Consider the following 144179-nt stretch of genomic DNA (forward strand, 5'->3'; position numbering starts at 1 on the left):
GCCCTTAATAGTGTCCCTTTGAAAAACTGCCAACTCTCCTCAGTTGTTTTTCCCCTCAGTCTAGATTCCCATGGGACCTTACCTATCAGCTCTCTGAGCTTCCCAAAATCTTCCTTCCTGAAATCCATTGTCTCTATTTTGCTGTTCTCCCTTCTACCCTTCCTTAGAATTGCAAACTCTATGATTTCATGATCACTTTCACCCAGGCTGCCTTCTACTTTCACATTCTCAACGAGTTCCTCCCTATTTGTTAAAATCAAGTCTAGAACAGCTTCCCCCCTAGTAGCTTTTTCAACCTTCTGAAATAAAAAGTTGTCTCCAATGCAGTCCAAGAATTTGTTGGATAGTCTGTGCCCTGCTGTGTTATTTTCCCAACATATATCCGGATAGTTGAAGTCCCCCATCACCACCAAATCTTGGTGGTCAGATAAGATAAGTCATTTCAAAGTGACACACCTCAAATACAGGGCAAGTATTTTTCTCTCAAAGTTGCTGAGGGAGCTGTGATCTTCTTCGATGACGAAAAATACAAAGGAGAGAAGAGGATCCTGCTGAAAGGAGATGAGATGCAGAATTACACTGCTGTGAAGTTAACCTCCATTGGCAAATCAATGAAGCCCGTCACGGAAGTGTGGCCGTAATGAAAACGGGTGAGAACGTTCCCCTTCCCTGCACACAGAGGAATGGCTCCAGGTCCCCACCTAGTCCCTAGAAGAGGATTCACTCCCTGCCCTGGTGATGATTGTCGCTGATTGCAGACATTCCCCTGCCTGACCCTGCGACCCCTCCCTGAGCACACAATGAGTGCCGACCCCTTGCTGAGACGATGGGAGGAAGAAAGAACCTGTCCCAGCCACTGTCCCCGGCCCGCTGGACTCAGCACCCCAGAGCTGACCCATGGAGCGGGAGCCCCTCACCACTGCGGCACTGAGGTCCCTGCCTTTGCGGCCCCAGGGAAAGGCACCGCCGGTGACATGCTGTCAGAGCCTGTGGGCGAGAGCCCATCTCCCCACGGCTGTCACCAAGGGGGCTGCAGACACCCCAGAGGGGCCAGGACAGTGACTCCATGTCCATCAGAGCCTCCCCAGCCAGGTGCCTGACACCGACCCTGCCCAACCTCTCCTGCCGCTTTGCAAAAATAAACATAATTGTCAAGTCGATTCTGCATCTAATTCTTAATGAAAAAGGCAGGGGAAAGGAAGGGGGGGTAACCTGTGTCTCAGTGAGGAGTGATTGGGATGGAGGCGGCTGGGGGGGTCTGTGTCTCAGTGAGGGGTGATCGGTGGGGCTGGTGAATTGTTCGTCTTTGTGCCATTGAGGGGTGATAGCGATGGGGGGGTTCTGGGGAGTCTATGTGTCAGTGAGGGGTGATTGGGGTGGGGGTTCCTGGGGGGGTCTGTGTGTCAGTGAGGGGTGATTGGGGTGGGGGTTGTCTGGGAGGTCTATGTCTCATTATCGGTGTGATTGGGGTGGGGGATCTGTTTCTCAGTGAGGCGTGATTGGAGTTGGGCTTGGCTGGGGGGGGTCTTTGTCTGAGTAAGGGGTGATTGTCGTCTGGGTGATTGTGGGGTTCTTTGTCTAAGTGAGTGGTGACTAGGGGGTCTGTGTCTCAGTGAGGGGTGATCAGATGGGGGTTGCTGGGGGGGGTCTGTGTCTCAGTGAGGGTAATTTGGGTTATTGGGGGTGGCTTGGGGAGGTCTGTTTCTCAGTGAGAGATGATTGGGGAGGGGGGTGTCTAGGGGATCTTTGTCTCAGTGAGGCATCATTGGGCTGGGGGTTCCTGCAGGGGGTCTGTATCTCAGTGGAGGGGTGATAGGAGTGGGGCTTGGCTGGGAGGGTCTTTGTCTCAGTAAGGGGTGATTGCGGTCTGGGTGATTCTGGGGATCTTTGTCTAAGTGAGTGGTGGCTGGGGGGGTCTGTGTCTCAGTGAGGAGTGATTGGGGTGAGCGGTGGCTGGGGGGTCTGTGTCTCAGTGAGGGGTGACTGGTCTGGTTGATGTTACAGAGTGTGGGGGAGTCAGGGCCCTGCACCCTCCCACTTCCTGCGATTCACCGTGACTCTCAGCCAGCCAGTAACACAGAAGGTTTATTAGATGACAGGAACACAGTTTAAAACAGAGCTTGTAGGTACAAAAAACAGGACCCTGCAGTCAGGTCCATCTTGCGGAGTGGGGAGCCCAGACTTGGGTTCTGGGACTCCCTCCCTTTCCCCAGCCAGCTCTGAACTGAAACCCCCTCCAGCCCCTCCTCTGGCCTTTGTCTCTTTCCCGGGCAAGGAGGCCACCTGATCTCTTTGTTCTCCAACATCTTCAGTTGGCACATTGAAGGGGAGGGGCTCAGGCCATCAGTTGCCAACAGACAGGATATCAGCCATTCTCTGTGCAGACACCATCACACCTGGCCTCTAGGGCTCTGCAACAATCACACACCCTTATCCCACCACCTAGATCCTTAAGAAATGCAAAGGGGAAACTGAGGCACACACACAGTATTCAGAGAAAACATTAAGAACATTCCCACTTCGTCACATCTCTCCCCCCTTCGAGACCGAACGGAACGGGGTCACTTTGGCTGGTGACCTGGGGAAGTTCGAACCCACCAACATTCCCATGGATGCCCCAGCATCTCTCCCATTCCTTGGTGGGAGTTACACCAGGCCCTTCCAGTTTCACGCCCTTCTTTGGGTCGGGGTGCTCGATGGCAGTCGCAGGCCGCATGTGGGAAGGTTTATGCAGCCCCTGCTCTTGTGCCACCCCAAAACCCCTGGGGTTCAAACTGGGATCGAGTCTTCTCCCAGCGCTCCAGTCTGGAGGGCTGCGATTCGGGCTCTCTTGGTTAAGAGCCCCCATCTTGACCTTGGCCACCCTCTGACCAGGTGTCTGTGTCACCAGCAGCTCGGCATCAGCCCCTTGCATTTGATGCAGCCACGTCAGAGGAGAGTGGTCAGTGTACACAGTAAAGCGCCACCCAAATAGGTACGGCCCCAGCCTTTTAAGGGCCTGCCCCATGGCCAGGCATTTCTTCTCTATGGCCACATAGTTCTGCTCCTGGGGCAGCAGCATCTTGCTCAGGTACCCGATGGGGTGTCTCTCCCCCTTAGCATGGGCCTGCATCAGCACCACATCCAGCCCTGTGTCTGAGACGTCGGTGAACACTGTAAAGGGCTTGGCAAAGTCTGGGTTTACCAGATTTATCGGGCCCTGGATTAGAGCCTCCGTCAGCGCACAGAGAGCCCTCTGGCACTGCTCGGTCCAGACCACCTCGTCTGGCTTCTCCTTCTCACATAGCTCAGTGATGGGGGCAGCTAAAGTGGGGTACAAACCCTTGGTAGTACCTCGCCATCCTGATAAAGTCCTGGACCTGCTTCTTGGTCTGGGGAATGGGCCAATCTCTGATCATCTCCACCTTGGCCGGCTCTGGGCTCGGGCAGCCGCGCCCCACCTTGTGGCCCAGGTACGACACCTCTGCCATCTCCACCTTACACTTTCCAGCTTTCACTGTCAGTCCTGCCTCTTTGAGTCAGCCCAGCACTGTCTTCACCTGGGACACGTGTTCCTCCCAGGTCTGGCTAAAGACACAGATATCGTCAATGTATGCCAGGGCCAAATTCTCCATCCCCCTCAGTAACCGATCCACTCGGGGCTGGGAGGTGGCCGACGCCCCCTTGAGGTCGAAAGGCAGGACCAGGAACTCTAGAGCCCCAAAGGGGTGGTGAAGGCAGATTTCAACCTGGCATTTGGATCCAAAGGCACCTGCCAGTCGCCCTTGGTGAGATCCATAGTAGAGAGGTAATGAGCCCCCCACAGCTTGTCTAGAATCTCACCAGGCCTAGGCAGGGGGTAGGCATTGGATGATGGCATTAAGCTTCTGATAGACCCCACAGAACCATTTTTCTTGGGGACCAGCCCCACGGGCGAGGCCCATGGGCTGTTGAATGGCTGGATCACCTCTAAAGCCAGCATGTCCTTGACCTCTCTCTCCAGGCTCTGGGCTGTTTTCCCAGTGACTCTGAAGGGGGGACACCTGATGGGAGGATTGGCTCCCACCTCAGGGAAGAGATCCACCAGGGGGTCTTCCCCCTTCTCCTCCCAATCCAGGTCCAGAGATCCACTCACTCTCCTCCCATACAGCAGCTTGAAAGGGAAGAACCCTGTGGATTCCTGGGGCACTTCCCCGTACCGCAGGTGAGGCAGGTACTTCTCCCAGTCCTGCGGATGCTGGTTCATAAAAATCCTCGGCATCATCCTCAGGGTCCCATAAAATCTCTCCACAGAGCTGTTGGACTGAGGGTGATATCCAGAGGCCCAGGTGGGCCAGACCCCACATTTTTTCACAAGTCCCAGAGCAGGGCTGACATGAAATTGGACCCCTTGTCTGTAAGGACCTCGCTGGGGACCCCCACTCTGCTGAAGATGATCAGCTGCGCGTCTGCCATGGTGTCTGCCTCGGTGGAGAACAGAACCAACGCCTCTCGGTAGCGGGTGGCGAAATCCATCACCACCAGGATGTATTTCTTCCCCGACCAGATCGACTTGCTGAGGGGCCACACTATGTCAAGTTTCCTCTATGATGGGCAGAGGTCTCAAGGGAGCTTCACCCTTATCCCGGGCCTTCCCCACCCTCTGGCAGGGGTCGCAGGACCTGCAGTACTGCTGGACCTGTCACAAACTCTGGGCCAGTAAAAGATCTACAGCAGCCGCTGCCTGGGGCACTGAATCCCCTGGTGTCCTGAGAGAGGGACATCGTGGGCCAGGTACAATAGCCTGCGACGATACTTCTGGGGCACCACCAGCTGCCTCCTGATTCCCCAGAGTTCTGCTTCACCTTGGGGAGTCCATTCCCGGTAGAGGGATCTCTTCTCCCGCAGGAATCTTTCTCTGCAGCCTTCCCCAAGAGGTGGGTCTGTGTCCAATTGAGAGGTGATTGGGGTGGGGAGTGTCTGGGAACAAAATTTTGCCAGAAAAGCTGGGATCCACCATAAAATCTAAAGACAATGCAGATATGATTCACATCACACTTATGCAGTGTGAATTTGTGCCTCCAAGAGGCAGGGCAACATAGACATTTATTAGTTGGTTACTGACTTTTATTTAACAGCTACGACTCTTTTAGCTCAGGCAGTATACTTTACAGCCACCAACGGTCTTCAGAAAATTGTAATTAGCTGCCAGATGAATTCAACTTGAATTCCATTTAAATGTGTTTTCATTTCAGATTGATGCAATGTATTTTGTTAAAATCTAATCCCCACGGGTAATGACCCATCCAAGGATGTCCCATTACAAGGTACCCGAGCATAGAAAAGCATGAGTCTCTACTGCACGGGATAAAGAACCCAGCAGGTCTGTTAGCTCAAAGCAGACACATAAGCCACTATGTGGTCCAGCCACCAGAGGGGGTCAGAGAGCCAGGCTGTGTGAACGGTGATTAGAACAGTGGTTCTCAACCACGGTATGGGTACCCCGGGGGTACACAGAGATCTTCTAGGGGGTACATCAACTCATCTAGATATTTGCCTGGTTTTACAACAGGCTATGCAAAAAGCACTAGCTAAGTCAGTACAAACTAAAATTTCATACAGACAATGACTAGTTTATACTGCTCTTTATACTGTACACTGAAATGCAAGTACAATATTTATATTCCAAATGACTGATTTTATAATTATATGGTAAAAATGAGAAAGTCAGCAATTTTTCAGTACTAGTGTGGCTGGGACACTTTTGTGTCTCATTTTGTATGCAAGCCGTTTTTGAGTGAGGTGAAACTTGGGGTAGGCAAGACAAATCAGACTTCTGGAAGGGGCACAGTTGTCTGGAAAAGTTCAGAGCCACTGGATTAGAGGCAGTCTAGAGAACACTTTGAAGCAGAAGTCTTCCTTGTGTTTGTGCCTATACACAGAGACAGCAATAATTACAGCGCCCATTAGGAGGCAATATTCATCTGCAGGGCTCAGGGTTACCGATTCAGTTTTCTGCTCTAAGCAGGCCCGCCGACAGGGGAGGAATGGGGCAATTGCCCAGGGTCCCGGGCTATTTAAAAGTGCCTGGGGGCCCCCAACCACTGCCACAGTAGCAACTGCACTGGCCAGGAGCACCGGGCCTGTTAAATTGCCCAGGTGGGCCAAAGGGCTTCTAGGCGCATGTGGGGTGGCACCGGCGGCAGTGAAGGCAGCTGGGTGGGCATGTGGAAGCCCTGGCCATGCCGGAATAGTGCTCATTGACTGTTTTGCCCTGGGGCCCGGAATTGCTATCAGCAGGCCTGGCTGTAACGATGCAGCATTGGATGCTATGGGACAAATTCAGCTTTAAATTCCTATGAAGGCATCGGCTGAGAGCACACGACAGACAGCGTTGGGTGTTAGGGGTATAATTCAAACTGTTTTGTGGCAAGGTAATAAAGAGGGCAGCCTACAGCACTGATTGTCAGTGATGCTCCATGTAACTGTGATTTCCACCATGTGACAGAGTTCCTCCTCTATCTTGGTGGGTCCTGCACTTATTGGCAGATTTTCTTGCCTCAGAGATTCACCATATGGGTTGGGGAACAGCCCAGAGACCTTCCCCTCTGGAAGAACCCACAGTCCAGGTCAATTGGGAGATTTGGGGGGAACCCGGGCCCACCCTCTACTCCGGGTTCCAGCCCAGGGCCCTGTGGACTGCAGCTGTCTATAGTGCCTCCTGTAACAGCTGCATGACAGCTACAACTCTCTGGGCTACATCCCCATTGCCTCCTCTAAACACCTTCCTCCTGGTGTCTGATAACGCTTGTGCTCCTCAGTCCTCCAGCAGCATACCCACACCCTCTCAGCTCCTTGCGCCTTTCGCTCCCAGCTCCTCACACTCTCACCACAAACTGAAGTGAGCTCCTTTTTAAAACCCAGGTGCCCTGATTAGCCTGCCTTAATTGATTCTAGCAGATTCTTCTTAATTGGCTCCATGTGTCCTAATTAGCCTGCCTGCCTTAACTGGTTCTAGCATGTTCCTGATTACTCTAGTGCAGCCCCTGCTCTGGTCACTCAGGGAACAGAAAACTAATCATCCAGTGACCAGTATATTTGCCCTTGTGAAAGTGAAATAAATTATATTAAAGAAATAGAATGAATTAAAGAATGCTGTATGTATCTTTAAGTAGAAATGAGAAATGCTGTAAGTCAGGGGGGCAGGAAAGCAGACATTAACTGCTTAACTTGCCACTTAAGGGCAATTGGTGAAGCATTTGCCTTAGATCGATAAGAGTTAATAAGGAAGCAGGATATGCATATTGTGCCCTAAAGGAGAGGTTAATTGTTTCATGCAGTGGTGGGAAGAGGCAAATCGTAGGTGGACAAAATCAAAACTCGCCTCTCTCAAATATTCAAATAATAAATTAAAAGCTTTATTAAAAGCCTCCTCTCCCACCACCAGACTGAGCGCTCCCCTTCACCCTGTTCTCTGACAAAAAAAACAACAACCCCGGATCGATCCCAACTCCCTTCATACTCCCCTCTCATTGTAAAAAGGATAAAATGCCCCTTGTTCTGTTCCCCTTCATTCTTCGCCTCAAATTACAAAAATGGTTCATTGGAAAAAGCAGGATTGGGCCCAGACAAGCAGGCAAGCAACAGATAAAGAAACTAAAAAAACAAAACAAAACAGGTTGGAAGCCCTAAGGGCATAGTGTCAGGAGTAAGTGCAAGTATGAACCCCTGGAACAATACTTAAAACGGTGAAATCTGAGTTGATAAAGGTGTCATTTTGGGAAATAAACAAGTGATTTAAGGAAAGAGAGTGAAAAGTTAACTCTACAGAGGCTGGAGAGAATTAAACAGTTAAACTTTGTGAAAATGTTAAAAAGGATCTTGTTAAAATAATTCTTGGCTTCTTTGCAGCCATTCTAAAGGAAAAATGGGCCCTTTTCCAGAGGAATGTCTGTAAATAATCCAGGTAAAGAGACTATCTAATTAAAATCATTTGACTATGGACAATTGAGTCAAATTTGCTAAAAGAACATGGGGGGGGGGGTTCTATTGGAACTTAACTGCCCCAAATGTATAAAGGTAATGTAATCTATGTACAGCTATGTAAAAACAAAGCAGTGTAAGAGGGATGTTAAGGGAGAGAAAATGTGTATGTATCTGTCTGTCTGTGGGAATATGTGAGGTTTGTAAAACTCCTGTTTTGTAAGTTTAAGATAAATTGGTTTTGTTTTGTTTATAATGACACTAAAAATCCATTTGACTCTTTAATTCAAAGTTGCAAAACTAACAGACCTTTTTGCCAGACACAGGTAATCAGTGTTGGTTGACTTGAGATTTGGTATTTAACCCTTAAGGGGTAACTTGATTCTTTACAAAATTTAAATGTTTTCAAATAAAGACCAAGTCATGACTGCAGCAGGACAGTCAAAATCAGAAAAATAGGGAGAGATTCTGGATTCAGTTTGTTTGTTTGTTTTTGTAACAAAATAGCAAATGAAAGCTGTAGGAAAAGAATAAAGACAGTGGCCCTCTGAAGCAACAGCAGGGGTGAGGTGCACAAAACAAAAAGAAGCAATGTTAGAAACACTGAGCCTTAAAATGGCTCTGTGTAATCAGACTGTCACTTTGATAAGGGTACATAAAACTCTGTAAGAACAAAAGAAACAGTTACACCTTATGTAAAAATTAATATGGCTAATGTTTTAAAAGTTAAAGTATAGAAGGAATGTGCAGACATGTGCAGTGTATATTATAGAGGGGGTAAAAGAAATGCAAACGAAACATGCTACTTAATTAAAATCCTATTAGGGCTCCATAGGAGCCACAATAGACTGTGTTTTCTTTTTTCAGATCTGTGTGTGTTTTGGAAGCAAGAGTTAAAAGTAATCAAAACTCTGGTAAAAGTTAATTGTGTTCCTTTAAAGACAGAGTCTCTGAGCTCTGCTAATGGTTTTGAATCCAAAAGCCAAGCCTGTGTGGATGCAAATTATCTAACTGATAAAGGAAGTGAGAGAACTGCCAGCACAAAGAAGTTGCAGATAAAGAACATACCTGGTCAGCAAACAAATTGTCTAAATAAAAGGCACGGTACAACAAGATACCTTTAATTAAAATAAATTTAATGTTAATAAGTACCCCTGTAACAATGTATAGTGTGTATGATTTTTGAAAAAAAAAATCCTTTATGGTAATGATGCTTTTCAGCTGTTACCTGTGAACAAACTTAAAGCTTAATACAGCAGGAAAGACATTGTAAACTTGGTCTGCTGTAAAGCGAAAACTGAGGTACACCACCTCATGGATTTAATGACTGAACAGTGGGATAATTTCCCCATAACTCTTAAAAGATAGAAGCCATTGAAACCTGGCCTGCCTATAGAACAAAAACACAGGAAAATATGGAGGTAATTCCTCTTGTTTTGCCTGCAATCAGCAAGGGTATTTGTAAAAGAAAGGAATATTTTAAGCAATAATAAATGCCACCCCAAAAGGGGTAGAAAAATGTTATTTTTGTCTTTCAGAAAAAGCTAATATCAGCTACAGGACAACCTAATAAGAAACAAATAAAAGTGGGTATGCTTATCCATGCCTGTTGCTCCAAAGCCCTGTAGTAAAGACATCTTACTAGGATCCTGTATGTGGGATAAAATGAATAATGAGACCAAAGTACTGTATAATGGGCTATGTGTATGTGTTAATTCTTGGGGGGAAAAGTGTTTTAAAAGAATGGAAGTGTTAGCAACCTTCCAATAGACAAATGTGAATGTAATGTAAGTACTGTGTTTACAAAAGATAAAAAGGTAACATAGTTCCGAAAACAAACAAAAAGGCAATGTGGGAAACCAAACCATTCATATTATACATGCAAATGGCAACATGTTAAGAATTGCCACTGCAGAAAGACATAACAGCTTGCCATTGGTATAACATATTTTCTGAATGGTCTCCCACAACTACTGGCGTACTAATGTTACTAACCCTAATTGGTTTTGGTTTTAAATTGAATATGTTTAATTGTAACGTTTGAAATGTGCTGTTGGATAAAACAAATGTATGCAAAGCTAGAGCCACAGGCCCAAATCACCTCCCAGTATTTTCTATTACGTGGACTAAATAAGAAGTGACACTGGCGATTAATAATCTTAGTGTCAAAAGGGGGATATGTAGGAGCAGGATTTTATAATGTCCCATAAGAATTAATGTATGATTTGATTTCATCCCTGTCAGCCACCCTTTTTGAATAGCAGAAAGGAATGACAGACCAGAACAATCCTTATGACTGATTATGGTCATCCTTTTGTTTTAGAATAAGTTATAATGTCTACTATGGTTTCCTATATGTATTACAAAGTAGGCCTCTAGTTAAATATACATTTCTTTGTTTTAAGGTTTAGTAAGTAAGAAACAGGATTCTCTATTGTGTCTATGTTAAGTAGATTAGAGGAACATTGAAGGCCTGGGTCTCAATGTAAATTGTCTCGGTTATTGATTGTAAAACTTAGCAAGGTTTAATTTGCAATGCCTTTTTGCTCCATATAAAATACTACTGTTTGTATTCTCAATCTGTGTGAATAAGGAATGTATGCATCAGGAAAAGATAAGGTGTGAAGGCCATTGTTATAGCCAGAGTCAAGAAAGAAGAAGTAAAGAGACTTAAAGGACATCAAAGAATCATCAGGTACTGCTTACTATCCAGATGGCTGTTAAACTGTCTGGCATCAGAGCGTGCATACATGCTTCGCAGTGTAAGAAGGCACCCCGCAGCAAACCAATCACCTCAGGACCACGCAGAGTCAATTTTGACTCCAGAAGAAGACGTAGAGGAACAGCCTGCAATACCTTACCATCTACGCTCTCGTAAGGGTTGCCAGAAGCAGACGAGGACCTAAAGCAAGGCCCAAAAAGAAGCAGTAGTGAGCCTAGCGCCTGCTGCCTGGTGGATGTAAAACCGTGACTGAGGTTCCCTCAGTTGAGGTTGTCAGAACCAGCAGGGCCTTGCCTCCAACGTGAGCCTCTGGTGGCGCCTGTTCCTCGGCTGCTGGTGTCTTAAGGTCTGGGGAGTCCACAATGACAATTCTTTTATCCAGCAGCAAGTGTAGATAGCTCAGACCCTTAATATTTCTAATTGCTGGGTCTGCAGCCACATCCCAGCCCACTCTCAAGCTGGTGTTCCTGTCCTGGCAATCCCACTCAATTCCCCAGACCTCACTGGAGGACCTCGTCCGTTTAACAAAACATGGAACAATAATGACACTTGGGAAGCAGTGGGAATAAATGTATCTAAATGGATAAGTGTGATGGAGGGAAAAGGTCATTGGTGTTGGGTGTGTAATGGACAGGGTTGGATCTGGGAAAAAGCCGTTGCCTTCAGCATATTGTGGCCAATGGTGTATGGGATTATTCGAACAAAACTAAAGAGTGGCGGGCCGGGTATGGGGTTATGAATTTTTCTCGACCTGGGATCAAACAGAAAAATCAATCTCATGTTCCCCCTACAGTAATCTTAGTGAAAACAATACAATCTTTCAATGCCATGCAAATAACACCACTCCTCGTAAGGAGAATTACCCTGTGCCCTTCGGTGGATATTACTCCTCCTTTGTAGGCACCTATGTGACAAATGGGTGCAACTGATCCTTTCCAGCCTTAATAGGCCATCATTGGGTTTGTGGGACCAAAGCTTATACTGTGTTACCAGCTAACTGGTCAGGTATCTGTTATCCCGCCCGACTCTTCCCACAATTCCAAGTGCTAGGGTCCTGCCCACGAGAACGCCTTTGTAATTTGAGGCGAAGAAGAAGGGACTTATCAGATGCCCAATGGTATGTAAATAACATAAGCCCCTTGACCTGGGAAGAGGCCATTGGCGGTTCCCTTATCCCACTTGGGGGAGTAATACACCATGCAAAAAAGTTCCTAAGGTTACAAGCAGTAGTTGAAATAATGGCAAATGAAACCGGAGAGAGTTTAAAGACCCTGGCCAAAGAAACAGGGGCGATCTGACAGATGGCCCTCCAAAACCGTCAGGCATTGGACATAGTGCTGGCGGCCAAAGGAGGGACCTGTGCTCTCACTGGAAAAGAACGTTGTGTGTTCATACCTGACGACACCAATGAGGTAATAGATCGCGCTAGTCACTTAGAACAAATCGCATATCTTCCCCATGAAGAGCTGAGTTCTTTATGGAAGTGGCTAAGTAACCTATTCAATTTCTCTGGCATAGGAAACTGGTTGTTTCAGGGAGCCCTGACTATCCTGTGCGGAATCCTAATGATTTTTGTATGTTTTCAGTTAATCTCCTCTTGTATCCAGAATTGTGTAAGGTATGCCACCCAGGTGACTGCCCCAAAACAGAGTGCTAGTATGATGATGTTAAATATCACTGATGAACGAAGAGATAAAGAACTATTAATATGTGGAAGCCAGTAATTGTTGGTCTTTGTGTAAGCTTGACCAAAAGGAGGGATTGTGAAAGTGAAATGAATTATATTAAAGAAATAGAATGAATTAAAGAATGCTGTATGTACCTTTAAGTAGAAATGCTGCAAGCCAGGGGGGCAGGAAAGCAGACATTAACTGCTTAACTTGCCACTTAAGGGCAATTGGTGAAGCATTTGCCTTAGATCGATAAGAGTTAATAAGGAAGCAGGATATGTATATTGTGCCCTATGCAAATTTTACAATTTTGCTCTCTCTGTCCCTTTGTTTAGTTCACACCCTTTTATCTGTATAAATAAGACTGTTTGAATCTTGCATGGGGGCTCACATTATCTGAATGTATTAGCAGAGTGCTGTGCTAATAAAACAGAGTGGTCTGACAAACTATGAGTCCTGAGTCTAACTTTGACACCCTCTACCAGAGTCCTGTACCCCACTGCTCTGGGTCTGTCACAACCCACATCAAGGTCTATTTACACGGCCAGGGTGTTTAAAGTGGCCTTTGTATAACTAAGAAATGGGTCAGAAATTTCCAAAGAGACGTGTGATTCTGGGTGCCTCCATTTTAGGCAGCTCATATACCGCCTCCTTCTGTCATGGGGCAGCTGGCCCCTCTGCCCGTCTAGGAGCCTAACGGCCTTTGGCTCAGTAACAGGCAGGCTCTTAAGTGCCTAAGTCACTTTGGGAAATGGGGCCTGGACTCCCAACACCCAGACCTAGCTACCTTTGAGGATCTGGGCCCTAAGTTACTCTACACGGCCCGTGGAAGCGAAGCTCCCAGCCAGGATCAGCAGACTTGGGGGTGCAGGGCTGGCACTCTGAAACTAGCCGTGTAAACAAAGCTCTGAAATCGCAGTGCCGGCTGGAGTTTGTGCTCTGAAGGCTGGCGAGAGGGGTGGGGTTCAGAGCCCGAGCTCCCTCCAGATCCGCACACAGCTATTCCTAGAACAGTAGTGCGAGGCTGCAAGCACACATCTGTCAGCCCAGGCTGGGAGCAGAGTTGCCAAATTTGGTGGGACGTATTCCTGGAGGTTTCATCACATCACATAATCGTTAATTAAAGATGACTCTTTAATTCCTGGAGACTCCAGGACAATCCTGGAGGGTTGACAACCCTAGCTGGGAGGCTCACTGGCGCAGGCTGCAGAGAGATACTAAGAACATCCAGCGTTCGGATAACGAGGACGTCTGAGAAATAACGAAGAGTTTGGGAAGGGATCGAAACCCTCCTGCTCAAGGGTAAGATCAACCTCTAACTAAATGTAAGCGGGGAAAAGGTCCCGCTACTGTGGGGAACTTTCCTGGCTTATACACTACCCCGGTGAAATGGGCGAGCGGAAGGATCTGAGTCCTTGCTCCCACTTCCTTTACCGAGAGGCCTCCCTGCCCTAGAGGACTCCCCTTCCCTCTCCTGTCTGACAGAGTCCTTGTAACCCCAACCAGGCTGGGCCCAGGATTCCTGGGGGGCTCGACCCCCAACCTTGTCGTGGTCACTTAGGACACTGGCTGGGGTGTCCCCACTCTGGGGTGCTCTATCTGCACTGGACCCTTCCCCGAACCACTGATCATTTCATACAGTTCAAAGCAAATACAATTTATTAAACAGCAAACAATCAAATTTAAAAAATAAGGAAAAAATGGGAAAGGTGAAAGGAAGACCTGTCAGCCCGCTCCATGGCACGGGGACACCACAGCCAGCGACTCTGAGATGTCAGGGACGTTCAGTCTGTTCCTCACACGTCCCAGGGCCCTGCCCAGGCCCTGGCTGTGCTGCAGGGATGCTGCGGGTCGGACACTTGCTCTGGCGGTGGCCACACATCCTCAGGCTGGTGGCAGGATCCTTCTTCCCAGCGTCGCCCCCGCCCTGTCGGGGTTACGATCCCCCTCCCAGTGCGGCCTGCAGGCCCTCTTGGCTGGGGGCATCTCCCTGCACTGGGCCCAGTGCCCAGGGTCCCCCTCACTCTCCCCAGCTGCTCCCCGCACCCGGCTCCGGACGGCTCCAGCCCCAGCCCCACTCTGCCTCAGCTCCGGCTCCACACGGCCTGCTCCTGCTGCTCTGCCTCCAGCTCCCTGGGCTGCTTCTCTGGCCTCTCCGGCTCCGGTTGCTACAGCTCTGCCCCCAGCACAGGTCTGCTCTGTGGGCTGCTGCTGTGACTCTGCTCCCAGCTCTGACCTGCTCCCTGGGCTGCTTGTCTGGGCCCTCTGTCCGGCCCGGCTCTGCTCCCCAGCTCAGCTCGGGCCCCTGCTCTCTCCTTAGCTCTGTCCCCCGCTGTCTGACCCAGGCAATTCCAGCTCACACGGAGGACAGGACCCCCCTGGCCTCCTGACTCCCTGATCAACCTGCCCGCCCTGTCCATCAGGATAACCTAGAGCATTGGCCTCTCCCCATTGTTCCTGGGGACTGTCAGTCTCAGGGTCCTGATTTCCCATCGACCCCCCCTTCCTTTTGGTACTGGGATCTAGCAACCAAAACAAACCACTGAGTGTTAGTAAGGGGACAGCAGTCCCCTTACATAAAGGGAGTTAGGAGAAAACCTCCCCCCATGATGTTCCAACATTGTCCACTGGGGGAGCTCTGTGCCCTTTCTCCTAGAACTGCTGCTGATGGCCACTGCAGGAGACAAAAAGAACAGGAGTACTTGTGACAACTTAGGCCTGGTCTACACTAGGCGTTTATGTCGAAGTTAGCGCCGTTACATCGAATTAACCCTGCACCCATCTACACCGCGAAGCTATTTAGTTCGACATAGAGGTCTCTTTAATTCGACTTCTGTACTCCTCCCCGACGAGGGGAGTAGCGCTAAATTCGACATGGCCATGTCGAATTAGGCTAGGTGTGGATGGAAATCGACGCTAATAGCTCCGGGAGCTATCCCACAGTGCACCACTCTGTTGACGCTCTGGACAGCAGTCCGAGCTCGGATGCTCTGACCAGCCACACAGGAAAAGCCCCGGGAAAATTTGAATTTGAATTCCTTTTCCTGTCTGGCCAGTTTGAATCTCATTTCCTGTCTGGACATCGTGGCAAGCTCAGCAGCACTGGCAACGATGCAGAGCTCTCCAGCAGTGATGGCCGTGCAATCTCAGAATAGAAAGAGGGCCCCAGCATGGACTGATCGGGAAGTCTTGGATCTGATCGCTGTGTGGGGCGATGAGTCCGTGCTTTCCGAGCTGCGCTCCAAGAAACGGAATGCAAAGATCTACGAGAAGATCTCTAAAGACATGTCAGAGAGAGGATACAGCCGGGATGCAACGCAATGCCGCGTGAAAATCAAGGAGCTGAGACAAGGCTACCAGAAGACCAAAGAGGCAAACGGGCGCTCCGGATCCCATCCCCAGACATCCCGTTTCTACGAGGCACTGCATTCCATCCTCGGTGCGGCCGCCACCACTACCCCACCACTGACCATGGACTCTGAGGATGGGATATTGTCCACGGCCGGTTCCTCGGACATGTTAGCGGACGGGGAAGATGAGGAAGGAGAAGAGGAGGACGAGGCAGTCGACAGCGCTCACAACGCTGATTTCCCCGACAGCCAGGATCTCTTCATCACCCTTACAGAGATCCCCTACCAACCGTCCCCAGCCGTTACCCCGGACACAGAATCTGGGGAAGGATCAGCCAGTAAGTGTTGTAAACATCTAAACATTTATTTTTAACAGAACAGGAATATTAACAATAACAAAAATGGGTTTCTCATGATTAGTTTGCCCTAGGCGCTTAACGGTTCAGTCCTGGGCAGTGCAACTATTAAAAAAAAATCTAACAATGTCCGGTTTTGCATGATTGTCCTGCCCAAGCCGCTCTACTGTTTAGTCACTGCTAGTGCAGCTAGAGTAAAATGCGATCTATATGTCCAGGGATAGAGCAGAAATCCTCCTGTGACATCTCGATGAAGCTCTCCTGGAGGTAATTGGAAAGACGTTGCATCAGGTTCCTGGGGAGAGCGGCCTTATTGGGTCCTCCGTAGTATGACACGTTGCCGTGCCACGAGACAATCAAGTACTCGGGAATCCTTGCTCTGCACAGCAGGGCGGCATACGGCCCTGGTCTTTGGAGGCTTTCCCGGAGCATTCTCTTTTTCTCGCTGTCAGAGATCCTCATGAGGGTGATGTCGCTCATGGTGACCTGCTTTGAATTAGGTAGGGAAATGTTAGTGTTGGGACTGCTTGCCCGTTCCTTCACAGAACTGTAACCGCTGGTTTGCAGCCACGCGGTGGAGGCGGGAGAGGGGCAGCCTACAGGGATCGTTCCCAGGGACAGCCGTGAGGGGGTGGGACAGGGGCAGAGTTCCTGCTTGCCGGATTGCTGGCAGCAGGGACTGACATTGCTTTCAATGTGAAAGGAGGCCATTTCTAATATTAAAGTTTTAAGCTGCCACAAGTCTACGGCTTACCATGTCTGCCTGTAACAGAAATTCCGTTGTCCTGCCCCGCTTCTCAAATGTGCTGTGCAAGACCCCAGGCACTGAATGCAAAGGCCGAGAATTCGACCTTGTGCTGAGTGCGCATGTGATAGGTGCTGTGCATGGTCTTGTTCACAGAGAAAGACTATGTTCTTTGCTCACAACTACATTTATCTTTCTGAGGAATTCACTCCCTTTTTCCCATTCCCACAGCCACATCTGCGACTGTCTCACAACCTAGCCTGGCATCACACTCCCAGAGGCTAGCGCAGATTAGGCGTAGGAAGAAGAGGACACGGGAGGACATGTTCTCGGAGCTTATGGCCTGCTCCCGAGCCCAGGCAGCATAGCAGACCCAGTGGCGGGAGAACTTGTCCCAAATGCACCAAGCAAACATGGATCGGGAGGAGAGGTGGCGGCAGGAAGACCAGCAGGCGACTCAAACGCTGCTTGGACTACTGAGGGAGCAAACGGACACGCTCCGGCGCCTTGTGGATGTTCTGCAGGAACGGAGGCAGGAGGACAGAGCCCCGCTGCAGTCTATCTCTAACCGCCCTCCCCCGCCACCAAGTCCCATACCCACCTCACCCAAAGTGCAAAGAAGGAGGGGCGGCAGAGTCCGTGCTAACTCTCACTCCACCCCTGCAGAGAGCTCTAGTAGTAGAAGGCTCTCATTCCCCAAAATTTGACAAGTTCTTTCCTTCCCGCCTGACACAAGCCCCCGTCCAAGTTTCACCTCCCAGTTCCATGTGTAGTTGATAATAAAAAATACGTTTCTGTTAACTACTGTTTCCATCATGTTCTTTTGGAGGAGGAGGGGAAAGGGGGTTGGTAATTGGACAGGACAGTCACCTTTGGCAGGGTACATAGGCGGGGGCAGGTACAGCAGCAGGGCACATACACAGTGCAGTGACTAGTTACCCTGGTCAGTCTGTGAGGTGGTTTTCATGTTATGTGGTGGGGGGTGGGTTGCTCTGTGACTTTGTGGCAGGGGAGGGCAGTTACTGATCTTAAGCGGTGGTCCTTATGCAGGATCACAGAGCCACGCAGCAGGAGATCTGTAACCGTCCTCCCCCTGCCACAAAGTCACATAGCCCCCCCATACACACAGTCCCGATCAGGAGGGGTGACAGGCTCCGTTGAAACAACCAGCCCACCACAGCGGAGCCTGTCAATCCTTGAGTTTGGAAGCTTCATTTGCGTCACTACACTACACCCGCTCCCCACCACAGTCTGTGTCCCAGTTTTAAAAAATTCCCGCGAAAACAGTAATAAAGACAACGGTGTTCATTAACAAAGTAGAAGTGATTTTATTTCTAAATGTGTGTTGGAAGGGGGTGAAGGGGGTATGTAACTGGAGAGGATAGTCAACATTAACTGGGTAAAGAAACGGGGGCAGGTTCAGCTTCTCTGTACACAAACTTAAAAGTCACAGGTTACCCTGCTCACTCAGGAACCTAGCTTTCAAAGCCTCCCGGATGCACAGCGCGTCCCGCTGGTCTCTTCTAATCGCCCGTCTGTCTGGCTGTGCGTAATCAGAAGCCAGGCTATTTGCCTCAACCTCCCACCCCGCCATAAAGGTCTCCCCCTTGCTCTCACAGAGATTGTGGAGCACACAGCAAGATGCTATAACAATGGGGATATTGGAGTCAGTAAGCTTCTCCATCTCCCCTTGAGACGGACAAAAGCACACTCCACCACCATTCTGCACTTACTCAGCCAGTAGTTGAAGAGTTCTTTTTCACTGTCCAGGGCGCCAGTATAGGGCTTCATGAGCCATGGCATTAGCGGGTAGGCTGGGTCCCCGAGGATGATTATAGGCATCTCCACATCCCCAACAGTTATTTTGTGGTCCGGGAAGTAAATACCTTGCTGCAGCCGTCTAAACAGACCAGAGTTCCTGAAAACATGAGCGTCATGAACCTTGCCCGGCCATCCGATGTAGATGTTGGTAAAACGTCCCCTGTGGTCCACCAGTGCTTGCAGCACCATGGAAAAGTAGCCCTTTCTGTTAATGTACTGGCTGGCCTGGTGGTCCGGTGCCAGGATAGGGATGTGAGTTCCATCTATGGCCCCACCGCAGTTTGGGAATCCCATCGCTGCGAAGCCATCTATGATCGCCTCCACGTTTCCCAGGGTCACTACCTTTGGCAGCAGTACATCAACGATTGCCTTGGCTACTTGCATCACAACAACCCCACAGAAGATTTGCCCACGCCAAAGTGGTTCGCGACTGACCGGTAGCTGTCTGGCGTTGCAAGCTTCCAGAGGGCTATGGCCACTCGCTTCTGGACAGTCAGGGCTGCTCGCATCCGGGTGTCATTGCGCTTCAGGGCAGAGGACAGCAACTCACAAAGTTCAAGGAAAGTTCCCTTCCGCATGCGAAAGTTTCGCAGCCACTGGGATTCATCCCAGACCTGTAAAAAGCAACAGAGGGTCCTGTGGCACCTTTGAGACTAACAGAAGTACTGGGAGCATAAGCTTTCGTGGGTAAGAACCTCACTTCTTCAGATGCAAGGCAAGGATGTGAGGTTCTTACCCACGAAAGCTTATGCTCCCAGTACTTCTGTTAGTCTCAAAGGTGCCACAGGACCCTCTGTTGCTTTTTACAGATTCAGACTAACACGGCTACCCCTCTGATACTTGATCCCAGACCTGCAGCACTATGCGGTCCCACCACTCAGTGCTTGTTTCCCATGCCCAGAATCGCCGTTCCACGGCATCAACATGACCCATTGCCACCGTGATGTCCTCGGCGCTGGGTCCCGTGCTTTCTGAGAGGTCTGTGCTACTCTCAGACTTCAGGCCCTCACCACGGTGCCGTAGCCTCCTCGCCTGACTTATCTGTATCTGCCTCAGGGAAAGGTGGATGATAAGCTGCGAGGCGTTGAGAGCGGCCACAACTGCAGCGATGGTCGCAGCGTGCTCCATGCTCGCAGTGCTGTGGCGTCCGCGCTGTCACTGACTAGAAAAGTGCGCGAACTGATTTCCCGCCGGCGCTTTCAGGGAGGGAGGGCGGGAGTGATGGACGGATGATGACAGTTACCCAAAAGCACCCTGGACACATTTTTTTTACCCAGAAGGCATTTGCGGCTCCACCCAGAATTCCAAAGGACAGCGGTGACTGCGGGAACTGTGGGATAGCTGCCCACAGTGCACCCACAGTGCACCGCTTCCAATGTCGACGCTTTCCCCGTTACTGTGGACTCACAAAGTCGAATTACTGTCCTTAGTGTGGACACACACGTTCGACTTTGCAATATCGATTGCAAAAATTCGATTTAAGTAAAATCGAACTACTATCGTAGTGTAGACATACCCTTAGAGACTAACAAATTTATTAGAGCATAATCTTTCATGGACTACAGCCCACTTCTTCGGATGCATATAGAGTGGAATAAATATTGAGGAGATGTATATACACACATACAGAGAGCATGAACAGGTGGGAGTTGTCTTACCAACTCTGAGAGGCCAATTAAGTAAGAGAAAAAAAACTTTTGAAGTGATAATCAAGATAGCCCAGTACAGACAGTTTGATAAGAAGTGTGAGAATACTTACAAGGGGAGATAGATTCAATGTGTGTAATGGCTCACCCATTCACAGTCTTTATTCAATCCTGAGTTGATTGTATCTACTTTGCATATCAATTCCAGCTCAGCAGTCTCTCGTTGGAGTCTGTTTTTGAAGTTTTCCTGTTGTAAGATAGCCACCCGCAGGTCTGACATTGAATGGCCAGACAGGTTAAAGTGTTCTCCCACTGGTTTTTGAGTATTATGATTCCTGATGTCAGATTTGTGTCCATTAATTCTTTTGCCTAGAGACTATCCGGTTTGGACAATGTACATGGCAGAGGGACATTGCTGGTACATGATGGCATATATCACATTGGTAGATGTGCAGGTGAACGAGCCCCTGATGGTATGGCTGATGTGATTAGGTCCTATGATGATGTCACTTGAATAGATATGTGGACAGAGATGGCATCGGGCTTTGTTACAAGGATAGGTTCCTGGGTCAATGGTTTTGTTCAGTGATGCGTGGTTGCTGGTGAGTATTTGCTTTAGGTTGGGGGATTGTCCGTAAGCGAGGACAGGTCTGTCTCCCAAGATCTGTGTGAGTAAAGGATCATCTTTCAGGATAGGTTCTTTTTGCGGATACAGACTAACACGGCTGCTACTCTGAAACCTGTCATTATGCAGGAGACAGGATACCAGACTATAGCCGCATTGCTGTGTGAGAGGCAGGAGGGATACCAGGGCAGATTGTCCTGTAGGTCTGATCTGGTGTGGCAATTCTTATGTTCCTAAGTTCTTTAGGACAAGACGCAATGGGCTTAAATTGCAGCAAAGGAGATTTAGGTTGGACATTAAGAAAAACTTCCTGTCAGGATAGTTAAACACTGGAATAAATTGTCTAGGGAGGTTGTGGAATCTCCATCATTGGAGATTTTTAAGAGCAGTTTAGACAAACACTGTCAGGAATGGTCTAGTTAATACTTAGTCCTGCCACGAGTGCAGGGGACTGGACTGGATGACCTCTGGAGGTTCCTTCCCTATGATTCTATAAGTGACGGAAGTTCTCATACCTTCGTGGACTGCTGAAAATGAATATTATTAGCACCTATCTTGTCTTTCCCCTGTTGCAGAAATACCCAAATGGGGCAAGATTGGTGAGTATCAGCAGTTATCTTTCCACTATCAAGCACTGCCTCACTGCCCATTAACTGCCCACTCCTTTGCTGGCAAAGCCAGCTACGAAACTGTCCCTCCTGCCTCCCAGAATTTCAGCAGTTGGGTTTGGTGCCAGGAATTAGGCAGCCCTGGGATGTATGAGTTTTGCTGAGGATTATCGGTAGGAGTGGATGAGAATGTGGATGGGGCCAGAAGCACAGCTGGTGTCAATCAGTGTAATTCCGTTGATTCAATGGACTCTCAAGTAGGGGTCTTTATGTTTTACCATAATACAAATAATAAATGCCTCCCCTTCTGTTTTATTTTTTGCAGAACTCTGGGAACTTCAGTGGCAATATAGCAGGTAACAACAACAAAAGTGTTTAAGTATCAGAGATTGCCTCTGGATGTCATGTAGATGCACACACATCAGGTCAACCTGGTTTCATGTCTGGTTAAAAGTTTGCTAAGCAAGGCACATTTGCTGAGCTGTTACCATGTTGTGAAGGCAGTTTGGAAATATCACCTGCTCCAGGGGGCTTATGAACATCTCCCAGGGTTTATGGCAGGGTGAGTTCCTCTCCCACACTCCTCCAGGGCAGCTGTGAAGACTGCTATGAGAGGCTTTCAGGTATCACCCATAAGGCAGTGCTGCTGCAAGCTATGTCACCAAGTGAACAAGCAGTAGGCTCCAGGGGTTATGGGAGTTTTCCTGCAACTACACAAAAAAGCCTTCTGAAATCACCCAGAATGCATTGCCCTCAGCAACTGTTCCAGAAATTCAGGAAATATTTTGCAGTCAAGGATGCCTTGGCTGACTCTTTGCTATCAGAGTAAACCTGCATTGCGCCTTAGAGTGGGAATATCACACGGCATTTTTCTTGCAGAATAACAATGGAGAGTCACTTGTCCATGTGAGTATCTTGCTCCGAGGGTCTCTCGCCAGAGTTTAGCAGCTACAGTAGCAGGGAGGTGATATTAAGTCTGTCTATGGTACAGATGAGGCACCAGTGGAATCCTGACCACTTTCGGCGACAGGATACCAGACTTGAAGGGCCTATTGCTCTGTTCCAGCTCAGGGAGGAGGGGATGGATATCAGGGCAGATTAACTCATTGGTTTTATCTGGAGTGACGATTCTTATGCTCTTGGGAGGTATTAGATTTTCTCAGGATTATCTGTAGGTTTCCAGCAGTTGCTGAAAATGATGATGAGTCCAGATCCCCACCTGGTGTAAATGGTCCCTAGCTTCATTGGAGTCAAAGGACCAGATCCCCAGCTGGTGTAAATCAGCCATAATTCTCTTGGAGTCAATGGGATTTCAAGTAGGGGCCTGTAGGCATTACCTTAATGCATATAATAAATACCCACCCTCTATCATCTTCTTGGAGGACTCTGGCAGCTTGAAGGTCACCAGCACGCCTGGGTACTCACTTGGGTTGCTAGACCACACTACCGTATCTGTGCTATTATAGATTAAAGCTAGCAAAGGTATGCCTCCTTGTGCTCCAATCACGCCTCCCAACTGCAGTGTAGACACACCCAGATGGACAAAGAGGGGAAATAAGCTGCCCAAGGTCATAGGGCATTCGGCCAAGAAAAAGCAGATGTGGGGTCTCACAGGTCAGCTTCTCATTGGGGAAGAAATCAGTGGTCCAGAGTCTGGGTATCTTCATAGTGCCACTTGTATATTACACACTATACACCAGCACTGGAACAGAGATGGCCACAAACAGCACACAGACAAACCCCTCTATCAGTAATCTCAGTCATCTCAAACCCAAGTGCCCAGTTCCCAGGGAGCAGCTCTGTCCTAAGTACAGATTCTAGATAGGCAGATTGACACAGACCGCAAACTCCCCTGTAACAGCGCTCTCAGACGGTTTGGACTCAATGGAGCTACACCTATTTACACTACCTGGGGGTCTGGCCCCATTGACTCCAATGCAGCTATGGCCCATTCACACCAGCTGGGGGGTATGGCCCCATTGACTCCAATGCAGCTATGGCCCATTCACACCAGCTGGGGGGTATGGCCCCATTGACTCCAATGCAGCTATGGCCCATTCACACCAGCTGTAGACGTGGCCCTGACAGAGCAGCTGAGCATTTCACCCTGAATTACCTCGCATACCTACCTAGTGTGTCTGTCATTACCCACATGTCACAACCACAGAACAACAAAGAGCTTGTGAGGCTCCTCTTTGACTTTGATTCACAGCACATTTAACTTGTAACTGGAGGCAAATCCCTCTGTGATGGGACATCTCTCTGCCATCACCCCTGATGCAAGACCACTCCTAGAAACCAGCCCTGAGAACACCTCCTCTTGTTCATCTCTGGCAGCCATCCGCCTCGTGCTGATAAGAGCAGATAAGGGCAAGTCAGCAGCCCAGTTGAGGAACAGTACCATCTGTTCAGATCCCTGAATGACAGAACATGCTCCTCACGCCAATTCGGGCACATAAAGGACAAGGGACACGTCGCCTTCCAGAGCTTGTGTGGGGCGGGGGGGTGGGTACTAGCTCTTCAGAGATGGTGTTGTGTCAGAGAGAGTCCATGTCAAACATCCCTTGGCGTGTGGAACCCAAACCGCATCTCAAGCTTAACTAGAGTAGTGCTACCATCCCACGGTTATGTAGTAGAGCCTCAGATATACTAAGGCCCCTTTACCTCTCTGCCAGTGTAAAGGGGACATTTAAAGTGACTGTAAAATGCAATCACTTTCAGTGGTTCGTGTCACTGAGAATCAACTTCTCTGGGCCCTGATATTAGGAAGCTGTAGATAAGGCAGGATCACCACACTGGAGATTTGGGTTTCATTCCCATCTCTCCCATAGACTCCCTGTGCAACCTTGGCAAGTCACTGCCTCAATCTGAGCCTCAGTTTCCCCCATTCTGCAAACTGGGGATAATAATCCATCCCTTGGCCACGTACATTGTAAACCCTTTGGCAGCAGGAGATGTCTCTCATGCAGTGTTTGTGCAGTGCCCAGCATAATTATGGCTGGGTTGAGAGAACTGCAGAGTCCTGACTCCCATCCTCTTTAATAGCCTTTCAGACTATTCCAACGTTCATCCGTCTGGCATGGAAGATACAGGCCAACGCTTTCCCAACTTGGCCACTGATTTTGTCTGACTGTTTGTAGCTGTCCAAGTTTAGGTCAGGATTTCACAGGTATTGATCTCTCACTGACTTCAGTGATGTAGCATTTGTTATAATTTATGTTAACCTAGCACCTAGAGACCCTAACTGAGATCAATGCACCATTGTGCCGGGCGCTGCACAGATACATAGCAAGAGACAGGCCCTGCTCCAGCTGAGATCAGGGCCCCATTATGCCTGTGACACTCTATAGCTCGGGAGATCGCCCTGTGACCCCCATATTCCTCATTTATATATAATTGTGATATTGCATATAAATCGTGCCATGTGAGGGATCAGGTTATGATGTGCTGCAACCAACTGTTCTATTTAAATATGTATATCATCAATGCATATGAAATTATAAGAATTGTGTTGTATGGTTTTCACTAAAATATGCTGTGGGTTTGGAAAGCACCCGGATACTAGCTTTCCAGAGACAATGACAAGGGAGGTAACCAAGGTCTGGGTGGGTGCTTACAGACATCACCGGCCATTGTCCAGCAGAGGAGTTACAATTCCATGACTCACTCGCAGGAGACACACCGGCGTGTTGCTTCACCTTGTGACTCAGCAGTTCCCACCAGACAGACCTGGACTTGTGTTCTCCAAGCACGTGGATTAAGGATATAAAACAGAACCCAGGGGCCTCATGCTGGGCCTTTTCTCTCCCCTCCCCCCGCCACCTACACTGCAAGCAACAAGGACGCTCAGAAGACTGAAGACTCCAACAGAGGAGACTGGCCCAGGTTTAAAGAGACAAACCTGTATATTAAGGACTAAGATTCAGGGGGGTGAGAACATTGCTTGACCTAAATACTGTCTAGTGTGATAAGGGTTAAGGTTTAGACTGCGTGCTTATATTTTATTTCCTTTGGTAACTCTCTCTGACTTTTTGCCTGTCACTTATAATCACTTAAAATCTATCTCCTGTAGGCAATAAATTTACATTACTCTTTATCTTTACCCTTCTGTTAGTCTCTAAGGTGCCACAGGACTCTTTGTCGCTTTTTACAGATCCAGACTAACACGGCTACCCCTCTGATATTTTACCTGTGAGTTTGTCTGAAGTGCTTGGTAAATTGGCTCAGGTTAAAAAGGCTGGTGTGTGTCCACTTTCCATTGATGAAATGGAAAACCAATTAATAAACTTGCATTGAAAGGGTCTTGAGCCGTGCAAGATGGTATATTCCTGAGGTACAGTGCTGGGAGCTGGAAGAATTTGGCTGGTGCCTTTCTCTGTGTGATTTATGAGCGGCTCTGGAAGCATTCATGCAATCTAGCTGAGTGTGGGGCTCCAAATGCGTTTGTGCTGAGTGATCACAGCACGTGGAGGGGTTTGCTGCTGGTCACTAGCAAGGCATTGTGAGAGACAGCCCAGGCTGGAGAGGTAAGGGGGCACAGCAGTCCAAGGCTGCACCCCGGGGATCCCGTCACAGTGACGGCCACTGCACAGACACCAGCAAGAGACAGTCCCTGCCCCAGCTGATATCCAGGCCCATTGTGCTGAGCACTGCGCAAACGTAACGCCAACAGACCCCAGTCGTTGTTGGATGGGATCAAACCCGGGACCTCTAGAGCTAAATGCATGAGCCTCTACACCACATGGCTCTTAGCTAAGGTTGTAGAGCAGACTCATTAATCTCTAACTGGTCTTGATGCCACTAGAGGGGACAGAGCACCACACCTAGGAGGTGTCTGGGTTACACAGACACAAAGCGAGAGACTGTCCCTGCCACAAAAAGCTTGCCATCTGATACGGCAAAACAGACAGAGGGCAGAAGGTGAAAGACAGAAGCTGGCTTGCCCCAGATCATCCAGTGGATCAGAACCTGAGCTAGAAATTAAACCCAGGTCTCCTGACTCCATGAACTTGGTTGGTCCTCTAGATTACTGGTATTCCAATAATAACAACCGGCTCAGGGCTAGATCATAGGCTGGAAGGATCAGCATAGCTCTGCTGACTTCACAAGAGGTATGGCCATCTACCCAAGCTGGGATCTGTCCCATTGAGTCCAGTGGAGCAATGGGCAATTTACATGAACTGGGGATCTGGCCCCATTGACTCCACCAGTGTGACAGCCCATGTAGATGAGCTGGGGATTGGGCCCCAATGACTCCAATGGAGCTGTGGCTGATTCACACCAGCTGGGGATCACGCTGCCTGACCTCACACACCTGTCTGGAAAGACAAATACTTTTCCTGTCGGGTCCCTCTCGGCCCACTTGTCACAATCAGGAAACAACCTTAGAGCAACAAAGAGCTTGTGAGGCTCCGCTTTGACTTTCCCTCATGGGACATTTAACTTGTCACCGGAGGCAAATCCCTCTGTGAGGCAACATCTCCCTGCCATCTCCTCTGATGCGAGAATTCTTCCGAGAAACCAGCCATCAAGAACGTCTCCTCTTGTTCATCTCTGGCAGCCAGACATCTCCTGCTGATAAGAGTAGATAAGGGCTTTGGATTGTTCTTCCTGATCTTCAAAACAAGTCAGCAGCCCAGTTGAGGAACAATATGCATCTATTCAGATCCCTGAATGACAGAACATGCTCCTCACGCCAACTCAGGCACACAGATGACAAGGGACACGTCGCCTTCCAGAGCTTGTGTTGGGTGGGGAGTGGGCTCTGTCTCTTCAGAGACAGTGTTGTGTCAGAGAGCGTCCATGTCAGCCATCCCTACCGAATCCAATTCACATCTCAATATTAACTAGATTGGTGCTCCCAACCCACTCGAATGTAGCCTATAACATGCCTAGCATAATTATGGTAGGGTTGAGAGAACTCAGGAGTCCTGACTCCCATCCCCTTTAATAGGTTTGATGAGTCTTCCAGAGTCCAGTCCTCTTGCTTGGAAGATAAAGGGCCAATACGTTCCCAAGTTGGCCACAGATTTTGGCTGACTTTGTTTAGGGTGACCAGACAGCAAATGTGAAAAATCGGTACAGGGGGTGGGTGGAATAGGAGCCTATATAAGAAAAAGACCCCAAAATTAGAACTGTCCCTATAAAATAGGGACATCTGATCACCCTAAATCTGTTTCAGTGCTTCTCAACCTGCAGGCAGCCCAATTAGCACACAGTAGGGTCCAGGGTCCCGGCTGCCCTGCCGTGCGGTGGGATCCGGGGTCCGCTCCTGACCGCAGTATGTGGAGGAGTCTCTGGGTGGGGGGCACTGGGCATGGGGGGTCTGTGGGGAGGTTGGGGGAGTGCTGTGGTAATAATTATATATGGAGATATACCTATCTCATAGAACTCGAAGGGACCTTGAAAGGTCATGAAGTCCAGCCCCCTGCCTTCACTAGCAGGACCAAGTACTGATTTTGCCCTAGATCCCTAAGTGGCCCCCTCAAGGATTGAACTCACAACCCTGGGTTTAAGCAGGCCAATTCTCAAACCACTGAGTTATCCCTTCCCCCTAAAGGTTCTCAACCTGTGGCCCCGGTAACGCATTGAATATGTGCCCCACACTGATAAATAGGTTGAGAACCACTGCTCTGTTTGAAGCCATCCCCACTTGGGCCAGGTTTTCAGAGTTGCTGATCTCTCACAGACTTCCCTGCTGTTGGTTTTTGTTATAATTTCTATTAACCTGGCACTGACAGGACGTGACCAAGGTCAGGGTCCATTGTGCCAGGTGCTGCACAGACACACAGTAAGACACAGTCTCTGCCCCAGCTGAGATCAGGGCCCCGTTGTGCTAGTGCTGCATACACAGCGAGAGAGAGTCCCTGCCACAGAAAGCTACCATCTAATAAGAGAAAACAGACAGAGTGCAGGCATTCAAAGAGAGAATTGACTTGCCCCAGATCATCCAGCAAGTCAGTGCTGAGCTGAGAATTTAACCCAGGTCTCCTGACTCCCAGACTAGTGCGGACTCTGCCACCCTGAACTTGGTTGGGTCCTCTAAGCATTACTGTCACTCAGATAATAACAATAACAGGCTCAGGGCTAGATCCTGCACTGGCAACAATCAGCGTAGCCCTGCTGACTTCAGTGGAGGTATGGCCCCTCTACACAAGCTGGGCTCTGCCCCATTGAAGCCTGTGGGGAACGGCCAGTTTACATGAGCTGAGGAACTGGTCCCAGTGTCTCCAATGGAGCTTCGGTGGTTTACCCTGGAGGAAGATCTGTCCCATTGGCTTCCATGGAGCAATTTACACCAACTGGGATTCTGGCCCCAGTGACTCCAACATAGCAACAGCTGACTTGCAAGTGCTGGAAATCCGTCCCCCTTGACTCCAGTGGAGAAGCAGCCAATTCACACTAACTGGAGACTTGGTCCCTGGTGCCTTGCTTGGTGTTACAATCTGGTACAGGGCATACGATAAATGAAGCTTATTATGAACCATGTTCCCTGCCTGTTACCCAGCCTTGAAGTGGGGGTAAAAGGTGCAGATAAAGCACAATTTGGCCTGTACTCTGACACTAAGATGAGTCATCTCAAGACACGTCATAGAGGGGAATAATACAATTCATTCTTCAGCCTGAAGTTGGCTCCCAGCCTTTGAAAGCAGGGAGTTGATTCCATATGGTGGAGTTTAGTGATAAATGAAATCTCTGACCTTTCCTGATTGATAAAGGCGATTGGTCTTCTCGATAATGCGGGTATTGAGTTTGGGCAATCAAGCTTGTAATGTCAGATACGACACACTGTATAAATACAGCTGCTAAACCCGGCAGCCAGCAGTACCTGGAAGAACCAAACAGAATCCAAGATGAAGCTCCAGATCGTGGCTGCCGCTCTCCTCCTCTCCATCCTTTGCCCAAAGGAAAGCAGCGCGCTACCGCGCCAACGGGTAAGCATTCAAACATTGCTAGTTTTCATTGCCATTGGCAGTGGCGTAGCTGGAACTAGACCCGAGCTCTCCTGCCTCCTTATCCAGTGACATGTCCCCGAAAGATCCTCTGTCCTATACTGCAGAACTGCTCCCTGAGCTTTTGGAAATCTCCTCCTAACCTAAGTGAGAGTCCAGGAACGCCTCTCAGCTCTTCTCCGGAAGAGAGAGAAGATTAAATAAAAGAGCTTCAAAATTCTTCTTATTCTTCTAGTTTTAAAAATAGCCCATGACGTTTTTTTTTTTTTCAACTGAAAATGAAACCAATAGAATTTTTGGTTTTCAAAAAACACCGTGGTTCAATATTTGAGGGTTTCACTAAAAATATATTGTTGTGGAAAACCAAAATCACCAACATTTTCCCCTCATAATGTTCAGATTCTAAATTTTCATCTAAATGATTTTTTTTCTGCAAACGCTTCAACTATGGTTGAAAAAAACAGTTTTCAGCTGAAAAATTAGGAAGAGAAAAATTCAACCAGTGCTAGTTAACCAAAAATTATTTTTTGCTCAAAATGAAAATTTTAATGGAAAAATGTGTTTCTTACTCTATTTTCTGTTTTTTTTTTTTCACCCAAAAGAAATAAAACCAAACAATGGGGAAAGTTTTGCTTTTTGATTCCCAGACTCCATTTCCTTCGCCTCCCCCTTTAAGTGGAAAAGCAAAGGAGGGGATAGTTTCAGTTTATCATTCAGTTGCAATCAATTTTGTAAAAATGTTGAAACCCACAAATTTTAAAATTTCCCAAAACACGCATAATTTTTCAAACAGTTCTGGAAAAAAAGAAATGGGGTGGTAATCATAAATGAAAAAAATGAAAAACTTTTCCCTTTCTGATTTTCTCCAAACAATGAAAAAAATGTGAAAACAAATCAACAAATTTTTCACAAAAATTCATTTGGAAAAATTTCAACCCCCTCAATCCTTATCCAGATGAGTCAGACTCAGGAAGGAAGCTCCCAAATTCTGGAGGTCAATCCCAGCACTCAGAACGAACAGTAGTGGGGAGGTTTCCCACTGCAGACCTGTCTTGGGCCATGTCTACACTACAGACATCTACTAGCATAGCTATGTTGCTGCGGGGTGTGAAGATGTTTGGTCCCCGGCTGACATGGCTGTTAGGGTTACCATACGTCCGGATTTTCCCGGACATGTCCGGCTTTTAGGGGCTCAAATCCCCGTCCGGGGGGAAATCCCCAAAAGCCGGGCATGTCCGGGAAAATCGGGAGGGCTCGGTGGTGCTCGGCCGGGGCCGGTGCGGGGCCGGGGCCATGGTGCCGGGTCGGGAACCAGGGGCGCAGTGCCGGGCCAGGGTCACAGTGCCGGGCCGGGATCCGGGCTGCCGGGGGCCGGCAGTGCTGGGCGGGCCGGGGGTGGTCGGCCGGGGCCGGCACCCCAAGGCCCGAGCCGACCCAGGCTGGAGCCGCCAGTGGGGCCAGCCTGGGCCAGGCCTCCTCCCCCCACACCTCCCCTTACCTGCTTCAGGCTTCCCGCGAATCAAATATTCGCGGGAAGCAGGGGATGGAGCGGAGACTTTGGTTGAGGGGGCGGGGTTGGGGCGGGGTGTGGGCGGGGCTGGGGGCGGGCCCGTGGGCCCGTGGAGTGTCCTCCATTTGGAGGCACAAAATATGGTAACCCTAATGGCTGTGCAAGCAAAAGCCACTAGTGTAGACACAGTTATAGCAGCAAAACTGTGCTGTTGCTTGCGTAGCTTATTTTGCTCAGGGGGGATTAGAATAAGCTGCAGCGATAACAGTGCACCAGGATAGCTGTACTGACAAGGTGCTCCTAGCGTAGCCATGGTGTGGTTCAGCTATGGACAATGTGAGGGAATCCGTTACATGTTGATGGTATTGGAGAAAGCGCAGGATGAAGTAACACACAGCAATTTTCTTGCAGGCTTCTGGGAGTGTATCTGGAAGAGTCCCAGGGGTGAGTATTCAAAGTTGCTTTGCTGTCAGGCTGTTTCACTTCTTATATTATCGCAGAACCTCTTCTCAAGCCCCAGCTATGAGCGCAGTGGTCAGCCAGAAAAGCCCAGACAGATGTGGAAGTATTAAGGCAAAAGACAGAGCAATGGGCTTCTAAATCCCTTGGGGGGAGTCACAGTTAGTCCAGGTGTTCTTTGCAGAGTTCTGGGACAGTGTAAGCAGAGTCAGGATGAGCTCTACCCTGACATCTGGTGGTGAATTATGGCGAGGGTGGAAAAGAACTCCAGGGGCTGATCTTGTTTGCATAGGCACACCCACTCGCCTGGCATGAAACCACAGCAACTCAAAGTGGTTACTTTGGCTGGTGTGGGATCCCCAGTTTCTCTGTTATTGGGGCAGGAAGAATAAAGTTTTGTTACCCTGATTCTGTGAATCAAGGCCAGTGGAACTGTTGTATGACAGAAGGACTGAGTGAGTCATTCACCATTACCTAAGTAGCATTTGCTTGTCAAGGGGCATGGGTTACAAAACCCAGTGAATTGAGAGAGGATGGGGACAGGTATTTGTACCTGATGGTGTGGCCCCCCCCCCTCCCCGAGGGGGTTGAAACACCAATTGCACTACCTTCTCTCTCCACTGTTGAGTGTCAGAGCTAACTTTGATTCCCTTAGGAGTCTAGTTACAGACTGCTGAGCTGAGTTCACTTTGGGTCAATAGTGCACCAGCACTGGGGCTCCCCTACTACTAGCTGAAATCACAAAAGAGCTAAAGCTATTTAAGAGCTGAGATCACTGAGGCTGTGTTAACTAGTGGGGGAGCCTGAAGCTATATTGCTAAGCTAACTTAGCTTAGCGGGGGTGAGCGGAGCGGAGCGGCTCACAGGTTGGTGAGCGGAGCGGCTGGAGGAGCAGCTAGCAGAGCAGAGCCTTGTGGGAGCGGCCCAAGGGACAGCTGGAGCGGAGCGGAGCAGCTCACAGGTTGGGGAGCGGAGCGGCTCACAGGTCGGTGAGCGGAGCGGCGCGGCTCACAGGTCGGTGAGCGGAGCGGAGCGGAGCGGAGCGGAGCAGCTGCCTGAGCAGTTTGTGGGACTGCGGGTGGAGTGGAGCAGTTCGTGGTGAAGGCTGCAGTGGAACCCCACGGAGAAGCAGCCGGGTGGCCTCGGATCACGTAAGGTGCCCCTTAACACCCTGCTCACCCCCCCTTTGAACTCTGGGGCTGCACTGATCATGGACAGAGACTTTGGGGGGTTGTCGGACTTTTGGGACTTTTGTGATTCTTGGGTTGTTGGACCCAAGAGACTTTGGGATTGGTGGACTTTTGGGACTTTGGTGATTCTTGGGTCGCTGGTTTCAAGAACCAACGGGAGAGGACACGGCCCAATTTGCTGGGGTGGGTCTTCGCTCATGGTTTGGTCTAAAAACTCTAGTTGTGGTGTTTTTCCCATTTAATGCTGATGTTGTTTACCTCATGTTATTAAACATTTTCTGTTACACTCAGACTCCGTGCTTGCGAGAGGGGAAGTATTGCCTCTTAGAGGTGCCCAGGGGGTGGTATGTAATTGTCCCAGGTCACTGGGTGGGGGCTCGAGCCGGTTTTGCATTGCGTTATTGAAATGGAACCCCTAGATACAGAACCCGGCCCTTGTTGCTGCCAACTTAGATGGGCAGAAGGGTTACATTTTTGGGGGCTCATCCGGGATCCCCTGGGTCAGTACCCCTCGCAAGCACCTGTTGAGTGTTCCCCTGTCTTGGGAAACAATTGTGGTTATATTTTGAGGAAATTACTGTTTGTATAATGGCTAATATGTCGGGTTTGTTGGGCCCCGGCCCTGCAGCCTCTAGCTCAGGGGCCACAGCCTCAGCCAATGATTGGACAAAAGCACTGGGGCAAATATTGGAAAAGGTTGTGTTGTCCCATGCTAGGTCAAACTCTTGTCGTGAGTTAAGGTTATTTGCTGGGGCAGAGGAGTTCGAACCCTGGTTGGAGCATACCACTGAAATGCTGCAGGAGTGGGCCGTACCTGATGCAGAAAAGCGAAGATGTCTGATAGAGAGCCTTAGTGGCCCAGCATTAGATGTGATTCGCACCCTGAAGCTCATTGACCATGGGGTCAGTGTGAAGGACTGCCTAGAGGCCCTTGATCATACCTTTGGGAGTGTAGAGGGCCCTGAAGACAGTTACTGTAAGTTCCTTAATTCCCGACAGCAAATTGGCGAGAAGATTTCAGCCTATATACAGAGGCTGGAAAGACTGCTTCAGAGAGCTGTCATGAGGGGTGCAGTGACTGCTGAACAGATGGATCGGACCAGACTGGCTCAAATTGTAAGAGGAGCTCAATATCAGAACTCAATTCTACTCCATCTCCGGCTAAGAGAACGACGGGAACATCCCCCAAGTTATTCCCAGCTGATAAAGGAGGTCAGAGAAGAGGAAGAAAGGCAGGCTGCCAGCGAGTTTTGGGAAGCCCAAACATTGGAGCCAGCCGGCACAACACCACTGCAAATGGCCAGTGTACTGATGGTGAGCACCACAGAGGAACTTGCCCAACAAGTGCAGGTCCTGACAGAACGGATAGCTGAACTGCAAAGCACCATTGACCAAGCTAAGACTTCCGGGAATAAGGAGCCTCTGACCGTGGCGATGGAGAAGTCAGCATTTAGAGCCACCATCCCATCTGGGCGAAGAGGGAAAGGACAATTCTTCTGCTACCGATGTGGTCAGGATGGACACAGTGCTGCCAAGTGCCATAATGAAGAAAACCCCTCCTTAGTGTATGGAAAGCTAAGGATCAGTTGGGAGAGATCCGGTAGCTGCCAGAGAGTCCAGGGACGGGGACCACCCAGGCCTGCAGGATTTGAAGATTCCCCCAGAAAAGACTGTCCAGCTGGGATCCCCGCAGGACTGATAGGGCCTCGAGCAGAGGTCATGGTGAAGATTGAAGGGGTGGAGTGTAAAGCCGTGCTTGACACTGGATCTCAAGTGACTATTATATTTCAGTCATTCTACCAACAAATGCTTAGGCACCTGCCTATACAGCCACTGACTGGCGTTGGTCTGTGTGGCCTCAGCATGGATGAATACCCCTACCAAGGGTATGTCATAGTGCACCTGGAATTCCCAGAGGAGGTTGCTGGGGTAAGAGAAGAGGTGGACACAGCTGCATTAATATGCCCTGACCCTAAAGGGACCTCTGATGTGTCTGTGCTGATAGGGACCAACTCCAGTCTCTTCAAGGTGCTCGCGGATTACTGCAGACGACGGGCTGGGGACCAGTACCTGAATACCCTGATGATCCATACGCTTTGTGCTGAAGCCTTTAGGAAGATTGAGGGTGCTAAAAAGGAGACATCTGAGCTACCGATTGGGGCGCTGAAGTACATGGGCACAACCCCGTTAGTAGTGCCTGCAAGGACGGAGCAAGAAGTGCTTGTCATGAGTACTCGGCTGAAAGGCAGTAAAGGGGCATTAGCAATGGTAGAGCAGCCGGTTGAAGGAGAGCTCCCGGAAGGAGTGCTGGTCCCCAGTGGAGTCATAACCCTACCTGCTGAAGCCCAGGAAAAGGTGACTATACTGATTGCTAATGAAACAAGTCGAGATGTTGTTGTGAAGCAAGGACAAAAGATAGCGGATCTCTTTGAGCCTGAATCAATTTGCTGTCGGGAATTAAGGAACTTACAGTAACCCCAGTGTGAGACTCAAGTTCCGCCAATAGACCCTGCAAAGTTTGACTTTGGAGATTCACCGTTGTCCGAGGAGTGGAAAGATCGCCTGAGGAGGAAACTTTGTGAAAGATCCAAGGTGTTCTCATTGCATGAGTGGGATGTGCAAAAGGAGTAGAGCACAACATCAGACTACATGACTCTCGACCTTTCAGGGAGAGATCTAGGAGGATTGCCCTCTCCGAGATGGAAGATGTGCGACAACATCTTCAGGAGCTGGCTGCGAATGGCATCATTACAGAGTCCCGCAGCCCATATGCCTCACCCATTGTGGTGGTCCGTAAAAAGAATGGGAAAATCCGGATGTGTATTGACTACCGCACCCTAAACCGCCGTACTGTGGTTGACCAGAACACAATGCCTCGAGTCCAAGATGCCTTAGACTGTTTGCTGGGAAGCCAGTGGTTCTCTGTGTTGGATCTTCGGAGTGGATACTACCAGATCCCTCTGGGTGAAGCAGATAAGGAGAAGACAGCCTTCATCTGCCCATTAGGGTTTTATCAGTTTGAACGCATGCCCCAAGGGATCTCTGGAGCACCTGCCACATTTCAACGTCTTATGGAGAAAGTTGTGGGAGACATGAATTTACTGCAAGTGTTAGTTTATTTGGATGACCTGATAGTGTTTGGAAGAACCTTGGAGGAGCATGAAGAAAGACTTCTTAAAGTGCTTGATAGGTTAGAGGATTATGGTTTGAAGCTCTCAATTGACAAATGCCAGTTCTGCAGGACCTCAGTGAAGTATGTGGGTCACATCGTGTCCCAAGAGGGTGTGAGTACTGATCCCGATAAAATAGAAGCCCTCACTACATGGCCATGTCCAAGTAACTACAGAGAACTCAAGACCTTTCTTGGGTTTAGTGGCTACTATCGCAGATTTGTGAAAAACTATGCTACGATTGTAAAACCTCTGAATGATCTTACCAGGGGATACCAGTCCAGCAGGAACAAATCTAAGACCAAGAATAAGGGAAGGTCCCCAAAGCCTCCTGTGCAGAGACACTATGGCCCCTTCGAACCATTTGGGCCACGGTGGGATGAGAGATGTGAAAGGGCTTTTCGAGAAATCATTACTTGCCTAACTCATGCTCCAGTCCTAGTCTTTGCTGACCCAAGCAAGCCATTTATCCTGCATACTGATGCCAGTTTGGAGGGTCTGGGAGCAGTACTGTACCAGGAAGTGGAAGGAAGACGTAAACCTGTAGCCTTTGCCAGCCGAGGACTGTCTGATAGTGAAACTCGCTATCCCACCCACAAGCTGGAGTTCTTGGCCTTGAAATGGGCCATCACTGAGAAATTTCGAGACTACTTATATGGTGCTCAGTTCCAGGTGTGGACAGACAACAACCCACTGACCTATGTGTTAACAAGTGCTAAGCTGGATGCTACAGGGCAAAGATGGGTGGCCGCTTTGGCTAGCTATGACTTCAGCATTCAATACCGATCAGGGAGAAGCAATGTAGATGCAGATGCATTGTCCAGGCGTCCACAGGCACCAGGAGTTGCTGTGATACCCACAGATGGAGTGAGGGCTATTTGCAGTGTGAGTCGCTGGGAGCCAGAGTCCCATGAGAGTCTTCATGGATGTGCTGCAGAAGCTTTGGGCCTGCCCCCTGAATGCGTGCCTTCTGCTTCAGTGAACTATATTGCGTTGGACCAATCTCCTTTGCCCATGCTCAATGCGGCTGACTGGCAGGAAGCCCAGCTGCAAGATATTGGCATTCGTGATACACTACTTGCCAAAAGGGAGAGGCGAAGCCCAGCTGTAGTTGTCCCATCTAACCCGGAGGGTAAACTACTATTGAGAGAATGGACCAAACTAAAACTGATTCAGGGAGTGCTACATCGAGTGACCACAGACCCTTTACAAAAGCAACGAGCACAGCTAGTGCTGCCAAAAGAGTACAGAGCCCTGGCCATGAGGGCCCTGCATGATGACTTTGGACATTTAGGGATGGAGAGGACCCTGGAACTTCTTCGTAGTAGATTCTATTGGCCCCGGATGGCTGAAGATGTTTGTAGGAAATGTGAGACTTGCGCTCGATGTGTTCAAAGGAAAACTCTGCCCACGAGGGCTGCATATCTCAAGAACATCACCAGCACCAAACCTTTGGAACTGGTATGCATCGATTTCTTGTCTTTAGAAGTAGACAAGAGGAATATTGGGAACATTCTAGTAGTGACTGACCATTATACACGATATGCGCAGGCATATCCCACGCGTGATCAGAGGGCCACCACGGTTGCTCGAGTACTGTGGGAGAAATATTTCTCAGTTTATGGATTTCCAGCCCGGATACACTCGGATCAGGGGCGGGACTTTGAGAGTCATCTTCTGAAGGAGGTGCTGAGGATAGCGGGAATTAAGAAGTCTAGAACAACGCCTTATCACCCGCAAGGTGATCCTCAGCCAGAGAGGTTCAACCGAACCCTATTAGATATGTTGGGGACTTTGCGACCAGAGCAGAAAGCAACCTGGAGCCAACATGTTGCATATCTGGTGCACGCCTACAATGCCACAAAGAATGATGCTACAGGAGTCACCCCATATCTCTTAATGTTTGGACGAGAACCAAGATTACCCATAGACCTGTGCTTTGGTGTATCAGAGGATGGAGATAGCTATGAAACTCATCAGCAATATGTATCCCGACTGAGAGAAAAGCTGCGGGATGCTTATCACTTAGCTACATCTGCGGCTCGGAAGAATGCCGACCGCAACAAACATCGATATGATGCTAGGGTACGTCTGCAAGAACTCCAGCCGGGGGACAGAGTTCTGCTGCGAAATTTGGGTATTGCTGGCAAACACAAGATAGCCGACAGATGGAAGGCAATACCTTACTTGATGATGGAAAAGCTAGGATACCTGCCGGTCTACAAGATCAAACCTGAAGAGGGTCCAGGGCAGACAAAGACAGTGCATAGAAACCTTTTGCTCCCTGTGGGGGAATTGGTAGGCACCCCGTATGAGATGGGCCACAACAGGGCAACTGGGCAGAACGAAGGTGCTGGACCAAAGCCGCCCTCCAACGTGGACAGCCAGCCCCCTGCAGCTAACCTACCCCCATGCAGCACATCTGAGAGTGAGTCTGAGGAGGAAGAGACAACCATGGTGTACCCTGGGATGGAGACAAGATTTCAGTCTCGATCGGCTGAATCAACAGAGAGCTCCTCTTCTTCCACCCTAAACCCCATGGCAGAAGTATTTAGGCCCATTCCTGACACCCCTGAGCCACTGGTGGGACCCCCATGTGATGACACACCCAGGTTATTGGACAGTGGAGACATACAGGTGGAGGATGTCCTGGGCACCTTGGACCCTCCACTGTTAGAACTAGAAATGCAGGGGCCTATGCCAGTAGCCGAGGGACCCTCAAAGAAAACCTCTCCATCCATCGGTCAAGAGGCTGTCCCGCCCACCACAGCAACAGAGATTCTCAATAGACGAGACAGGGTAATAAGACCAGTAAAACGGTTGACTTATGATGCACCTGGGGTAACTAGTGAGGAACCAATATGTTTAGCACACAGGCTTGCGGAAGCTAAAGTGGGCTATCTGAGGCCCTTTGGAGGGAACCAGTGAGTTGTTATAATAGGGAGTGTGATTTGTCGGTACGACAAATTTTCGGCTGGGGGAGGATGTAAGCAGAGTCAGGATGAGCTCTACCCTGACATCTGGTGGTGAATTATGGCGAGGGTGGAAAAGAACTCCAGGGGCTGATCTTGTTTGCATAGGCACACCCACTCGCCTGGCATGAAACCACAGCAACTCAAAGTGGTTACTTTGGCTGGTGTGGGATCCCCAGTTTCTCTGTTATTGGGGCAGGAAGAATAAAGTTTTGTTACCCTGATTCTGTGAATCAAGGCCAGTGGAACTGTTGTATGACAGAAGGACTGAGTGAGTCATTCACCATTACCTAAGTAGCATTTGCTTGTCAAGGGGCATGGGTTACAAAACCCAGTGAATTGAGAGAGGATGGGGACAGGTATTTGTACCTGATGGTGTGGCCCCCTCCCCGAGGGGGTTGAAACACCAATTGCACTACCTCCTCTCTCCACTGTTGAATGTCAGAGCTAACTTTGATTCCCTTAGGAGTCTAGTTACAGACTGCTGAGCTGAGTTCACTTTGGGTCAATAGTGCACCAGCACTGGGGCTCCCCTACTACTAGCTGAAATCACTAAGAGCTGAAATCACAAAAGAGCTAAAGCTATTTAAGAGCTGAGATCACTGAGGCTGTGTTAACTAGTCGGGGAGCCTGAAGCTATATTGCTAAGCTAACTTAGCTTAGCGGGGGTGAGCGGAGTGGAGCGGCTCACAGGTTGGTGAGCGGAGCGGCTGGAGGAGCAGCTAGCAGAGCAGAGCCTTGTGGGAGCGGCCCAAGGGATGGCTGGAGCGGAGCGGAGCAGCTCACAGGTCGGTGAGCGGAGCGGAGCGGCTCACAGGTCGGTGAGCGGAGCGGCGCGGCTCACAGGTCGGTGAGCGGAGCGGAGCGGAGCGGAGCAGCTGCCAGAGCAGTTCGTGGGACTGCGGGTGGAGTGGAGCAGTTCGTGGTGAAGGCTGTGGTGGAACCCCACGGAGAAGCAGCCGGGTGGCCTCGGATCACGTAAGGTGCCCCTTAACACCCTGCTCACCCCCCGCTTTGAACTCTGGGGCTGTACTGATCATGGACAGAGACTTTGGGGGGTTGTCGGACTTTTGGGACTTTTGTGATTCTTGGGTTGTTGGACCCAAGAGACTTTGGGATTGGTGGACTTTTGGGACTTTGGTGATTCTTGGGTCGCTGGTTTCAAGAACCAACGGGAGAGGACACGGCCCAATTTGCTGGGGTGGGTCTTCGCTCATGGTTTGGTCTAAAAACTCTAGTTGTGGTGTTTTTCCCATTTAATGCTGATGTTGTTTACCTCATGTTATTAAACATTTTCTGTTACACTCAGACTCCGTGCTTGCGAGAGGGGAAGTATTGCCTCTTAGAGGTGCCCAGGGGGTGGTATGTAATTGTCCCAGGTCACTGGGTGGGGGCTCGAGCCGGTTTTGCATTGCGTTATTGAAATGGAACCCCTAGATACAGAACCCGGCCCTTGTTGCTGCCAACTTAGATGGGCAGAAGGGTTACAATAGAATCATAGAATATCAGGGTTGGAAGGGACCTCAAGAGGTCATCTAGTCCAATCCCCTGCTCAAAGCAGGACCAATTCCCAACTAAATCATCCCAGCCAGGGCTTTGTCAATCCGGGCCTTAAAAACCTCCAAGGAAGGAGACTCCACCACCTCCCTAGGTAACGCATTGCAGTGCTTCACCACATTCCTAGTGAAATAGTGTTTCCTAATATCCAACCTGGACCTCCCACACTGCAACTTGAGACCATTGCTCCTTGTTCTGTCATCTGCCACCACTGAGAACAGCCGAGCTCCATCCTCTTTGGAACCCCCCTTCAGGTAGTTGAAGGCTGCTATCAAATCCCCCCCTCATTCTTCTATTCTGGAGACTAAACCATCCCAGTTCCCTCAGCCTCTCCTCATAAGTCATGTGCTCCAGATCCCTAATCATTTTTGTTGCCCTCCGCTGGACTCTTTCCAATTTTTCCATATCGTTCTTGTAGTGTGGGGCCCAAAACTGGACACAGTATTCCAGATGTATTCCAATGTCGAATAAAGGGGAACAATCACGTTCCTCGATCTGCTGGCAATGCCCCTACTTATGCAGCCCAAAATGCTCTTAGCCTTCTTGGCAACAAGAGCACACTGTTGACTCATATCCAGCTTCTCGTGCACTGTGACCCCTAGGTCCTTTTCTGCAGAACTGTTACGTAGCCATTCGGTTCCTAGTCTGTAGCAGTGCATGGGATTCTTGCGTCCTAAGTGCAGGACTCTGCACTTGTCCTTGTTGAACCTCATCAGGTTTTTTTTGGCCAAATCCTCTGATTTGTCTAGGTCCCTCTGTATTCGATCCCTACCCTCTAGTGTATCTACCACGCCTCCTAGTTTAGTGTCATCTGCATAGTTGCTGAGAGTGCAGTGAACACTATCCTCCAGATCATTAATAAAGATATTAAACAAAACCGGCCCCAGGACCGACCCTTGGGGCACTCCGCTTGATACCGGCTGCCAACTAGACATGGAGCCATTGATCAGTATCCATTGCGCCCGACGATCTAGCCAGCTTTCTATCCACCTTACAGTCCATTCATCCAGCCCATACTTCTTTAACTTGGCGGCAAGAATACTGTGGGAGACCGTATCAAAAGCTTTGCTAAAGTCAAGGAATAAGAAAGTGCAGGATCAAGTAACTCACAGCAATTTCCTTGCAGGCTTCTGGGAGCTTATCTGGAAGCTTATCTGGAAGAGTCCCAGGGGTGAGTATTCAAAGTTGCTTTGCTGTCAGGCTGTCTCACTTCCTATATTATTGTAGAACCTCTTCTCAAGCCCCAACTGTGAGCGCAGTGGTCAGCCGGAAAAGCCCAGACAGATGTGAAAGGATTAAGGCAAAAGACAGAGCAATGGGCTTCTAAATCCCAGAGGCGGGTGTCAGAGTTAATCCAGGTGTTCTTTGCAGTGTCAGTTCTCCCATTATCCCAATAGCTGGTTTGTTGGTTCTCTGTGGGCTCGGTTCTTTACCGCCATGATAAGAACCACTTCTCAGTCAGTCAGACACAATGGCAGCTGTGATTCACTGGGAATCCTCTCATTCTGCACATCTGGAGTGGGGATAATAGCATCACCACAGACAATCATAGACATGGTCTCAACTACACTAGGGGGCAGCTCCCCAGCAGATGTAAATCGGCCTCACTCCACTGAAGTCAATAGAGAAATGCCAGTTTACTCCAGAATAGAATTTAGCCCATTTGAAAAAAGAGGTTTCCTCACATAGAAACCAGTGAAGCATATGGGGATCTAGGAAATATTTCAATAGCAGGGAGGGCGGAAATCGACCAGGGAGCCGGGAAATTTCCCATGCCAGGAGTTGCCTGGCTGAGCCACTGCCATGAAAGTAGAGTGATTTCAACAATATCGGAGAAAGAGCAGCACTAAATAACTCCTGCCTTTGCCTGCCTAGCGGTTTGGGGGCATGTTGAGCCCTGCTCGTAGTGCTCGACAAAGACAGTTGACTCTGAGAGTCTGTAAAGTGATTCTGGTGCATTTAACAGTGACCTATCAGACTAAATGAAGGAAGGCAAAGAAAGAAAGGCACAGAGAGGGGAAGTGACTCACCTAAAGTCACCAGGAAAGTCAGCAGCAGAGCCCAGAACAGATCCCCGAGCTCTTGTCTCCCAGCCTAGCTCCCTTTTTACCAGACCACACTGGCTCCCATTTCCCAACCAGCAGACGTTTGAGTCCAGTTCCTTTCAGGACATCATTTTCATTTCACTGCTCCCAGAGAAAGAGCAGCAACAAGGAATTAATGTTTTAGTAACTTGCTTTTTTCCTGTAGGTTAATGCACGATTTATACGGAGCGTGTCTGTGAGTATTCAGAATTTACTCCCCTTTGTAGCTTTTAGATTAGCCTTTAAATCAGATTAAACATAGGAAGCCCATTGGCCTCCAGAGGGGGGCTCAGAGGTTAGGTTAGCTGAGAGAGCCCGGGGAGTCCAAAGACAAGAAGCGCAATCTATTTAATTTACCAGAGAAACACTTAAGAGGTGACTTGATCCTGGTATACACGTAACTGAAGGGGGGAAAAATTCTGATGGGAGATTGCTTTTTAATCAAAGAAAGGAAGAAAAGATCTAATAATCTAAAACCGAAGCTAGACAAACTGAATCAAGAAAGAAGGTGCTAATTTTAACAGTATTCATTAATTTTGGAACCATTAACCTAGGATGTGGGGGAGTCTTTGGCTATGTCTATGCCAGAGACCTTACAGGGGCACGGCTGTACCGATGCAGCTCTGCCAGTGTAAGATCTCTCGTGTAGCCGCTCTATGCCGACGGGATAGAGCTCTCCCATCGATGTAATGAAACCACCCCCAACGAGCCGTCGGAGATTCTCTCCCACCAACATAGTGCTCTGCACACTGCTGTTTATGCTGGGAAAACTTATGTCACTAAGGGGGGTATATTTTTCATACCCCGGAGAGAAATAAACTTTACCGAGAAAAGTGGTAATGTAGATATGGCCAGTGATGAGCTCCAAAAATCCTAAGAACTGGTTCCCTACCAGGTCCTAGGCGGCGGGGGGGAGGGAGGGGTCTTCACTCGCTCTGGGTTTTCGGTGACATTTCAGTGGCAGGTACCTCACCCGGAGCGAGTGAAGACCCCCCCACCCCCACCCCCCACTGCTGAGGTGCCACTGAAGACCCGGTAGGAAACAGCGTGGTGAGTACAATGCCCACGTGCCTGTCTCCCCCCCGCCACCCACTCATCCGACACCAGCCCACCCAGGAAGTCTGTCTAGAAAAAAATTCACATTGAGCCCTGCTGCTGGTGCTCTCCAAAGACACTTGACTCTGAGTGTCTGTAACGTGCTTCTGGTGAATTTAGCTGTGACCGATCAGACTAAATGAAGGAAGGCAAGGAGAAGAAAGGAAGGCACAGAGAGGGGAAGGAACTAATCTAAAGTCACCGGGAAAGTCAGCAGCAGAGCCCAGAGCAGATACCTGAGCTCTTGTCTCTCAGCCCAAGCTCCCTTTTTACCAGACCACACTGGCTCCCATTTCCCAACCAGCAAATGTTTGAGTCCAGTTCCCTTCAGGACATCATTTTCATTTCACGGCTTCCAGAGAAAGAGCAGCAAGAAGTAATTAATGTTTTAGTAATAGATTTCTTTTTCTTCTAGGCTGATTTAAGCCATGAAGGTGATTTCTCTGTGAGTATTCAGAATTTACTCTCCTTTGGGGCTTTTAGATTAGCCTTTAAATCAGATTAAACATAGGAAGCCCACTGGCCTCAAGTGGTGGGCTCAGAGGTTTGGCTAGCTCAGAGAGCCCAGGGAGTCCAAGCTCTCACACCAACACAGCGCTGTGCTCACTACTGTTTGTGCTGGCAAAACGTAAGCCACTCACAGGGTTTTTTTTTCCACACCTGTGAGCGACATAAATTTTGCTGACGTAAATGATAATGTAGATACGGCCTTAATGACCGAAAGTCTTTAAATCTCGATGGGATAGCTTTATGAAAGTTATGCTCTAAATAGAACAGAGGTTATGGGCTAGATGCAGGAATCATTGGGTGAGATTCTCTGCCCTGTGTCATTCAGGAGGTCAGTCTAGAAAAAAAAAATTCACATTGAGCCCTGCTGCTGGTGCTATGTAAAGACACTCTGTGTCTGTAACGTGATTGTGGTGCATTTAGCTGTGACCGATCAGACTAAGTGAAGGAAGGCAAAGAGAAGAAAGGAAGGCACAGAGAGGGGAAGGAACTCACCTAAAGTCACAGAGAAAGTCAGCAGCAGAGCCCAGAAGAGATCCCCGAGCTCTTGTCTCCCAGCCCAGCTCCCTTTTTACCAGACCACACTGGCTCCCATTTCCCAACCAGCAGCCGTTTGAGTCCAGTTCCTTTCAGGACATCATTTTCATTTCACTGCTCCCGGAGAAAGAGCAGCAACAAGGAATTAATGTTTTAGTAATAGTTTTTTTTTTCCTTCTAGGCTGACTTAAGCAATGAAGGTGATTTGTCTGTGAGTATTCAGAATTTATTCTCCTTTTGGGGCTTTTACATTAGTTTGTGACCTTTCAATCAGATTAAACATAGGAAGGCCATTGACCTCCATAGGTGGGCTCAGAGGTTAGGCTAGCTGAGAGAGCCCGGGGAGTCCAAAGACAAGAAGCGCAATCTATGCCAGAGAGCTTACAGCGGCACAGCTGTGCCAAGAAAAATGGTAATAGAGATAGGGCCTTAATCACTGAAAGTCTTTAAATCTAGATGGGATCTGTTCAGAAAAGGTATGCTCTAAATAGAAGAGAAGTTAGGGCTAGATGCAGGAATCATTGGGTGAGATTCTGTGTCGTGTGTTAGTCGGTAGGTCAGTCTAGAAAAAAATTCATTGGTAAAAATTTCAACCAGCTCAAATTCTTATCCCGAGCAGTAAGGAAACTGCCAAACTCTGGAGGTTAATCCCAGCACAGGGAAAGAAGGGCAGTGGGAACGTTGCCCATCACAGAGCTGTCTGGAGACATCTCTAAACTACAGAATTCTGCTGGCATAGCGGTGTCTTTTCTGGGGGCTGAAGATATTTGACCTCTGACTGACATGGCTGTGCTGTAAAATGGCCCTAGTGGAGACGCATTCATAGCAGCATAACCGAGCATTTGCCATAGAGATCATTTTGCTCAGAGACAGCTAGAATAAGCTACACGCCAACACTGCAGTAGTACGCTGGGATCGCCATACTGACACGGCGCTGCTCGTGTAGCCGGGGTGTGGTTGAGCTATGGACAATGGGAGGGAATTTTGATGCCATTAGAGAAGGAGCAGCAGCAATTAACTCCCAGCAATTTCCTTGCAGGCCTCTGGAAGACTAGCTGGAAGCCTTCTTGGGGTGAGTAATCACATTTGCTTTGTTGTCAGGCTGTTTTATATTATCCCAGCACCTCTTAGCAAGCCCAAGCCCGAAGGGAGTGTCAGTTGGAATAGCCTGAACAGACGTGTAAGGATTGGGACAAAAAACAGAGCAATGGGTTTCTAAATCCCAAAGGGGCTAATCCAGGAGTTAATCCAGAAGTTTTTTGCAGTTTCATTTCCCCTCTAATACTAGTTGCCGGTGTGTTCCCTCTCCGTGGGCCTGTTCTTTAGAACCATCTGAAGAATCACTTGCCACTTTGCAGGGGCATGCGCGGGAATTTAAATTTGACCCCTTTTTGGGGGCACAGAAGCTCACTCTTCTCCCTCCCCCACCCGGCCCCGGGAGGATCTCGCTGCCCCCCCTCCCTCCACCCAGCCCTAGCCCTGGTCCCGGCAGGAACTTGATATTCCCTGCCTCCGCGGCATTCGGCTGACACGGCTGTGCTGGCAAAAGCCCCTTGTCTAGACACAGTCATAGCAGCAAAACGATACTTTTCCCTGTAGAGATTAGTTAGCTCAGAATGCGCTAGTATAACCTACACCCACAAAAGTGCACTGGTACGCTGGGATAGCTGTACTGACAAGGTGCTGCTGGTGTGGACATGGTGTGGTTAATCTATGGACAATGGGAGGGAAATAGCTCTAGTTTGATGATACTGGAGAAAGCGTAGGATCAGCTAACTCCCAGCTTTTTCCTTACAGGTTGCATAGGACGTAGCTGAGAGCCTTCCTGTGGTGAGTATTCCAAATCTGATTTGCTGTCAGGCTGTTTTCTGGTCTCACAGTGGCTCTTAGCAAGCCTGAACCCTGAGCCAGTGGTCAGTTGGAATAGCCTGGACAGATGTGCCAGGAAGGACTGGGGCAAAAGCCAAAGCAATGGGAGTCTAAATTCCAAAGTGTGTGTCAGAATCAATCCACAAAAAGAGCAGGAGTACTAGTGGCACCTTAGAGACTAACAAATTTATTAGAGCATAAGCTTTCGTGGGCTACAACCCACTTCTTTGGATGCATATAGAGTGCTTTTTGAGGATACAGACTAACACGGCTGCTACCCTGAAAAGAATCAATCCAGATATTCTTTTCAGTGTCAATTCTTCTATTATACAAGTAGCCATTTTGTGGGGATTCGGTGGGACCTGTTCTTAATACCCATGTTAAGAACCACTGCCTAGTAGGATCATACACACTGGGAGCTGTGATTGGCTGCAAATGCTGTTATTCTGCACATCTGGAGTGGGGATAATAGCATCCCCATGGACAATCGTAGACATGGTCTCAACTACACCAGAGAGCTGCTCCCCAGCAGATGTAAATTGGCCTCCCGCCACTGAAATCAATAGAGAAATGCCAGTTTACATTAGAATAGAATTTAGCTCATTTGAAAAAGGGGTTTCTTCACATGCAAGCCAGTGAAACACGTGGGGATCTAGGAAATATTTCAATAGAAGGGAGGGTGGAAATCGACCAGGAAGCTGGGAAATTTCCCACCCCAGGAGCTACCTGGCTCAGTCACTGCCACGAAACCAGCATTATTTCAGTGATATCGGAGAAGGAGGAGCACTAAATAACTCCTGCCTTTTCTGGCTAGCGGTTTGAGGGCATGTTGAGCCCTGCCTGCTCTGTCCATAGATACTCCAGAGGCAGTTGACTCTGAGAGTCTTTAAAGTGATTCTGGTGCATTTAACAGTGACCAATCAGACTAACTGAAGGAAGGCAAAGAGAAGAAGAAAGAAAGGCACAAAAAAGGGAAGCGACTCAGCTAAAGTCACCAGGAAAGTCAGCAGAGAGCCCAGAATAGGTCCCAGAGCTTTTGTCTCCCAGCCCAGTGGTTTGAGCATTGGCTTGCTAAAGTCAGGGTTTGTAAGTTTGATCCTTGAGAGAGCCACCCAGAGATCTGGGGCAAAATCAGTACTTGGTCCTGCTAGTGAAGGCAGGGGGCTGGACTTGATGATCCTTCAAGGTCCCTTCCTGTTCGATGAGATAGGTACATCTCATATACATACTTTTAACCAGACCACACTCTCTCCCATTTCCCAACCAGCATCTCATAGACTCATAGACTTTAAGGTCAGAAGGGACCAGTATGATCATCTAGTCTGACCTCCCGCATGATGCAGGCCACAAAAGCTGACCCACCCCCTTTCCCTTGACTCAGCTGTTCAAGTCCCCAAATCCTGTGATTTAAGGACTTCAAGTTGCAGAGAATCCTCCAGCTAGCGACCCCCGCCCCATGCTGCGGAGGAAGGCGAAAAACCTCCAGGGCCTCTGCCAATCTACCCTGGAGGAAAATTCCTTCCCGACCCCAAATATGACGATCAGTAGAACCCCCAGCATGCAGGCAAGATTCTCCAGCCAGACCCTCATTGACCATTGATACTATTTACCAGCGATGGCACGCTGTTGATTAATTGACTAAAATCACGTCCAGTAACCCAGCCGTGAAATGACACTGCCCCCTACAGTGCTGGGTACAGAAGTGCCCATTGTGCTTTTCAATCTCCTGCTAACCTAATTGAGAGTTCAGGAAAGACCCTCATCTCTCCTCGGGATGTGTCGTAAGAGTCAATAAAACAGCTTCCAGCTCTTCTTTTCCTTCTAGTTTCAAAAATAGCCCAGGCCTTGTTTTGGTTTTTCAACAGAAAACAAAATCTTAATTATTTTTCATTTGCAAAAACACTGTTGTTAAATGTTTGAGGTGCTGACTTTCTAATGTGCCGGGGGGGTGCTCAACCCACAGCTCTGCCCCAGGGCCTGCCCCCACTCCACACCTTCCCCTATGGTCCCTCCCCCGCTCTGCCTCTTCCTGCCCCCTCCCCGCCTCTTCCAGCCCCTGCTCTGCCCCACCTCTTGCTGCCCCATTCTGTCCCTTTCCCCCGAGCGTGCCCCACCCTCGCTCTTACCCCCTCGCCCCCAGCACCCCCTGCACACCGCTGCACACTGCTGGGGCAGAGGGAGGAGCTGATCGGCAGGGCTCTGACTCCTCTCTGACTCCCTTTCCCAGTCTATCAATAACACAGTTTGCAAAGGGCACTGATGTAAAATGCACCGAGCTGGCTGGGGATAGAAAGGGATGGAATTCCTTCAGGGTATGGGGGATGGTACTTGTCTAATTCCCAGTGGGTTACTGGGACCATAATTGCTGTTTGCCATCTCTCCCTGGCCCTGCAGACCCTGGAATGATAAATTAATAAGAGACACGCTGATGAAACCAGATTTGCTGAACCGGCGACGCTGCCTGCCATTACGCTTCCTGTGCTGCTGCCTCTCACCTCTCCTGACCAATCAAATGCCATATGAGAATCATCAGTCGGACTGATTGCGACTCTAACTGATTACTGTGCTGTTCATTGATTGTGGTGTCTTTCGATGGAACAGAGGGCAAAGAGCTCTGCCCCTCTGTTGCCTGGGGAATGCCAAGAGCTTTGCAAAAATAAAATAAATGCAACTGCACAAAAAGCTTTGGGATTGTTTCTTTTTTAAATGTTTCTCTGTAAATTAATTTGACTTCCAGACTGGCGCGGGATTTGCTCCATTCTCAAGGCATGTCTACACTACAGCCCTAAGTCGACCTATGTTAGTAATTACTGTGGTGGCTGATGTCCACACTATACTGCTTCTGTCGGTGATGCGTGTTCTCACCAGGAGCGCTTCCCCAGACTAAAGAGGGGCAGTGTAGGAGGCTGAGAGCCAAAGCTCTCAGTTCCCTGCAGCTCCTCTCCAGGAGCTCAGCTGCCTCCCCCGCCCTGCCAACCCCAGTGGGAGCGGGGGCCAGCTGCCCAGGGTTCTTGACTCCCTGAACGGGGAGCAGGGAGCCTCCGGGCAGCAGCCTGGCTGGGAGTGGGGAACCGGGGTAGCCGGGCTCAAGACAGCAAACAGCCAATGCAAATAACACAGGTGTTTGCAGAGACACTGTGTCACCGTAACTAGACCAACGTAAGTGCTACGCCTCTCGTGGAGTTATGATGTCGGTGTAGGAGGGCACTTTCATCAGCGGGACAAGGCTTCAGTGTGGACACTGATATAATTAGTTTGAGGTAAATGGCCTTATGTTTAGACCAGGCCCAAGTGCTGTCATTTCTGTTCGGGAATTCTGAACTTTGTGTAGGTGAGGTGGTGGGAATAGGTTGTGCCCTCCAATATCCCTCCCTCTTCCTCAGTTGGGAAACCCCGAGAAAAAATAAATAATTGAGCACTCACAAATCCAATGGAACAGGAAGGAAAAGGGTCTGCAACCAGAGCTCCCGTGTGACAGTTCCCAGGCTGTGACTGGGAGAACAAGTGGCAATTTTCCTTTCAGGGTAGATGTTCCAGCACATAATCCCCAGAGGTCTGGAGATGTCTCCCTGCACTCCATAACACGAACCCTTTCCCGAACAGTTACACTCTTTTGGCCTGAATATCACACAGGCATTCGCTCCCATTAAAACAACCCATAAACTGCACCTCATTCTTGCTTCTTCAAAGGACACGAGTTATGGCACAAACTTATGAGAAGGCTTAATTTGTTCTAAATTATTTTGGGCTTCAGCCCCTTCCACCGGCTTCTCAGCCTCATCCAGTCCTCCTCACTACGCCGGGACGAACATTATCTATCCTTCACAAGACAAACACAATCTTTTCCGAAATAAAAAGACATCAGGGTGGCATTTTTCAAAGGAGACTAAAGGAGTTAAAGGAGCTGGACAACTAACTTCCTTAGGCCTGTCTGAAAATCCCAGTCTAGGGCAGTAGAACAGTATGTTTTGCAAAACAGATGAATGCAGGGTTGCTGTTTGGATCATTCAGGAAGGGCAATGTCGAACACTATTGGGGGAAAAAGTGGTAGCTCCTTCCAGAGCCCCTCTCCTCGATCTCCTGGATTGTGACAGCACAAGCAGCAACACCCACACAACCTGTTAGGAAGCAACTGTCACAGCTTGGATTGAGAGCCCCCTCTTGGCCACTCACCAGACTGCTGTAGGGAGACCCAGCAACTGCCTTCCATATTTTAAGCCTCCAGAGTCTGAACAGAGCCCAGGCACTGCCCGTCTTGAGCTCCCCATGCCTGCTCTCGAGGTGCTGATCCTCTATCTAGCACCCCCTGTTCAGAGTTGCAATGCAGTCCAACCCCCCCCACCCCGGAATCAGTGCTGCCCTTTCAACTTATGCCGCATATTAAACACACCCTCTCCCAGAATCCCACTGAAGACAAAGGCCTTACAATTTAACTCTCTCAAGAAGCACGAGATAAGATGTAGCACATCACAAGGATGACTAAAGGATTAAAACGCAGGCCTTATAGTGCAAGACTCAGGGAACTCAATATACTTTGGTTACCAAGGAGAAGGTTAAGGGGTGACTTAATGACAGATGATAAGTACCTACAAGGGGAACAAATATTGAACAATGAGCTCTTCAATCTAGCAGAGAAAGGTATAACATGATCCAACGGCTAGAAGTTGAAACTAGAGAAATTCAGATCAGAAAGAAGGCATACATTTTTAACAGTGGAAGTAATTATCCATTGGAACAATTTTTCAAGCCTCATGGTGGATTCTCCATCTCAGGCAGCTCCTGCCACAGGCAGATGGGTCCCCATCCCACTCTGAGCGTCAGGTCTGCTCCCCGTCCCTCAGAGCACACACAGGGTGGGGGCAAGCCCTGACCCCGCAGGGTCACACGGGGCAGAGGGGTTAGTGGCTAGTACTGTTCTCTAGGCTGTCTCAGAGAGAAAAGAGGGGAGCCACTTAACAGCCACTTTATCTGCCCAAGAGAGAAACCAGCTTCATGCCAACAGCCCATGGGGGACAAAGGTATTGCTGGCAGGGAGTGGGTCCAACACCAGCTCTGCTCATTGCCAGAAGCTCTGTGATCGGCGAGGTCAGTGCGGTCTCCCTGCCCTACCCAGGTGTGAGGTCAGACAGACAGGGGTGAAGGGCAGCCGAGGCTGGAGCTTGCTGGAGCCAGCGTGCTGCAGCCTTGTTCCCCTCAGCCCAAGAGAGGCCAGCACAGACAGGGCTGCAGGGACCAGGTCATTGGAAACCAGGACGAGTTTCTGGAGACTGGGTCTAGCCATTGCTCAGTGGTGGGTGCCAGGGCCAGGTTCTCACGGTCAGGGCCGTCCTTAGGATTTATGGTGCCCTAGGCGGGATTATTAAACTGGTGCCCCTGTGCTTGACTTGCTCTTAACAACACAAACATAAGCTTACAGTATTGGAAAACTTGCCACATGCACGTTATTAAACCCAATTTAACTTAATTAAGCACACTGTAATGCTGATGGACTAGCACTAAAGAAGTAGCGCTATAGAAAAAATTCTGATTTGACAGAATGATGCAAATAATATAAATTTTAATTTGTCAACCTTTTATTGGAAATTTATATGAAGAGGTATTGAAACAAGGATTTGTTTTTAATTAAAAGCAGTCTTTCCTGCTTTTTTTGGCTGCAAAAGCAGTAATAATGTCATTGTATGATAAAGACAAAGTGATGTCTTGTTCAATTGCAGGAATAGCAAGACCAGTCAAGCATTCCTGACTCATTGTAGAGCGGAGATAGCTTTTAATGAGCTTTAGTTTTGAGAAACTCCGTTCTCCTGATGCTACTGTTACAGGAATTGTCAGTAGAATACGAGTGGCAATGTACACATTAGGATATATGTCAACAAGTTTGCTGGTATGAATAAACTGTACAATGTCCATCACCGATTTTGCATGTGGCAACATTGGTTGCCGTGTTCTCAAATCTTCGTTCAGTTCAAGTGCATTTAAATCAAAACTATCACCGTGCTTCACGAGGCTCTCTAGGTTCTTGCGCTGTGACCTTGAGCTAGTGTGAAGACACCTCACAAGGCCCTCCTGACTGAGACTCGGTAGAGTTGGAAACCCAGGTCATTTTTACAAAGCCACTTTTTAGTTTTAAATGTATCGTGGGCATCAGTTACAACTCTATATCAACCTTCTACTGTAAATAGATTAATGGCATTATCCAGTTTAATAAGCTGGGTTTCCAAGCAGTGGGAAAATAGACTCTAGTCTTACTCCTAGGTAAAGCACAAAGTGACCAGAATGAAGTCAGCACAGAATCATCTCCTCTAGATTAAGGTAGCACAGAAATGTTACCGAAGTCCTATTGTGCCTTATTTTTCTTTGGAAAGACGCGAGCCGTAGCAGCACATTTTGGGCACTGCCAGAAAGACAGGATAAATCACTGCCTCTAAAGTTCCATCAAAAACTGACATTTTCACAGCTCTCGCATGATCTGCTGCACAGACTCTTCACAAGGAAGTGTTCCTGGCCTTTTTAACTCATATTAACCATGTATTGACTTTATGAAAGTTGGACAAAACATTGTGAACATGTAAGACATTGGCTGCCCAACCTCTGGGCTGGCAAAAGCTATCCTGACTCACTGGGAAAAAAAGCAAGAGAATCTTAGTACAACAGATGGTCTCTCTATACCAGGGGTCGGCAACCTTTCAGAAGTGGTGTGCCAAGTTCACTGTCATTTAAGGTTTCCCATGCCAGTAATACATTTTAACGTTTGTAGAAGGTCTCTCTCTATATATATATTATATAAATAAACTATTGTTGTATTTAAAGTAAATAAGGTTTTAAAAATATTTAAGAAGCTTCATTTAAAATCAAATTAAAATGCAGATCTTATCAATTTAGTGTGATCCTTGCCTGGGATCCTTGTCTGGGGTTCCAGCCACCAGCCCCGCTCATCCCACTGCCGGTCTGGGATTCCATTCACTCAGCCGGCAGGGGGCTGAGCGGCTCAGTCCGTTGCCAGTCTGGGGTGCCGGCAGCACTCAGCCTGCTGCTGTTCTGGGGTTCCGGCTGCCGGCCCCTTGCCAGTCGGGGTCCCAGCCACTGGCCCCACTCAGCCCCCCACCGGCCCCGTTCAGTCCGCTGCCGGCTGAGTGAATGGAACCCCAGGCCGGCAGCGGGTTGAGTGGCTCAGACGGGGTCTCAGCCGCTGGCCTGCTCAGCCCGTTGCCAGCCTGGGGTTTCTTGGGGGTCCCCAGGCCAGCAGCAGGCGCTGAGTGGGGCCGGCGGCTGGGACCCCGGCTGGCAATGGGGCAGCAGCCGGAACCCCAGAGCAGAGGTGGGTGGCGCGGCGTGCCATCAAAAATCAGCTTGTGTGCCACCTTTGGCACGTGTGCCGTAGGTTGCCGACCCCTGCTCTGTACACTAGTAAGGGGATGAGCATATTACAGTTGTTGGAGGCTCTATTTAGCAGTAACGGGGCTATAGGAAAGTCAGTCAACATTTTTTGTTTCTCTGATGAAAACTGGCCCACTCCCTGCCCCAAACCAAACTTGTCACAAATATTTGTCAACAACTTTCTGTTTTTGGCTCAGATATTGACTTAAAAAAATATATTGAAATTGAATTCAGGGATTGTTAGCAAGCATTATTGGCAAACAAAGTTGTTAAATGACAATCTAAATGGCAACACAGTACCGCTTTCATGCTTGGCTCACCCGCAGCCTGCTGGGCCCACAGCTGCAGTAGAGGAGGAGATCGGTGGAAAACTGCAGGACCCCAAAATCCACCTCTTGGGGTGCAGAGTGGCAACAGCAGCAGAAAACCCTCAGGTCCGATCACACGCCAATGGGCACCATCGCCTAGGGTTACCATATTTTGTGCCTCCAAAAGGAGGACACTCCACGGGGCCCCGGCCCCGCCCACGCCCCCCACGCCCCAACTCCGCCCCTTCCCCAAAGTCTCCGCCCCCTCCCCTGCTTCCCGTGAACATTTGATTCGCGGGAAGCCTGAAGCAGGTAAGGGAGGTGTGGGGGAAGGAGGCGCGGCCCAGGCTGGCCCCCCCGGCGTTTCCAGCCTGGGTCGGCTCGGGCCCTGAGGTGCCGGCCTCGGGCCCGGCCCCCAGCCGACCACCCCCGGCCCGCCCAGCACTGCCGGTCCCCGGCCCCCGGGCCCCCGGCCGACCACCCCCGGCCCGCCCAGCACTGCCGGTCCCCGGCCCCCGGCCAATCACCCCGGGCCCAGCCCCCGGCTGAGCACCCCCGGCCCGCCCAGCACTGCCGGTCCCCGGCCCGCCCAGCACCACCGGCCCCCGGCGGCCCGGCGCACCCCCTGGCCGCCCAGCACCGCCGGCCCCCGGCGGCCCGGCGCACCCCCCGGAGGCCCAGCACCGCTGGCCCCCGGCCCCGGGCCAGCCCCCGGCCTAGCGGCGCTGGATTTTCCCGGACATGTTCGGCTTTTTGGGATTTCCCCCCGGACGGGGATTTGAGTCCCAAAAAGCCGGACATGTCCGGGAAAATCCGGACGTATGGTAACCCTACCACCGCCAGCCCCACGGACTATGGTGAAGTTAGCACACCATCTGATCTCAGGGACGGGGCACCCATGGAGCCACCGCAGCTCATCCTGCCCTGCGCAGCTCCCCCCGGATGAGATGGATTGCTGCCAGCCCAGGGGAGAGACGCGCTCCCCAGCTAGGGTGATTTTATAGGGCCAGTCACGAAATGTGGGGCTTTGTCTTCTATAGGCACCAATTACCCACACCTAGGGTGACCAGACAGCAAGTGTGAAAAATCAGGACAGGGGGTGGGGGGGGTAATAGGAGCTTATATAAGAAAAAGACCCCAAAATTGGGACTGTCCCTATAAAAGTGGGACATCTGCTCACCCTACCCCAACCCCCCATCCTGATTTTTCACACATGCTATCTGGCTATCCCCAGCCCAGCCAGGCATGACCCCTCCAATCCTGGCTGGCTGCCGAGGAAGTGAGTTACTTTCACTTTCATTCCTCAGCAGGCAGCCAGCTAGCCTCCCCCCGGTCCCCCCCAACCTCTCACCCAACCCAGCCCTGCCGGAGGGGAGGAGAGAGAGAGAGAGAAGGGTGCTCCTTGGGGGGGGAGAAAAGGGGAGTGCTCCGTGGGGTGGGGGGGGGGAGAAGAATGGATGTTATGGGGGACTGGAGTGACCAGACAGCAACTGTGAAAAAACAGGACGGGGGTGGGGGGTAATAGGAGCCTATATAAGAAAAAATCCCCCAAAACAGGACAGTCCCTATAAAAATGGGACATCTGGTCACCCTATGGGGGACAACCAGGGGCGGCTCCAGGCCCCAGCGCAGCAAGCGCCTGCCTGGGGTGCTGTCTGCCGGTCGCCCTGAGGGCGGCAGTCAGGCTGCCTTTGGCAGCATGCCTGCGGGAGGTCCCCCGGTCCCGAGAGGCACCCCTGCTCTTACACACCCCAAATACTCTGTCCAGCACCTTCCAAATACCATCTCCCAATACACACGCACCCCTCCAGCACCCCAAAATTCCCCCTTGAGCTCACCCCCTCCCCCCCCGCAGCAGTGTCCTCTATTACGGAACTTGAATTACAGGTGGGGTCACCCCAGATACAGTTGAATTTGAAAGGCAGGTGTTTCTGTTCTCCCTCATGGAGTGTCCGCAATGGGGCCAGGCTCTGGAAGTCTCAATGAGCTACAATCCCAGCTGGGTCCTCAGAGGTAGTTCCAGGAGGGCGGGGTGATTCCCTGCACAGCCCGGGCAGAGGCAGCGTTGCCCTTTTCTCTCCCCTCATTCCGAAGGCTTGGCCCAGACCCTTGACACAAGGTTGGTTGAGCTGGGTACACGCTGGGAAAAGCCCTGAGGCCCCCCACTCAGACTGGTGCAGAGAGGGGAGCAGAGCCCGGAGGCCTCCAGCCTGGCTCTGTCTCTCCTTCCCCTCTCCACCTAGTACCTTGTGTACCCCGCTGCGGCTGGGCTGAATCTCGCCCCAGGGGACCCAGCCGAGGGACACCCCGTCTCTCTCTCGCTCTCCCGGGGGTCTCTCTCGGAGTCAGGGTCACCGTCCACTGACGGAAGAGGTGCCTGGCGGTTGCAGGGAGTCTCGCTTGCTCAAGTGGAGATGACTCCATCCAAGGCAGAGTGGCGCCTGCCGACATTCCCCGCTCCGGCGGGGTCTGTCCACCAGCTACCTCGTCCCTGGAGCGCAGGGTCTCGCCTCTGCCCCACACGGAGGGAGCCCTCATTGCTCAGTGTATAACAGGGGGGTCGCTTAGCCTCCTGTACAACACGAGCAAGAGCCTTGTGTCCGGCAAGTATAAATGGGAGTGGTTCCCCCCAGGGTTTGTCTGTGGGTCCGGAAGCCAGGGAGGGCGCCGCCCCTCACTCCCAGGCTGGGGTGGCCGCATGGCCGGAGTGAGACTGCTGTCTAGCCCTGTCCACATGGGGGCAGAGAGGGGGACACGGGGGCATACATCAGAGTTCCTCACCTATGATATAGGAGCACAAGCCCCATGGACTCTCACCATCGGTTTTACAATTGTACTTCTTTTTTCTTTCTTTTTGTGTGTGTGTTTTTTCTTAATAGTTATATTTTTACCTTTTTAATATATTTTACTTGTATTTCCTTTTTGATGTTATTGTTGTTTGTATATATATATTAAGTTTCTTTTGATTTTATTTCCCCTTTTAGGGTTTTTATGTATTTTACAATTCTTTTATTTTTCAGTTTTTATTATTTTACTTTTTTTAAGTCTGCTAATATTTTTGTATTTTATTCATTATTACTATTTTAAATTTAGTTTGCACTTTTTATAAATGTATTATTTTTTCTAGTTTTTATTCTATTTTATGTGAATCGTATACTGTTGTCCAATCATTTGGGCTCCTATCTTCTCTCACTCCAGTGAGGATCTTCAGCCTCTCACCCCATCATGGTAGTCATGCGCCGCCCCAGCCAAGTCTCTTTGTCCCCTGACTCCAGCCAGACCCTCCACCACCACCATTCCAGCCCATGGTGCTGAAGTGCGCACCCCCTGGCTTGAAGTGGTTTCCATCCTATGTTTACAGATTGGTTCACTGACTCTCAGCACCCCACTATAAAAATTGTTCCAGCACCTCTGATCCAGCCTGGTCCCTTGTCCCAGGAGTCAGCTGACTGGTGTGGGGGCCAAAGGGCTGAGCTGGGTTTTACAGTTCAGTCAACCTAACCAAATAAAGCATGTTTGTAAGCCTCTGTGAAAAAGTGGTAGCCTAAGGGAAGTTAGGCACCAACTTCTTTTAGAGCATAAAGTGCTATAGAAAGTTAACAGTACTCCTATGTTTTACCCCACCCATAAAACTTTGGCTGTTTTATCAAAATGTAAATTAATGTGATCATTTAACATAACTTGCTTAAAACCTAGGAATGAGGTTAGTCCATATAAGGGACAAACTGTCAAGGCCCCAGGGCTCACATAAGTCAGGGATGGGCATTGTTTTAAGAACATGAATAGAATAGAATCTGACTCCTGGTTAGGAAGAAAACAATTCAGTGATAGAGTGGGGATACACAACTGGATACACAACTGCAGTTATTGCTGTAGCTCCATAAGAAGGCTGAACTGACTTATTTCCTGCCCTCCATCTCTTCTCTTCCCCCCCTCTGGTAGATGCATAGGGAATCTCCTAGCATGGGCCACCTAATTTGTCTCTCCTTTCCTGGACTAATCCATGACCTCAAAGGAATAATTGTGATCTTATTACCTCTTACTAGCCACCAAGAAGGCACACTGGATGCACAAGCCTAAGCACAAATATTCCCTTTGAGTAAAGCAAGTGGGTTTAAATATCTTTTAAAAAACAGCTCTGACAAATGCTGCATTTAATAAATCCCTTTGCAGATCAATTCTGTCAGCCAAGGAAAAGTGGTTTTACTGAACAGCCATTATGGATAAAAGCAAGGGGAACAAAGGAAATTGCACTGCAGAATTGTGAAGGAGTGGGGAAGCATGACAGATGTAGCTACAGAATAAGTGGGAAACAGGGCTGGCTCCAGGCACCAGCTAAAGAAGCAGGTCCTTGAGGCTGCCAATACCAAAGGGCGGAACTCCAGCCGCTATCAGGGCGGCACGTCTGGGTCTGCAGCGCAGTAATTCAGTGGCGGGTCCCTCAGTCCCTCTCGGAGCGAAGGACCTGCCACCCAATTGCCACCGAAGAGTGGAATGGCGCAATCGTGCTGCCGCGGCTTTTTTTTTTTTTTTTTTTTTTTTGCCGCTTGGGGCGGCAGAAAACCTGGAGCCGGCCCTGGGGACAACAAAAGATACTGGTGCCAGAGCTGCCGAGCCTGCCTCACCTCACGCCGGGGGAAAGAGTCGCACTCACAGGTGAGTTCCTTCCCCCACCCCTCCCTTTCCCTTCCCAGAGACCCCAGCAGCCAGTCCCATCCCTCAGACTGTGCTGCATTTGGCTCTCTCTAGGACCCAGCAGCCCTGCTTTTACATGCTCCACTGCTTCCCATCTGTCCGGGCTCCGGGCAGAGCGGTGCCCCCAGGTAGCGTGGTGCCCTAGGCGGCTGCCTGTTCTGTCTATGGCTAAGGACGGCCCTGCTCACGGTGCCTCTTGCTCTTGCCCTAACGCTCTTCCTCAGCACTGCCGATGCTGGGCACCAGCCCAGCCCCCTGCCAGCACTGCAGGGTCCAAACGTATCCCTGGCACTGCCAGTGCCTGACTCTCCCGGTGTCTAACCCCAGCTGTGATCAGGAGCAGGCCCGGCTGCCAGAGCTGTGTGGGGAACGGTAATTCCACTGCCGGGAGGAGTCACTAGCTCTAAACCTGGCTTGGTTCCCATTGGGGAAAGAACCTGAAATGCTGCAATTTGCCATGAGGGGGAAGGTTGTGGAGTCCGTGATTCTGGGGCTGACCTAGAGCCCAGACCCTGCGTGCCCTGGGGTCTGTGAGTCAGGGGCTCTGTGACGAAGCAGTGGGTTTTCTTGTTGTTTTCAATGGTTTGCCTGCAGAGGGTGCGGGACTCAGTTTCCCTGTGTGTTACTGGTTTAAGAAGGTGATGGGAGAGGGAGTTTGTTGTTACACAGAGCCAGCGAACAGCTTGGAGAATGGATACCCCAGCAACTAGTGACCTGGTGACTGGGAGGCCCAGCTCCGGTGTCAGAGCCGGTTCTGGCCAGTATGAGGATAATGGGCTGAGGAGAGAGGACCCTGGTGACCTGACCAGCCAGTTCCAGCCAGAGAGGAACAGAGGACAAATGAGAGGAGAGGAGGCCCATGCAGCCGATCTACCTGGACAAAAGACAAAGGACAGAGGCAGGACTAGGGGACGGTGATATCAGATGCCCAGCTTGAAGGAGAGGTTTTCTGGGCTAGAAAGAGAGCAGGCAGAGCCCATCTGAATGCAGAAGACACTTAGATGTACCGTGCTGAGGGAGGCCAGGCCTGAGGCCCTGAGAATTTCCTGTACTATGTTCAGATGCTCAATAAACCTCCTGTTTTATGCTGGCTGAGAGTTGCTCCGGGCTAGAGATCAGGGTGGCATTATTCCCTCTGGGAGTGGAGGCCCCGTGTGTCCAGACCAAGGGGACTCCTGAAGGGGCCCACAGCGAGAGACAGGCGTGCTAAGGCTCAGAGGTGCGGTTCGAGGAGCCGGAGGGGTTTAATCCCCGAGAGAGAGGGGACCCCCGAGAAGGACTGTCGTACTGAAGGGGTTTCCCCCCAGGGACCGTAAAGAGCAGAGAAAGCACGAGTCCTGTGAGTCTGTGACAGGCTGCCCTAGAGACCAGACCCTGTCTGCCCTGGGCTCCGTGTCTCTGGGGCTGCCCACCTGGCACGCTGCCCTGGAGGCCAGAGCCTGTAGGCCCAGGGTGCTGTAGAGCTGCAAGCCTAGGAACATCACAGCCAGTGCTGCCAGGTGCATTCTGGGCACGTCGAGGGTTTAGGGGCCCTGGCAGGCTGGGGTGAGACTTCCCCAGTTTATACCTCCCCCATTGCACAGCAGCCAAGCGGGAAGGGGCATCTCGCATCCCGGGAGCTGCAGCAGCCCAGAAACATCACCTATGGGATCAGTGAGACTGTCTCCTTTCCAAGAGCAATGTCTGGCATTCCCCAGAAGGGGGCGGTTGGATAACTGCCTGGACACAGAAGGTGCAGAGTGTCCGGATGCAGTTCCTCAGAGCTCTCAGGGGCGTAGGAGCGAAATCCGTTGGCACATAATACATCTCGGTTCTGTCCCTCCCTCTCGCTCAGTTCCAGGGAACTCTGCAAGTGACTCAGCAGGTGACCCGGCCATGAAGGGAACCCAGATCCGCACGCAGCCTGTGGGTGACGCACATTCTGCCCTCTTCACACCGAGGATTTCATGGCCTTCCACGGACACGTCCTGAGCAAATGGGATCCTGCTTGCCCCTTCTGCACCCTCAGCAGATGCCCAGGGGTAGGGGGCTCTGGTACAGTCCAGGCCCTGGGGTTTACTCTGCCCCATGGACTCATGGTGTCTCCTGGGTCATTGTCCCAGATACACACTGAGGCACTTGGTGCCACCTGCCCACCACTCCTGCTGCCTCCTCTGCACCCCCCGAGCTAGACATGCTCTGAGCAGGGCTGTCCCTGCCTTCACCCCTGCTGGCTGCCCGCTGCATGGCAGGGAAGGGCAGTGGGGAGTTGTGGTGACCCGTTGTTTGTTGCCCAGGGGGGCTGTGGGATCCCCAAGGAGAGCTGGATGGGAGCTGGGCCTGAGCCAGGGGATGGGTAACATGTGGCACATGGACCCGTGACCTTTCTGCAGCAATATCGTTGGGTGTCAACCTAGGAAGGACGGACCCCACTGGGCTGACTCACAGGGTCCCAACCTGGGGCTCCACTGGGGGATCGTAACCCTCCGGCCTCCTCCTCAGAGCTGCTGAGAGAACCTCGAAAGCGTGAGCGGAGCATGAACTGAGGCCTCCATCTGCGACCAGCCTGCAGCAATAGCTCCACTCGGCCCGGCCCATGGATCTCAGCCCAGGCTGGGTGCTCTGCCACTCTGTGCTCTGCGAGGTGGGTTGTTCCCTGGCCACAGAGTTCAGCCCTTTCCCCAGGCAGCACCATTCTCTGCAGACAAGTGCCTACCAGGACACCAAGGTCGTTAGTCACCCAGCCTGTAGGTCCCAGCTGAGAGACACTGGGCGAGATTATTGTCCCCAGAGACTGCCAAGGGCTGGAGACGAGCCGTGACGATGGGGGAAGGAGAGGGTCAGGTCTACCCGAGGCAAGAGCCGGCCAAGACGAGAGGCTGATATTCCCCCACATGAGCACCCGGCGTCCCAGGGAAAGTGAGTGGGAGCTGCAGACAAGGCGCCCGGGAGTTTATCTAACCGTGCAGGGAACAGAGGGGACATGAGCGGGGCAGGCGCACGTAGGAAGGTGTCGTAACAACGACCATCTCCCCTGCCCTTCGCTGCCTCAGGGAGGGATCCCTGTGTCCATCCCTGCAGCCCCCCGGGAATGGGCCATGGTGCAGCTGAGCCCTTCTCCCAGTCCCTTGGTGGAATGGCTCCGGTGCAGCTCAACTCCCTTCAATCCCCTTACACCTGCTCTCATCCCCCTGAACCTGGCCCATGGGCGCTAAGGGACTCCGCTGCCTGCTGTGGCACTGGTCAATGGAGCAGGAGCAGGTGTCTGTACAGCGCCTGACACAACGGGGCCCTGATCTGTGACAAAATGCTGCTGTTTCAATGCCAACATTAGAAGAATCATTTCTTTTCTCCAGCACATTCCTGCTTGCCAGCTGGGAACTGATTCTCAGTTATGCTGTTCCTGTACTTGGGTGAGAGAGGGGAAGGGAGGGCTTAAAATTACTGTCTTGTTGCCATGTTCTGGGGCAGAGGAGGGGCCAGTCTGGCCACTGGTGTAAGTTAGTACAGTGATTCTCAACCAGGGGTACGTGTACCCCTGGGGTTATGCCAAGGTCTTCCAGGGGTACATCAGTTCATCTTGATATTTGCCTAATTTTACAACAAGCTACATAAAAACACTAGCGATGTCAGTACAAACTACAGTTTCATACAATGACTTGTTTAAACTGCTCTGTATACTGTACACTGAAATGCAAGTACAATATTTATATTCCAAATGATTGATTTTATAATTATATGGTAAAAATGAGAAAGTCAGCAATTTTTCAGTACTAGTGTGCTGGGACACTTTTGTATTTTCATGTCTGAGTTTGCAGGCAAGTAGTTTTAAGTGAGGTGAAACTGCCTTACAGTGAGAGACTAAGGGGATCAACTTATTTAGCGCATCAAAAAGAAGATTGAGCAGTGACTTGATCACAATATATACATTACATTTATGAGGGGATGTGATGAAGTGGGGGGGTTTCCTGGCTTTTTCTTGTTTTTTTCTCAATGGTTTGCATGCAGAGGGGGTGGGTTTACAGTTTGGTTCAATGGCTCTCAGCACCCCACTACACAAATTGTTCCAGCACGCCTGGTGGCTGGGCTGCGGGGCACAGTGTGTCCCCAGGTGGCTGCTTCTGCAGCCACGGACCCACCAGCTGTGTCCTGGCAGCGGCACAGGGATGGTGCGGATCGAGTGGGCCATGTGGGCAAACAAGCAGGCGCCGACATCTGGTTTCAGTGAGTGGGGCAGTGGGAGTCTCTCTGGGTGGGGGGTAATCAGGGGGGCTAGGGGAGGGGAGCTGGGTGGTGGACCCTTACTTCTCTGCTGCTGCTAGCAGTTTGTTATATTTTTAGTAAACTATGGGGAGGCGCATCCATTATTTCATAGCTCAGGGGGGCTCATTGTGACAAAGTTTGAGAACCCCGGGTTTAGTCAAACACAAGTTCTTGGGCTCAACGGAGCAGCATGAAATGCTATAGCTTGCCTTGTATAGAAGGTCAGACTAGATGATCTAATGGTCAATTTTCGACTTCAAATCTGTGACTCTAAAAATACCTTGATCCACCAAAGACTTCCTCTGTGATCTTGTAGAAGTCACTTAGGCCCACATCCTCAAAGATAGCTAGGCGCCTAACTCCCATTGAAATCCATGGGAATTAGGTGCCTAGAGACCTTTAAAAATCGGGCCCAATTTGTGCCCCCCTCCCCATACATGAAAGGAGAATGTTACTTCCCTGCCTCCCTGGTGTGTTATGTGATCTAGTACAGATTGAGATATCTGGCTGTACAATAATGGATGTCACATAAGCACCTAAAAGAAAGAGATATGAGTGCGCGGGGTGGGAGGCACCCCTTTAACTATATTTCCTGCTTTCTTCATTCTGCACTCCTAGGTAACCTTAACTGTCCTCTAATGCAGTTGTTAGTGAAATTCTCATGTTTGTTGAAAAATTAAGCTAAGTGATAGAGTACTCTGCAATCGATTTAAGAGAATCCATACAAGAGAACTGTACTGATGTAACTAAATTCATTTAGAAATCCATTTTGTTAAATTGGGGCAATTTCTGTGTGCTGACTGGGTCTAAGTCAGCTTTTGAGTGTCTCAGTATCCTGGGGCTGTGTCTGTGGCATGTCCCAACATTGGCTGTTCTCAAATCCCGAATCCTGTCTCAGTGCTGTGTGCCTGTGGCACGGCCTGAACATGCCTGTTCACAGCGACTCCCCGCACCCCAGCACTGTACCTGTGGCATGGGCCAAACATGCCCATTCTCGGCTCACCACCCCATCTCAGTGCTGTCTGTGCCTCTCAACAACTCTCCCCCCCGTAACCTCCCAATACATCCCCTCAGGAGCTGTCCCATAAACTTCCTCATAGCTCCCCCGCAGTGTGTCCCTTCAGGAGCTGCCCCATCAACTTCCTCATAGCTCCCCCCTCCCCCAGTGTGTCCTCTCAGGAGCTGCACCATAAACTTCCTCATAGCTCCCCCCCCCCCCAGTGTGTCCTCTCAGGAGCTGCCCCATAAACTTCCTCACAGCCCCCCCGCCCAGTGTGTCCCCTCAGTAGCTGCCCCATAAGCTTCCTCACAGCCCCCCAGTGTGTCCCTTCAGAAGCCCCCTGCCCCCACAATCACTTCCCCCCTCTAAGAAAGAAGCCACCCCATAATTCTCCTTATGGCTCCCCAATAATCTCCTTCACAGCTCCCCACACGTCCCCTCGGCAGCCCCTATGACTCCCTTTAGGAGACTCTCCTAACTCCGCTCAGCCACCCGCATAACTGCGTCAGGACCCCGCCAGTGTCCTTTATTCTCCCCGCTGCCCCTCGAGATCCCATCATCGCCCCTCATGCCCCGCCCCGGGACTCCCCGCGCCATGGATACACCGAGTACAGGCGGGCGAGGACCCAGGCGCGAGGAAGCGACCGTTGGGCTCACGCGCCCCGTTTCGGCTCCGCCCCCTCCGCTCAGCCCCGCGCGCGGCTGTAGGCAGCAGCAGCAGCAGCGGATGCGGCGGGGGGCGGAGCTTTGGAAAAGGCGGGAAGAAACGGGCGCGTTCGTGATTCTGTGGGGTGGGGAGGAGACAGCGCGAGACGCTGAGGGAGCAACTGTTGGGGGAGGGACGATGGAACAGCCTCCTGCTCTTCCCCAGACAGAACAACCCCCTCCCCCCTCTTCTTCAGGCAGCATATTGGGAGGCTTAGCAATGGAGGACGCATTAGAGCAGCCTCCTTCTGCCCCCTCCAGACCTTTCAGTGGGGAGGGGTGAAGGAACAACCCCCTCCTTTCTCCTCAGGTAGCCGGGGGGAAGTTCAGCAGGGGGAGGGGCAATGGAACAGCTCGCTTCTGCCAGCCTGGAGGGAGAAGTCACAGGGGGAGGGGCAATGGAACAGCTGCCTCCCCACTGCTCCCCTCACGGCCTTGGGGTGGGGGGTTAAAGGACCAGCCTCCTCCCTTTATTCCTCTCTCCACACAGCGTGGACAGAATTGGTGGGTGTCACCCCCATTGCCCTGTTCTTATGGGGTGGGGTCACGATACCCTCTGAACCCCAGGGGTTGAGCGGGTTTGAACTCCCTTCCTGCAGCAAGGAGAGATGGGATTGGAAGGTGTTTGGTCACCAGATAAACCCACCACTGACCTCCATGACTGGACTCAGCATCAGGTCTCCATCATCCAGCCTTCATGTCTGGCCTCTGGTATCCTGAGGTCCACGGGTGGCCTAAGTGTTTTGTCTCTGGCTTCAACACCTGGAGTCAAATCTTGGCCTCCTTTCCCTGCCTTCAGCATCTAGATTTGATACCTGGTGTCAATCTCTGATTTCTGTCTTAGCTTCAAACATCTGGCCTCGGCATCTGGTCTGAACATCTGGCTGAAACATCTGTTCTCAACGCTACCTGACTGCAACCTGCATTTAACCTCCGCATCTGCCGTCGTCATCTGGCCAAGGTAGATCAGGTTTTTTAGGTGCATTTCTTTCTTCTGCCTCATTTTAACGAGTGTCTTGGAATACTCTGGTATGATATTGATTACTGGCTGAGGTGGCAGCACTTTTGCAATCTCCTGCACCCTCTAATCTAACAAGACTGAAGCATTTACATTTTCAGATTAGTGCGTTCATTACCCCATTATTTACAGCACTGAATAATACTGTACCAACAAATATTTTCCACACGCACCTGGTAGTGAGCAAAGCCTACTGCATGTCTAGAAAGTTTGGTCTCAGGATATTTTAGGAAAATGTGGTTGTTTGCTGTTGTCTTCCCTAAACTTTATATGCCTACATTTATTTTTCAGAATTTAGGGGCATGGGTTCCCACACTTTTTACTGGGACGACTCCATTTTAATGAATGATTTAATTTCGGGACCCCAGATAGCATGGAGGACACCATTTTGGAGAGCAAAATGGCATCCTCTGCACAGTGTGACCTCACGTGTATGGTGCATACAACATCACGCCTCGTAGAGGATGCCAATTTGCTTTACAAAATGGCATCTTCCATGCTTCATGACCTCATATGTGTGGTATATGCAGAGTTGTACTGTGTGGAGGTTGCCACATTGTAGAGCAAAATGGCATTCTCAGTGCCTCATGACTTCGCGTGCATCGTATATGTGAGGTCACGCTGTGCAGAGCAAACTGGATTGCTGCAACTCCATCTGCTGATGGGTGGGGTTGCGACACACAGTTAGGGAAGTGCTCTGGGGAAGGTTGAAGGTACTTTTCGGGGGAGGGACTAATGGGCTGCTTTGTTGATTGATTGATTGATATGGGTGAGTTAATTCATTATTTTTATGTGATTGTCCTGCTGGGCAGCCATCGTTATGTGATTGATAGTTAGGGCACCAGGGGCTTTTCCTTTGGATGTTTGTTTTATGGTTATTTAAATGCATTTTCAGAAGTGACTTGTGATTTTGGGAGCCCAACTCAAGACGCCTTTTGCAGAGCACCCAACCTGTGAAAATCAGCTCTCTTTGAAGGTTTGGGCTCCCTGGAATTGCTAGTTACTTTTGGAAAATGTTAGTCTGATTATTAAGTTATATAAAAGGCACCTTAAAATGCCCTGCTTGTGTGACTATACCTTGTAAGTATAAATCACAATTACATGGAGTGTCACCGACAATCAGCCCTTTAGGCTACAATCTTCATTGCTGTCCAGAAAATCTAAATGAAATGGTTTGAATTGTAACTTGAATATTTTCTGACACGTGCTCCCAGCATGTATGTGCCTTAAAATGGTTAGGAATTTAGGGCCAGATTTGTCATATAACATCCAATGCTGCGTTATTGGAGCCAAAAATCGCGTTGGCAAACCTGATCTAAAGCCCTGCTTTATTATTTATTATTTCATCCTAATGGGTGATGCAATTATTGCCATATCTGTATGCACGCAGAGCCACGAAGGAGGCTGCTGCTACCCAGTTTGTTCGAGCCATTCTTGTCCCATTGTGCCCTACGCTTACACAGAGCATGTCTGTGTTCCTATCTGGTGGCTGGAGTTTGAGTCAGCTTCTGGTTTTGAGCTAAAAGACCCTAAGCTAAAGAATCCTAAAATAGAGGATTCATAAACTGCTATATTTGGACAAACCACTAGAGGGAGCAGAGAGCCACAATATCTAATAATGGTGATAACAGTACAGGTCTGTCTCATTGTAAAGCGAAAACCGCGTATAGCCAAAATTCCATTGAGTTCAATGGCGAGCGAAATCGCCCGCACTACATTTATAGTATTAAAATTATTTTTCTTTTTTTGTTTTGTTTTTGCCGACCGCGTAAAGATGAAATGGCGCATGTTAAATGCGCGTAATATGCGACAGACCTGTACACCCTCACCATGAGCTAAAAGTTGCCCTGGCTGCGAAAGTTCGTCCCAACTTTCCGAGTTCCATTACAGCTCTAATCCTCATATGGACCATCTCTTCTGACAAATCTCACCTGGGAAGGAGCCATCGGGCGGGACTGAACCCTGGCTAGCTACATCTGAAATCATGCCAGAAACCATCTGTGTCAGCTTATGAACTGTCCATCTGTATCTTTATTAGATTGCAAACTCCATTTTGAATGTGTGTGGGGGGGTCTTCTCTGTGATCTTGTCTCCACGGGAGACTGAAATTCCAAGGTGTAATGATACAGCACTGACAGTAGAGGGTCATTAAGTTGGGATCGTCCCCTATTGAAATAAAGACTGGCTCCCAACCTGGGGGATCAGTTTGTCAGGGGAGTGGTCCACTGGCAATGAAATTGCCCGAGGAAACAGATCCAAGAGTCACACCTGACGGGGATTGGAAGGGTAGAAAGGCAGAAGTTGATCTGTTTGGGGTCTTTGGCCATTGTCACCAGTTCAAGCTGAGGGGAACTGATGCAGGAGGCTGATGAGGTGGGGGAACCCTGCCTACCTGAACACAGATGGTCCCCAAAGGATTCCCAAGGGAAGGGTGAGCTAGAGTGAGGGGAATTGTGTTTAGAATGTTTGTGGGTTTCTATATGGTCTGCTCTCTGTGTATTTCTTGTGCTTAAGTAAAGTGCAATAGTATTTTAGAATCCCATGCAAAGTCTGTCTCCATGTTACATGTTTCACCTTATCGTGGCACCCCTGGGAGAGTTAAACTGGAAGGCTCCTATCTTCGGTGGGATTCTGGAAGAGGGTGAGTTTAAGCTACAGGGAGTCAGAGGAGTCCACACTGATTCTAGCAACGGGATAGTTGGACCCCCTGGTTATAACTCTCAGGGTGGGGTGCTAGATAAATCAGCACCTGGGCGTGTACATAAGGACCCCAAGACAGGGCCAGTGTCTGGGCTTGTGTCTGTTCAGACTCTGGAGGCTTGGAAGACATGGAAACCAGTGGCTGGGTCCCCCTCACAGCAGTCTGGTGGGGAAATGGATCAGAGCTTTGACAGCTTCCTAACCGGTTGTGTGGAAGTGGCTGCTTGTGCAGTCACAATTCAGTGGAGTCATGCAAATGCGGAGAGGGGTTCAGGAAGAGCTGCCACTTTTATTTCCAGCAGCGGTCGACATGGTTTTTAGTGGAATGATGAAAAAAAGCAGCCCTTCATCTGCTTTGCAAAATATTATTCTGTTCCCTAGGTTGGGATTTTCAAACAGACCGAAGGAAGTTTGGTATCCAGCTCCCCTAACTGCTTTAGGATTCTTTGCAAAGCCCAACCCCAATGTCTTTTGGGGAAGAGATATTGTGTGTCACATGAAGGATAGAGGGTGACAGTTCGGACATAGGGAGCTGGGCTGGATGAGGCTGAGAAGCCAGTAAAAGATGCTGAAGCCCAAAATAATTGAGAACAAATTAAACCTTCATATGAATTTATCCCTAATCTGTGTCCTTTGAAGAAGCAAGACTGAGGTGCAGTTTATGGGTTGATTTAATGGGAGTGGTGTCTAGTCTGATGTTCAGGTGAAAAGAGTGTAACTGTTCTGGAAAAGGATCATTCTATGGAGTGCAAGGAGGCACCTCTAGACTTTAGGGATTATGTGCTGGAACATCTACCCTGAAAGGAAAACTTGCCACATGTTCTCTCAGTCGCAGCCCTGGTAGTGTGGTTCTGTAGCTCAGTTTACAGATACTCTTCCCTCCTGCTCTTCTGGGTTTGTGTGTCACTCCATTATTCATTTTCCCCAGTGCTGCTGCTGTCCCAGTTTCCCCACTGAGGGAGAGGGAGCAATACCAGAGAACAGAGTGTCTTTCCCCCGCATACAGTAATCATTGCCTACAAAGAGCTGGGAATTGACTAACAATAGTGTCAGCATTTACAGTGGAGCAAATCCTATGCCAGCCTGGAAGGAAATTTAATTTACTAAAAAGTAAAAAAACCAACAGCTACTGAACATTTTTTGTGCATTTGTATTTATTTTAATTTTTGCTAAGCGCTCGCCATCCCCCAGGGCAGCTGCGGGACAGAGCTCAGTGTCCCTCCGCTCCCTGTTACAGCAAAAAGCATAAAAAATCAAGGACTGTCACAGTAATCAGCTAGAGGCCCATTCAGTATGATTCATGATTGTCCGTCAGCATTTGATTGGTGGGAGAGTTGTGAAGCAGCAGCGCAGGAAGCGTAATGGCAGGTGTCGTCATCGAAGTCAGCCAATCCGGTTTCGTCAGCGTTTGAGTTATTAATTCATAATTCTTAGACCTGGGGAGAGATGGCAAACGGTCATTATGGTCTCAGTAACCCACAGGGAATCAGACAAGAGCCCTCCCCCACTCCCTGAAGGAGTTTAGTCCCTTTCTAGCCCCGTACAGCTGTGTGTGGCAGACAGCATTTCACTTACAGTATTGTGCGTTGTACAGCAGTGCCCTTTCCAAACTGCTATTGATGGCATTGGATGGGGAAATGAGGGAGGAGAGGGCAAGGGGAGATTTGGGGGGGCTGGAACTGAGCTCTTGGATTTGTTAAACGGAAGGGCTATTTTAGAAATTGAAACTTTCTTTGGGGGATTTGAGCTACCACTGGGATTTATGCGCTGGTTCCCACACTCCTCAGATCCCTGCCAGTGTGTCAGTATTTACACACAGAGGGGGGTTTACTCTGTCTGCCATGGGGATGCTGTTTCAATGAGACAACATTGCACTTCCCAGCATTGCAGTCAATGGAGAGGGTGACAGGAGGGAAGGGGAAGAAGCCGTGTGTGCTTGAAGGGGGCAGCGCAGTGATGTTGAGAGTAGCCCTCTGCCCTGCTCCTGATCTGTGGGGCATGAACCTGGTGGTGAAGTGGCTGCTGTGAGATCAGGAAAAGTGGTTGTGGAGAGGAAGCATGTCACAAAGCCAGTGCTGCTACGGGGCACATTCGTCCAGGTTTGGCTAATGGAAGCCCCAGAGCACCCACAGAATTGGCGCCTTTGCTCCTGAGAGGCAACAACCACACTGTTCCCCAGTTCTTTTGGGCCCCTATTCTAGGGCCTCCACATCTCTGGTGATTCTCCATCCTTCTAACCTCTCTTCTCCCACAGCCCTCAGTTCAGGTCTTCTGCGAGAGGGCTCCCCACAGTGTTCCACACTTCAGTGCCCTTTGCCTGTGAGTCCTACCCCTGCTAAGCAACATCTCCCGGGAGCCTCGATCTAGAAATAACCCTCTGCTTCTTGGCTCAGCCTGCCCTGACTCAGCTAGTTTGTCCCCTTTACCTAGGGACCTCTGCACACATCTTCTGTCCACGAGGGTTTTCCTGCTCTGGCCAGTTCTCTCCAATGGCTGCCATCCACAGCACTATGCTAACAGCTCTCGGAAGTTCTCTCTCTGCAAAAGTCCCATATTCCAAATTGACGTAGGCACTTAGGAGCCTGAGTCCTGTTGAAAGTCTGGGGATATGAAGTACCTAATTGAACCTCACTTTTGAAAACACAACTTACAGTCTTAAAACATGTAGGCGCTGGTGAGGACTTTACACAGGATATTTTTCTTTAAGGTGTGCCCAAAGCTCATCTAGAAATCATGGCCTTGTTGCAGGAATGACTGGATGAAATTCCCTGGACTGTATTATGCAGGAGGTCAGACTAGCTGAATAGAATGGTCCCTTCTGAACTTAAAATGTATGAACCTATGAATTGTGCTAGTGGTGTTCTCTCTTATTAACATGAATTTGAGCCTGACACTCACCCATCCCCTCTCTTACTACAGACAAGTAGGAAAATGACACCTCATAAACTAAAAGGTAAAGCTTTGTTTCTGCTCGCTAGTTGTTTCTCCTTGGCATGGACTAAAGACAGCAGCAGAAACAAACAGTTTCATGCCATTTGCAGATGCTGCTCGGTGGGGGACCCTTCTGTGTCAGGGCTGGTGGGCAGCAGCAAGAGAGGGGGGCACTTTGTTCCTTTCACTGAGATTGTACCATGATATATACTAAGGGTGCCTCCTTTAACTCAAATGGCTCCAGTCCCAATTCCCATTATGAGAGCTGCCAAGATAATGCAAGAGATTCTCCAAGAGAGAGAACTTGAGATACTCACCACAGATCATTCCCCCATTAAATTCTTTAGGGAAAAAAAACAAGAAAGTTATTTGTTTCCATTGACTTCCTGTGTCATTGGAATGAGGCTGGTTAGCTCCTATCCCTGGCAGAAGCAGCTGAGGTGCTTGTGTCATGGCAAACTGTCCCAGAGCCCCTACTGACTTCTGTTGTAGCCCAGGGTGCTTGGCACCTTTTGAAATCGAGCCCCAGGCATCTGTACTTGAAACCCACAACTGTGAGACCCCCTAAATGAGTGACAACTTTTCCTCCTGTTGGACTAAATGCGTAAGGGAAACGGCATAGTAAGCTAATGTCAGTCAGTGAGGGCCTCTATTTCTCCAGCACACAAACTTCTTAGAACCATATGTACACACTGACTCTGAGACTTAGACAAAAGCTGCTTTTAATCTATCTAACCACAATAATAGATGTAAAGGATGTTCTTAATAAGTGAGGAGAACCTTTCATCCTCCTTCCCGCTCACTCAGACAATCCAAACTCAGCTACAGGGAATGCTACGACACTGTCCCTGAACAGTTCACCTTTGGGCAAAGAGGAAAGCGCAGACATGTCCGATCATATTTCTGAGAGAAAATCATCATTATAATAGAGAGTATGTTACTCCTACCATTACTTTCATTGTTACCAGCAGCATTTGTATGGGCCTAGCACTGCTTCCCTTTGGGCAAGGGACAGAGACGAGGAGAATGGCAGCTATAGATTGATTTTGACCACCGGGTTATAAAGCAACACCTGAAACTCCAGATTTCAAAACATGGGTATGACTCTCTATACCTTGGGGGAGTATCCTGTAACCCCCATATTCCTCATTTTTATATAACCGTGATCTTGCATATAAAGCATGCCTGGTAAGGTATCAGGGGAAAGGTTATGATCTGCTGAAAGACATTGTTCTATCTAAACATATGTAGCACCAATGCATGTGAAATTATGAGAATTGTTGTTGTATGGTTTTCACTAAAATATGCTGTGGTGTTGGGAGGCACCGAGATACTAGCTACACAGAGACAATGACAAGGGAGGTAACCAACACCGGGGTGGGTGCTGTTGAACAGACATCACCAGTCATTGTCTAGCAAGGGAGCTACAATGCAGTGACTCACCTGCATGAGGCCACACCAAGGGAATTGCTCAACCTTGGCTGGGGACTCATGACACAGGGGCCCCATGCCTGGCCTTTCTCCTGCCCCCACCTATGCTGCAAGCAACAAAGACACTCACAGAAGACCAAAGTCTCCAGCAGAGAAGACTGGCCCAGGTTTCAAGGGTGAAATCTGTACATGAAGGACTCCAATATCCAATGGGGTGAGAAAATGTGCTTAATCTAGATGTTGCCCAGTCTAATAGGGTTGAGAGCTTAGACTGCATGTTTATATTTAATTTTATTTTGGTAACTAGCTCTGGCTTTTCACCTATCACTTAATATCACTTAAAATCTCTCTTTTGTAATCAAAAAATTTGTTTAACTGTTTATCTTTACCAGTGAGTTTGTACGAAGTGTGCGGCAAAACTGCTCAGGTTTGCAAAGGCTGGTGTATATCCACTTTCCATTGATGAAGTGGTGAACCAATTAATAAATTTGCACTGCTCATCTTCAGCAGTGCAAGATGGTATATTCCTGAGGTACAGAGCTGGGAGCTGGGGGAATTTGGCTGGTGCCTTTCTCTGTTGATTTATGAGCGACTCTGGAAGCATTCATGCAATCTAGCTGAGTGTGGGGCTCCACATGTGGTTGTGCTGAGTGATAACAGCACCTGGAGGGGTTTGCTGCTGGTCATTAGCAAGGCATTGTGAGAGACAGCCCAGGCTGGAGAGAGTTGAGGGAGCACAGCAGTCCCATAGTTCCAGGCTGCACCCTGGGGCTTCCATCACAATAGGAACCATATTATTGGTCTGATTTACCATCATGAGAGAAACTAGGAGTGCCAGTTGCTACCCGTTAAGGGAATGGGCTTCCATCACTTAACCTGGCCTCTGTTAAAATTATCAGGGTAATGTAGCAGACTCGTAAAGCAAAGTGAATTTGCAGTACTCACAGGCACAGCACCACTGACGCTGCGAACCTCTGCTCTAACTCCAGTGGAGCTACATCAGTTTACTCTGGTGCATCTCCAATACAGAGATGTGGATTTACACCCATTTGGAATCTGGCCCGTTGACTCCCCTGGAGTTGTAGATCGTTTCCACCAACTGGGGATCTAGCCTCACTCACTTTATTGGAGCTAAGACTGATTTCCATCCGTTGGGTATTTGGCCCCACTAACGTTCATCAAGCTATAGATGAGTGACACCAGTTGTTGATCTGTCCCCACTTACTTTATTGGGGCAACATCAATTTACATCATCTGGGAATCTGCTCTCTTGTATAGATGACGTCATGTTTGTGACCGCCTATGGAGATACTATTATCCCCAGTCTCGGGTATGCAGATTCACAGGATTTCCAGTGAATCACAGCTCGCAATATGTATGACTCCATCTGGGACCTGGTCATAATGAAGAGAGCCCACAGAAACGCAATAAATTGCCTACTTGTATAATGGGAGAATTGAAATTGCGATGAACACTCGGTTTAACTCTTAGATACCCCTGTGGGACTTGGAAGCCCATAGCTTTGTGTTTTGCTTCACTCTTTCCACGTGTGTCTAGGCCATTCTAGCTGAACACTGGGTTCAGGGTTCAGGCTTGCTAAGAGGTACTGAGATGATATAAAACAGCTGAATTTTGAGTACTCACCAAAAGATGTTGAGCTGGGTGCATGACCTCCTGGAAGGAAATAGTTAGAGTAGAATCAAGAAAGGCCCTTCTCCAAAATCACTTCAATGTAGTTGATTCCTCACAATGGCAACAGCTTTACCAGCCAGTTCTACACTAGAAGCGCTTTGCCAGTACATTTCTACCAGTATACTAGTGTGCTTTTGCTGGTATAGCATATTCTCTCTGAAATAAGGCCATATCTACACTACAGAGCCTATGCCCCCATAGCCCCTAGAGTACAGGCTGCATATGCTGATTTAAGGACTTCTTCCGACATAATAACACCACCTCCCTGCTTCACGTTCAGTAAGCGAGAGACTCACTCTTGTGTCAGTATAGTTGCCTCTATACTGGGGATTTTCAGCATAGTGTTTTTTACACTGCTAGCTGATATAGCGATGTTGGCAGAACACTGAAGTGTACACCAGGCCCAGCAATACCAGGAAAATCACAGTTTTGCTGGTTATAACTACAGTTACAGTAGTCATGCCTGACCAACGTGATTGCCTTCTATGATGAGATAACTGGCTCTGTGGATGAGGGGAGAACAGTGGATGTGATATATCTTGACTTTAGCAAAGCTTTTGATATGGTCTCCCACAGTATTCTTGCCAGCAAGTTAAAGAAGTATGGGCTTGATGAATGGACTATAAGGTGGATAGAAAGCTGGCTAGGATGTCGGACTCAAGGGTAGTGATCAACAACTCGATGTCTAGTTGGTATACGGTATCAAGCGGAGTGCCCCAAGGGTCGGTCCTGGGGCTGGTTTTGTTCAACGTCTTTATTAATGATCTGGATGATGGGATGGATTGCACCCTCCGCAAGTTCGCAGATGACAGTAAGCTGCGGGGAGAGGTAGATACGCTGGAGGGTAGTGATAGGGTCCAGAGTGACCTAGACAAATTGGAGGATTGTGCCAAAAGAAATCTGAGGTTCAAAAAGGACAAGTGCAAAGTCCTGCATTTAGGACGGAAGAATCCCATGGACTGCTACAGACTGGGGTCTGACTGGCTAAGCAGCCGGTCTGGAGAAAAGGACCTGGGGATTACAGTGGATGAGAAGCTGGATATGAGTCAGCAATGTGTCCTTGTTGCCAAAAAGACTAACGGCATATTGGTCGGCATTAGTAAGAACATTGCCAGCGGATCGAGGGAAGCGATTATTCCCATCTATTCGGCACTGGTGAGGCCACATCTGGAGTACTGCATCCATTTTTGGGCCCCCCACTACAGAAAAGATGTAGACAAATTGGAGAGAGTCCAGCGGAGGGAAACAAAAATGATCAGGGGGCTGGAGCACATGACTTACGAGGAGAGGCTGAGGGAACTGGGCTTGTTTAGTCTGCAGAAGAGAAGAGCAAGGGGCCTTCCAGAGAGGATAGAGCTCGGCTGTTCTCAATGATGGCAGATGACAGAACAAGGAGCAATGGTCTCAAATTGCAGTGGGGGAGGTCTAGGTTGGATATTAGGAAACACTATTTCACTAGGAGGGTGGTGAAGCACTGGAATGGGTTACCTAGGGAGGTGGTGGAATCTCCTTCCTTAGAGGTTTTTAAGGCTCGGCTTGACAAAGCCTTGGCTGGGATGATTTAGTTGGGGATTGGTCCTTCTTTGAGCAGTGGGTTGGACTAGATGACCACCTGAGGTCTCTTCCAACCCTGATCTTCTATGATTCTATGACTTTTGCCAGCGCAGCTATGTCAGTAAGGAATCAAACCTCTTCACACCCCATACAGATCGAGCTATGCCAGCAGAAGTCTATATGTAGGCATGGCCCCAGACAGCTCTGCGATGGGAAACAGTCCCCCTATCCTTGCTTCTCAGGGGTGAGATTAACCTCCAGAATCTGGACTATGGGAGCTTCCTTTCGTGACTCTGATCCCTCAAGATAAGAATTAGAGATGATCAACATTTTTCATAATGAATTTTTCCAAGCAAATTGTCAAGTTTTTTTTTTTTTACAAAATCAGAAATGAAAAAGTTTTGAATTTTTTTCACCGCCCCCCTTCTTTCTTCTTTTATGGAGCTGTTTGAAAAATTATAGGTGTGTTTATGGCAAATTTCAAAGGAAAATAGCATTTGAACTCTATTTGCAAACAGGACTCTGGGGAATCAACAAAATTCAAAACATTTTTGGTTTTATTTTTCATAATTTTCATTGGAAAAAAATCTTTCTTGAGTGGCAACAGTTAATTCAGACCCTGTCATTGTATATTATAGTTGGGATTATGTTTTCCAATGTGCATTATTTTGCATTTATCAACATTGAATTTCATCTGCCATTTTGTTGCCCAGTCACCTAGTTTTTTGTGAGACCCCTTTGTCACTCTTCAGTCTGCTTTGGACTTAAATATCTTGAGTAGTTTTGTGTATCATCTGCAAATTTTGCCACCTCACTGTTTATCCCTTTTTCCAGATTGTTTATGAGTTAAAATAATATATAGAGCTGGAAGGGACCCTGAAAGGTCATAGAGTCCAGCCCCCTGCCTTCACTAGCAGGAACAAGTACTGATTTTACCCCAGCTTCCTAAGTGGCCCCCTCAAGAATTGAATGTACAACCCTGGGTTTAGCAGGCCAATGCTCAAACCACTGAGCTAACCCTTCCCCCTGGTCCCAGTATGGACTCCTGCGGGACACCACTATTTACCTCTCTCCCTTCTGAAAATTGACCATTTATTCCTACCCTTTGTTTCCTAACTTTTAACCAGTTACTGATCCATGAGAAGACCTTCCCTCTTATCCCATGACAGCTTACTTTGCTTAAGAGCCTTTGATGAGGGACCTTGTCAAAGGCTTTCTGAAAATCTAAGTACACTATATCCATTGGATCCCCCTTGTCCACATGCTTGTTGACCCCCTCAAAGAATTCTTGTAGATGGGCAAGGCATGATTTCTCTTTACAAAAACCATGTTGACTCTTCCCCAACAAATTATGTTCATCTAGGTGTCTGGTAGTTTCAACCAGCTTGCCCGGCACTGAAGTTAGGCTTACCGGCCTGTAATTACCGGGATCACCTCTCGAGTCTTTTTTTTTTAAATTGGTGTCACATTAGCTATCGTCCAGTCATCTGGTACAGAAGGTGATTTAAATGCTAGGTTACATACCACAGTTAGTAGTTCTGCAATTTCACATTTGAGTTCCTAGAGAACACTTGAGTGAATGCTATCTGGTCCTGGTGACTTATTACTGTTTAATTGATCAGTTTGTTCCAAAACCTCCTCGAATGACACCTCAATCTGGAACAGTTCCTCAGATTTGTCACCTAAAAAGAATGACTCAGGTTTGGGAATCTCCCTCACATCCTCAGCCATAAAGACCGAAGCAAAGAATTCATTGAGTTTCTCTGCAATGGCCTTATCGCCCTTGAGTGCCCCTTTGGCATCTGGACCATCCAGTGGCCCCACTGGTTGTTTAGCAGCTTCCTGCTTCTGATTTACTTAAAAAAAAATTGCTATTACTTTTTGAGTCTTTCGCTAGCTGTTCTTCCAATTCTTTTTTTGGCCTTCCTAATTATATTTTTACACTTCACTTGCCAGAGTTTATTCTCCTTTCTATTTTCTCAGTAGGATTTAACTTCCACTTTTTGAAGGATGCCTTTTGCCTCTCAGTGCTTCTTTTACTTTGTTGTTTAGCCACGGTGGCACTTTTATGGTTCTCTAACTATGGGTTTTAATTTGGGGTATACATTTAACTTGAGCCCCTATTATGGTGTCTTTAAAAAGTTTCCCTGCTGCTTGCAGGGATTTCACGTTTGTCACTGTACCTTTTAATTTCTGTTTAACTAACTTCCTCATTTTTGTGTTGTTCCCCTTTCTGAAATTAATGCCACCATGATGGGCTGCTGTGGTTTTCTCCCCACCTCAGGGATGTTAAATTTAATTATATTATGGTCACGATTACCAAGCTGTCCAGCTATATTCACCTCTTGGACTAGCTTCTCCAAGAAGTAGTCATTTAAGGTGTCAAGAAACTTTATAGCTGCATCCTGTCCTAAGATGACATGTACCCAGTCAATATGGGGATAGTTGAAATCCACCATTATTATTGAGTTGTCTTTTTATAGCCTCTCTAATCTCTCTGAGCACTTCACAGTCACTATCACTATCTTGGTCAGGCGGTTGGTTGTATATGGAATTACTATCTATAGAGATTCTATGGTTTGGTTCATTTAAGATTTTTAATTCATTTGACTCTGTTTTTTCACATCTAGTGCCACTCCCCCTTCAGCATGACCTGTTCTGTCCTTCTGATATAAAGAAATAGTATTTTTCAATTCACCTCATACAAGGGCTGTAATGCAATCTCTTTTGTGTGAAAGTGCAACTTTTATTTTAAAATAACTGCACTCAAAAACAAAACCATGTAAAACTTTAGAGTCTACAATTCCACTCAATCCTACTTCTTGTTCAGCCAATCGCTAAGACAAACAAGTTTGTTTTCATTTACGGGAAATAATGCTGCCTGCTTCTTATTTACAATGTCACCTGAAAGTGAAAGAGGCGTTTGCATAGCATTTTTGTAGCCGGCACTGCAAGGTATTTACGTTTCAGATATGCTAAACATTCGCATGCCCCTTCATGCTTCAGCCACCATTTCAGAGGACATGCTTCCATGCTCATGACACTTGTTCAAAAAAAATAATGTCTTAATTAAATTTATGACTGAACTCATTGTGGGAGATTGTATGTCTCCTGCTCTATGTTTTACCTACATTCTGCCATATATTTCATGTAATAGCAGTCTCTGATGATGACCCAGCACATGCTGTTTGTTTTAAGAACACTTTCATTGCAGATTTGACAAAATGCAAAGAAGATACCAATGTGAGATTTCTAAAGATAGCAACAGCACTCGACCCAAGGCTTAAGAATCTGAAGTGCCTTCCAAAATCTGAGAGGGACAAGGTTTGGAACATGTTGTCAGAAGTCTTAAAAGAGCAACACTCAGATGTGGAAACTACAGAACCCGAACCACCCAAAAAGAAAATCAACCTTCTGTTGGTGGATCTGATTCAGGTGATGAAAATGAATGTGTGTCAGTGCGTACGTTGCTTAGGATCATTGTCGAGCAGAACCAGTCATCAGCATGGAAGCATGTCCTCTGGAATGATCATATTAAACAGCTGGACAGCAAAGTAATCTTGAGTACTCACCCCTACAAGACCTCCAACTGGACGCGCAACCGCCTGTAAGGAAATAGAGCAGGATCAAGAAACTCCTTCTCCAATATCATTTCAAGGTTGTTGATTCCTCACAATGGCAATAGTGTTACCAGCCAGTTCTACTCTAGGAGTGCTTTGCCAGTGCAGTTCTACCAGTATACTAGTGTGCTTTTGCTGGTATCGCCTATTCTCCTCTGAAAGGGAGATGAGGCCATGTCTACACTACAGAGCCTATGCCTGCATCGGCCCCAGAGTTGAGGATCCACATACTGATATAAACTTTTTTACACCCCATAGAGATGGAGCTATGCCAGCAGAAGTCTGTATTGTAGACATGGCCCCAGAAAGTTCTGCGAAAGGAAACAGCCCCCCCATCCTTGCTTCACAGGGGTGAGTTTAACCTCCAGAATTTGGACTATGGAAGCTTCCTTTCATGACTCTGATCCCTCAAGATAAGAATTAGAGACGATCGACATTTTTCGTAATGAATTTAAAAAAAAATTGTAATTTTTTTTCCAGAAAACTAATTAATACATTTTTAAACAAAAGTTTTACTTTTTTTTTTCATTTACTTTCACCCCCTTTTTTTTCTTCTTTTCTGGAGCTCTTTGAAAAATTATAAATGTGTAAATTTCAAAGAAAAATAGCATTTCAACTCTATTTGGAAATTGGACCGTGGGGAATGAAATGACAAAATTCAAAACTTGTTTTGGTTTTTATTTTCATTATTTTCATTGAAAAAATCAGAAAAAATGGAAGAAACTTCTTTCTTTAAAATGTTCATATTGAAACAAAATCTTTTTTTCATGAAAAATAAAAAAATATATTAAGTGACAAATTTTCAACTTGCTCTACATTTTTCTCATTTCAAAAATGACGAAGCATCCAGTTTCTAGCTTTCAAAAAAGATAAGAAACATATGAGGGGAGCTCAATGCACAGCTGAGTGTAGTCACCACTTTTGGGAATGAAGTCTAAGTCATCTCTGCTTGAGCCCACGAAGAATGAGATCCCCTAGATCAAGGGTCTCAAACACGCGGCCCGCGGGCCGGGGCTCTTCTGTGCGGCCCGCCAAGCTCCCTGCGCCCCCACCCCTATGCCTATATCCAGGCCAGGGCTCCCTGAAGCAGCTGGCAGAATGTCCCTTCAGGCTGGGAGGGACAGGGGAGGAGGCAGAGGGCTCCTGCGTTGCCTCGCTTCAAGGTACCGCCCCCCGCAGCTCCCATTGGCCAGGAACAGGGAACCGCGGCCAGTGGGAGGTACCTGGAGGAGCAGCAGCAGGGAGCCCTGTACCCACCCCTGCTCTCCCAAGGGCCGTGGTTCCGGCTGCTTCCTGGAGCTGAGCAGCGCAGGGCCAGGAGCCTGCCCTGGCCCCGATGCGCTCCGCTGCCACCCCGGCGCCACTCTAGCTAAGTGGCGCCAAGCCGGAGCTCGCACCCCGCACTCCTCCTGTACCACAACCCCCTGCTCTGAGCCCCCTGCCACATCGCACACCCATCCTGCATCCCAATTCCCTGCCCTGAGCCCCCTGGCACATCCGGCACCCCTCCTGCACCCCAACTTCTTGCTCTGAGCCCCCTGCCACACCCCACACTCCTCCTGCACTCCCTGCCCTGAGCCACCTGCTGCACCCTGCACCCAACCCCCTGCCGCACCCCTCACACCTCTTGCACCCCACACACACCAACTCCCTGCCCTGAGCCCCCTGCTGCATCCTGCACCCCTCCTGTACCCCCTGGTGGCAGGGAAGGGGCAGTGTTGGGGTGGGGACTTCGGGGAAGGGGGTGGAAAGGGGTGGGAAAGGGGTGGGGCCTCGTGGAAGGGGTGGAGTGGGGGCAGGGCTGGGGGCAGTGAGGTGAGGGTATCAGTGATGTGGCCCTCGAGCCAATGCACTAGTCCTCATGTGGCCCTCATGGTCATTTGAGTTTGACACCCCTGGACTAGAGTCTAAACAAACGAGGAAAACAAGATATCAGAATGACCTATGTATGAACAAAATGCAGCTGTTGCTCATTATTGTCTGTAACAAAAGGTATAAAGACTTGCTGTAATTGTTTACCTGTGGAGAGACCTGTTTAGCTCTCTCCCTCTACGCAATTGCTTGAGAAAATAAAGTATCTTACTTGCTGTACCCAAACAAAAAGTGAGAACTCTGTTATTCTCTGACACTGTCCATAGCGATACTATAATCACCGCTCCAGATGTGCAGAATGACAGCATTTGTTGCCAATCACAGCTCCCAGTGTGTATGATCCTACTAGGCAGTGGTTCTTAACGTGGGTATAAAGAACAGGTCCCACGGAATCCCCACAAAATGGCTACTAGTAGAATAGAAAAATTGACACTGCAAAGGACATTTGGATTGATTCTGACACACCCTTTGGGATTTAGACACCTATTCCTTCGTCTCTTGCTCCAATCCTGGCAAATCTGTCCAGGCTATTCCAACTGACCACTGGCTTAGGGTCCAGGTTTGCTAAGAGCCACTGCGGGAATAGAAAACAGCCTGACAGCAAATCAAATGTGGAATACTCACCCCAGGAACTCTCCCAGGTACGTCCTCAGCAGCCTGTAAGGAAAAAGCTGGGAGTTACTTGATCCTACACTTTCTCCAGTATCATCAAAATATAGCTACTTCCCTCCCATTGTCCATAGGTTAACCACACCGTGTCAGGAGCACCTTGCCATCCCAGTGTACTAGTGCGATTTTGTGGGTGTAGGTTATACTAGCGCATTCTGAGCTAAATAATCGCTAGAGGGAAAAGTACAGTTTTGCTACTATAACTGTGTCTGCACTAGGGGCTTTTGCCAGCACAGCCTTGTCAGCCAAGGCCCAAACATCTACACACCCCAGACCAGCACAGCTTTGCCAGGGAAGTCTGTAGTGTAGACATATCTCCAGACAGCTCTGTGATGGCAGCCTTCCCACTGCCCCTCTTTCTTAGTGCTGGGATTCACTTCCAGAGTTCGGGGGTTTCCTTACTGCTCGGGGTAAGAATTAGAGCTGATTGAAGTTTATCCACATGAATTTTTTTAAAAAAATTGTCAATTGTTTTTCAGCTTTTTGGACAAAATCAGAAATGAAAATGGTTTACAATTTCCTCATTTTAGCTTCCAACCCCCTTTCCTAGATTTTCACTCCATATTTCCCTTTGACTAGAGCTGTTTGAAAAAATGGTGTGGTTTAGGACATTTAGTACACAAAATAATTGTGTACGTCAACATTTTTTAAAGTGTTTTTTTAAAGAAAAGCTGAAAATTTCCTGCCTTTACTTTCTCACTGAAAAAGTGGTTAAAACTGGGGGGAAAGGGTGTGTGAAGAGAAATGGAGGATTAAGAACCAAAACTTTACCCATGTTCAGGGCCAGTGCTACCATTAAGGCAAACTAGGGAGTTGCCTAAAGCGCCAAGATTTGGCGGCGCCAAAAAGCTGGGGGTGAGCTGGGGTGGGAAGCTGCTGCACGGCTCCCCGGGGGGGGGGAGCTGCCGTGGGGGCGGCGCCTCAGAGGAGAGGGGGGGCGGGGAGCTGCCGCAGGGCTGGGGGGGGGCGCAAGGTGGAAGTTTCACCTAGGGCTTTCACTTCCCTCCCATTGTCCATAGCTTAACCACACCATGTCTACACCAGGAGCACACTGTCATTATAGCTGTCCCAGCGTACCAGTGCGCTTTTGTGGGTGCAGGTTATACTAGCGTATTCTGAACTATATAATCTATATGGGCACAAGCAGAGTTTTGCTGCTATAACTGTGTCTGGGGGCTTTTGCCAGCACAGCCGTGTCGGTCAGAGATCAAACATCTTCACACCCCAGACCAACACCGCTATGCCAGCAGAAGTCTGTAGTGTAGACAAGGCCTCAGATACTCAACATTCCCACTGCCCTTCTTTCTCAGCGCTGGGATTAACCTCCAGAGTTTGGCAGTTTCCTTACCCCTCCAGATAAGAATTACAGCTGGTTGAAATTTTTCCAAATGAATTTTTATAAATATATTGTCCATTGTTTTTCAAATTTTTTTCTCCTTTGGAGAAATTCAGAAGTGAATAACCTTTGCAGGTTTTTTATTTATGATTTTCACCCCCCTTTTTGTTTCACCAATTATGTCCCTTTTTCTGGAGGGGCTCGAAAAATGATGTGTGTTTTAGAAATTAAAAAATAATTGCAAGTTTCAACATTTTTTACAAATTTTTTTGGAACTCTGTTTTTTAATGAAAAACTTAAAATTTTCCCCCTTTTCTTTTCCACTGACAAGGGCGGGAGATCTAAAACCAAAGCTTTCCCCATGTTTTGGTTTTCATTCTTTGTGTTAATAATCTCAAGAAATTGGAAGACACAAATTTTTCCATGAAACTTTTCATATTAACCAAAAATTATATTTGGTTCACTAGAGCTGGTTGAAATTTTTTCATTAAAATAATTTTTCGATTTAAAAGTTGTTTTTCAGACAAGGTTTTGTAGAAAAAAAATCATTTAGATGAAAAATATGAATCTAAAAAAATTGGGTGAAAAGTGTTGGTGATTTTGGTTTTCCAAAACTAAATATTTGTCCTGAAACTTTCACAATGTGTTTTGAAACCAAAATTGTATGGTTCTCTTTTTCAATTAAGAAACCAACAAGATTCCCTGGGCTCTTTTTAAAACTAGAAGAAAAAGATGAATTTAGAAGCTCTTTTATTGAAGCTATTTTATTTCTCCTGAGGAGAGATGAGGGTCTTTCCTGGACTCTCAAGTAGGCTAGGAGGAGATTTTGAAAAACACAGTGAGCAGTTATGCACCCAGCACTCCTTGGGGGCAGTGTCGTTCAGTGGCTAGGTCACTGGATCATGAGTCACGAGAGCTGTACAGGTGGTCCTGTCATACAAATAATAATAACTGACTGCCCAGGTTACTCCAGCCAAACACCGGGATCAAGATTTGGGCTTCTTAGAGACAGCACGATAATGTAAGTGTTCCTGACAGCGAAGTAATTTCTGAATAGTCATTGGCAAGCACTTGCTTGAAGGGGACAGCCCAGTGATGTTGAGAGTAGCCCTCTGCCCTGCTCCTGATCTGTGGGTATGAACCTGGTGGTGAAGTGGCTGCTGTGAGATCAGGAAAAGTGATTGTGGAGAGGAAGAATGTCACAAAGCCAGTGCTGCTATGCGGTACATTCTTCCAGGTTTGGCTAATGGAAGCCCCAGAACACCCACAGAATTGGCGCCTATGCTCCTGAGAGGCAACAACCACACTGTTCCCCAGTTCTTTTGGGCCCCTATTCTAGGGCCTCCACATCTCTGGTGATTCTCCATCCTTCTAACCTCTCTTCTCCCACAGCCCTCGGTTCAGGTCTTCTGCGAGAGGGCTCCCCACAGTGTTCCACACTTCAGGCCCCTTTGCCTGTGAGTCCTACCCCTGCTAAGCAACATCTCCTGAGAGCCTCGATCTAGAAACAACCCTCTGCTTCTTGGCTCAGCCTACCCTGACTCAGCTAGTTTGTCCCCTTTACCTAGGGACCTCTGCACACACCTTCCGTTCAGCAGGGTTTCCCAAAGTGAGTCCAAGTCCCACATTCAAAATTGAAGTAGGCACTTAGGAGTCTGAGTCCTGGTGAAAGTCTGGGGATATGAAGTACCAAAGTGAACCTCACTTTTGAAAACGCAACTTACAGTCTTAAAACATGTAGGCGCTGGTGAGGACTCTACACAGGATATTTTTCTTTAAGGTGTGCCCTAGCTCATCTAGAAATCATGGGCTTGTTGCAGGATTGACTGGATGAAATTCCCTGGACGGTGTTATGCAGGAGGTCAAACTAGCTGAATGGAATGGTCCCTTCTGGCCTTAAAATGTATGAACAAAATCTGTGAATTGTGCTAGTGGTGTTCTCTGTTATTAACATGAATTTGAGCCTGGCACTCACCCATCCCCTCTCTAACTACCAGAGAAGCAGGAAAATGACCCCTCATAAACTAAAAAGTAAAACTTTGTTTCTGCTCGCTAGTTGTTACTCCTTGGCATGAACTAAAGGCAGCAGCTGAAACAAACAGTTTCATGCCATTCGCAGATGCTGCTCGGTGGGGGATCCTTCTGTGTCAGGGCTGGTGGGCAGCAGCAAGAGAGGGGGGCACTTTTTTCCTTTCACTGAGGTTGTACCGTGATATATACTAAGGGTGCCTCCTTTCACTCAAATGGCTCCAGTCTCAATTCCCATTATGAGAGCTGCCAAGATAATGAAAGAGATTCTCCAAGAGAGAGAACTTGAGATACTCACCACAGATCTTTTCATCAGAAAACTCTTTAGGGAAAAAAAACAAGAAAGTTATTTGTTTCCATTGACTTCCTGTGTCATTGGAATGAGGCTGGTTAGCTCCTATTCCTGGCAGAAGCAGCTGAGGTGCTTGTGTCATGGCAAATTGTCCCAGAGCCCCTACTGACTTCTGTTGTAGCCCAGGGTGCTTGGCACCTTTTGAAATCGAGCCTCAGGCATCTGTACTTGAAACCCACAACTGTGAGACCCCCTAAATGAGTGACAACTTTTCTTCCTGTTGGACTAAATGCATAAGGGAAACGGCATAGTAAGCTAATGTCAGTCAGTGAAGGCCTCAATATGGGGATAGTTGAAATCCACCATTATTATTGAGTTGGTTTTTTTTTTATAGCCTCTCTAATCTCTCTGAGCACTTCACAGTCGCTATCACTATCTTGGTCAGGTGGTTGGTTGTATATGAAATTACTATCCATAGAGATTCTATGGTACAGTTTGGTTCATTTAAGATTTTTACTTCATTTGGCTCTGTTTTTTTCACATCTAGTGCCACTCCCCCACCAGCACGACCTGTTCTGTCCTTCCGATATAAGAAATAGTATTTTTCAATTCACCTCATACAAGGGCTGTAATGCAATCTCTTTTGTGTGAAAGTGCAACTTTCAGATGTAGATTTTATTTTAAAATAACTGCACTCAAAAACAAAACCATGTAAAACTTTAGAGCCTACAATTCCACTCAATCCTACTTTTTGTTCAGCCAATCGCTAAGACAAACAAATTTGTTTTCATTTACGGGAGATAATGCTGCCTGCTTCGTATTTACAATGTCACCTGAAAGTGAGAAAGGCGTTTGCATGGCATTTTTGTAGCCGGCACTGCAAGGTATTTACGTTTCAGATATGCTAAACAGTCGTATGCCCCTTCATGCTTCAGCCACCATTCCAGAGGACATGCTTCCATGCTTATGACACTTGTTCAAAAAAAATAACGTGTTAATTAAATTTGTGACTGAACTCATTGTGGGAGATTGTATGTCTCCTGCTCTGTTTTACCCACATTCTACCATATATTTAATGTTACAGCAGTCTCAGATGATGACCCAGCACATGCTGTTTGTTTTAAGAACACTTACATTGCAGATTTGACAAAATTCAAAGAAGGTACCAATATGAGATTTCTAAAGATAGCAACAGCACTCGACCCAAGGCTTAAGAATCTGAAGTGCCTTCCAAAATCTGAGAGGGACGAGGTGTGGAACATGTTGTTAGAAGTCTTAAAAGAACAACACTCAAATGTGAAAACTACAGAACCCGAACCACTCAAAAAGAAAATCTACCTTCTGTTGGTGGATCTGATTCAGGTGATGAAAATGAACGTGTCAGTCTGCACGTTGCTTTGGATCATTGTCGAGTAGAACCAGTCATCAGCGTGGAAACATGTCCTCTGCTGTCAAGCTGTTCTATATAATCATTCCAAAGTAATTTTGAGTACTCACCCCTACAAGACCTTCAACTGGATCCACAACCGCCTGTAAGGAAATAGAGCAGGATCAAGAAGCTCCTTCTCCAATCACTTCAAGGTTGTGAATTCCTCCCAATGGCAATAGTGTTACCAGCCAGTTCTACATTAGGAGCGCTTTGCCAGTGCAGTTCTACCAGTATACTAGTGTGCTTTTGCTGGTATCGCCTATTCTCCTCTGAACGGGAAATGAGGCCCTGTCTACACTATAGAGCCTGTGCCTGCATCGGCCCTAGGGGAGAGGATCCACATGCTGATATAAACTTTTTTACACCCCATAGAGATGGAGCTATGCCAGCAGAAGTCTGTATTGTAGACATGGCCCCAGAGAGTTCTGTGAAAGGAAACAGCCCCCCTATCCTTGCTTCACAGGGGTGAGTTTAACCTCCAGAATATGGACTATGGAAGCTTCCTTTCGTGACTCTGATCCCTCAAGATAAGAATTAGAGATGATCACCATTTTTCGTAATGAATTAAAAAAAAATTGTAGTTTTTTTTCCAGAAAACTAATTAATAGTTTTTTAAACAAAAGTTTTACTTTTTTTTTTTCATTTACTTTCACCCCCTTTTTTTTTTCTTCTTTTCTGGAGCTCTTTGAAAAATTATAAATGTGTAAATTTCAAAGAAAGATAGCATTTCAAAGAAAAATAGCATTTCAACTCTAATTGGAAATTGGACCGTGGGGAATGAAATGACAAAATTCAAAACTTGTTTTGGTTTTTATTTTCATTATTTTCATTGAAAAAAATCAGAAAAAATGGAAGAAACTTCTTTCATTAAAATTTTCATATTGAAACAAAATCTTTTTTTCATGAAAAATAAAAAATATATTAAGTGACAAATTTTCAACTTGCTCTACATTTTTCTCATTTCAAAAAATGACGAAGCATCCAGTTTCTAGTTTTCAAAAAAGATAAGAAACATATGAGGGGAGCTCAATGCAGAGCTGAGTGTAGTCACCACTTTTGGGAATGAAGTCTAAGTCATCTCTGCTTGAGCCCACAAAGAATGAGATCCCCTAGATCAGGGGTCTCAAACACACGGCCCGTGGGCCGGGGCTCTTCTGTGCGGCCCGCCAAGCTCCCTGCGCCCCCGCTCCTATGCCTACCTCCAGGCCAGGGATCCCTGAAGCGATTGGCAGAATGTCCCTTCGGGCCGGGGGGTGGGGGAGGAGGCAGAGGGCTCCTGCGTTGCCTCGCTTCAAGGTACCGCCCCCACCAGCTTCCATTGGCCAGGAACACGGAACCACTGCCAGTGGGTGGTACCTGGAGGAGCAGCAGCAGGGAGCCCTGTATCCACCCCCACTCCCTCAGGGGCCGTGGTTCCTGCCGCTTCCTGGAGCAGAGCAGCGTGGGGCCAGGAGCCTGCCCTGGCCACGATGCGCTCCGCTGCCACCCCGGCGCCACTCTAGCTAAGTGGCACCAGGCCGGAGCTCGCACCCCACACCCCTCCTGTATCACAACTCCCTGCTCTGAGCACCCTGCCGCATCGCACACCCATCCTGCATCCCAAATCCCTGCCCTGAGCCCCCTGCCACATCCGGAACCCCTCCTGCACCCCAACTTCTTGCTCTGAGCCCCCTGCCACACCCCACACTCCTCCTGCACTCCCTGCCCTGAGCCACCTGCTGCACCCTGCACCCCAACCCCCTGCCGCACCCCTCACACCTCTTGCACCCCACACACACCAACTCCCTGCCCTGAGCCCCCTGCCACACCCTGCACCCCTCCTGTACCGCCTGGTGGCAGGGAAGGGGCAGCGTTGGGGTGGGGACTTCGGGAAATGGGGTGGAAAGGGGTGGGACCTCATGGAAGGGGTGGAGTGGGGGCAGGGCCGGGGGCAGTGAGGTGGGGGTATCAGTGATGTGGCCCTCGAGCCAATGCACTAGTTCTCATGTGGCCCTCAGGGTCATTTGAGTTTGACACCCCTGGACTAGAGTCTAAACAAACGAGGAAAACAAGATATCAGAATGACCTATGTATAAACAAAATGCAGCTGTTGCTCATTATTGTCTGTAACAAAAGGTATAAATGCTTGCTGTAATTGTTTACCTGTGGAGAGACCGTTTAGCTCTCTCCCTCTATGCAATTGCTTGAGAAAATAAAGTATCTTACTTGCTGTACCCAAACAAAAAGTGAGAACTCTGTTATTCTCTGACACTGTCCATAGCGATACTATAATCACCGCTCCAGATGTGCAGAATGACAGCATCTGCTGCCAATCACAGCTCCCAGTGTGTATGATCCTACTAGGCAGTGGTTCTTAACGTGGGTATAAAGAACAGGTCCCACGGAATCCCCACAAAATGGCTACTAGTAGAATAGAAGAATTGACACTGCAAAGGACATTTGGATTGATTCTGACACACCCTTTGGGATTTAGACACCTATTCCTTCGTCTCTTGCTCCAATCCTGGCAAATCTGTCCAGGCTATTCCAACTGACCACTGGCTTAGGGTTCAGGTTTGCTAAGAGCCACTGCGGGAATAGAAAACAGCCTGACAGCAAATCAAATTTGGAATACTCACCCCAGGAACTCTCCCAGGTACGTCCTCAGCAGCCTGTAAGGAAAAAGCTGGGAGTTACTTGATCCTACACTTTCTCCAGCATCATCAAAATATAGCTACTTCCCTCCCATTGTCCATAGGTTAACCACACCATGTCCACACCAGTAGCACCTTGTCAGTACAGCCATCCCAGTGTACTAGTGTGCTTTTGTGGGTGTAGGTTATACTAGCGTATTCTGAGCTAAATAATCGCTACAGGGAAAAGTACAGTTTTGCTACTATAACTGTGTCTGCACTAGGGACTTTTGCCAGCACAGCCTTGTCAGCCAAGGCCCAAACATCTACACACCCCAGACCAGCACAGCTTTCCCCGGGGAAGTCTGTAGTGTAGACATATCTCCAGACAGCTCTGTGATGGGCAGCCTTCCCACTGCCCTTCTTTCTCAGGGCTGGGATTAACCTCCAGAGTTTGGGGGTTTCCTTACTGCTCGGGATAAGAATTAGAGCTGATTGAAGTTTATCCACATGAATTTTTTTTAAAAAATTGTCAATTGTTTTTCAGCTTTTTGGACAAAATCAGAAATGAAAATGGTTTACAATTTCCTCATTTTAGCTTCCAACCCCCTTTCCTAGATTTTCACTCCATATTTCCCTTTGACTAGAGCTGTTTGAAAAAATGGTGTGGTTTAGGACATTTAGTACACAAAATAATTGTGTACGTCAACATTTTTGAAAGTGTTTTTTTTAAAGAAAAGCTGAAAATTTCCTGCCTTTACTTTCTCACTGAAAAAGTGGTTAAAACTGGGGGGAAAGGGTGTGTGAAGAGAAATGGAGGATTAAGAACCAAAACTTTACCCATGTTCAGGGCCAGTGCTACCATTAAGGCAAACTAGGCAGTTGCCTAGGGCGCCAAGATTTGGGGTTGCCAAAAAGCTGGGGGTGAGCTGGGGTGGGGAGCTGCTGCATGGCTCCCCGGCGGGGGAGCTACCGCGGGGGCGGCGCCTCAGGGCGGAGGGGGGGGTGGGGAGCTGCCGCAGGGCTGGGGGGGCACAAGGTGGAAGTTTCACCTAGGGCTTTCACTTCCCTCCCATTGTCCATAGCTTAACCACACCATGTCTACACCAGAAGCACACTGTCAGTATAGCTATCCCAGCGTACCAGTGCGCTTTTGTGGGTGCAGGTTATACTAGCGCATTCTGAACTATATAATCTATATGGGCACAAGCAGAGTTTTGCTGCTATAACTGTGTCCGGGGGCTTTTACCAGCACAGCCGTGTCGGTCAGAGATCAAACATCTTCACACCCCAGACCAACACCGCTATGCCAGCAGAAGTCTGTAGTGTAGACAAGGCCTCAGATAGTCAGCATTCCCACTGCCCTTCTTTCTCAGTGCTGGGATTAACCTCCAGAGTTTGGCAGTTTTCTTACTCCTCCAGATAAGAATTAGAACTGGTTGAAATTTTTCCAAATGAATTTATATAAATATATTGTCCATTGTTTTTCAAATTTTTTTCTTCTTTGGAGAAATTCAGAAGTGAAAAACATTTGCAGGTTTTTTATTTATGATTCCCACCCCCCTTTTCGTTTCAGCAATTATGTCCCTTTTTCTGGAGGGGCTCGAAAAATGACGTGTGTTTTAGAAATTAAAAAATAATTGCGAGTTTCAACATTTTTTACAAATTTTTTTGGAACTTTGTTTTTTTAATGAAAAACTTAAAATTTTCCCCCTTTACTTTTCCACTGACAAGGGCGGGAGATCTAAAACCAAAGCTTTCCCCATGTTTTGGTTTTCATTCTTTGTGTTAAAAATCAGAAGAAATTGGAAGACACAAATTTTTCCACGAAACTTTTCTTATTAAACAAAAAATGTATTTGGTTCACTAGAGCTGGTTGAAATTTTTTCATTCAAATAATTTTTTGACTTAAAAGTTGTTTTTCAGACAAGGTTTTGTAGAAAAAAAAACATTTAGATGAAAAATATGAATATAAAAAAATTGGGTGAAAAATGTTGGTGATTTTGGTTTTCCAAAACTAAATATTTGTACTGAAACTTTCACAATGTGTTTTGAAAACCAAAACTGTATGGTTCTCTTTTTCAATTAAGAAACCAACAATATTCCCTGGGCTCTTTTTAAAACTAGAAGAAAAAGATGAATTTAGAAGCTCTTTTACTGAACTTTATTTCTCCTGAGGAGAGATGAGGGTCTTTCCTGGACTCTCACGTAGGCTAGGAGGAGATTTTGAAAAACACAGTGAGCAGTTATGCACCCAGCACTCCTCGGGGGCAGTGTCGTTCAGTGGCTAGGTCACTGGATCATGAGTCAGGAGAGCTGTACAGGTGGTACTGTCATACAAATAATAAGAACTGACTGCCCAGGTTACTCCAGCCAAACACCGGGCTCAAGATTTGGGCTTCTTAGAGACAGCACGATAATATAAGTGTTCCTGACAGCGAAGTAATTTCTGAATAGTCATTGGCAGGCACTAAGGATATCCCCACCATCTGACAAGAAATCAAACCAGAATGAATTGATCCTGCTCTTTCTGCATTATCATCCAAACAAAGCTAATTTCCGCCCAGTGCAGGCAGGAAACTTTGGTTTTAGAAACATTCCACCTCCCCATTATTCTTCCCATCAGAATTAATCGCTAGGATCTATGAGAACTGGATCTCTTTTATTTAGTCTGACATCCCATGGTGAGAAATAATATTCCTAGGTTTTAAGGCCAGAAGGGGTCATTAGACTCATCTAGACTGACCTCCTGCATAACAGAACACAGACTCTACCCAGTGACTCCTGCATCTAGCCCATAACTTCTGTTTTATTTAGTGCATTATTTTTAAAAAGATCCCATCTAGATTTAAAGATTTTCAGGGATTAAGGCCACGTCTACACTCCCACTTATGTCAGAAAAACTTATGTCTCTCGGAAGTGTAAAATAAATACCCCCCCCCCCCCGAGTGACAGACATTTCGCCAACATAAGCGGCAGTGTGCACAACGGTATGTTGGTGGGAGAGCTTCTCCGGCCGACATCTCTACCGCCGCTCGTTTGGTGTGCTATAATTACAACAACAAGACAGATCTCTTCCATCGCCATAGAGCAGCTACATGACCTGTTACAGTGGCACACCTGCATTGGTACAACTGTGCCCCTGTAAGGTCTCTAGTGTAGACATAGCCAGAGACTCCACCACCTCCTAGATTAATCGTTCCAAAGGTAATTTAATACTGTTAAAAACTAGCACCTTCTTTCTTGATTCAATTTGTCTAGTTTCAGGTTTAGATTATTGGATCTTGTCTTCCTTTGTTTGATTAAAGAGCCATCTCCCATCAGAAATCTCTTTCCCCTGCAGTTACATGTATACCAGGATCAAGTCAACTCTTAACTGTCTCTGTGGTAAATTAGATTGCACTGCTTGTGTTTGCAGTCCCCAGGCTCTCTCAGCTAGCCTAACCTCTGACCCACCTCTGGAGGCCAATGGGCTTCCTATGTTTAATCTGGCTAATGTAAAAGCTCCAAAGGAGAGTAAATTCTGAATACTCACAGACAAATCACCTTCATGGCTTAAATCAGCCTAGAAGGAAAAAAAAACTATTACTAAAACATTAATTCCTTGTTGCTGCTCTTTCTCTGGGAGCAGTGAAATGAAAATGATCTCCTGAAAGGAACTGGACTCAAAACATCTGCCAGTTGGTAAAGGGAGCCAGTGTGGTCTGGTAAAAAGGGAGCTGGGCTGGGAGACAAGAGCTCGGGGATCTGTTCTGGGCTCTGCTGCTGACTTTCCTGGTGAGTTTAGGTGAGTCACTTCCCCTCTCTGTGCCTTCCTTTCTTCTCTTTGCCTTCCTTCATTTAGTCTGATCGGTCGCAGCTAAATGCACCAGAATCACGTTACAGACTCTCAGAGTCAAGTGTCTTTGGAGAGCACCAGCAGCAGGGCTCAATGTGAATTTTTTTCTAGACTGACCTCCTGAATGACACAGGGCGAATCTCAGCCAATGATTCCTGCGTCTAGCCCATAACTTCTGTTCTATTTCGAGCATAACTTTCCTAAATATATCCCATCGAGATTTAAAGACTTTCGGTCACTAAGGCCATATCTACATTACCGTTTATGCTGGCAAAACTTATGTCACTCAGGGGTGTGAAAAATATACCACTGTGAGTGACATAAGTTTTGCCAGCAGAAACAGTAGTGTGCACAGAGCTATGTTGATGGGAGAGCTTGGACTCCCTGGGCTCTCTCAGCTAACCTAACCTCTGAATCCACCTCTGGAGGCCAAGGGGCTTCCTATGTTTAATCTGAATTAAGGCTAATGTAAAAGCTCCAAAGGAGAGTAAATTCTGAATACTCACAGACATTCTCTGTCTAAATCGTCTAGGAACCTACAGGAAAAAATCAAATTAGTAAAACATTAAATACTCGTTGCTGCTCTTTCTCCGGGAGCAGTGAAATGAAAATGATGTCCTGAAAGGAACTGGACTCAAACGTCTGCTGGTTGGGAAATGGGAGCCAGTGTGGTCTGGTAAAAAGGGAGCTGGGCTGGGAGACAACAGCTCGGGGATCTGTTCTGGGCTCTGCTGCTGACTTTCCCGGTGACTTTAAATGAGTTGCTTTCCCTCTCTGTGCCTTTCTTTCTTCACTTTGCCTTCCTTCATTTATTCTTATTGGTCACTGTTAAATGGGACTCCAACTGGCAGGGCTGTGCGCATGGGGGAGCAATCAGGGTCACAGCCCTCCCCCCCAATAATCATTGGGGTCACAAAACTTTTCTGGCGCAGGGCCACAGAGGCAGGGAATATCGAGTTCCTGCCAGGGCTGGGGCCGGGTGCAGGGAGGGGGGGCAGGAAGATCCTCCCAGGGCCAGAGAAGATTTCTGCCCCCAATGATTATTGGGGGGGAGGGGGACTGTGACCCTTATTGCCCCCCCCATGCACACACCCCTGCCAGTTGGAGTCATAGATACCAGCGTCGTGTCAGTATGGCGATCCCAGAGTACTACTGCACTTTTCTCAGTGTATCTTATTCTAGCTGACTCCCAGTGAAATAATCTCTATGGAAAATGCACGGTTTTGCTGTTATGAATGTGTCTCCACAAGGGCAATTTGCCAAGGGTCACAGCCCTCCCCCCCAATAATCAAATATCTTCAGTTCCCAGACCGACACCACTTTGCCAGCAGAACTCTGTAGTGTAGAGATGTCTCCAAACAGCTCTGTGATGGGCAACGTTCCCACTGCCCTTCTTTCTCAGTGCTGGGATTAATCTCCAGAGTTTGGCAATTTCCCTACAGCTCAGGAGAAGAATTCGAGCTGGTTAGAATTATTACATTTTTTTTCTCCACTGACCCCCTAAATGACACAGAGCACAGAATCTCCTTTTCTGAAGATATCCCATCAAGATTTAAAGACCTTCAGTCATTAAGGCCGTATCTACACTACCATTTACATCGGCAAAATTGATGTGGCTCAGTGGTGTGAAGAAAATACCTCCTGAGTGACATACGTTTCGCCAGCACAAACAGTAGTGTGCACAGCGCTATGTTGGTGGGAGAGCTTCTCCCGCTGCTCGTTGGGGGTGGTTTAATTACGTGGATGGGAGAGCTCTCTCCCGTCAGCATAGAGCGGCTACATGAGATGTTACAGTGGCAGAGCTGCATTGGAACAGCCGTGCTGCTGTAAGGTCTCTGGCATATACGTAGCCAGAGACTCCACCACATCCTGGGTTAATCGTTCCAACGGTTAATTAATACTGCTAAAGGTTTTCACCTTCCCTCTTGATTTAATTTGTCTAGCTTTAGCTTTAGATGACTGGATCTCGTCTCCCTTTGTTTGATTAAAGTGCCATCTGCCATCAGAAATCTCTTCCCCCTGCAGTTACGTGTATACCAGAATCAAGTCACCTCTTAACTATTTCTGTGGTAAATTAAATAGATTGTGCTTCTTGTCTTTGGACTCCCCAGGATCTCTCAGTTAGCCTAACCTCTGAGCCCACCTCCGGAGGCCAATGGGCTTCCTATTTTTAATCTGATTTAAAGGTCCCAAGCTAATGTAAAAGCTCCAAAGGAGAGTAAATTCTGAATACTCACAGAAACGCCCCCTCCAGATCCTCCATCAGCCTACAGGAAAAAAAGGAAGTTACTAAAACATTAATTATTTGTTGCTTCTCTTTCTCTGGGAGCAGTGAAGTGAAAATGATGTCCTGAAAGCAACTGGGCTCAAATGCCTGCTGGTTGGAAAATGGGAGCCAGTGTGGTCTGGTAAAAATGGAGCTGGGCTGGGAGAGAAGAACTTGGGGATTTCTTCTGTTATTCCCTGTAAGCCAAGTCAGGATGAGCTCTACCCTGACATCTGGTGGTGAAATATGGCGAGTGTGGAAAAGAACTCCAGGGGCTGATCTTGTTTGCATAGGCACACCCACTCGCCTGGCATGAAACAACAGCAACTGAAAATGGTTACTTCGGCTGGTGTGGGATCCCCAGTTTCTCTGTTATTGGGGCAGGGAGAATAAAGTTTTGTTACCCTGATTCTGTGAATCAAGGCCAGTGGAACTGTTGTATGACAGAAAGACTCACCATTACCTAAGTAGCACTTGCTTGACAAGGAGCATGGGTTACAAAACTTAGTGAATTGAGAGAGGTTGGGGGTGGGTGTCTTTTCTGAGCCTGAAAAGCTAATTGTATCTCTTTTCTTGCCACTGTGGAATGTCAGAGCTAACTTTGATTCCATTAGGAGTCTAGATAGAGGCTGCTGAACTCATATGGGGCCACTAGTGCACCAGCACTGGGGCTCCCTTACTAAGAGCTGAAACCACAAAAGAGCTAAAGTTACCAAGAGCTGAGATCACTGAGGCTGTGTTAACTAGTGGGGGAGCTTGAAGCTATATTGCTAAGTGGCTGGCAGAGTAGTTTGCGGAGACAGCTGGTGGAACAGCTAGCAGAGTGGAGCCTTGTGGGGTGGTTGGAGCACAGCGGAGCTGAGCAGGGCGGCTGGAGGAGCAGCTAGCAGAGTGGAGCCTTGTGGGAGTGGCCCAAGGGACAGCTGAAGTGGAGTGGAACTGAGCGGCGCACAGATTGGTGAGCAGAGCAGAGCAGCTGGCTCATGGTGAAGGCTGCGGCGGAACCCCATGGAGAGGCAGCCGGTCAGCCTCGGCTCACGTAAGGTGCCCCTTAACACCCTGCACGCCCCCCCTTGAACTCTGGGGCTGCACTGACCAGGGACAGAGACTTTGGGGGGTTGTTGGACTTTTGGGACTTTGGTGATTCTTGGGTTGCTGGACCCAAGAGACTTTGGGGTTGTTGGACTTTTGGGACTTTGGTGATTCTTGGGTTGCTGGTTTCAAGAACCAACGGGAAAGGACACAGCCCAATCTGCTGGGGTGGGTCTTCGCTCATAGTTTGGTCTATGAACTCTAGTTGTGGTGTTTTCCCAATTTAGTGCTATGTCATTTACCTCATGTTATTAAACATTTTCTGCTACACCAAGGCTCTGTGCTTGCGAGAGGGGAAGTATTGCCTCTTCGAGGCGCCCAGGGGTGTGTGTAAGATTTTCCCAGGTCACTCGGTGGGGGCTCGAGCTGGTTCTATGTCCCGCTGTTGGGAAGGGACCCTATGTACCGAACCCGGCCCTTGCTGCTATCAACTGGCCTGGCAGAAGGGTTACATTCCCTCTCAGATGACATGCGGCAAAATTAATCTGATAGCGATAGAGTCAGCCTAGATATCCTTGATAGGATACAGTTTACAGTGAGTTCCTGTGACTGTTGCCAAGAGCAGTGCATTCTGTGTCATTTCGGAAGGATCTCCTGTGAGATATTTAGTGGGTACCCAAAGGAATTGTGGAACACTTCATGCGTGTCCAGTGGACTTGTAGAAGAAGAGATCATCCTCCCATGAAGCCCCAATCAGGGCACAGCTGACCCTATAAGAGGACTGGGCAGCAGGCGGCATTTCTAAATTGCCTTTGTAACATGGAAAAACTGCAGGAAATGCTCCTTGCTTGGTAACCTTTACCAGACAAGAAACCAGCTGGAGCAGGGTTGATTGACCTGATATGTATAAAGCTGCATGAGGTGAGGAGGGAATCACATGATATTTATGCTGTTGTCATTAAAGCTGCTATTACCAACTTTGTCGTTGTTGAAGCTACCCGAGCCCTGTAAAATGAGGGGTATTTATTATGTGTATTACACACTGCTGACACTTCCATTTAGGTGACCTAGGCAGTCGCTTAGAGCACCAGGATTTGGGGGGGCGGCATTTTGCTGCCCTCGGTGGCAATTCGGCGGCAGGGGGTCCTTCCACGCTTTGGGTCTTCGGTGGCAATTCTGCGGCGGGTCCTTCACTCACTCCGGGACCCACCGCCAAAGTGCCCCGTGTACCTGGAGTGTGGAAGGACCCTCCCACCGCAGAATTGCTGACGACAACTGGGAGCGCAGAAGGACCCCCGCTTAGGGCGCCAAAAACCCTGGCGCCGCTCCTCGTATTACGGTAACTTCTAGAGGCCCCCTCCTGACTATCCATTGACCAAATGGAGCTACAGACAATTTACATCATCTGGGGGAGCTGGCCTCATTGATTCCAGTAGTTCTACGGACCATTTACAACAGCTTGGCCGTGCTCCTAAAATCATTCTACCCAATCCTGGAAACCTGTTCAGCCCCACACCAGGCTACCAGAAGTCAGGTCATGCAGTAACTTAAGATCTGCTGTTCTAGATGAGACCGATGGGCCAGTGTAGCCTGATATCCTGCCAGGTCTGAAACGGAGGAATGGGCCCTTTAGTCTGGTATCCTGCCCAAACATAGGCCAGTTTTGCAGTGCTGCCCTCATGGTGTGTCTGTGCATCACCTGGCATAAGGGGCCCTGATTCCAGTTGGGTCCAGGTCTGTCCCTCGCTGTGTCTGTTGAACACCCGGCACAGTAAATCCTCACCAGAGTGTGGGCAGGGACTGTCTCTCCTGTGTCAGGGTAGCACCCAGCAAAACGGGGTCCTGATTTCAGATGGACCCTCTAAGTGCTACTGTAATACAAATAATAAGTACATCATCTCACCAATGGAGCTGCTCTGGTGCTCTCCAGGGAGAGGAGTCCTATGAGGAAAGCGGCCATGTACGACACCTTCATCTTTGCGTCTTTACTCTCTCTGGAGCGGAGTTGTTTCTGGTCTGGAACGCTCAGTGGGAGATGGCAAGGCTGAGCACTGTATTTATACTGTATGCTGGGCTGGGCACTGCACACCTGACTGTTCCAAGCCCAATAACGTGATTGCAGTGAGAGCCAATTTCTTCCTTCTCCTCCCCTAGTCCCTCCCATTCCTCCTTCACCCCATCACACCCTCATTCCCTCCTAATCTTTCCTCCACCACATCCTGTTGTAGCCCAGACTTTCATACTCACTTTTTCATTCTGCAGCAGTCCCAGGTTTTTGAGACTCTAGAGAGGCTGAGCTAGGTCAGACCGTAGGAAACAAGTCACAACCCCAGTATTTGTTGGTCTGTAGCACACATTTGAAAATGGGAAGTAGGTTCCTAAGTCGCCCAGGCACTTTGTGTTGATATAATTGAAGTGGTACAACTCCCCCAATGGTATTGCTTATTACTATACGGAATTATTATGTAAGCTATGTCTACACTACTGCCTATGTCAGCAAAACGTATGTTGCTCAAGGGTGTGAATATTCCACCCCCTGAGTGACATAAGTTACACTGACATAAGCGCTAGTGTGCACGGCGCTACATCAGTGGGAGAGTTTTTCCTCCTGACATAGCTTATGCTACTCGTGAGAGTGGTTTTTTTATGCTGGCAGGAGAGCTCTCTCCCGTCGGCATAGAGCGTCTTCACTACAGATAAGTGTAGACATGGCCTAATTGGTCCTTCTCACTCCTGGAATCAAGTGGTTTTATGAGACTGTGACGTTGCCATCTATATGTTTATGGAAATATGCTTATGAGTGTAAATATAACATAACTGAAGTTTGCTTTGTGCTAGATATGCCATGTAACGTATCTTTGCAAAGGTTATGATCTACTGAATATATTCATCCTATTGGTAGGCATGTATCATTTTTATATCTGAAGTTAGGAGTGTTGGCTCTATGCTTGTATTTGAAGTGTTTGCTGTAAGGGAGGTTTGGCCAACATATTGTGAAGGGACAATTCAAGTATTGGGTGTACATAACTAACAATGAACTTGGAGAGACGTCAATCCACATCTGAGCTTTCCTGGCAACGTTCAACCTAATATGTAAATAATGGCATCAGCCTGCAAAAAGCTGAATCCTTCATGGACATGTGACTTGCCCAGGTAGCTACAAACTCATAGACTCATAGACTTTAAGGTCAGAAGGGACCATTATGATCATCTGGTCTGACCCCCTGCATGCTGCAGGCCATAAAACCGTCCCTACCCCTTCCCTGGACTCTGCTGTTGAAGTCTCCAATCCTGTTTTTAGTGACTGCAATCGGCAGAGACCCTCCTGCTAGAGATCCCTGCCCCATGCTGCGGAGGAAGGCGAAAAACCTCCAGAGGCTCAGCCAATCTGCCCTGGAGGAAAATTCCTTCCCGACCCCAAATGTGGCGATCAGTAAGACCCCGAGCATATAGGCAAGAGTCTCCAGCCCGACCCCGTTAGCCATTATACTATTTACCCACCCTTGCTTGGCTTTCCTTGACTACTATGTTTTACCATTAAACCATTCCCTCCATAAACTTATCTAACTTTATCTTAAAACCAGACAGGTCCGTCGCCCCCACCGTTTCCCTCGGTAGGCCGTTCCAATATTTCACCCCTCTGACGGTCAGAAACCTTTGTCTAATTTCAAGTCTGAACTTCCCCACGGCCAGTTTGTATCCATTCGTTCTGGTATCCACGTTCGTACTAAGCTGGAATAATTCTTCTCCCTCCCTTGTATTAATCCCTCTAATATATTTAAAGATAGCAATCATATCCCCTCTCATCCTTCGCTTTGTCAGACTAAACAACCCAAGCTCCTCTAGTCTCCTTTCGTACGACAGCTTTTCCATTCCTCTGATCATCCTAGTCGCCCTTCTCTGCACCCGTTCCAGTTTGAGTTCATCTTTTTTAAACATGGGAGACCAGAACTGCACGCAGTACTCCAAATGAGGTCTCACCAGCGCCTTGTACAACGGAAGCAGGACCTCCTTATCCCTACTAGATATACCTCGCCTAATGCATCCCAAGACAGCATTGGCTTTTTTCACCGCCACGTCACATTGTCGACTCATAGTCATCCTGCGGTCTACAAGAACCCCTAGGTCCTTCTCCTCTTCCGTTACTTCTAACCAATGCGTCCCCATCTTGTAACTGAAATTGTTATTAGTCATCCCCAAATGCACACCTTACACTTTTCACTATTAAATTTCATCTTATTTCTGATACTCCAATTCACAAGCTCATTCAAGTCTCCCTGCAGGATATCCCTGTCTTCCTCCGAATTTACAACGCCTCCCACCTTCGTATCATCCGCAAATTTTATCAGCCCACTCCTGCAATCGGTTCCGAGGTCAGTTATAAATAGATTAAATAAAATGGGTCCCAAAACCGAACCTTGAGGCACTCCACTAGTAACCTCCCTCCAACCCGACAGTTCACCCTTTAATACAACCCGCTGCATTCTCCCCAGTAACCAATTCCTTATCCATTTCTGGATTTTCATATCGATCCCCGTGTTTTTCAGTTTAACCAATAATTCCTCATGGGGTACAGTATCAAACGCTTTACTGAAATCCAGGTATATTAGGTCCACCGCATTTCCCTTATCTAATAAATCCGTTACTTTCTCAAAGAAGGAGATCAGATTCGTTTGGCACGATCTGCCCTTCGTAAAACCATGTTGTAATTTATCGCAATTGCCACTACCCTCCAGGTCCTCAACTAGTTTCTCTTTCAGAATTTTCTCTAACACCTTGCACACTACAGATGTTAGACTAACAGGCCTGTAGTTACCCAGATCACTTTTTTTCCCTTTCTTGAAAATAGGAACCACATTAGCTATTCTCCAGTCTAACGGGACCACCCCCGAGTTTACAGATTCATTAAATATTATCGCTAACGGGCCTGCTATTTCCCGCGCCAATTCCTTCAATATTCTCGGATGTAGATCGTCCGGTCCTCCCGACTTAGCCCCATTAAGGCGTTCAAGGTTTGTTTCCACCTCGGATACGGTAATCCCCCAACCTGAATGCCCCTCTATAGTGGTGCTAGTATCCCTAATACCTTCATTGGCCTCATTAAACACCGATGCAAAATATTCATTAAGATATTGCGCCATGCCTAGATTGTCTTTAATCTCCTCTCCGGCAATAGACTTCAGCGGTCCCACTTCTTCTTTCTTTGCTCTCTTCCTATTTATGTGGCTGTAAAACCTCTTACTATTGCTTTTAATTCCCCTCGCTAGGTCCAACTCTACACGGCCTTTGGCCTTTCTCACTCTATCTCTACATTCTCTGACTTCACTTAGGTACATTTCCTTACTGATCCCTCCCCTCTTCCACTCTTTATACGCTTTCTGTTTTTTCCTAATCGCCCCTTTGAGTCGGTCGCTCATCCAGCTCGGTCTAAATCTCTTGCTTAGTAATCTTTTTCCCTTTTTTGGAATACAGGCCTCCGACAGCTCATGCATCTTTAACTTAAAGTAATCCCAGGCTTCTTCTGCTTTTAAATCCATTAATACGTTTGCTCAGTCCACTTCCCTTACCAGTCCCCTTAATTTGTTAAAATTGGCCTTTTTAAAATTATAAACCCTAGTCTTTGATTTAATTCTGTTACTCCTTCCATGTATTTTAAACCGAATTAGCTCATGATCACTGGAGCCCAAATTGTCCCCTACTACCACTTCCTCAACAAGGTCCTCACTACTTACCAGAATCAAATCTAAAATGGCCTCCCCCCTCGTCGGTTCAGTTACCACTTGATGGAGGAATTGATCAGCAAGCACTTCTAGGAACATCTGAGCCCTGTTATTGCTACTAGCGTTTGTTCCCCAATCTATGTCCGGGAAGTTAAAGTCCCCCATAATTACACAGTTTCTGTTAGTAATTACTTTTCTAAACACATTAAATAGTTCCTTATCCATATCCTGGGTCGATCCCGGCGGTCTATAGCACACTCCAAGCACTATCCCCGGAGAGGCTCTAGTAGTCCTATTACCCAGTGTGAGTATTGCCCAGACAGACTCTGTGTTATCTAATCCATCCACTATTATTTCTTTACAGTTTATTTCACTATTGACATACAAGGCCACCCCCCCACCTTTACCTTTGTTCCGGTCTTTCCTAAACAGCGCATACCCCTCCATACCTGTGTTCCAGTCTTGACTGCCATTCCACCACGTTTCCGTTATTCCTACGATATCCGGTTTCAGTTCCTGGACCAAGAGCTCCAATTCCTCCATTTTATTACCTAGACTTCTGGCATTGGTGTATAAACACCCTAATGTATGTCGTGTAGCCCGTCTCCCATTAGCAGCACTATATGTTGCGGGCCTCCTTGTGTCCGTCCCCCCTGTCCTTCCTTTGTCCAATCTCATCTCCCCGGCTATGTCTCCTCTCCTTTTACTCACCTTTTCCATACTGGAATCTGGCGTGGAGATTAACTGTGCATCTCCCAACCATCTCCCCAAACTTCCTAGTTTAAAGCTCTTTTGATAAGATGAGCCAGCCTCCCTCCCAGAAGTCTATTTCCTTCCCTACTCAGGTGAAGCCCATCCCGCGAGAACAGGTGTCTGTCCCCGAAAGCCTCCCAGTGGCCATACATCCCAAAGCCCTCCTTATAGCACCACTCCCTTAGCCAACTATTTATCCTCACAATCCTATCAGCCCTTTGCTGCCCTTCCCTCGGAACGGGCAGAATCCCACTAAAGATAATCTGAGCCTCTATCTCCTTGAGCGTCTTCCCCAGTCTGGCATAATCTCCCTTGATCCTCTCTAACGAGAACCTAGCCGTGTCATTCGTTCCCACATGAAGGATTATCAAGGGGTTCTTACCTGCTCCTTTTAGGATCCTTTTCAACCGCAGGTCCACATCGCGTATCTTTGCGCCCGGTAGACAGCACACCCTTCTGTTCTCCGGGTCCGCCCTGGTCACAGGCCTGTCCAATCTCCTCAGTAAAGAGTCACCAATCACATACACCTGCCGTTGCCTGGCAACAGTGCGATCTAGTAATCTAGTCTCCGATCCCTCTAGTCCTGACCTGTGCCTGTTCCTATCTTCCCTTATGCTCCCCCTTATGCCTTCCTGAATCCTCCCGGGGCCCAGAATTGGTGCTGTCTCCATCAACTCCTCCCCTCTCTCTCCTGGACTAGCTGCTCTTCTCTTCTTCCTCACCCTCCCACCTTCAGTCGCCACCTGCTGCCCCTCCACCTCGCTATCCAAACACTCGAACCTATTCCTGAGTTCTATTCCCCCCTCACTGGCCCTTCTTTTCCTTGGCCTGCTTCTCACAGTCACATGCTTCCACCTCCCATGTTCTCCCCATTCCATTCCCCTCTCACCGTCCTCTACCTCTGCCTCTACCTCCACCATAGGGCATTCTCCTTCAGCCCCCCCTTGCCTTTCCTCCATCAGCTGCTCAAACCCCCGCCTAAACTCCACCAGGGTATCTACCTGCATCTGCAGCCCCTTAATCTTTTCCTCTAGTAACACTATCAGGCGACACTTCATACACACATACCTTTGTTCCAGGTCTCCTGCTAGGACTATATACATACCACAGCTCCCACATGTCGCCATCTGCATTCTGTCTGCTGCTGCTGCTTGGCTCATGGCTGCTGCGGTCCCTGCCCACAGCACCTGGGGGACTGGAGTACGGAACACACCGCGCCCTCCTGCCTCCCCGCTTACCTCCCCCTGTGAACTCCCTCTCAAACTCCCCTGTTAGCCGCCCTGTTTGCTGCCGCTGCTCTTGTTGTTGTGATTTTGCACAAAAGAACAAAGGGGTTTCTGTCCACAAGAGAGAGAATATAAAAGGCCCTGGAAGCCTCTCCATTTTTGTCTTCAGCTGGCTCAAGAGATGGTCTCTCCACCCCAAAGAGATGCCTGAAAGAAACTGGAAAAAAAGGACTGTAACTACGGGGGTGTAAGTGATTGCTGGACCCAGGCCATAAACTACAATGTTAGCCTCAAAAGGATTGTACCTGAGATAACATCTAGGGTGAGAAGTTAGTATTTGTAACTAGATCCTTAGTGTATTAAGTTAGCCTTGCATATTTTTTTTTTATTGTGCTTGGTAACTTACTTTGTTCTGTCTGTTATTACTTGAAACCACTTAAATCCTACTTTTTATACTTAATGAAATCACCTTTGTTTATTAATTAACCCAGAGTAAGTGATTAATACTTGGGGGAGCAAACAGCTGTGCATATGTCTCTATCAGTGTTACAGAGGGTAGACAATTTATGAGTTTATCCTGTATAAACTTTATACAGAGTAAAACAGATTTATTTGGGGTTTGGATCCCATTGGTAGCTGGATGTCTGGGTGCTGGAGACAGGAGCGCTTCTTAATCTGTTTTCAGTTAAGTCTGCAGCTTTGGGGGCGTGGTTCAGACCCTGGGTCTGTGTTGCAGGAGGGTAGCGTGTCTGGCTCAAGAAGGCAGGGTTCTGGAGGCCCAAACTGTCAGAGAAAACGGGCTCAGAGGTAGTCTCAGCACATCAGGAGACAGTCCCAAAGGGGTCTCTGTGACCGAACCCATCACAGTGGCGTAGTCAGCAGGATCTGTGCACAGCTGATTGCTTTGAGATACTGGTAGTGATATTCAGTGAGTTTTGAGTGTGGTGGCTGGAGAACAAAGAAAGTGGTTACTGGTTTGTTATTTTCTGTTTGTTTATTTCTGGTAAGTGAAATTAACACAAAAAAGCAGGAAAATGACTCCCAGTGAGGCAGCTAGAAAACTAGAGCTGGCCAGAGTGGAAGCGGAAGAGAAGACAAAGGCCCGTGAGTTTCAAATGAGGCTAAAAAGAAGCAGAGGCAGCCAGGGAGGAAGCTGCTCACAAAAGAACAATGGACTTAAAAGACAAAGAAATTGAGGCACAGAAGCTGCCCACGAGGAGAAGGAAAGAGAGAGGCAGCTAGCCCTGGAGTTAAAAGACAGAGAAATAGAGGCCCAAATTGAGACCCAGAAGCATGAACTGTCTGTAATGGAGTGGAAGAGACAGAAACCTTCAGCAGCTGGCTGTGCTTCCCCCAAAATCCACAAATGGGAACAATTCTGGCCGCAGGATGATGAATCCAGTGATATTGCTGAATATTTCATCACCTTTGAGAGACTGTGCACTCTCCATGTGATTCCTGAAGATCAAAAATGACTACCTGAGTTGCAAACTTGACTGGGAGAGCTCTGGACATATTCAATAAGATGCCTATTGCTGATTCTTCAAACTATGGTAAATTTAAGGAACTGGTTTTGAAACAGTTTCAGATTACACCTGCAACCTACAGGGTTAAATTCAGGAGTCTTAAGAGGGGATCTGGATTAAGTAATGTGGCCTATTGAAATGAAATGAGAGATTTGTTAGACAAGTGGGTGAGGGGAAAAGGCATTACAAGCTTTGAAGTAATGTGTGATTTGGTTACTCAGGAACGGTTCCTGAATATGTGCAGTGGTGATGTAAAACAGTATTTGTGGGAGAAAGAGGTGGCCTCAGTGGGGGAATTAGCTGGGTTTGCAGACTCTTACGAGCAGTCACAAGCTGCAATTAAACAGAAACCACTGGCAGAGGGAAATCACTTGTCCCAAGTCTCCTGTACAAGCAGAGGAGCCCAAGAGGTGCTCTCATTGTAAGTCCACTGAGCAGCTGAGAACTAAATGTCCGAGGCTAAGTGGGAACAGGCAGCAGATAACACATGAAACTGCTGCTTCTCAGAGCACAGGGGTATCCCGGGCTACTGCCTCTTTCCACACAGGATTTGTAAAGGTTGCTTCTACACAGCCAAGCAGTGAGCATATGCATGCTGCTAAGTGTCATGGCAAAGTGCTCCAAGGATGGAGAGACACTTGTGCAGAAATTTCTGTGCTCAGGAGGGACCTGATCCAGGAGAAGGATTTGTTACCAGGAAAAATGGCAGAATTAGAACAGCTGGGAGGATACAAAGTCCTTGCACCTTTAGCTAAGGAACACATGGACACTGGTGATTTGCAGGCTGAACTGACTGTTGCAGCAGTGGTACACATTTTTGCACTGCTTCTACTGGGGAATGATTTTTTTGATGTGGCAGAATCTGTCCCAGGGTTTGTTATCAGGAAGAAGGAATCTTGTCCAGAAAATCCCAGAGGGGAGGGTAAAGTCACAAGTGCTGCTGGGGGAATAGGAGAGTGTTTCTTTAATTCCTCGGTAGCCGCAGCGATGGTCGTAACCAGTTCCTACAGCCCTGGGGCTCAAGGCAGGTCCCTGCAGGAAGGGCTGGATAGAGCCAGCTCCTGTCCTGTGATCATCTCCTTGGAGGAGGGGGAATGTTCCTCCTTGTAACAGGGAGGCCGTCCCAGCTGCTGACTGCCAGGAAGTTGCAGGTCAGCATGGGACAGGTCATGCCATGGGGTGCACAGAGACATGTATCCCAGAGATGGAAGCTGGGGTCCTGGTGACCACTGTGGTGGGAAGAGACCCCAAGGGCACTGTAGCTGGAAGCAAGGCCAACCTGAGTAAAAGGGGGGGATTTTGCTGGCCAGTGAAGGGTCTGTCATACCTGGTAGCTCTGAGCCCACAGCTGGATCAGGGTCACCTTCCCTTTTGGGGGACACAGGGGTGTCTGCCTCAGAGGGAAGCCCAGAGAGGAAAGTCTAGACGGAAGGTGAGTGGGGACAGGAGGGTCTGCCCACCTTTTGTAGGGAGGCTTTTCCTCAGGAGGATGGTGAAGGATCTGCATTTAAATGCCAGACCCCTCACCTGTGGGTCAGGTTTTAAGGGAAGACTGGGGGTCAGATCTCCTGGAGGCGAGAGTTCTCCCAGCTGCCCTTTTGGGAACAGAGAGTGGGGTAACTGGGGGAATAGGAGAGGGGATTTTACTGATCCAAAGCAGTCCATTAAAAATGTTGTTCCTGCTACGCTTGTAAAAGGTAACACTGTCTCTTCAGGGCTGGGGGAAGAAAAACTTTGCATTTGGGAAGCTTCACAAGGGAGTGGCGTCCAACCCAATGAAATTCCAGAGGGAGGGACTGAGAACAGGCATGGTTGCGGTGCACCCTTTCCTCACCAAAACCTCAAACACATGCCTGAATTGAGAGCCTTCTCCAGAAAGGCAGGAGAATCTGTGACTGAGCCCGTATCATGGTACACAAAGAGATTAAAAAATGCAGTGGACAGTGGGCAAGCCAGGTTGTGTGAACGGAATCTGTCCATCATAGAATGGCTGTCAAGACAAAGGAGTTACTACTGCAGAAAGATCGCAGGGCCACGTGCCACATGTTACTGTAGCGAGGCGGTGGGATACCCCACAGCCCCGCTGACGGACGAGCCTCCGCTAGCACCAATGTGGGTGGAGCCAGTGGGTCCTACGTCTGCCCCCCCAGAGGTCACGGCGCAGGACAGGAAGTAGAAAAACCCCGCTGCAAAGCGCAGTTGAAAGCCAGCTGCCGGAGAGGCCAGATGCCTGTGGCCCATCTCCGGATTGGGGAACACCGGCAGGCTGCGGCCGACCCGAGGCCTAGCAGGGCCAGCCAAGCCTACCCCTCACCAGCTACTCCAAGGAGGAGCCACGCCTACCCCTCGCGAGCTACCCCAAGCCAACCCTCCCGTTTGCTAGTTACCTGGAGGAACCGATGGTGCTGGAAACCACCGAGGACGCCAGACAAACCCAGGTACCTTTCGAGGTGGAGTCCGGAAGTAGCCCGGGGGCAGCCGACCCTGACCTGGCCGCAGCAGGGCCAGAACCAATGTCAGTGTGTTGCAGTCGGGATCCCCAGTGACACAGCAGCGAGTCTTCTCCCGCTGCTAGGGCCCCAGACTGAGACGCAGTGGAGCGGGTGGGCCTGCGTCCCCCCTGCCACCCCACTCACGAGTGGCCATCTCCCCTTTGCACCAGACGCTCAGAAGCCTGAGCTCCTGACTGTGTGTTTGCTGCCGCGCCCTGACCTAGGGCCAGGGCTCACATTGAACTACTGGCTCAGCCCCTGCCTAAGGGCCCAAGCTCCTGACTGTTTGCTGTCCCGCCCTGACCCAAGGCTTGGGCCCAGAGTGAACTATTGCGAGGTGGTGGGATACCCCACAGCCCCGCTGAGGGACGAGCCTCGGCTGATCCCTTCTATACATGGTACCAGAAGTGGGGACTTTTGCCCAGGATGTGGGCATGAGCCTGTGAGAAAGGGTCTGGGGGGGAACGGTTCCCCATCGGAGACATAGATTTATCCAAACTTTTTATGCTCCTGGCAGTGAATCAGGAGCAACAACAGGCGGCCCAGCTCCAGCAGCAGCAGCTCGTCCAGCAGCTGGGGGCACACCAGCAGCAGCTGATTTGGGACATGACCGTGCAGAACCGAGAGTTTCAGCGCAATGCTTGCAGCAGCTGGCGACAGCCCTGCCTCGCCCCGTGGAGCCCCACCGGGAGACATGGCCGGGTCACCCCGACCTACACCGCCCGTGCAACTGACTAAGATGGGACCGCAGGATAACCCCGACGCCTTTTTGGTGACTTTTGAAAGGATGGCACACGTCGCAGGGTGGACACCGGACCAGTGGGCCACCGTACTGGCCCCGTATTTGACAGGAACGGCCCAAACTGTGTACCAGGGGCTATCCACGGAGGAAGCCCGGGACTATGCCCAGGTAAAGGCAGCGATTCTAGATGCCTTAGACATCAGCCCAGAACCCTTCCGGCAGAGGTTCCGGAGTCTGTCCTACACCCCTGTTGGTGGCCCAGGAGCTGAGGGACCTGTGCAAGCGGTGGCTGCGGCCCGACAGGCGGAACCCCAAGGAGCTCACTGAGCAAGTCATCCTGGAACAGTTCGTCCATATCCTCCTGTCGCAGGGTAGAGCTTGGGTCCTCTGTCATCGGCCTCCAACGGTAGACGCCACCGTCGCTCTCATGGAAGACTACCTTGTGGCGGAGGCCCCGATGGGACCGGCTACTCGGGGCCACCCGCCAGGGCTCGAGCGCCCTAACCTCAACAGGAAGGCAAGCGCCCAGGTTGAACGGCGAAATCCTCCACAGAGCCAGGAGCCCCGTTATAGACGTCCCGTGGGACCTACTCGCGCGGGCCCGGAGAGCGGGAGTGGCCGGGTCCCAAGAAGTCCCCCCAGAGGGCCAGGAGGGAGGCTTGGCCCGGACGACCAGAACTCCTGCCCTGCTTCTCCTGTACGAAACATGGACACCTGCAGCTGGATTGCACAGAGATGGATTGCAGCTTTGGGCACATTTGCACAGGGGAGAACAGTGCCCAACCGCCGCAGGCCACCACGGTCACCATGCCCGTAGTTGTGGGGGAATGCCAGACGTAGGCCCTGGTTGACTCTGGCTGTGGCCAGAGCCTAGTCCGCCAAAGCCTAGGTCTCCAGGCGGACCCCCGCCTGGTAACCATCCAGTTGCAGTGCATCCACGGCGACGTCCGGCCTTACTCCAGTGCCCAAGGCCGACTAACCGTGGATGGGATCATGCGGACGATGGTGGTTGGCCTAGCCCCGCGACTTGCCTACCCCGTGATACTGGGACAGGACTGGCCAGAGTTCTCTGGAGTCCTTCGTTCAAATGCCAAGGAAAGGCCCGACGTCACCCCAGCATTGGAGGGGGACTACCGTGAGGACTCCACTGAGGCAGCGGAAGAACCGGACCCTATTAGACAGGAAGGAGCACCCGAGGACCCCCCACCTGCTGATGACCCCAGGGTCGACACTGACTTCTGCCGGGACCAAAGGGGAGACCCTAAACTTAGTCGGGCATATGAGCGGCTGGCGGCCGTGGATGGCACTCTGATTGATCCAGGTCAAGCCCAGGTCTGGACCCATTTCGAGCTACACCACGACCGCCTCTATCGGGTGGACCGAGATTCCCGCAAGGGAGAGGTCCAGTGGCTGATGGACCACCTTTTTCAACCTCATCGAGAGTATGCGGCCGCATACCTGGATGACTTCGTTTTTTACAGCTGCTGTTGGGAGAACCACCTGGAACGGGTAGCAGCCATCCTGAGGTCCCTGCGGGCAGTGGAATTAACAGCCAATCCAAAAAAATGCTGTATCGGGTGGCAGGAGACCACCTACCTGGGGTACACTATCGGGAGGGGACAAGTAAAACATTGGACATGTCTGGCCCCGATGGACGGGAGCCAGCCTTCGAGGGGGGTGTAGCGAGGCGGTAGGATGCCCCGCTGAGGGACGAGCCTCCGCTAGCACCACCATGGGCGGAGCCAGTGGGTCCTGCGCCCGCCCCCCAGAGGTCACGGCGCAGGACAGGAAGTAGAAAAGCCCCGCTGCAAAGCTCAGTTGAAAGCCAGCCACCGGAGAGGCCAGATGCCTGTGGCCTAGTTCCGGGTTGGGGAACGCCGGCAGGCTGCGGCCGACCCGAGGACTGGCCGGGCCAGCCGTGACTACCCCTCGCCAACTACCCCGAGGAGGAGCCGAGCCTACCCTTCGCTAGTTACTCAGAGGAACCGATGGTGCTTGAAACCACCGAGGATGCCAGCCAAGCCCAGGTATCTTACGAGGGGGAGTCCGGAAGTAGCCCGGGGGCAGCCAACCCTGGCCTGGCCGCAGCAGGGCCAGAACCAATGTTAGTGTGTTGCAGTCGGGATCCCCACTGACGCAGCAGCGAGTCTTCTCCCGCTGCTAGTGCCCCGGACTGGGACGCAGTGGAGCGGGTGGGCCTGCGTCCCCCCTGCCACTCCACTCACGAGTGGCCATCTCCCCTTCGCACCAGACACTCAGAAGCCTGAGCTCCTGACTGTGTGTTTGCTGCCGCGCCCTGACCTAGGGCCAGGGCTCACATTGAACTACTGGCTCAGCCCCTGCCTAAGGGCCCGAGCTCCTGACTGTGTGTTTGCTGCCCTGCCGTGACCCAGGGCCAGGGCTCACATTGAACTACTGCCTCACCCCTGCTTAAGGGCCTGACCCAGGGCTTGGGCCCAGAGTGAACTATTGCGATGTGGTGGGATACCCCACAGCCCCGCAGAGGGACGAGCCTCGGCCGAGCCCTTCTACACGTGGTACCAGAAGTGGGGACTCTTGCCCAGGATGTGGGCACGAGCCCTAGACCCCTGTGAGAAAGGGTCTGGGGGGGAACAGTCCCCCATCGGAGACATAGATTTATCCAAACTTTTTACGCTCCTGGCGGTGAATCAGGAGTGACAACAGGCCACCCAGCTCCAGCAGCAGCAGCAGCTCGTCCAGCAGCTGGGGGCACAGCAGCAGCAGCTGATTCGGGACCTGACCATGCAGAACCGAGAGTTCCAGCAGCAATGCTTGCAGCAGCTGGCGACGGCCCTGCCTCGCCCCGCGGAGCCACAGCCGGGAGACATGGCCGGGTCACCCCGACCTACACCGCCCGTGCAACTGACTAAGTTGGGACCGCAGGATGACCCTGAAGCCTTTTTGGTGACTTTTGAAAGGATGGCACACGTCGCAGGGTGGACACCGGACCAGTGGACCACCGTTCTGGCCCCGTATTTGACGGGAACGGCCCAAACTGTGTACCGGGGGCTATCCGCGGAGGAAGCCCGGGACTATGCCCGGGTAAAGGCAGCGATTCTAGATGCCTTAGACATCAGCCCCGAAACCTTCCGGCAGAGGTTCCGGAGTCTGTCCTACACCCTGGTTGGTGGCCCAGGAGCTGAGGGACCTGTGCAAGCGGTGGCTGCGGCCCGACAGGCGGAACCCCAAGGAGCTCACTGAGCAAGTCATCCTGGAACAGTTCGTCCATATCCTCCCGTCGCAGGGTAGAACTTGGGTCCTCTGTCATCGGCCTCCAATGGTAGACGCCACCGTCGCCCTCATGGAAGACTACCTTGTGGCGGAGGCCCCGATGGGACCGGCTACTCGGGGCCACCCGACAGGGCTCGAGCGCCCTAACCTCAACAGGAAAGCAAGCGCCCAGGTTGAACGGCGAAATCCTCCATGGAGCCAGGAGCCCCGTTATAGACGTCCCGTGGGACCTACTCGCGCGGGCCCAGAGAGCGGGAGTGGCTGGGTCCCAAGAAGTCCCCCCAGAGGGCCAGGAGGGAGGCTCGGCCCGGACGACCAGAACTCCTGCCCTGCTTCTCCTGTGGGAAACATGGACACCTGCAGCTGGATTGCACAGAGATGGATTGCAGCTTTGGGCAAATTTGCACAGGGGAGAACAGTGCCCAACCGCCGCAGGCCACCACGGTCACCATGCCCGTAGTTGTGGGGGAATGCCAGACGTAGGCCCTGGTTGACTCTGGCTGTGGCCAGTGCCTAGTCCGCCAAAGCCTAGGTCTCCAGGCGGACCCCCGCCTGGTATCCATCCAGTTGCAGTGCATCCACGGCGACGTCCGGCCTTACTCCAGTGCCCAAGGCCAACTAACCGTGGATGGGGTCATGCGGACGATGGTGGTTGGCCTAGCCCCGCAACTTGCCTACCCCGTGATACTGGGACAAGACTGGCCAGAGTTCTCTGGAGTCCTTCGTTCAAATGCCAAGGAAAGGCCCGACGTCACCCCAGCATTGGAGGGGGACTGCCATGAGGACCCCACTGAGGAGGCGGAAGAACCGGACCCTATTAGACAGGAAGGAGCACCCAAGGACCCCGCACCTGCTGACAACCCCAGGGTCGACACTGACTTCTGCCAGGACCAAAGGGGAGACCCTAGACTTAGTCGGGCATATGAGCGGCTGGTGGCCGTGGATGGCACTCTGATTGATCCAGGTCAAGCCCAGGTCTGGACCCATTTCGAGCTACACCACGACCGCTTCTATCGGGTGGACCGAGATTCCCGCAAGGGAGAGGTCCAGTGGCTGATGGACCACCTTTTTCAACCTCATCGAGAGTATGCGGCCGCATACCTGGATGACTTCGTTTTTTACAGTTGCCGTTGGGAGAACCACCTGGATCGGGTAGCAGCCATCCTGAGGTCCCTGCGGGCAGCGGAATTAACAGCCAATCCAAAAAAATGCTGTATCGGGTGGCAGGAGACCACCTACCTGGGGTACACTATCGGGAAGGGACAAGTAAAACATTTCATGGGAAAGGTTCAGGCCCTAGCGGCATGCCCACCACGAAGCTCCAAGTATGCCAGTTCCTCAGACTGGTGGGCTACTACCAACGATCCATCCTCGATTTCGCCTCCATCACAGCCCCCCTAACGGGACTCTTGACCAAAACCAGCCCATGACATGTGCACCGCCCCTTCCAGGCCCTCAAAAACAGTCTCTGCCGTGATCCCATCCTATACAGCCCCGACTTTAACCGAGAGTTCATTCTCCAGATGGACTCCTCGGAGGTAGGCCTAGCGGCGGTCCTGTCTCAGGAGGTGGATGGCGAGGAACACCTGGTCGTATACCTCAGTCGGAAACTGTTTCCACGAGAAAGAAACTATGCTGTGATAGAGAAGGAGGCCCTGGCAATAAAATGGGCCTGTGACGCCTTGCGGTACTATGTCCTGGGGGCCCCGTTCACACTGGTAAGTGGATGGCTAGAATGAAAAATAATAATATGAGGCTAACGCGTTGGTACCTGGGACTACAGCCCTATGCTTATACTGTCCATCATAGGGCTGGTAAGGACCACACGAATGCTGACTTTTTGTCACGCCTGGGAGATTTGGACATGTCTGGCCCCGATGGACGGGAGCCAGCCTTCGGGGGGGGGTGTAGCGAGGCGGTAGGATGCCCCGCTGAGGGACGAGCCTCTGCTAGCACCACCATGGGTGGAGCCAGTGGGTCCTGCGCCCGCCCCCCAGAGGTCACGGCGCAGTACAGAAAGTAGAAAAACCCCGCTGCAAAGCTCAGTTGAAAGCCAGCCACCGGAGAGGCCAGATGCCTGTGGCCTAGCTCCGGGTTGGGGAACGCCGGCAGGCTGTGGCCGACCCTAGGACTGGCCGGGTCAGCCGCGACTACCCCTCGCCAACTACCCCAAGGAGGAGCCGAGCCTACCCTTCACTAGTTACTCAGAGAAACCGATGGTGCTGGAAACCGCCGAGGACGCCAGCCAAACTCAGGTACCTTACGAGGGGAAGTCCAGAAGTAGCCCAGGGGCAGCCGACCCTGGCCTGGCCGCAGCAGGACCAGAACCAATTATAGTGTGTGGCAGTCGGGATCCCCACTGACGCAGCAGCGAGTCTTCTCCCACTGCTAGGGCCCCGGATTGCGACGCAGTGGAGCGGGTGGGCCTGCATCCTCCTGCCACTCCACTCACGAGTGGCCATCTCCCCTTCGCACCAGACGCTCAGAAGCCTGAGCTCCTGACTGTGTGTTTGCTGCCCTGCCGTGACCTAGGGCCAGGGCTCACATTGAACTACTGGCTCAGCCCCTGCCTAAGGGCCTGAGCTCCTGACTGTGTGTTTGCTGCCCTGCCGTGACCCAGGGCCAGGGCTCACATTGAACTACTGCCTCACACCTGCCTAAGGGCCTGACCCAGGGTTCGGGCCCAGAGTGAACTATTGCGATGTGGTGGGATACCCCACAGCCCCGCAGAGGGACGAGCCTCGGCCGAGCCCTTCTACACATGGTACCAGGAGTGGGGACTCTTGCCCAGGATGTGGGCACGAGCCCTTGACCCCTGTGAGAAAGGGTCTGGAGGGGGAACGGTCCTCCATTGGAGACATGGATTTATCCAAACTTTTTATGCTCCTGGCGGTGAATCAGGAGCGACAACAGGCAGCCCAGCTCCAGCAGCAGCAGCAGCTCGTCCAGCAGCTGGGAGCAGAGCAGCAGCAGCAGCTGATTCGGGACCTGACCGTGCAGGACCGAGAGTTCCAGCAGCAATGCTTGCAGCAGCTGGCGACGGCCCTGCCTCGCCCCGCGGAGTCATAGCTGGGAGACATGGCCAGGTCACCCCGCCCCACCCCGCCCGTGCAACTGACTAAGTTGGGACCGCAGGATGACCCCGAAACCTTTTTAGTGACTTTTGAAAGGATGGCACACGTCTCAGGTGGACACCGGACCAGCGGACCACCGTTCTGGCCCCGTATTTGACCGGGACGGGCCAAACTGTATACCGGGGGCTATCCGCGGAGGAAGCCCGGGACTATGCCTGGGTAAAGGTGGCGATTCTAGATGCCTTAGACATCAGCCCCGAAACCTTCCGGCAGAGGTTCCGGAGTCTGTCCTACACCCCAGGTGTCCAACCCCTGTTGGTGGCCCAGGAGCTGAGGGACCTGTGCAAGCGGTGGCTGCAGCCCGACAGGCAGTACCCCGAGGAGCTCACTGAGCAAGTCATCCTGGAACAGTTCGTCCATATCCTCCCGTCGCAGGGTAGGGCTTGGGTCCTCTGTCATCGGTCTCCAACGGTAGCCGCTACCGTCGCCCTCATGGAAGACTACCTTGCTGCGGAGTCCCCGATTGGAGCGGCTACTCGGGGCCACCTGCCAGGGCTCAAGCGCCCTAACCTCGAGAGGAACCCAGGCCCTTAAGCAGGGGCTGAGTCAATGTTTGTAGCAGCCCAGGCCCTAGGTCAGGGCGGGGCAGCAATCAAATAGTCAGGAACCCAGGCCCTTAAGCAGGGGCTGAGTCAAAGAGCAAGAGATCCCAGCCTCTTTAGGCCAGGAGAAAGGGGGTGTCTGTCACCCAAGGAGTGGGTGGCAGGGGGGACACAGGCCCTCCCACTCCACTGCGTCCCAGCCCGGGGCCCTAGCAGCGGCGGAAACTCGCTGCTGTCAGTGGGGATCCTGGCGGCAACACACTGACATAGGCTCTGGCAATGCTGCAGCCAGACTGGGGTCGGCTGCCTCCAGGCCACTTCCACACTCCCCCTCATAGGGTACCTGGGTCGCACTAGTGTCCTCGGTGGTATCCACCAGCATCAGTTCCTTTGGGTAGGTAGCGAGGGGTACGCCCAGCCCCTCCTCGGGATAGCATGAAAGGGGCAGGCCCGACCCCTCCTCGGGGTAGCTGGAAAGGGGCAGGCTTGGCCAGTCCTCCTCAGGGTACCGGGCGAGAGGTAGGCTCGGCTGGCCTGGTGAGTCAGCAGGCCATTACCGGCCTGCTGCTGTCTCCCAAGCGGGAGCTCGGCCACAGATGTCTGCTCTCTCCGCCGGCTTGTTCTCCACTGAGCTCTGCAGGTGGGCTTTTATACTTCCGGGTCAGTGCCGTGACCTCTGAGGGGTGGGCGCCAGTCCCGGTGGCTCTGCCCACGTTGGTGTTAGGGGAGGTTCGGCCCTCAGCGGGGCTGTGGGGTATCCCACCGCCTCGCTACAGGCTGTTTAAATTCCTTAACAGCTTTTACTCCATCTGAGTGTCACAACCCAATGGTTATGGCCCCCTCCCTGGGGAGGCAAATCAGTTTCTCGCTTTGCCCCTGGGGTGGGTTTGAATTGGGTGTATGGGCCCTCAGCGGTAGAGGCCAAGTAATACAGAGGGAGGCTTAGCGCCCTTCCTTCTGGCCCACTGGGGTAACATTGAAAGCCCCAGCGTGGACAGCGTGAAATTTCAAGTGACTAGAAAGATCGTAAGACCTGTACTAGCGGCTTGTGACAACATGTTCAGGAAACAGAGGGGTATAACGGCAGACTTGGGAGTCCCGCAGTCGTGGGCGATGACATGAACGATGGGTCCAAGGCTAGATGCACAGGCGTTGGGGAGCGTGGACACGGGAGTCCCACTGCCTCGCCCATTGGTGTCACAGGAGGCTGGGGGGCCGGATGCTCGTGCCACAGAAGGGGCAACAAGAAGGAACGGGTCCCTATTGCCTCTTTTAAAGGGAGGTGAGGACCTCTCCCAGCTGGAGAAGGCTCTCGCCAAGGTGGGATACAATCCCTGGGGTTCTGTGGCGGAGCTTCAGAAAAGTGTGCATTCTTGGCAGGATATATTAGACCTGTATGCCGAGTATGTATGCTGGGGGGAGGGATAGCTCAGTGGTTTGAGCATTGGCCTACTAAACCCAGGGTTGTGAGTTCAATCCTTGAGGGGGTCATTTAGGGAACTGGGGTAAAAATCTGTCTGGGGATTGATCCTGCTTTGAGCAGGGGGTTGGACTAGATGACCTCCTGAGGTCCATTCCAACCCTGATATTCTTTGATTCTATGAAAAGCAGAAGGGTAAAAACCTAGGGGCAGCTGTGGGATTGATATGGACTGCAGTAGCCATGTGGTATCAAATGTTGTTGGGACAGAGAGAGGAGTTGGGGAAAAGGGAAGCGGTGTGTACCTGACAGCTAGTGGAAATTGAGCAACTGAAAGTGCAAATCACTAAGCAGGAGGCAACCCAAGTCTAGGCCCAGGACAAGTTACCGGCCTTGAGACAGGACTTCCATGCAGAAAAGGCGGAACGCATCCCCCTTGAAGCTAAGCAAGTACTGGTCCTTCAGGGACTCATCAAAGGTTTGACCATTTGTGCCCAGCATACGTGGCAATGTGCTCGCCATGAAAAGGAAATTGAATAGTTGAAACGCCGATTGGCCGTGCATTGTCCAGGTGACAGACATTACAGCAGGTGAAGGGGGAGAAGGTCGTATGTACGGCACCCCCAACTATGAAGAAGAGCACCCTGTGGGGTGATTACAAAGAGGAAAGGGAGCGGTGAAGTGGGGGTTAGTTAAGGAGCTCACCCTCCTTGGTAAATTAGTAGTGGAACAAAGCCTGTGCCCATGGGAAGGGGCGGTTCCATGAGAAAAACTGGATCGGGCCCAGACAAGCAGGCAGGCGCCAGATAAAGAAATTGGAAAACTGGTTGGAAGTCCTGAGGGCAGAGTGGCAGGAGTAAGGGAAGCAGTAAGTGCAGGCATGGGGAATTCAGATCACTGGGACAATACTTGGAAATTTAGGGTGACCAGATGTCTCAAGGGACAGTCCCGATTTTTGGGTTTTTTTTCTTATATAGGCTCCTATTACCCGCCACCCCGTCCCGATTTTTCACACTTACTGTCTGGTCACCCTACTTGGAATAGTGAAATCTGAGTTGATGAAGGTGTCATGTTGGGAAATAACTAAGGATATGTCTACACTACGAGAGTACTTTGTACTTAAATCGAATATGTGGAATCGATATTACAAAGTCGAACGTGTGTATCCACACTAAGGACAGTAATTCGACTTTGAGAGTCCACACTAACGGGGCAAGCGTCAACATTGGAAGCGGTGCACTGTGGGCAGCTATCCCACAGTTCCCGCAGTCCCCACTGCCCATTGGAATTCTGGGTCGAGCCCCCAATGCCTGCTGGGGAAAAAAATGTGTCGAGGGTGGTTTTGGGTAACTGTCGTCATCCAACCTTCACTCCCGCCCTCCCTCCCTGAAAGTGCCAGCGGGCAATCAGTTTGCGCACTTTTCTGGTGAGTGACAGCGCGGACGCCACAGCACTGCAAGCATGGAGCCCGCTGCGACCATCGCTGCAGTTATGGCCGTTGTCAACACCTCGCACCTTATCAGCCACCTTTTCCAGAGGCAGATGCTGAGAAATCGGGCGAGGAGGCTACGGCAGCGTGGTGAGGACATGAAGTCTGAGAGTGGTACAGACCTCTCACAAAGCACGGGACCCGCGCCGTGAACATCATGGTGGCAATGGGTCATGTTGATGCTGTGGAACGGCGATTCTGGGCCCGGGAAACAAGCACGGACTGGTGGGACCCCATAGTGCTGCAGGTCTGGGATGAATCCCAGTGGCTGCAAAACTTTCGTATGCGGAAGGGAACTTTCCTGGAACTTTGTGAGTTGCTGTCCCCTGCCCTGAAGTGCAAGGACACCGGGATGCGAGCAGCCCTGACTGTCCAGAAGCGAGTGGCCATAGCCCTCTGGAAGCTTGCAATGCCAGACAGCCACCGGTCAGTCGCGAATCACTTTGGCGTTGGCAAATCTACCGTTGGGGTTGCTGTGATGCAAGTAGCCAACACAATCGTTGAGCTACTGCTGTCAAAGGTAGTGACCCTTGGAAACATCCAGGTCATCATAGATGGCTTTGCCGCGATGGGATTCCCAAACTGCGGTGGGACTATAGATGGAACTCACATCCCTATCCTGGGACCGGACCACCAGGCCAGCCAGTACATTAACAGAAAGGGCTACTTTTCAATGGTGCTGCAAGCACTGGTGGACCATAGGGGACGTTTTACAAACATCAACATCGGATGGCCAGGCAAGGTTCATGACGCTCGTGTTTTCAGGAACTCTGGTCTGTTTAGACGGCTGCAGGAAGGTATTTACTTCCCGGACCAGAAAATAACTGTTGGTGATGTGGAGATGCTTATAGTGATCCTCGGGGACCCAGCCTACCCACTAATGCCCTGGCTCATGAAGCCCTATACATACATACCCCGTTCACCCCTTTCCCCCCCCTTCCAACACATGTTTAAAAATAAAAGAAATGGAAATTTGTTAATGAACACCATTTTCTTTATTACGGATTTCATGGTAAAGTGTTGAAACTGGGACGCAGACTGTGGTGGGGAGCAGGCGTAGTGATGGAAAGAACGCTTCTAAACTCGAGGAATGACAGGCTCCTGCTCCTAGAGTGGTCCGCAGTGGTGGACTGGTTGTTTCAACGGAGCCTGCCACCCCTCCTTTACGGGACTCTGTGTGGGGGCTATGTGACTTTGTGGCAGGGGAGGATGGTTACAGATCCCCTGCTGCGTGGCTCTGTGATCCAGGATAAGGACCGCTGCATAAGCTCTCTATCCGCCCTCCCCCACCACAAAGTCACATGGACCCCCACACACAGAACATGAAAACCACCTCCCAGACTGACCAGGGTGCCTAGTGACTGCAATGTGTGTGTGACCTTCTGCTGAACCTGCCCCCGTGTCTGTACCCTGGTAAAGGTGACTATCCTCTCCAATTACCAACCCCCTTCCCCCCCTTCAAACACACTCTCCCCTAAAAGAACATGATGGAAACAGTAATTAACAGAAATGTATCTTTTATTAGCAACTACACAGTTAGGGGATGAAACTGGGACGGGGGCTTGGGTGAGGCAGGAAGGAAAGGACTTATCAAATTTTTGGGAATGAGAGCCTTCTGGTACTTGAGCAGTCTGCAGGGGTGGAGTGACAGTTTTCACGGCCCCGCCACGCCTCCTTCTTGGGACTTTTGGTGAGGGGGGTATGGGAGTTTGTGGCAGGGGAGGGCGGTTAGAGATAGACTGCAGCGGGGCTCTATCCTCCTGCCTCCGGTCCTGCAGAACATCCACAAGGCGCCGTAGTGTGTCCGTTTGCTCCCTCATTAGTCCAAGCAGCGTTTGAGTCACCTGCTGGTCTTCCTGCTGCCACCTCTCCTCCCGTTTGCTGTGTGCTCGCTGGTATTGCGACATGTTCTCCCTCCACTGGGTCTGCTGGGCCGCATCGGCTCGGGAGCAGCCCATAAGTTCTGAGAATATGTTGTCCCCTGTCCTTTTCTTTCTCCGCCTAATCTGCGCCAGCCTCTGCGAGGGGGATGCCAGGGTAGGTCGGGAGACATTCGCAGCTGTGGGATGGGAAAAAGGGAGTGAATTCCTCACAAAGATAATTTTTTGTGAACAATGAACATAGTCTTTCTCTGTGAACAAGACCATGCACAGCACCTATCACATGCGCACTCAGGACAAGGTCGAATTTTCGGCCTTAGCATTCAGTGCCTGGGGTCTTGCAGTGGAGATCAGACAAGCGGGGCAGGACAGTGGAATTCAGGTAGCAGGCTGACATGGTAAGCCGTAGACTTTTGGCTGCTTAAAACTTAAATTATAGCAGTGCCCTCCTTTCCCGTTCAAAGCAATGCTCCTATCATTGGCCAGTTCCTGCTGCCAGCAATCCAGCAAGCATTAACTCTGCCCCTGTCCCACCCCCTCGCGGCTGTCCCCGGGAAAGATCCCTGTATGCTGCCCCTTTCCCGCCTCCACCGCGTGGCTGTAAACCACCGGTTACAGTTCTGTAAAGGAACAGGCAAGCAGTCCCAATAGTACATTCCCCTAATTCTAAGCAGGTCACCATGAGCGACATCAATCTGCTGAGAATTTCTGAGACCGAGAAAGAACGCATGCTGCGTGAAAGCCAGTAAAAACCAGGGCCGTATGCCGCCATGCTCTGCAGGACAATGATCCCAGAGTACTTGATGATAGCCTGGCGAGGAAAAGTTTCCTACCACGGAGGACACAATAAGGCCACTCTCCCCAGGAACCTCATGCAAAGGCTTTCCAATTACCTCCAGGAGAGCTTCGTGGAGATGTCCCATGAGGATTTCTGCTCTATCCCTGGACATATAGACCTTATTTTCCAGTAGCTGCACTGGCAAGGACTAAAAAGTAGAGCGCATAGGGCAAACTAATCATGATAAACCGGACATTGTTAGATTCTTTTGCAGTAGTTGCACTGCCAAGGACTAAAACGTTAAGTGCCTAGGGCAAACAAATCATGAAAAACCCATTGTTAATATTCCTGTTCTGTTCAAAATAAATGTTTACATATTTAAAACATTTACAGACTGATCCTTCCCGATTCAGGGTCTGGGTTAACGCCTGGAGACGGTTGGTAGGGGATCTCTGTGAGGGTGATGAAGAGATCCTGGCTGTCTAGGAAATCGGCGTTGTAAGCGCTGTCGACTGCCTCGTCCTCCTCCTCACCTTCCTCATCTTCCCCGTCCGCTAACATCTCCGAGGAAGCGGCCGTCGACAATATCCCATCCTCAGAGTCCATGGTCAGTGGTGGGGTAGTGGTGGCGGCCACACCTAGAATGGAATGCAGTGCCTCGTAGAAACGGTATGTCTGGGGCTGGGATCTGGCGTGTCCGTTTGACTCTTTGGTCTTCTGATAGCCTTGTCTCAGGTCCTTGATTTTCACGCAGCACTGCATTGCATCCTGGCTGTATCATCTCTCCGTCATGGCTTTGGAGATCTTCTCGTAGATCTTTGCATTCCGTCTTTTCGATCGCAGCTCCGAAAGCACAGACTCATCGCCCCACACAGCGGTCAGATCCAAGACTTCCCGATCAGTCCATGCTGGGGCCCTCTTTCTATTCTGAGATTGCATGGCCATCTCTGCTGGAGAGCTCTTCATCGTTGCCAGTGCTGCTGAGCTCGCCACGATGTCCAGACAGGAAATGAGATTCAAACTGCCCAGACAGGAAAAGGAATTCCAATTTTCCCGGGGCTTTTCCTGTGTGGCTGGTGAGAGCATCCGAGCTCGGACTGCTGTCCAGAGCATCAACAGAGTGGTGCACTGTGGGATAGCTCCCGGAGCTATTAGCATAGATTTCCATCCACACCTACCCTAATTCGACATGGCCATGTCGAATTTAGCGCTACTCCCCTCGTTGGGGAGGAGTACAGAAGTCGAATTTAAGAGACCTCTCTGTCGAACTAAATAGCTTCGTTGTGTGGACGGGTGCAGGGTTAATTCGATTTAACACTGCTAAATTTGACATAACCTCCTAGGCTTGGTCTACACTAAACCCCCAAATCGAACTAAGGTACACAAGTTCAGCTACGTGAATAACGTAGCTGAAGTCGACGTACTTTAGTTCGAACTTACCGCCGTCCAGACCCGGCAGGCAGGCTCCCCCGTCGACTCCGCGTACTCCTCGCGGCGAGCAGGATTACCGGAGTCGACGGGGAGCACTTCTGAGTTCGATTTATCACGTCCAGACAAGACGCGATAAATCGAACCCAGAAGTTCGATTGCCTGCCGCCGAACCAGCACGGTAAGTATAGACAAGCCTCTAGTGTAGACCAGGCCTAAGTGATTTAAGGAAAAAGAGTGAGAAGTTAACTCTGTAGATGCTGGATGAAACTGAGCAGTTAAATGTTGTGAAAATGTTAAAGAGAAAAAGAATTCTTGGTTTCTTTGCACCTATTCTGAAGGGAAAATGGGCCTTTTCCAAAGAAAGGGCTGTAAATAAGCCAGGCAAAGTAACAATCTGATTTAAACCATTGGACTATGGACAATTTAGTCAAATTTGCTAAGAGAACATAAGGGGTTTCTATTGGAACTTAACTGCCCCCAAATGGCTATAAATCTAATCTATGTACAGCTGTGTAAAAAATAAAGCAGTGTAAGGGGTGTTAAGAAAAAGAATGAAGTGAATTGGTTTGGTTTTAAATAATACCACAAAAACCCATTTGACTCTTTCATTCAAAGTTGCAAAACCAAGAAATGTTTTTTTGCCGGACACAGATAACTAGAGTATTGTTTGGCTTTGGTATTTGGCATTTAATCCTTAAGGGGGTAACTTGATGCTTGACAAAATTTAAAATGTTTTTAAATAAAAACCAAAGTTGTGGCTGCAGCAGGGCAGTCAAAGCCAGGAGAATGGGAAAAGATTCTGATTTTGTTTTTTTGGTAACAAAATGACAGATAAAAGCTGTAGGAAAAGAGAGAAAGACAGTGCCCCACACTGAGCCTTGAGGTGGCTCTGCGTAATCAAACTGTCACTTTGCTAAGGGTACATAAAAATTCAACAAAAAAACTTCAAAACCAGACTCCAACGAGAAACTGCAGAATTGGAATTAATTTGCAAACTGGACACCATTAAATTAGGCTTGAATAAAGACTGGGAGTGCATGGGTCATTGCACAAAGTAAAACTATCTCCCCATGCTAATATTTCCCCCCTACTGTTACTCACTGTTGGAAATGGAACAGGAGTACGTGTGGCACCTTAGACACTAACAAATTTATTTGGAAATGGGCCATGCTGATTATAACTGCAAAAGTTTTTTTCTCCTGCTGATAATAGCCCACCTTAATTGATTACTCTCCTTAGAGTTGATATGGCAACACCCATCTTTTCATGTTCTCTGTGTATATATATCTCTCCCTACTGTATTTTCTACTGCATGCATTGGATGAAGTGGGTTTTAGCCCACAAAAGCTTATGCCCAAATACATTTGCTAGTCTCTAAGGTGCCACAAGGACTCCTGTTCTTTTTGCGGATACAGACTAACATGGCTACCACTCTGAAACAAAAGAAACAGTTACACCTTATGTAAAAATTGATATCGCTAATGTTAGAGAAATTAAATTATGGAAGGAATGTGCATTTCCCCCAGAACATGTGCAGTGTATATTGTAAAAGAGGTAGAAGAAATGCAAAAACATACCAGACTACTTAATTAAAATCCTATTAGGGCTCCAAAGGAGGTTGTGTTTTCTTTTTCAGATCGCTGTGCATTTTGGAAGCAGGAGTTAAAAGTAATCAGAACTCTGCTGAAAGTTGATTGTGTCCCTTTTAAGACAGAGTCTCTGAGTTGCTGATGGCTTTGGATCCAAAAACAAGCCAGAAAGCATCTGTGTTAATGCAAATAACCTAACTGATAACGGTAGAAGCCATTGAAACCTGGCCTGCCTGTAGAACAAACACAGGAAAATATGGGGGTAATTCCTCTGTTTTGCCTGCAATCAGCAAGGGAATTTGTAAAAGAAAGGAATATTTTAAGTGTAACCCTTCTGCCCAGGCAGCAACAAGGGCCGGGTTCAGTATCTAGGGGTTCCATTTCAATAATGCAATGCAAACCCGGCTCGAGCCCCCACCCAGTGACCTGGGACAATTACATACCACCACCCCCCCCGGGCGCCTCTAGGAGGCAATACTTTCCCACTCGCAAGCACGGAGTCTGAGTGTAGCAAAATCCTTTTCATAAAGGAGGGAAACAATGCAGCATTATGTTGGGGAAACACCACAAACAGGATTCATAACACAAACCATGAGCAAAAGACCCCCCCTCCCCAAGTAAGTTTGGCAGTGTCCTTTTCCCCTCAGGGTCTTACGTCCAGCAACCCAAAAAATCACTCAAAGTCCCAAAAGTCCAACACCCCAAAGTCTCTTGAGTCCAGCAACCCCCAAATCACCCAAAAGTCCAACCACTCTAAAGTCTCTGTTCCTGGTCAGTGCAGCCCCAGAGTTAAAAAGTTTATCTGCAGAATTTTACGCCCAGGGGAGTGGGCAGACAGCAGTGTTAAGGGGCACCTTACGCAGTCTGAGGCCGACTGCCTAGCCTCTCCATGGGGTTCTGCTGCAGCCTTTACCGCAAGCTACTCCACCAGCCATCCCATGAGCCCCTCCAGCCATTCCATTAACTGCTCCACTCCACCAGCTGCTCAGCAACATACCTTCAAGTTCCAGCACAGCACTCAGTGATCTCAGCTCTTAAGTGATGTCATCTTAGTACTGGTACACCAGTGGCCCAAAATGAATTCAGCTCAGCACCCTATAACTAGACTCCTAATAGAATTAAAATTAGCTCTGATATTTCACAATAAAGAGAAGGTACAATTGATATTTCAGACCTTCAAAAAAAAGCCCCATAGCATACAGTACAAATATTTGTCCACCATATCTCTCTCAATTCATTGGCTTTGGAACCCATGTCCCTTGTCTAGCAAGTGCTATTTAGTTGATGGCGAGTCCCTCTGTCATAAAACAGTTTCATTATCCTTGATTCACATAATTAAGGTAACAACACTTTATTCTCCTGCCCCAATAACAGAGAAACTGGGGATACCACAGCAGCCAAAGTGACCATTTGGACTCCTGCTAGGCGGGGTGGGTGTGCCTATGCAAAGATCAGCCCCTGAAGTTCTTTTCCACAACTCACCACAATTCATCACCAGATGGCAGGGTAGAGCTCATCCTGACTCTACTTACATAAACAATAATCTGCCACCCCCAAATGGGTAGCAACATGTTCTTTTTATCTTTCAGAAAATCAGGAAAAGCTGATATCAGCTGAAGAGCAACCCAAAATACCATGAATCTATGGTCACAATAGAAATTGTGTTTGAGGTTCTATGTCTTGTCTTGTGTTATTTGTCTTGTTGCTAGCACTGTTGGCTACCCCAGACCTTGAGCCAGTGGGGCTGGGGAGGATGGAAGTGTATGTTGTTGCAAAAGCTGGAGAAGGCGGCCCACACTTTGGACGCCAAGTGGATGGGTCTGTACCCCATTGTGAATTGCATCTCCCCGGTAGGGTACCAGCTTCAGCTACCAGGCAAACTGGCATATGCCCATTTTAATCAGCTCCAAACATATGTTTCTCCCTAGGTTTCTGGTCATGGCATCGTGGGCCTCGGTTGTGGACTTGCCATCTGCCTGAATGATCTGGGTTTCCATCTGTTTATGGGATTATCTGGATAATTATAATTATAAGGAGGGAAAATACCTCCAGAGGCTCTCCCTGGTTCAAGTGGCTGATGGGGCCCGAGCCACAGTGTGGCATAAGGGTGGAGGGGAGCAGCCGTGGGGGCTATGCATAGACCGGATAGACACAGTAGGGCCACAGCAAAATACCTGGTGGGTGGCCCTGAACGTTCCATGGATCCCTGGGGGACAAACCCTGTTCCCCATGTGGTGGCCTGGAGCAGAACGGGAAGCCCTTTGGCAAGCAATAGCAGCCCCTTGATACCTGGACAGAATATTGTTATTGCAACCTCCTAAACCAGGCAAACGACGTCCATGACAGAAGCCAGGAAGAGCCGTAACGGGGCAACTAATGACTTCGAGAGTTTTATATGTGCCTCAATTTCCCCAATAGATGCATTTTTGTTGCTTTCGTTTTCTTTCCCTTTTGCTTTGTTAACAGGGCAAGGCAGTAACAGCGATAGTCCAGGGACAGCCCGAGCAGGAGTGGTGGGACTGGTCTTGCTGCTTCGGGCCTGCAGAATTCGTCAGCGCGATACGATGTATGGATGGTGGTACATATCGGTGGGGATTTTCCAGTGTCCAACACTTTGGTCATCCTTTGTTAACTTTACCACTGGTCAGAATTGGCCATGGTGGGTGTCACTCAGAAGCATAGCATCAGTTTGAAATACAAACAGTATAGATTCAATATTCATAACTTCAACTACAAAAATGATACACAGATATAGACACCGTAATCATAACCAGCAAACCATAACCTCTCCATAGACCCCTTGCTTGACAACCTTTATACAATATTTGTTGCAAATATAGAACAGTGATCGCAACAGTGATTTATACAGTTACAGACAGAGCCGGTGCAAGGATATTTTGCGCCCTAGGAGAAACTTCCACCTTGCACCCCTCCCCCCCCCCAGCATCGCTTATTAAAAACTTTCAAAAATGAATACTGCATAATGTGGCATTGTTCATTAGAATTAATACGTTTGGCTTGAAAATTTATTAATTTAATTATTTAGTCTACATATTTAATGAAAATAAATGAATAACCTGACAGTGCTGACGTTGTTGTTGTTTTCACTTTGCACAACATAGCATGGATCTTAAAATAAATCACATACATTATACACAATACACTGTCACAGAGTAACACGTTATAATTTAGAATTTATTTTTCCTAGGGGAAGGGGAGCAGACCGGGTCAGTGGGGTATCGGGTTAGGTGGGGAAGGGAAGAAGACCGGATTCAGTCAGTGACGGTTCAAGTTTGGCCGGGAGGAGAAGGAAGCAGACTGGGTTCGGGTCAGTGGGGAATTGGGTTTGGCTGGGGAGTGGAAGGGAAGCAGTCAGTGAATCAGTGACCGGATTCAGTCAGTGATGGTTCGAGTTTGGCCGGGAGGAGAAGGAAGCAGACTGGGTTCGGGTCAGTGGGGGATGGGTTTGGCTGGGGAGGGGAAGGGAAGCAGACCGAGTCAGTGGGGTATTGGGTTAGGTGGGGAAGGGAAGCAGACCGGATTCAGTTAGTGATGGTTCGAGTTTGGCCAGGAGGAGAAGGAAGCAGACTGGGTTCGGGTCAGTGGGGGATGGGTTTGGCTGGGGAGGGGAAGGGAAGCAGACCGGGTTTGGGTGTGGAGGGGGGCGGCGGGCAGGGTAGGATTCAAAGAGCCGCAAGGTGAAATGGGCGCTCTCCTCTCCCGTCCCTGGCATGCAGCAGCAGCGGGCCAAGTGCACTTGCAACAGGGCAATGGGAGCGTGTCGCCTGCTTTGCCTTCACGAGTCCGTCCTGTGCCCGGGCTGGGGAGTTGAATGCTGGGCTCTCGCTCCGGCAGGGGGGCGTGGGGCAGGCAGGACTGTGAAGGCAGAGAGTGTGTGGCCCTCACGCCAAAGCAGGGTCGGGAGGGTAGAAAGCTGGGGCACAGGGAAGTGGGTTAAAGCGGCTTAGCCGTCCCTTCACGCAAGAGAGCCCACAGAGCTGCCAGCCGTGGCCTCCTTCCCTTCTCTCCCCAGGGAGCAGAGCCTCTGCCCTGGAAATCCTGCAGCCCGCTCTCCGAGGAGCTGCTATGTGCCAGCCGGCCCCGGCCTGCACTGCACTGACAGCACCACCCAGCGGGGGTCTTACACTTCCCTCCGCAAGCTGCTCCACTCTCCTTCTGGCTCTGCTGTGCAATCTACAAGACAGAGGTGCTAGTCCTGTAATAATGGACCTACCCACACAGCAATCTGTACAAATATCAAAGGACTTCGCTGGCTTTCTAAATGGCAGGAGTCAGAGAGCAATTGGGAGCATGGTTTTTATCACATCCTCCCTAGAGTCTGCGATCTAATCAAGGACGTCCCTAATTGCTGGCTGTCTAAATGGCAGGAGAGCAATTCATTGGGAGCATGGTTCTTATCTACATCCTCCCTACAGTCAACGATCTGCAGCCTGCATCTTGATTGCTATCTGGTCCTATTTTTAGGCACCGCTTTTCGGTGCCCCCCAAATCATGGCGCCCTAGGTGGCCGCCTAGTTTGCCTAGTGCTTGCACCGTCCCTGGAGCAGAGCCCAGCACAATGGGGACCTGATCTGTTGGGGGTCTATCCGGGCACCTCTGTAATATAACTAACGACAAGTCCCCACAGCACTGGAGTCTGGGGGAGCAGCACCTCCGGGAATCTTTTCCAAGCTGATCCAGCTAAACATGGAGTCCGACAAAATCTGCGAAGAACGTCTGAAAATGTTGCCCTGTGTCCTGCTAACAAGAAGGCCAGAGCATGGAGTGTCTTAAAGGATGTTCCCCATTCCCCTGTCAGCCCAGCCTGGGGGGGCATTCACCCCTTGGGCTTTGGATTAAAAACAGCCGAGATCCCTAGACACCCCTAAATTCAAAGGCCAGGTGGCCCCACTTCTCTGACACCCTGCGGGGAGCGGGTGAGGGGCAGAGAGCAAAGATCCAGCCCCCTGGCCCATGCCTGGCTCCCAGGAAGGTTCAGGGGTTAATCGTTAACCAGGCATGTTCCAGTAACAGGCCGAGATCCTGACTCTGGGGCTGCAAATCTGGGAATGCCCCACATAGGGAGCCAAGGAGGGGCTGGGAGTCTGGACTAGCCCCAGCTCTGGGAGGGGAGTGGGATCTAGTGGGGGTGGGGCTGGGAGTCAGGACTCCTGGGTTCTCTACCCCTGGATTCAGGATCCCTTGTGTGCTGGCCTAGAATGAGCAGGACAAACCCTACTCGTGGTGTGACCCTGTCTGGTTACAGCGTCCAGGATTGTCAGGGCCTGGCAGAGCCACAGAGCTGGGGGCTGCACGTCCCCTCTAAGGCAGGACTCCGGTTTGCGCTGCCCCCGCAGTCACCCGGGTCCCGTTGAAAGCTGCCGGGGAAATGCGAAAGGGTATCAGACCCCAAAGGCAGAGGAGGGAATAGGGCCTGGCTGGCTCAGGCAATGGGACACAGGGCTGCTTGACTCTAGAGGGCAGCGGCTCTGATCCGGCTGGCTCAGGGGCAGGAACTGGGACGGGGAATTTTGCGATTTCAGGATCTTTGCAAGTTAAGCGGTGAGTAGGCAGGAAATCTGGCTGCAGGTGAAAGCGACGAGGCTGCACTAATGCTCCTGACCACTTGGGGGTGCTGTGGCACTGCAGGCGGCTGGGGAGCATAGGGCTGTTCCTGGGGGTGGTGTGCACTGGTCAGACTGGGAGGTGATAGTGATGCCGGTTATTGATCATTGCAGGGAGGAAGCAGCGCCTCTTCTACAATCCTTGGAGTGGGAAGCAGGGGTGTCTAGTGGTTAGAGCGGAGGGAAGGGGGGCTGGGAGTCAGGACTCCTGGGTTCACTCCCCAGCTCTGGGAGGGGAGCGGGATACAGGGCATAGAATGTGGGTTCCCAAACTGGGAGGCGTGAAGAAATTCCAGGGGGGCACGAGGCTGTGTAATTTTCATAGTGAATTTTTTTTTTAGCGTAAACATTATTTATTCATTTATTTATTTAATAGATCAGAGGTGGACAAACAACGGGCCATGGGCCGCATCTGGCCCATGGGACCAGCCTGCCCGGCCCTTGAACTCCCAGCCAGGGAGGCTAGCCCCCGGCCCCTCCCCTGCTGTCCCCACTCCCTCGCAGCCCCAGCGCCGTGCGGGCAGCACGACTTGCGCCCGCCCACCTCCCAGGTTTTCCAATAAGCCAGTCCTGCCGCTCTGAGTGGCATGGTAAGGGGACAGGGAGAGGGGGGAGGAGGGGTTGGATAAGGGGCAGGAGGGCCCAGGGAGCAGTCAAGGGACAGGGAGCGGTTGGATGGGGTGGAGGTTCTGGGGGAGCGGTCAGGAGACGGGGAGCGGGGGGGTACATGGGGGGGATCCCGGGACGGGGTGGTCAGGGGACAAGGAGAAGGGGGGATTGAATAGGGGATGAGATCCCAGGAGAGGGCAATCAGGGTCAAGGAGCAGGGGGAGTTGGATAGGAGGTGGGGTTCTGGAGAGGGCGGGGGATCCCAGGAGGGGGCGATCAGGGGACAAGGAGCAGGAGGGGTTGGATGGGGGTGGGGTCCTGGGAAGGGTGGGGGATCCCAGGAGGGGGCGATCAGGGGACAAGGAGCAGGAGGGGTTGGATGGGGGTGGAGTCCTGGGAGGGGGCGGTGAGGGGACAAGGAGCAGGGGGTTTAAATCATGAATTGAATTTATTAAAAGGGGGGATGGATGATGGTAAAGGAGAGGTGGGGGAAGTGAGGGTTTCTCAAAAGTTAAAAAGGGGCCATGATGCCAAAAAGTTTGGGAACCAATGACATAGAACAAGGGTGACTGGGACTCTTCCATTGTGTTACCCGACTTACCATTGAGAGGTGTTATCTCAAGCAAATGTCCTAAGCTCTCTGCACTTGCAGTCAGTGGCACTGTGAGAGGGGCCCTCACTTTGCAGTCTGTGCTGGCCCCACTGCACCAGCATGGCGCTAGGGGGCGCTGTGGTGCAGGGAGCAGGATGGGTTGGGGGCTCTTCCCTGGAAGTCAGGCCTGGCTCCAATGCCCCAGAGTGGTGCTAGGGGGCGCTGTGGTGCAGGGAGTGGGGTCGGGCACAGCCCCACAGGAAATGGGCGACAAGCACATGGCACGTGAGAATAAAGACACAAACTCCATGTCCAGGCAGACATTTTATTGGGGCTGAGCAGGAGGGTTAGCGTCTGCCCTCCCCGAACCCAGTCACTCGGTGCCAGGTGATTTCGGCCCCAGGCTGGCTTGGATCTGCTCCCAGGCAGGGCTCGGGAGTCTCGCAGCGCCCGAAGGGTGACCGGCAAAGGGGCTTATGAGGAGCAGCAGAACCCAAAGCCACGGTTCCCAGGACAGCAGTTATAGCAGAAGCGACAAACGAAATCCTGAGCCTTCTGGAAGAGATGGAGAAACTAGAGTGAGGCCTGCCCTTAACCGACCCCCCGACTACCTTCTCCCAAGCCGCTTTCCCCTCCTAGAGCTGGGGAAACGATGCCGGAGTCCTGATTCCCAGCCCCCCTCTGTGCTAACCACTGGACCCCACTATTATTCCCATGTGGTGTTGGAGGCACTTTTTGATCTGGGAGGGGAGTGGAGTCTAGTGGTTAGACCGGAGTGGGCGGGAGCAGAGGAAGGACAAGGCTGGGAATCAGGACTCCTGGGTTCTATTCCTGACTCCCAGCAATGCGTGAGCACTAAAGGGTTATGTTCTCTGCAGGATATCAGAGTTCATGGACGAACCACTACTGCACTTTGCTGGGCAGGAGAGATACTTGTTGGTGGGATATTATTGAGATTAACCCATAGGATAGTGTCGGTGTTAAACCGTATAACTCATTGCCGCAGGATATGTTAGGGTTAACCCATGGGACTCCCTGCCACAGAGTTTCCTGGGGTTAGCCTATCGGACTCCCTACCACTGGATATTAATTCAGTCAACATTGGGGACATTTTAGACATAAATCTGTTGAACTTCCTGCCACAGGATATTATTGGGGTGACTGGGACTCTTCCATTGTGTTACACAGCACATGGCACACAGCATACCCCTCCCCTCCCCCCATCAGTCCCAGCAGTGACACAAGCGAAGCCACTTCCTGCTACTCACCGCTTCTCTCTTCACCATCACCTTCAACTCGCCTCGGCCTTCCTCCGAGTGCTGGGACTCCGAGCCCTGTCAGAGCGGGAGAGCAGGGAGTCACTTGTGCCCAACGTGTTTGTTTCACCAGCAGTTGCGGCTCCGGAGGGATCACGGGGAATCTAACGCCCGTCTCTAAAGCACGTCCTAAGAGGACTGCTGGGCTCTGTCCCCAGCTCTGGCAGGGGAGCGGGGTCTAGTGCTCAGAGCAGGGGCGCTGGAAGTCAGGTCTCCTGGGTTGTATCCCCGGCTCTGGGAGGAGAGGGAAATCCACTGCATTAGAGCAGCGGGGCCAGAGTGTCTGAGAGACAGGTCTGCTGAATTCCATTCGCAGCTCTGCTGTTGCCTTACTGTGTGACCAGGAGCAACTCACTTCCCCGAGTAGTGACTCAGTTTCCCCTCCCACCCTTTACTGCATTGGAATCTCTTTGGGGCAGGGTCAGCCTTTTGCTGTGTGTCTGGGCAGCGCCTGGCACGACAGGAATGGAACAGGATCCCCCACTCACCCCAGCCAGGGACGCTCCACGGATTCCCTCAGCGCAAAGGAGGGACACGAACAGGAGCAGGACAGCCAGCTTCTGGACTCTCATCTTCTCTCAGGGTTCGGTCTTTTCTGCAATCAGCTGAGTGGAGCTGGGAGCTACAGGGGCCTGTATTTATTCACTAGCTCAGAGCCCTCCTGCCCAGTGGAGTCAGTGATTGGCAGGGGAGGAGAGATTCCAGTAAGCCCGGGGCTGGATGAACAGCTGTTTACCTACGATCCAGGTCCTTATGGGAAAAGACTCTTGTGTTACAAAATATGGGACGTTTTTACCAAAATGCTTCCGTCTCTAACCAGGTGACAACACCCTCTGCCAGTCAGTCCTGATTCTCAGCCCCCTGCTCTGACCTGCTCGACCCCCCAAAGTGGGGTAAAACGAGGGTTGCCAATTTTGGTTGAACGTATTCCTGGAGGTCTCATCACATGACATAATCTTTCATTAAAGCTTAATCTTCAATTCCAGGAGACATCCTGGAGGGTTGGGATCCCTAGAGAACCCAGGAGTACTGGCTCCCAGCCCCCCCTTCTCTGACCCATTACACCCCACTTCCCTCGCAGACCTGCTGCTGGAACCAAGATGACTTGATTCCAATTCCCTTTAACACCCTTTCACACCACTCCACAGTCTGGCCGTCTTGTTTAGAGGACACAGGCCAATATTTTCAAAATTGGCCAGAGATTTTGACTGACTCCATGTTTAGCTGTATCAGTTTGGAAAAGATTCCCGGAGGTGCTGCTCTCCCAGACTCCAGTGCTGTGAGGACTTGTCATTAGTTATATTACAGAGGTGCACGGATAGACCCGAACAGATCAGGGTCCCGTTGGGCCGGGTGCTGTCCAGACACAGAGAGAGACAGTCCCTGCCCCAGCTGAGGAAACATTTTGAAACAAACAAATTCACTTCATTCCCCTATGGGACCCTGATCTGTTGGGATCTCTTGGAATTGAAGATTAAGCTTTAATGAAAGATTATGTCATGTGATGAAACCTCCAGGAATACCCAGAAATCACCTACTACAGGACAGGCCGAACAAGGACAATAACAGAACACCACTGGCCATCACATACAGCCCCCAGCTAAAACCTCTCCAGCGCATTATCCACAATCTACAACCTATCCTGGAAAATGATCTTTCACTCTCACAGACCTTGGGAGGCAGGCCGGTCCTCGCTTACAGACAACCCCCCAACCTGAAGCAAGTACTCACCAGCAACTACACACCACACCACAGAAACACCAACCCAGGAACCAATCCCTGTAGCAAACCTCGTTGCCTACTCTGTCCCCATATCTACTCTGGTGACACCATCAGAGGACCCAACCACATCAGCCACACCATCAAGGGCTCATTCACCTGCACATCCACTAATGTGATATATGCCATCATGTGCCAGCAATGCCCCTCTGCCATGTACATTGGCCAAACCGGACAGTCCCTCCGCAAAAGAATAAATGGACACAAATCGGACATCAGGAATGGTAACATACACAAGCCAGTAAGTGAACCAATCTCCCTGGTCATTCTATTACAGATTTAAAAGTAACTATGCTTCAACAAAAAAACTTCAGAAACAGACTTCAAAGAGAAACAGCAGAACTAAAATTCATTTGCCAATTTAACACCATTAATCTGGGCTTGAATAGGGACTGGGAGTGGCTGGCTCACTACAGAAGCAGCTTTTCCTCTCCTGGAATTGACACCTCCTCATCTATTATTGGGAGTGGACTACATCCACCCTGATTGAATTGGCCCTGTCAACACTGGTTCTCCACTTGCGAAGTAACTCCCTTGTCTCAGTAACTCCCTTGTCTCCATGTGTCAGTATATAATGCCTGCATCTGTAACTTTCACTTTATGCATCCGAAGAAGTGAGGTTTTTACCCACGAAAGCTTATGCCCAATAAATCTGTTAGTCTTTAAGGTGCCACCAGACTCCTTGTTGTTTTTCTAACCCTCTAGACACACACACCCCAAGGATTGTGGAAGAGGCTCTGCTTCCTCCCTGTTCTGACTCCCTGCAATGATCAATAACCGGCATCACTATCACCTCCCAGTCTGACCAGTGCACACCACCCCCAGGAACAGCCCTGGACTCCTCAGCCGCCTGCAGTGCCACAGCACCCCCTGGTGGTCAAGAGTGTTAATGCAGCCTCGTCACTTTCACCAGCTTTCCTGGCTACTGACACCTTAACTCGCAAAGATCCTGAAATTGCAGAATTCCCCTGTCCCAATCCCTGCAGCAGCTGGAGCAGAGCCTGCGCCCCCTGGAGAGGAGACAGTCCCTGCGCCTGAGCCAAGCCCCTACTCCCTCCTCTAGCCTTTGGGGTGTGATGCCCTTTGGCATTTCCCAGGCAGCTTTCGAAAGGATCGGGGACAGGAGTCTCTTATCAGCTGCACGCCCGGGCTGAGCGCCCCCAGCAGGGCTATCGTCACAAGGTCGAGGCCAGTGATCAGGGAGGGGGGCTCCTGGCTCTGCGGGGCTGGAAGGGGAAAGCCAGGGGCAGGTGGACGCTCCCTCACTGCCGGGGGGGGAGCGATGAGGGAGTCGCTCTGCTCCTTGGGGCAATCCTGCATATGGGAACACGCAACCCCCCTGCGCCATGGGCAGGATTCCATCTCTCCCCTCACGGTACCAGCCCCTACAGGAATCTCGGCCCAGCCCTAGGTCCTTCTGTTGTGAACAGCCAGTTAGCTGCAGAAACACGGCTAGAATTATCCCTTCCTCTGGGAACCATACAATACCAGGGTTGGAAGGGACCTCAGGAGGTCACCTAGTCCAACCCCCTGCTCAAAGCAGGATCAATCCCCAGACAAATTTCTGCCCAGATCCCTAAATGGCCCCCTCAAGGATTGAACTCACAACCCTGGGTTTAGCAGGCCAATGCTCAAACCACTGAGCTATCCCTCCCAAGCTGCCTGGTTAGTTGGGAAAGGGCACAGACTGTCTCTCGCCGTGTGTCTGGGCAGCTCCTGATACAACAGGCGATTTCTAGTTGTTATTGTAATACAAAGAAGCCTGACTCTTGGCAATCCCAGCGCTAGGGGACAGGGACGGGAGGTTGGGGGTTATTCTGTTTAGAGGAATAGTAGAGGGTCGCACACTGTGTTGTTTTTGCAGTGTGTGCACCCCCACTCCCTGGGTGCCCACCTCGGTTTTCAGGCTCCCTGCAACCCCCCACCTCCTCCCTCAAGCCAGGGGCTCCATGTGCCTCCCTCCTCCGCTCCCCCATGCCAAGGACTCTGTGTCAGAACCGATAAAATCGAACCCCTCCAAGGGTACTTGGAGGCTACAACAGGGGTTTATAACCGACCAGGGGCACGTTATGCTGTGACAGAACAGAGCACAGGACGGATTCTATTCTGAGAACACGACACAGTTGAAATCTTCCATTCTTTGTGTTCGTAAACTCCATCAGGGCAGCTGCCGCTTGGCCCTGATCGGACACCCGGCCTCTCCTGCCGCTCGGAGCGGCTGCACTCTGGTCTCAGGCGCTAGCTCCGCGCTCGGGTGGGGACGGCTCTCGAGCGGGGTACGGCCCCTCCAGCGCAAAGTGGGGATCTGCCCGGAGTGTCTCCTGCTCCTGTTGGGGTGAACCAGTGGTTCTGACACAAATACCCTGTGACCTGGAAATTCTCAGTTTCAAACATGGAATCAGATCCCGTCGGGTCTACGGAGCAAATGCTGCTCATCCACCAGGAGTGCGTCTAGGCCCCCGGTCAGAGTGGGTGAGCGTGAGATCCCAGGGCTGGGCAAGCAGGGGGCTACGGGGGGGAGTGAGGGGCTCTGGCAGAGCTGGGTGTGAGGAGCCCAGGGCTGGGCAAGCAGGGAGCTCTGGGTCCAGATGAAGGGGCAGCAGCAGAGCTGGGATGGGGGATCTCAGTTCTGAGCTAGCAGGGGGCTGCAGGTCGGGAGTGAGAGGCTCCACCAGAGCTGGTGGGGGGTGAGGAACCCAGGGGAGCCCTCTGCCGTATGTCTCTACTTTGCAGCCTGTCAAAGACCTCACAGGATGTGATCAGCCCCCGCCGCAGACAGCACAGCAGGGCAGGGGGTGTGTGGGCTCGGCCACGCAAACCGGGGTCCTGCCTTAGAAGGGACGTGCAGCCCCCAGCTCTGCAGCTCTGCCAGGCACTGACAATCCCGGCCGCTGTAACCAGACGGGGTCACACTGCGAGTAGGGCTTGTCCCGCTCTTTCTAAGCCAGCACACAAGGGGTCCTGAACCCAAAAGTCCTGACTCCCAGCCCCACCCCCACTAGATCCCACTCACCTCCCAGAGCTGGGGCTAGTCCAGACTCCCAGCCCCTCCCCGACACCCCATGTGGGGCATTCCCAGATTTGCGGCCCCGGAGCCGGGATCTCGGCCTGTTACTGGAAAATGCCTGGTTAACGATTAACCCCTGAACCCGCCTGGGAGCCAGGCATGGGCCAGGGGGCTGGATCTTTGCTCTCTGCCCATCACCCGCTCCCTGCAGGGTGTCGGAGAAGTGGGGTGACCTGGCCTTTGAATTTAGGGGTGTCTGGGGATCTGGGCTGTTTTTAATCCAAAGCTCAAGGGGCGAATGCCCCCCCAGGCTGGGCTGACAGGGGAATGGAGAACACCCTTTAAGACACTCCATGCTCTGGCCTTCTTGTTTGCCGGACACAGGGCAACATTTTCAGACGTTCGTCGCAGATTTTCACGGACTCCATGTTCAGCTGGATCAGCTTGGAAAAGATTCCCGGAGGTGCTGCTCTCCCAGACTCCAGTGCTGTGGGGACTTGTCGTTAGTTATATTACAGAGGTGCCGGGATAGACCCCAACAGATCAGGGTCCCATTGTGCTGGTCTCTGCACAGACACAGCCAGAGACAGTCGCTCTTTCAGACACGTCTCCTCACAGGGATTGGATCCCGTCGGGTCAGCAGAGCAAATGCTGCTCATTCCCCAGGAGTGTCGTCTAGGTCCTGATTGTTGTGGCCGTGAGTTCCCCCTCGGGGAGGTGGCGGCTCAGAGACGGCTGCAGTCAGGGAAGGGTCTAGGTGCAGCTGACGCTGGTCTGCCCCCGTCCTCTCCCCTGCCCCCTGTCTCATGCTCACACTGAAGGGGCTGTGCTGAGCTCACTATCTCTGAGCGAATCTAGGCCGCCCGGCGCTGTAACAGCTCGGCCCGGGGTCTGGCTGATAAACAGCCCCAGCCCGCAGCCCCGCGGTGCGATTCCCCGGCCCCGTCGGCCCGGAGCTCGGCCACAGACTGACACAGTTATTGAAATGCTGAGCAGCGTCTTCGCCTGCAGTGTAGGGCCGGCGCGGGGCCTTGGAGCACGCGGCAGTGACTGAGCTCAGGGCCACCTGTCAGCCACGCCCAGATTTCAAGGGCTGCTTCTGTGTGTTAGGGGGTTAACCCACAGAGCTCCCTGCCACTGGGTGCTAGAGGGGTTAGCACGTAGGACTCTGTTCCAGTGAGTATTACCAGGGTTCAGCTGTGGGACTCCTTCTCACTACATTTTGGTGCTGTTAAATCGCAGGACTATCTTTCCTTGGGTATTAGTGGTGTTAACTTGCGAGACTCCATGCCAGTATGCACTGGTGCTGTTAACCGGTGGGATCCTCTTCCACTGGGTATTAGTGGGTTAACTCATGTGACTCCCTGCCACTGGATATTAGTGGGGCTAACCTGTAGAACTCCCTGCTGCTGGGTATCATAGATTCATAGATTCTAGGACTGGAAGGGACCTCCAGAGGTCATCGAGTCCAGTCCCCTGCCCGCATGGCAGGACCAAATACTGTCTAGACCATCCCTGATAGACATTTATCTAACCTACTCTTAAATATCTCCAGAGATGGAGATTCCACAACCTCCCTAGGCAATTTATTCCAATGTTTAACCACCCTGACAGTTAGCAACTTTTTTCTAATGTCCAACCTAGACCTCCCTTGCTGCAGTTTAAGCCCATTGTTTCTTGTTCTATCCTTAGAGGCTAAGGTGAACAAGTTTTCTCCCTCCTCCTTATGACACCCTTTTAGATACCTGAAAACTGCTATCATGTCCCCTCTCAGTCTTCTCTTTTCCAAACTAAACAAACCCAATTCTTTCAGCCTTCCTTCATAGGTCATGTTCTCAAGACCTTTAATCATTCTTGTTGCTCTTCTCTGGACCCTTTCCAATTTCTCCACATCTTTCTTGAAATGTGGTGCCCAGAACTGGACACAATACTCCAGCTGAGGCCTAACCAGAGCAGAGTAGAGCGGAAGAATGACTTCTCGTGTCTTGCTCACAACACACCTCTTAATACATCCCAGAATCATGTTTGCTATTTTTGCAACAGCATCACACTGTTGACTCATATTTAGCTTGTGGTCCACTATAACCCCTAGATCCCTTTCGGCCATACTCCTTCCTAGACAGTCTCTTCCCATTCTGTATGTGTGAAACTGATTTTTTCTTCCTAAGTGGAGCACTTTGCATTTGTCTTTGTTAAACTTCATCCTGTTTAACTCAGACCATTTCTCCAATTTGTCCAGATCATTTTGAATTATGACCCTGTCCTCCAAAGCAGTTGCAATCCCTCCCAGTTTGGTATCATCCGCAAACTTAATAAGCGTACTTTCTATGCCAATATCTAAGTCGTTAATGAAAATGTTGAACAGAGCCAGTCCCAAAACAGACCCTTGCGGAACCCCACTTGTTATGCCTTTCCAGCAGGATTGGGAACCATTAATATCAACTCTCTGAGTATGGTTATCCAGCCAGTTATGCACCCACCTTATAGTGGCCCCATCTAAATTGTATTTGCCTAGTTTATCAATAAGAATATCATGTGAGACCATATCAAATGCCTTACTAAAGTCTAGGTATAACACATCCACAGCTTCACCCTTATCCACAAGGCTCGTTATCCTATCAAAGAAAGCTATCAGATTGGTTTGACATGATTTGTTCTTTACAAATCCATGCTGGCTGTTCCCTATCACCTTACCACCTTCCAAGGGTATGTCTACACTACGGGATTAATCCGAATTTATATAATTCGGATTTGAAAAACAGGTTGTATAAAGTCGAAATGTATGCGGCCACACTAAGCACATTAATTCGGTGGTGTGCGTCCAAGTACCGGGGCTAGCGTCAATTTCTGCACCGTTGCACTGTGGGTAGCTATCCCATAGCTATCCCATAGTTCCCGCAGTCTCCCGCGCCCATTGGGATTGTGGGTTAAGATCCCAGTGCCTGATGGGACAAAAAACATCGTCGCAGGTGGTTCTGGGTACAGCCTCACCTCCTCCCTCCCTCCTCCCTCCCTCCCTCCCTGCATGAAAGCAACGGACGGCAGACAACCATTTCGCGCCTTTTTTCCTGGGTGGGTGAACACACTGCAGACTCCATACCACGGCAAGCATGGAGCCCGCTGAGCTCAAGACAGCAGTCATGAACATTGTAAACACCTCGCGCGTTCTCGTGGAGTTTATGCTCAGCCAGGACCAGAAAAACGAGGCGAGGAGGCAGCGGCGGCGGCAGCGCAGCGACAAGCATGATGAGGACATTGACATGGACATGGACACGGACACGGATACAGAATTCTGTGAAACCACGGGCCCCGGTGCTTTGGAGATCATGTTGTTAATGGGGCAGATTCTATCCATGGAACGCCGATTCTGGGCAAGGGAAACAAGCACAGACTGGTGGGACCGCATAGTGTTGCAGGTCTGGGACGATTCCCAGTGGCTGCGGAACTTTCGCATGCGTAAGGGCACTTTCATGGAACTTTGTGACTTGCTGTCCCCTGCCCTGAAACGCCAGAATACCAAGATGAGAGAAGCCCTCACAGTTGAGAAGCGCGTGGCGATAGCCCTGTGGAAGCTTGCAATGCCAGACAGCTACCGGTCAGTCGGGAATCAATTTGGAGTGGGCAAATCTACTGTGGGGGCTGCTGTGATGCAAGTAGCCAAAGCAATCACTCAGGTGCTGCTACGAAAGTTAGTGACTCTGGGAAATGTGCAGGCTATAGTGGATGGTTTTGCTGCAATGGGATTCCCTAACTGTGGTGGGGCGATAGACGGAACCCATATCCCTATCTTGGCACCGGAGCACCAAGCCACCGAGTACATAAACCGCAAGGGGTACTTTTCAATGGTGCTGCAAGCACTTGTGGATCACAAGGGACGTTTCACTAACATCAACGCGGGCTGGGCGGGAAGGGTTCATGACGCTCGCGTTTTCAGGAACACTACTCTGTTTAAAGGGCTGCAGCAAGGGACTTACTTTCCGGACCAGAAAATAACTGTTGGGGATGTTGAAATGCCAATAGTTATTCTTGGGGACCCCGCCTACCGCTTAATGCCATGGCTCATGAAGCCGTACACAAGCAGCCTGGACAGGAGTCAGGAGCTGTTTAACTACAGGCTAAGCAAGTGCAGAATGGTGGTAGAATGTGCATTTGGCCGTTTAAAAGGTCGCTGGCGATCATTATTGACTCACTCTGACCTCAGCCAAAGAAATCTCCCCATTGTTATTTCTGCTTGCTGTGTGCTCCACAATCTCTGTGAAAGTAAGGGGGAGACCTTTATGGCGGGGTGGGAGGCTGAGGCAAATCGCCTGGCTGCTGATTACGCGCAGCCAGACACCAGGGCGATTAGAAGAGCACACCAGGAAGCGCTGTGCATCAGAGAAGCTTTAAAAACCAGTTTCATGACTGGCCAGGCTACAGTGTGAAATATCTGTTTGTTTCTCCTTCATGAAAACCCGCCCCCTTTATTGACTCATTTTCTGTAAGGAACCCACCCTCCCCCTTCCCCCAGCTTTCTTTCAAACCAAATAAAGTCACTATCATTTAAAAATCATTTATTCTTTATTAATAGATTAGAAAAAGAGGGAGGGAACCCGGGTGGTATTTGGGAGGAGGATTGCTGGGAAGGAAAAAGCCACAAAGAAAAGGTTAAAAAAATGACAGCCTTTTGCTTGGGCTGTCTACTGGGGTGGAATGGGAAGGTGTACGGAGCCTCCCCCCCCCCCCCGTGTTCTTACACGTCTGGGTGAGGAGGATACGGAACATGGGGAGGGGGGAGGGGGGAACAGGGGCTGAAGCGGCAGTCTGTTTTCCAGCAGCCGTTCCTGAAGCTCCACCAGACGCCGGAGCATGTCTGTTTGCTCACGCAGCAGCCCCAGCGTTGCATCCTTGCTCCTCTGGTCTTCCTGCCGCCACCTCTCATCTCGAGCATCTCTCCTCTCCTCACGTTGGTCCCTCCTCTCCTCACGTTGGTCCCTCATGTCCTCACGTTGGTCCCTCCTGTCCTCACGTTCACTGGCTTCTTTCCTATACTTTGAAACTGTTTCCTTCCACTCATTCAGATGAGCTCTGTCACTGCGGCTGGATTCCATAATTTCAGAAAACATCTCGTCTCGCGTTCTCTTCTTACGACGCCTTATCTGTGATAACCTTCGGGATGGAGGAGGGATGCTTGAGGAATTTGCAGCTGCTGTAGGGAGGGGAAAAAAGAGAGAATTGTTTAAAAAGCTACATTTTGCAGAACAATGCTTATACTCTTTCACGGTGACCAACACTATTCACATTACATAGCACATGTGATTTCTGTGCAAGGTCGCATTTTGCCTCTTAATGCTGAGTGCCTGTGGCTTTGCTGCTAGAGATCACAGGTCTGGGCAACAGAATTCGGCTTGCATGCGGCCATGGTAAGCCATTCTCTTACAGCTTCTGCGCCCTCCTTTCCCACATACCAAGCATAGCCTGTAGAGTGCTGCGGTTTTTCTGTTAACATTCAGCAGCAGCAGCAGAAAACAAACTAACCACCCCCCCTCTCGCCATGAATTCTCTGGGATGATCGCTGTACCCCTCCCCCCCACCACGTGGCTGGTATCAGGGAAGATCCCTGCAGGCACCAAACTAACCACCCCCACCCGCCACCCCCCTCCCGCCATGAATTCTCTGGGATGATCACGGTACCCCTCCCCCCACCGCGTGGCTGGTAACAGGGAAGTTCTCTGCTAGCCAAATGCGAAAAACTCAGGGCCAATTTCCCATCTGCGCTTGGCTAACTGCAGGGAAGGATTTCTTTTCCGCCACAGGCAAACAGCCCAGTAGGAACGGCCACCTCTGTCCCCTTAATTAAGTTCCCGTATTTCAACCAGGTTACCAGGAGTGATATCACTCTCCTGAGGATTACACAACAAGATAAAGAACGGATGTTGCTTGAATGCCAGCAAACACCGGGACCATACGCTGCCAGGCTTTGTCAGGCAATGATACCAGATTACTTGCTGCAAGCATGGCGTGGTCAAGTGTCCTACCATGGAGGAGGGAATAAGGATGCACTGCCCAGAAACCTTCTGGCAAGGCTTTCGGAGTACCTCCAGGAGAGCTTCATGGAGATGTCCCTGGAGGATTTCCGCTCCATCCCCAGACACATTAACAGACTTTTCCAGTAGCTGAACTGACCGCGAATGCATCCCAAGTCCTCAGGGCAAAGTAATCATTAAAAACCGTTTGCTTTTAAAACAAGTTTTATATTTTAAAAGGTAA

General features: G+C 49.9%; 1 protein-coding gene across 1 annotated transcript; it reads left to right on the forward strand.

Annotated features, from left to right (window-relative positions):
* The first annotated feature begins 15129 nt into the window (after positions 1–15129).
* On the forward strand, positions 15130–17585 carry LOC135976837 (myb/SANT-like DNA-binding domain-containing protein 2). Its single transcript, XM_065574487.1, has 2 exons — positions 15130–16021; positions 17016–17585. The coding sequence occupies exons 1-2, from the start codon at positions 15445–15447 to the stop codon at positions 17150–17152; spliced, it is 714 nt and encodes a 237-aa protein (XP_065430559.1). The 5' UTR covers positions 15130–15444; the 3' UTR covers positions 17153–17585.
* The last annotated feature ends 126594 nt before the right edge of the window (positions 17586–144179 follow it).

This window comes from Chrysemys picta, chromosome 20, assembly GCF_011386835.1.
Source record: "Chrysemys picta bellii isolate R12L10 chromosome 20, ASM1138683v2, whole genome shotgun sequence".
Lineage (NCBI taxonomy): Eukaryota > Metazoa > Chordata > Testudines > Emydidae > Chrysemys > Chrysemys picta.

Coding starts and splice junctions, on each gene's coding strand:
- LOC135976837 (XM_065574487.1), top strand. CDS start 15,445: ATGCAGAGCTCTCCAGCAGTGATGGCCGTGCAATCTCAGAATAGAAAG. Junction 16,022..17,015: donor ATCTGGGGAAGGATCAGCCA/GTAAGTGTTGTA, acceptor CCATTCCCACAG/CCACATCTGCGACTGTCTCA.